The sequence below is a fragment of the Zingiber officinale genome, chromosome 1A, assembly GCF_018446385.1.
Source record: "Zingiber officinale cultivar Zhangliang chromosome 1A, Zo_v1.1, whole genome shotgun sequence".
NCBI classification, from domain to species: Eukaryota; Viridiplantae; Streptophyta; class Magnoliopsida; order Zingiberales; family Zingiberaceae; genus Zingiber; species Zingiber officinale.
Genome location: NC_055987.1, coordinates 83356963 through 83501141, shown reverse-complemented (window position 1 = coordinate 83501141; position 144179 = coordinate 83356963). Strand labels below are relative to the sequence as shown.

The following is a 144179-nucleotide window of genomic DNA, read 5'->3' as shown; positions in this document are numbered from 1 at the left end:
TTCATGGGAGCTACTCGAGGAACACCTTTGAATCCCCAACTCGAAAACTCTAAGTGGTCTCAGCTGTATCAAGATAGCTCTTCTAGCGGCTCGAAAGCCGTCTCTATCCTCTCGGATCTCGATAGCTGTGGTATCTCGCTACTAGATCTCGTCTCAAGTTCTAGTGCTTTCGCTCACCACTCATACCAGCAGATTGGAGATCTACACTCCACCCATAGAGAGCCTCGTAAGGTGCCATGCCGATGGTGGCACGATAGCTGTTGTTGTATGCAAATTGCTAAGCTCGGATATTTGCACCAACTTCCTTAAAGTCTAGGGCACACGCCGAGCATATCTTGAGTGCACCGATTTACTCGCCTCGACCATCCGCGAGGATGGAATGTTGCTTGAACTTTAACTTAGTGCCCAACGCTGACTGTATACACACTCCCTAAGTGTGATGTGAATCTATTGTCTCTGTCGAAATGATGGTTCGTGGGACTCCATGTAGTCTGACGATCTCCTGGAGGTACAACTGAGCTAGCTTCTCCATGGAGTAGGATATCTTGATAGCTAAAGTATGGGTGATTTAGTCAACTCCGACTATTACCGGATGGCGCAAAACCATTCGTGGTTACAGCCCACTATGAAATCCATAGAGATATCCTCCACTTCCATTCGGAATCAGTATAGGTTGCAGAACTCCTCCTGATGTGATGTTCCGCCTTGACCCTCGGCGGTGAGGCGGATGCTAACATATCTCGCGATGTCTCGCTCATCCTGTGCCACCAAAATGGTTCTTCGGTCTTGATACATTTGGTGGAACTGGATGCATCGTGATAGGGAGTCTTGTGAGCCTCATCTAAAATCCGCCTGTAGCTCCTCACGATCCGGAACACGTAGTGCTACCAAAATACAACACCCCGCTATCGGACACTCTGAATTCTCTACTTTCTAATTCTGCTAGCCCTTGCTTGATTTTCTGAATTTCAAGGTCCTGCTCCTGAGCTGACTGAATATCACCAAGCAAGGTAGACCCTAAGGTCATAGTAGAGAGCTGTCCAACGATGAGTTCGAGACCGAAATCTACAATCTCCTTCTGTAGGGGCGGTGACATGGCTGTAAGAGATAACAAGGTAGCACTGGATTTTCTGCTAAGTGCGTCGGCTACCTTATTGGCTTTCCCTGGGTGGTAGAGGATGTCTATATCATAATCCTTGACCAGCTCTAACCATCTGCGCTATCGCATATTCAGATCCTTCTAAGTGAAGAAATACTTCAGACTCTGATGATCTGTATACACTCTGCACTGAGCTCTATATAAGTAATGTCTCCAAATTTTGAGAGCGAACACTACTGCTGCAAGCTCAAGGTCATAAGTAGGGTAATTCTTCTCATAATCCTTGAGTTGTCTGGAGGCATAGGCGATCACCTTGCCGTTTTGCATCAATACTTCTCCCAGTCCCAACTTAGAGGCATCACTATAGATGTCAAAGCTGCTGGTGTTGTCTGGTAGAGCCAAAATGGGAGCACTGGTCAATCTCCTTTAGCTCATGATTCGTCTCCATCACCTGTCCACCGAAATTTCCTGCTCTTTACGTAAGAGCCGGCTGGGGAGGCTATCTGGAGAAGTCCTCTACAAACTTTCTGTAATATCCTCGCAATCCTGAAAGCTCTCGATGTCATTGGCGTTCTTAGGTCTCTTCCGTTACCGCTTCTATCTTGCCGGATCTACCATAATACCATCCTTGAGATGATGTGACCCAGGAAGGACACTGATCTAGCCAAAATTCACATTTCGTGAACTTGGCGTATAGCTGGTTCTCCTGAAGGGTCTGCAATACTAGTTTCTGCGTGTTCTTCCTGGTTCTGAATAGATAAGAATGTCATCGATAAACACAATAACAAACTTATCTAAATACTCCCTGAATACTGCTTCATGAGATCCATGAATGTAGCTGGAGCATTGGTTACGCCAAAGGGCATGACTACGAACTCGTAGTGTCCGTATCTGGTTCTAAATGTTGTCTTGGGTATATCCCTTCTTTAACCTTCACCGATGATAACTGATCCGAGATCTATCTTGAGAATACCGCCTTTCACCGGGTCGAACGTGTCATCGATTCGGGAAGGATACCTGTTTTGATCGTGACTTGTTGGTGATCCGTAGTTCATGCACAACAGATGCTTCCATCCTTCTTCTTCACGAACAATACAGGCGCTCCGTGACTGGGCAGATGAAACCCTTGTCAAGCAGCTCCTGTAGTTGCTCCTGAAGTTCCTTCAGTTCTGCTGGAGCCTTGCGATAAGGCGCTTTGGAGATAGGATTTGTACCGGGAATGAGCTCTATCTCAAAGTCAATCTCCCTGTCTGGTGCTAAGCCTGGTAACTCTTCAGGGAAGACTGTCGAGTAGTCACATACGACTCGAACCTCTGCTACCTGTTGGTTCTTGTCCTGGCTGGCGTTGACTACGTGTGCTAGGAATCCTGTACATCCTGTATCCAGTAGCTTCTGTGCTTTCATAACTGAGAGAAACTTCTTGGCCTTTCTCTTTGGTTCCCCGCTGTATTCAAATTGCACTGCCGCTTCAGGTTGGAAGATGACTTTCTGTTTACGGCACTCTATGGTAGCACCGTATCTGATCAGAAAATCCATTCCAAAGATCACGTCATAGTCGGTCATCTCTAGCACTATCAGATCATAAAAGAGCTCTCTGTCTGCTATACTGACCGGCACTGCTCTGAGCCAGTGCGTGGATGTCATGATCTCTCCTAAAGGTAGTTCCATCAAAAACTGGCCACTGAGTACCTCTGAGGGTCTTTCTAATTTTTCGGAAAACATCCTGGCTATATATGAATGGGTTGCCCCAGTATCAAATAGAACAGTAGCACTATACTGTAAAATGCTAATCTGACCTGTGACAACTGTCGAGGCATTGGCTACGTCCTCTCTGGTGAGTGAGTAGATCCTCGCATTCGCCATAGCTGGAGGGGCTTCTAATCTGCTCTGGCTGATAAGTGGACCTTCTAGAGCGGCCTACATCTGATATAACTGAGCTGGCTGGCCTACATACTGAATCTGCTGTGGCTGAGGAAGACCGGCCTTGTTCGGGCACTACTTGGCCACGTGCCCTTCTTATCCACATTCAAAACATCCTCGTGTGCCCTTGCGACAAATCCCTGGGTGGAATTTCCCACAAGTAGCACACTTTAGATAACTGGGTCGCTTGCTAGATGGTCCTCCTTTTGGGTCACTCCCTGATTTGCGCTTGCCGTTGGAGTTCCCTTTCCAGTTAGAGCTGTGGCCTTGCTGTTTTTGAGTGTGAGAGTTTCCTTGGCTTTTGGACTCTGAGGAGACTTGCTTCTGCTGCTTTATGCTGTTCTGGTAATGCTCTGTGGTCAAGGCATTGCTCACTAACTCCTCTGTGGTTTGTGGCCTATGTATGCCACCAGCCACGTTCACTGCTATCTCTGGCCTCAGCATCTTGAGCATCAACCGGATTCGTTCCTTCTCTGTGCTGACTAGCTCCGGGCATAGACGAGCCAACCTGTTGAATTTCTTCACGGCTTCCTCAACTGAAAGGTTGCCCTGACGAAACTCAGTGAACTCGTCATAGTGGCGGTTTGTAACCCGTATGTGAAAGAACTCCTCGAAGAATTCCTTCTCGAAGTCAGCCCATAACATCTGGTTCACTGGGCGCTTCGGATTCTTTCCCACCACATGCGTGCGCCTCCGTCGTCGGCGTAAGGAGGCACACTTCACCTTGTCATGTTCGCCACCCGTAAGCTCCATCGTGCTCTCCAAAGGTTTTGAACCGGCTTGTGCATCCCATGGTTCACTAGTGCCCCGAGAAGTTCTCCGCTTGACTCACGCCACCGGATCGATAGGCTTCCTTCTTGGCTCACCTCTGGGACCACTGGTGCCTGGTATCAGGCCGGCGTGTGGTTGAGTGGAACCTCTAAGACTTGGAGTCGTCAGTGTCGGCCCGGTGATTTGGGGGTACTCACGATTAGCCTTGAGGGTGGCTATCTCTGTTCGCTCTAACCACCGTCAGAATCGAGCCACTAATGTCAGAAGGTCCGGGAGACACTGAACTGCCTGCCTCTTGCTGGGGCTCAGTAGCTAGTGCCCTTCTAGTTGGGCGTCCTCGTGCCATTGCTAAAGACGTAGAGGATAGAACATGAATAACTATTACAATCATAATTGTATAACTATCGTTATCATGTTATATACTATCACATACTATCATGCAGCAGTTTATCTATACACATGAGCTATACAAGAAAGCAAGAAACATAAATAAAGTAGAGGTATTCTTACATGGAAGCTGTAGGTTCAATGCTGATGTGTGTGTAGGAAGTATGGAACGCTGCTCTGATACCACTCTGTAACGACCCGCCTTCTACTAACTAGGCTGTAAGGCCGATCACTACAGTTATGTTGTGCTAAACTATTCCCTGACCATCTCTAGAACTAGATGCGGAAGCTGGACTAATTAAAATTTTGCTAAGCTGTTAACATTTCTTGGTGCTACATGTACTAAGGAGTGTAATCTAAAGTATACTTAACATATACTACATCCCCTATGGTCAAGGAACTGAAATATATGTTTTCCAGCTGTTATCAGACCTCCCAATCGATCCACGGATCGATTGGAATAGTCGGATCGATCCAGTGATCGACTCAGCCGGCTACTGTATGCGAAACATAGGTTGGATCGATCCAATGATCAATCCAGCATGCTACTGTGCCCGGGACGATAATTTGGATCGATCGGCTGATCGATCCAAACTGGTCAATCGATCCATTGATCGATCCCAGAGCCTTCTGTTCGCGACAGAAATTGCTGGATCGATCGGCGGATCGATCCAGACGCCTACTGTTCGCGAGACCAGATGCCCAATCGATCCTTCGATCGATTGGAAACTCTCGAATCGATCAGCTGATCGATTCGAGTTTCTGATTTTGTGCCCAAGGGTCTGATTTCAGCACTGATGCGTGCCAAAGCCTTTACACAACATTATCAAAGCTAAAGGAAACATTCTACAAGGTAATGGCTAACATACTAAACATGATTAAGGCATAGAATACTAATTCATGGCATGTAAACACATGGAAACCAAAACTAACAAGGTTTTAAACTGTTCTCTTGCTAACTAACAGAAACATAAGATAACGTTTGCTATAAGTACTAATGCATACTGAAAATGTTCTAATGCATAATAGAATAAAACTAGATCCCTAGGATCTTTATTCCAGTTCCTTCCACACACATCTTGATCTGCATTGACCTCCAGCCTCCACTGCTAGTCCATTTTCCTTTTACCTGTATCTGCAGTATAAGGAAAATAGTATCTGTAAGCTAAAAAGCTTAGTAAGAAACCATCTATCTCACTAAAACATGCATACGATGCAAATATGATTTTAAATCATGCTGTTTGAAAGGATATGCTAAGTATACTGGATAACTAAACATGGCATGGCATATAAGCATACAATCATGGCATATCTAAAGTTGAACATGCTATCAATCACATGGTATCAATGAAGAACTAAGTTGATACTAAAACTAAGCTAAGCTAATACTGAACTACTGTTAGGACTGTACTGAATTCACGAACTAATTTGTGAGAGGTTGAAAACCATATACATATAGTAAGTAAAAATACTAAACATGCTGCTGATGGGCCCTGGCAACTGTACTTGCTGTGCGCGCATCCCTAACTAGACCCGGGATTGCAAGTTCCGAATCTAGTAGGGTTTACTAGGTTAGCTAAACCTAGGGACGACTATGGGAGCCCAACCCAATGGATATCTAATCCAGTACAGTGCCACTGAAAGTAAAATACTGTAATAGCTACTACTATTTTGCTGAATCTAGGTTATCTGAACCTAGAACTAGGTTATCTGAACCTAGAGGCGACTGTGGGAGTCTACCCATTCGGACATCTAGTCTCATAAAAACTGAAATAAAACTGATCATGCTAATTAACATGTTCTATGGCATTCAACTAAATGCCCACTGTATCATAAGACTGTGCTAGGCATTTTGTCGAGCATTTGGCGCTCTCTAACTCTCCTCTCGATCAAGGAGATCACCTCTAGGCACCCAGCAGCGTCTAAATCCCTATCTACAGAGGATACACGTGCTCGGCCCATCTAGAGATGCTCACTAATCCCTAAATCTGTGAGAAGAGTTAAAATACACACTATGTGCTGACAAAATCCAATAAAAACTAATCTAATGCATAAAAGAAAACACGCGAGAGCTACTTATACTGCAGGTGAGGGGTTTCTTACCTTGTGTTCGTAATTTCTTACGATTCTAATCGCTAGGTTTCCGGAGGAGACGATCCTTTCGACGATCTTCTCGCATCTATGCGTTCCTCTCGCGGAGGGGAGCGTCCTCGTGTAGAAGTCGTCGCCGGAAAGTCCTCCTATGGCCCTAGGGGTGAAACCCTAGGCCTTCTTGTGGTTGGCGCCGAGAGAGGGAGGAGAGGGAGAGGTGGCGTCGGTGAGGTTAGGGTGAAGGAGAAGTTGCCGAACCAACACAACAATTAACCAAACCCCACTTAAATTTTCTATTTATATTAAGTGGGTATTTCGGCCCAACTTAAACTTAAATATAAATGTTTCCCTTTCCTTTCAGCACAACCCTGCTGGGTTCAACTGGTTACTAGAATTTTTTGTAAACCATAGGTCTCGGGTTCAATTCCCGCTTAGGCCGTTTTCGTTTTCTATTTGTTTTTGCTACTTCCGCTACTCTAAAAATTCTGTAAAAATATCCTAAAATTCCAGAAAAATCATAGAATATTTCTAAAATAGTTTTGAAAATTTTCGGGCATTACAAACTATGAGACTGATCCAGATCCTTGATCCTCGCGATCAGCTTTGACCCGAAGCGGATCGGTCGACCGATCCCCGCTTTGGTCGACCGATCAGATGATCTCCACCTCATTTGATCTGCTTGCTCCGCTCCGCTCTGGTCAAATCCTATGCAAGGTTCGATCGACCGATATGCAGGTTCGGTCGACCGATCAATCTTCTCTGACCTGATCATCTCAGTCCACTCCAGTCGATGATCATCCTTGGTTCGGTCGACCAATACTAAGGTCCGGTCGACCGATCCCCTGGTCGAACCTGGTCCATCCGCTGGAGCTTTGACCTGCCGCTGCTTGGGGGTTCGATCGACCGATCCAGAGGTTCGGTCGATCGATCCTGGTCAGTTCTAACCCTGCATAAAAATGTTAGTTTCCTGCAAAACAGAGTTAGAACAAAAAAAGAATAGTAATTAGATTCCATCTCACCGAGACCGGAATCTAGTCAAGATCTCGACTTAGAGTTCCAAAATGGCTCTAAGTCGGATCGGCGCCTAAGTTCCCTTCTCGGGAACGCGTCCTCACAGTCACTCAACTCTAGTGACTTACCTACACCCACCTACCAGACGCCCGGTCAGCCCTTCGACCCGTTTAGACTTCGTGCCAACTATATGGTCAGCCCGTCGACCTAGCTGGGCTTCGTGCCAAACATATGGTCGGCCCGTTTGGACTTTGTGTCAGCTATTCGGTCGGCCCGTTGACCTAACTGGGCTTCGTACCAGACATCCGGTCAGCCCATCGACCTGTCTGGACTTCTCCTGCACACTCAATCAAAGTGTTAGACAACAACAAAACTAACTTAACCTAATTTGCCATTCATTAAAATCTGAGTTAGACCATTAGAGTTAGACCGTTAGTACTAACCGCACCAACAATCTTCCCCTTTTTGATGGAATGACAACCAGGTTAAGTTAGTGAAAAAAAAGTATACAAGTAAAAAAAACAATTATAGGGTTTTTAAGTTAGTTTGTATTTTCAATTTTGGTTTAGCTAACTTAACCACCTAACCCTCCCCCTTTGGCATTCATCAAATAGAAGCATGGATCAAGTAATTATAAATACAAAGGAAAATTAAAATATACAAGCATAAGTCAGATTCACTTGGGAGAATTTGAATGATTAAAGATTTTTGCTTAAAGAAAACTTTTTCAAAATAGCGAAGTTTGAAACAGACTTGTTAAACATAAGTAAGATTTTCGAAACCAAGTTAATAGTAATTCGAACAATCCAGATTTTCAAAACTAAGTAAAATTAAGTCAACTTTTAAGCTGAATTCAATTTGCAACATTTTAAAAAACTGATTTTAACTTTTAACTTTTGTGAAAATGACTAAGTTTTTAAAAGAAACTATGTTTTCAAAAACATAAGTTTTACACAGATAATTTATAAAAGTAATATTTTCAAAACTTAGTTAATAAAAACTCATTTTGCAAAATTCAGATTTTCAAAACTAAGTAAAGTCTCATTTTTAACATCATAAGTGAGGTCAACTTTTAAGCTAGATTAAATTTTCAAAATTAAGGACAACGACTTTGAAAAACTTAGATTGTGAACTTAAGTTCTAATTTTTGTAAAATTTAACATTCAAGTCAAACTTAAGTAAAATCAAATTTGCAGAACTAGATTTTCAAATTAGATTTTCAAAACTAAGTTAAAATTAATTTTCAAAATCATTTTTCAATAAAAAGTAAAGCCTAGTTCTTAACAAAACTTAATTTTATAAGAGTTAGTTTTCAAAAATAGGTTTAAGAAAGCATTTTTCAAATACAAAAACATTTTAAATAAAGGAAAAATAAGCATATTGATTTCTCCCCCTGAACCCGACATTAAAAATAAACAACTATCTAACCAATTAGTTACTTACCAACTATCAGAAGATAACAGCTTTCACTTGGTTAGTCAAGTTAAGTTCATTGTAATCAGTTAGTGTTTGACTAAGCTGAATAACTTAACTTAATTAATATATGTTTAGTATTTAACGCCCAAACTTATAACGATGCACTGAAATAAGCATCTTAAGTCCAGGCAATTGGCCTATGCATCTCACCCCTTTCTAAGTTTGTCAATCACAAGCAAGGTAAGCCTAGGTGTTGGTGAGATACTCAAGTACTAGTCCTATGGGTACATGCTTTCTAAGGAATTTGAACTAATCTAAGGCTAAAACTATTTTTGAAATTCTAAAAATAGGAAGGTTTTGAAAGCATTTTTATTCTAGAATTTAAAATAACCATTTTGGAAAACAATTTTAAAATTTTAAAAATCCTAGTCTATTAAGTACATCCCTAATTTTCTATGTAGATTTTGTCTGTTTACCTTGTTGACAAGCATTACATATGGTTGAGTCTAAGTTAGGTAACTTTGGTAAGCCTCTAACTAATCCATTTAATTTGCTTATATTTCTAAAATTTGTGTGTGACATTCTTCTATGTCATAACCAAGTTTCTTCTTTTTGTGTTAAATAACACTTAACTGAAGGAGTGGTTAAGTTAATTGCATAGATGTTGTCTTTTCTAAAGCCTTTTAGACTTATAGTAGGATTATCTAGATATTTGATTAAGCATTCTGTAGATAAGAATTTAACCTTATACCTAGTGTCACATAATTGACTTATACTTAGAAAATTATATTTAAAATTTTCAACAAATAAGACATTTGTAATAATAAAATCTATTTTTAATTCAATATTACCTATACCAATTACCTTGAGTTTCCAATTGTTTCCAAAGGCAACTGTTCCTAGACTCTTGTAAGTAAGTTGGGTGAACTTGATGTGATCTCCAGACATATGCGTGGAGCAACCACTATCCAAAATCCACATGATTTCCAACAATAGGTAGGAGTTAAAGTTAGTCTAATTTTATTCATTTAAGATTATTTTCAAGGTTGGTCACTTTATGTGAATATTTGAGTTAATTTTCAAATGAACAGAATTAAAGTTTAATTTTAACATAAATTTTTTAAGTAAAAAAAAAGTTTAATTTTAAACTAAATTTTTTAAGTTAAAAAAAATTAAGTTTAATTTCAAAATAAATTTTTAAGTTAAAAAATTAAGTTTAATTTTAAAATGAATTTTTAAATTGCAAAAAAATTACGTTTAATTTTAAAATGATTTTTTTAAAAAAAATTAAGTTTAATTTTAAAATAAATAAAAAAATTAAGTTTAATTTTAAAATAAATTTTTAAGTTAAAGAAATTTATGTTTAATTTTTAAATTAATTTTTTTAAAAAAATTAAGTTTAATTTTAAAATAAATATTTAAGTTAAAAAATTAAGTTTAATTTTAAAATGAATTTTTAAGTTAAAAAAAAATAAGTTTAATTTTAAAATGAATTTTAAAGTTGAAAAAAAATTAAGTTTAATTTTAAAATAAATTTAAGTTAAAAAATAAATTTTAATTTTAAAATGAATTTTTTAAATTAAAGAAATTCACGTTTAATTTTAAAATGAATTTTAAAAATAAAATAAATTTAATTTTAAAATAAATTTAATTTTAAAATAAATTTAATTTTAAAATAAATTTTTAAGTTAAAAAAATTTAAGTTTAATTTTAAAATAATTTTTTTAAAAAATTTAAGTTTAAAAATAAAATTAAGTTTACTGTAATTTAATTTTCTTTGACTCAATTTAATTTAATTTAATTAGGTTTAATTTGATTTAATTTTAATTTGATTTAATTTAATTTAATTTAATTTAATTTAATTTTATTTCGATTTAATTTAATTTGAATTTTAATTCGATTTAATTTGAATTCGATTTAATTTAATTTGAATTTTAATTTGATTTGATTTAATTTGAATTTTAATTTGATTTAATTTAATTTGAATTTTAATTTAATTTCAATTTAATTTAATTTAATTTAATTTTGATTTAATTTAATTTGAATTTTAATTCGATTTAATTTAATTTAATTTTATTGGGTCCTTAGTCATCTCACCTGATCTACGTTTTCAATCAGGGAATCCTATAATTTTGTGAAATGAATTAGGTTCAATTTTAGGGTTTTGTTTTTAACTTGTGTTAGATTCAGGTTTAGCTTTTGGTTCAACAGATAGACATTCTCTGGATAAACTTCGAGGCTATGGTGAGTCACTTGGACATTATTAGAGTAACCATGCCTTCGAGGTTTTTCAAATAGTCCTATCCACTAGACTTTGTACAAAACCTTGGTCTAACTGGTTAGGATCCATAAAGGGTAGCTTCGGTCAGTTCCACTTAGTCAAATGCACCAGGTCGAAGTCATATCTTCCTAAACATGCATAGACTAAGCTTCCCTAACGTACTATCATCCAAAACTTCACCAGTACCATTTTTCAAGTTAAACTTGAGTCCCCTTTCTAATTGGTCCTAAGTACCCTGCCGGGTAGATTAGTTTGGGTTACCCTTCCGGGTAGGTTAGTTTTGGAGGTACCAGCTATTCTGGAGCCTCCCCCTGAATTATTGGCCTTTTAAATTAATTTTTAGTTTTAGGTTTATGTCTATTTCTTTTATAGTTATACTTTACTTGATGATAGTCTAAGTTTTGGTGAGTTTTAGTATACTTGGGTTTTAAATTTTTTGGTCTAGGTTTGATTGACCTTATATAATATATTTTGTCTTTAGGTATGTAATATTGATTAAGTTCTACTTGCGTGGTTAAGCACGCTTTCGGAACCCAAGCTTTACTAGTTGGTTTGTGTTGGGTTATTAACGATTTAAATGTTTTGTTTGAACTTGACTTGCAGCCAAGTCCAGTTTTGTTGTAAGTTGCTTTTTGGTTATTTAAAATTAGATCCAAGTTTTTGGATCTACTTGTAAATTTTTCTAACATTCCTTTTAAATTGTTAATTTCTATTTTTAATGATGAATTCTCCTCCTCGAGTGTTAGATCTTGAGTTGGATTGTTATTCGTGATTTGTTCCTTGAGATTTTGATTTTCTTCAAGGAGCAATTCATTTACTTTTTCTAATTTAATTAATTTATTATTCAAACATGAAATAATTTTAAAGAATTTTTTATTTAAATTGAGATATACCTCTTCGGGACCTTCGAAAATGAGTATGGACTCGTGGCTTGATTCGGGTTCGGTCTCGTCTTCTGATTCGCCTTCCGACTCAGCTTCGTAGGCCATTAGCGCAAGATGACTCTGGTGCTTCTAATTTTCGGCCTCTGATTCGTCTGAGGAGGTTTTGTCCCACGTCGCTTTGAGGGCCTTCTTTTTGGTCGTCTTCATTTTGTCGTTCTTCAATCATGGACACTCATTCTTGTAATGACCCTTCTTGTTGCATCCGAAGCACGTCACATTCCTTGATTCTGTTGGAGAATTGATCTTCTGAAGGTCCTTCTTGCTGAAGCTCTTCTTTCTCCTGGTGAACATCTTCCTTACCAGGTTCACCAGGTGTTCTTCATCGTCAGAGTTTTGGTCAGAATCTTCTTTAGGTCCAGGCTTATTCTTCTTTTCTTTGGAGGAACCTGCAAACAAAGCTATACCTTTCTCGGATCTAGCGTTAGTTTGTTCGTGTAGTTCTAATTCACAAAAGAGTTCGTCTAATTTTAATTTTGACAGATTTTTAGAAATTTTGTAGGCATCCATGATGGATGCCCACAAACTATTACGTGGAAATACATTTAATGCGTACCTTATCAAGTCTCTATTATCCATCTGGTGGCCTATCGCGTGGAGCCCGTTGAGGATGTCCTTAATTCTCGCGTGAAACTGACTCACCGTTTCTCCTTCCTACATTTTTATATTAAATATTATATTTAATAGTAAATCTTGTTTTGTTACCTTTGCGTCACTGGTCCCTTCGTGCAGCTCGATCAACTTGTCCCATAGCTCTTTAGCGTTCTGTGCGGTCCTACCTGGTTCAGCTCTTCCCTTGTCAATCCGCATTATAACGTGTTGATATCCTTGTTCTCCGTCGACGCTTTCTTTTTTAAGTCCGAAGTCCACTGTTCCGGATCTAGCGGAATTTCGGAGTTGTCAATGGGTGTTTTGTAGGCTTTCGTGATACTGAGCTACTGGTTGAAATCCGTCTTCAAGTAAACCTCCATCCTTTTCTTTCAGTACGGAAAGTCGTCCCCGTTCAATAGGGGAGGACGCACCGTACTGAAACCTTCGATCTGAGACATGATGACTCTGCACACAATAAAGCAGCAACAAACACAATCCCAAGACTTGGTCTTGGATTAGTAGTGCGGGAAGATTTAAGAATAAAAAGAACCAAATTGGTGTTGCACCAATTTGGATTTAATTGCAACGAAAAAACTTTCCAAAACGGTAATAATACCAGTTTGGAATTATGTGAAAAGACTGAAAATCCGAAAGAGTGAAAAAAAAATTGGAAAGAAATGTCACCCCCTTATCTGACTAGTGGTTGTACCAAGTCAGAGCGGTACCCGCTCTGATACCACTTGTTAGATCGATGTGTTCGCTAGAGGGGGGGTGAATAGCGATTTACAAATTTTCGTAGAGTACGCAGCGGAAATTAAAACAACGAAACTCAAAAAGGACAAAGACACCAAGATTTTTACTTGGTTCGGAGCTTAGGTCGACTCTTACTCCAAGGCTCGTGGTCGTTGACCACTTTCGGTGGGCAATCACTATCAATCTGAAAATCTATTACAATTCTAAAGTACAAGTGCTGAATAATGAAATAAAATACTGACAATACAAAAAGGATGAAGAGAACAAGTTGTCAGTTGTCAGAGCAGCTGGGCGTAATTGATACGTTCGGAGCAGCGTACAAGGGCATAGGTGTTCTGTTCGAATTGATTGAATACGGCTGCTCCCCAAGTTCCCTTTTGTAGCAACTGTGAGACTGATCCAGATCCTCGATCCTCGCGATCAGCTTTGACCCGAAGCGGATCGATCGACCGATCCCTGGTTCGGTCGACCGATCAGATGATCTCCACCTCATCTGATCCTCTCGCTCCGCTCCGCTCTGGTCAAATCCTATCCAAGGTTCGGTCGACCGATAAGCATGTTTGGTTGACCGATCAGTCTTCTCTGACCCGATCATCTCGGTCCACTCCAGTCGATGATCATCCTTGGTTCGGTCAACCGATACCAAGGTCTGGTCGACCGATCCCCTGGTTGAACCCGGTCTATCCGCTGGAGCTTTGACCTGCCGTTGCTTGGGGGTTCGATCGACCGATCTTGGTCAGTTCTAACCCTGCATAAAAATGTTAGTTTCCTGCAAAACAAAATTAGAACAAAAAAAAAGAATAGTAATTAGATTCCATCTCACCGAGACCGGAATCTAGTCAAGATCTCGACTTAGAGTTCCAAAATGGCTCTAAGTCGAATCGGCGCCTAAGTTCCCTTCCTGAGAACGCGTCCTCACAGTCACTCAACTCTAGTGACTTACCTTCACCCACCTGCCAGACTTCTGGTTAGCCCTTCGACCCGTCTAGACTTCGTGCCAGCTATCCGGTCAGCCCGTCGACCTAGCTGGGCTTCGTGCCAAATGTTCGATCGGCCCGTCGGCCCATTTGGACTTCGTGTCAGCTATCCGGTCGGCCCGTTGACCTAGCTAGGCTTTGTACCAGACATCCGGTCAGCCCATCGACCTGTCTGGACTTCTCCTGCACACTTAATCAAAGTGTTAGACAACAACAAAACTAACTTAACCTAATTTTTCATTCATCAAAATCTGAGTTAGACCATTAGAGTTAGACTATTAGTGCTAATCGCATCAACATGACTAGTTTGGAGAGCGGGACCATAGCCAAATATACCAGGTGAGCCTAAAGATGATTTTCCACCTATTATTCTGGCCGAGAGGGAGGAGTTACCGACATTCACGGAGGAGGTACTCTTAGGACATCCTCTGACTCTGACTCAACCCTCGACTTCGACCCATTCCTCGACCTCACTATCTGTTAAGGACCGACTAGCTTGACTAGAGGAGTCCTCCACACAACTTCAGCAGTTAGTCTCGGATGGATTTAGTGCCATTCGGGGAGAGATGACTACAGGCTTCTCTGCTCTCTGGGAGGAGATTACCACTGGTTTTTAGCAAATCCTACGGATTGTGTGAGCACCTAAGCAACCTTCACCTCTAGTTGATCATCAGCTCTGACTTTATTTACTATACAGTGCATGTTTTGGATTCTATAAATATTTAAATATATACTATTTGCAACTTTTTACCTCTATTGCTTGATCAATCTAGGAATGTGTTTGATAGAATAGGACTGCTATTTTTCACTTTCTTTAAAATAGTTTAAAAATTCTAAGAAAAAATCTTTACTTTTATTTTCTTGAAATTCTCATTTTCTTAAACTGTCAAAATTAATTTTAACCTTAGTCTAGATCAGATCCATAGAAAGTATGTTCCTATCGATCTAGAACTCGAGCATCTTATAAACACACTAGAACTCCCTTAATTGTGTATTCCAAAACTTAGAATGGTGTGAGATGCGTAGGCCCTTTGCCTGGACTTAAGATACTTATATTTATGCATCAACACAAGTCTGGGTGAGAAATACTAAATTATAGTGAGGTTAAGTAATCCATCTTAGTGAAATACTAATTGGACACAGATATTTAACTTGACTAACCAAATAAATACTGCTATCTTCTGATAGTTAGTTAGTAACTACTAGTTAGACATGGAAGAATACTTTCTAAGTGTTTAGATTATTTTTAATATCAAATTCAGGGAGAGGATATTTAAAACCAATTTTTAAAATAATTTTAAAATACAAAGTGTCTTTGAAAACTACTTTAAATATACTTTGAAAAATATTTTCAAAAACACACTCACAGTTTTCTAAAATTCTTTTTGAAAAATTACGTTTCCAGATAATATTGACTACATTTTACAAGTAGATTGAGAAATATAATACAACTTATCTTAAGATATCTTGAAGAAATTATGAAAATAGTTTCAAATTCTTGTTTAAGATACTTTGAAAATCCTTATTTAAAAATTCTTCAAAACTTATTTCAAAATTATTTTTTTAATACAAAAATACTTTTCAAAACCACTATTATACTATTTTTGAAAATTACCATAAAAGTTTCTTCAAAACTATTTGAACTTTAAACTTTACAGTTAGTTTTGTAAAAGTTATCTTTAAAACCTAGTACAAAAATTCTAAACTTTCCTTGCACAAAATTCTAATATTTTTTAAAATACAAGTGTTTTGATGAAAGTTTTTAGGTCTATAAAACTCTTTTAACTCCTTTCCTCAATAATCCTGAAAGTTTTTTTGTTGAAAAATTTTATTATTCTCACTGATTCCTTATCACATATTTTTTTGTTATCTACTCATATTTTTTTGATGAATGTCAATGGGAAGGGTTAGGGGTTAAGTTAGAAAATAAACAAAAATTAGCATAACTTAACTCCAAAAACGATAAAGAGAAACGAAACTAACTATCTCATTTTTTGTGTATCACTTCTCTTAGAATAATTTTATGTGTATTTGTTATATATTTTTTTCCTAACTTAACCCAAGTTGTCATTGTTAGCTAGAGCCAATCATTTGATGATTGTATTATGGACTTGTTGTATCATATTCTATATAAATAAAGGCATTTGGTTTTTGGTTATTATACTTACTTGTATTGGTGCCAAATAAACTAAGTATAATAACGTCCTTGAGTAGAAGGTTCTTACCTATATCAATCAGTTAGCTGAACTGATAGTGAGATGATATAGGGAACACTACTCTTAATCATTCCTAGTCGAGTATTAACATTCAGGGACAATGTTAATGCAATAAGACTAGCATGTAGGTCAACTCGATGACTTGATCTCACAAGTCATGGATATAGAGATATCAAGTTGACACATGGGTATGCATTAGAGAATGTATACTGAATGACCCGCCATGAGAAAGTATCATGGATCGTTATATGAGTGTCATATACTTTCTCATGTGGCTATTAGTATGACTACTAGTCCTTGGACCTGAAGTCACCATAGATCCCTACATAAGGAGTTATGTACTTTGGTTTCGTCAAACGTCACCCGTAATTGGGTGGACTATAAAGGCGATTACTGGGTATGTAACGAATTATGCAGAGGGATGTGAGTGATGTAGATGGGATCTATCCCTCCTATATGACGGGAGAGACATCGGTATTCATGAAGTGCATGGCCATGCCCAAATGAGTCAATATGAGATATTGAGCTCATTTGTTTTAGTGAGTCTACTTGGAGTTCAAGATTTAGATTGATCAGAGGATGACACGGTCTATACCTCACATTGATCAATCTAGATGTCTAGGATAGAAGGACACTTGTCATATATTGTGAGGAGTCATAATTAGTAGTCACAAGGTGATGTTGGATCTCAACATTCTTGTAACTTGTGTAGTAATGATGTATTGCTAGATACTGCTCATTACTTATGCTTCTAAATGAGTTTAGGGGCATTGCCAACGTTACAAGAACCTATTGGGTCACACACAAAGAACAAGTGGATGGAGATTAGGTTCATATGATGAATCAAGAGGATTAGATTTATGTGATGAATCAAATTGGATTAAGAGTAATCCTAATTGGGCTAATTGAGTTGGACTCAAGTTGATTCATGTGTTCAATGAGTCTAATTTAGATTATGACTCATTGAATCAATTTAATTAAATGAATTAGATTCATTATATTAAATTGGCTTGAATTAAATGGTTGGATTAGATCAACCATGAGAGAGATTAAGTCAAGTTTGACTTGACTTGAGAGGAAGAGGAAGAGTTAAGTTTGACTTGACTTTATGACATATCATTTGTGACTTGGCATTAGGAGAACTAATGATGATGTGCCACATCATCACATGTGCCACCTCATGGAGGTTACAACTATTCTCTTTAATGGCCTTCACATTAATTGTGATTAATGTGAAGGGGGTTACACCTCTTGTAGTGGCCGACCAATTGATGAAAAAGAAGGTTTTTTTTCATCTTGGTGAATAACTCTCATTCAAGTGATCTTCCTCCTCCCAAGCTCTCTTCTTGCTCCTTTCTCTACTGTTGTCGTGGGTTTCAAGCAAGGGAGAAGAAAGGAGAGTGAGTCTAATCCAAGAAGAAAGGTTAGTGAAAGTCACATAGAGATTTTAGAGGAGTGTGTTCTCTTCTTTTCTTCTTCTTCCAATCCCATCCGAGAGCATCAATAAGTGCTAGCACACTTGTGGTGTTCTCTTCTCCATCCTTGTGTGTTAGAGAACACATCTTGTTCGTGTGGATACTACTAGAGGTGTGTACATTTGAACACACTCGAGATCCGGCGTACCTTGGACGAGCGGGATTTGCAAAGGGCACGCAACAAGGGTAACCTTCTAAACATGTAGATCTAAGTGTAGATCTAGTTAGTAAACTCGTACATGTAAATTTTGTTTTATACTCTTCGCACGGATCCATTGGCTAGGGACTTTCGGGGTTTCCGCGACGAGAAAAAAGCGGTTTTCACGGCCCGAAAAACCCAATAGTCATTGCATCAAAAAGGAGAAGATTATTAGTGCAGTTTGTACTAACGGTCTAACTTAGGTTTTGATGAATGACAAGTGAGTCAAGTTAGGTATTTTGTGATCTAATTGCGTTACCAAATGTGTAGGAATTAACAAGTCCAAAGGATTGGACACCAGATTGAAATCCAGCTAGGCCCGTAGGACCGAATAGCTATGCGAAGTCCAGATAGGTCAATGGGTCGACGAGATGTCTCGTAGAAAGTCTAATTGGGTCCGAGGGATTGGACAACCACAGAAGTCTAGTTGGGTCTGCGGACTGGACAACTGACATGAAGACCTGGTGAGTTAGAAGAATAGTCAACCAGCTACAAGATGGTAAATAAAGGTAAGTCACTCGAGGAGAGTGACTTTGTGAGAACGCGTCTTGGTTGAGGCACAGTCGGCGTCAGTCCAAGTTAGGTCCATTTTAGATCCCTAATCTGAGACCTTGACTAATTCTTGGTCCTAAGAGAATAAGAGCTAATTACTGTTTCTTATTTTTACTATGTTAACTTTGTTTTGCATGATAGATGTTTTAATTTTGGACTAACACAACTTGCCGGGTAAAAAGAGCAAAAAGCCTTCGGATGAATAGTACCCAAAGGCGCATTCAAGCATTGGAAGACGCCTTCTATGAACAATACGAAGGCGCTTTCCAAGGGATAAAATTTGGATCTCAACGTAGATAAGGCACAACAAAGTTGGGATAAAATTTCTCTCATTGGAGGCGCCTTCAACACTATAGAAGTCACCTTCCATGCCCTATTTAAGGCAGTCTTGACCAAGTTTCATTAAACAACTACTATACGAGCTATTATGCGTCAATTCGAGGTTCTAATTGCTCCGACTTCTTGCTATGACTCTGCTACGAAGCTGCTGTGCCAGATGACTACTCCGAGGACTTCCAATCATGATAAAAAAACTAACACTGACATAAGAGCGCTCTTACATCGATCCCTACGTGTTGGTAATAAAATTTTTTGTACTTAATTATTGAAAAAGGGAAGTGTAGCGTGTTACACTTCACATAAATTCTTTGTACTCGATTCCCTCTTCTGGAGGTATCTGAAGAGGTATTTTAGTGGATTACGCATTGATAGGTCCGCGGGATCTGATTCTTGGAGTAAGAGTCGCTGAAGGTTCCGAACCAAGTAAAACCGATCGTGTTTTCTAGTGTTTGTTTTACTTAATTTCCGCTGTGTACTTATCTTTTAAAATCCAAAAAGAATGGGATTTTCAAAACTACGTGATTCCCCCCTCCCCCCTCACTTGTGACTCAATCCAACATAACTAAGGTGAGCAAAAGGCACAACTTAGTGGGTCATTCGCTAAGGCGAAACTTTGTCGAATTGCAATGCTAATAAACTACAATTGTTATTTATTTGATAATGAAAAATATAGAAAGGATTTGCATAGGATTTTTATTTATCTAAAAAAATGCTTAAATTTGTAAATAACAATTATGGGGGATCTTTGAGGAGAAAAGAATTATCTTATTGTTTATTAATGCAATAAAAGTTATTGGGATATTGCCATTCCTGGTGTTGAACTAGGATAAAAGAACTACAGTTGATACATGACATGTAGTTTCAACAATAATAAAGAAGCGAGAGGATATTTAAATTGAATGAACAGAATTCTCACAAGTAAGAGATTTAATTCTGCACAACATTGTGTAACATTAAAACAACTTCCATGAAACTAGAGATTTCAGGAGAAAATAAATAGTACACAACTTTCAACCTAATGCATGATAGCAAAAGGAGAACAAACTAACAGGCATAGACTAGCTTACATATCATTGCTTAAAAATAGTTAGGGTAACAAACATCCATCTTCAATGTATTCTAAATTAGATCTTTAAACTTCATGTTCATGGTGCTTTAACAAAAGAGTACAAGAAGACAATTATTCAGTTGGCGGCAACTAAAGAGTTAATTTATAGTTTAGTAAGTTTGAAGCAAAAAGTCACAGTTGAATGCTATGCTTTCTAGGGAATCAGAAACTTGAGAAAACGCAGGAAAGCTTGAGTTAGTGATAAAATATGAGAAAATAAATTGATTACCATGGAAATGTTCAAAGGCTACTGATGAATTTTATAGTTAGACAAAGTGAAAGAGCTCGTAAGGTCTCTCTAATAGTGGGCTGAGAAGTCAGAAGGAAAGACTTTGAATAAATCTCATCCGAGCATATGACTCTCTATGCTATGGTTTGGGGAGTCAGGTAGGCAGGTTCCGTCACGTCATAAGTACAAGAAACACAATAAGAGGAGCGAAAGAAGAGTATGAGATAAGAACTCGGTGAGGCTGGGCAAAAAAGATCTTGATGAAGTTCTTCAATTCAGTGGAGGGCTTCGACGAAGAGGGCTTCGATGGAGAGGGATTCGTTGGAGAGGCCTTTAGCGGAGAGAGGATGGGAGGAGTTTGCGTGAGGAGGTTACGATTTTAGGTTTCTGCTTGATAGAGGTTCACGTGACGGCTTTCACGCGTGAGGAGTTTGGTTTTGGGGAGTGAGGAGTTTTGGCGGAAAAATAATTGAGGGAGGGTTTTCACGTGAAAAGTGTTGGCAAAAAATAATTAGGAAGGCGAGATGTTTGAGCAGAAAGCATTAGAAAAGTTTGAAGACTATTAACGGTGCATATTGCACGCTGTTAAAATTTTATAATATTTATTGACAGTGTGCATTTTTGCATGCTGCCATTTATATATGTATAATGATTATTAACAACGCGCTCTGCACTCTGTTAATATAAGTTTTAACAACTCACTTTGCACGCCATAAAAAAGTTTATTGACAGCATACTTTTTTCCATATTGTCATTTGTATAAATATTATACTATCTGCAGCGCACATAATTAGACGTGCTGTAAAAATTATTATTAATGGTGCACTTTAACTACATGTCGTTGATGATGCGTTGCGAAAAGTCACTTTTGTTGTAGTGATTGGTCTCTTGTCCTCAAGCATAACCCTTTAATCTTGTACTATACTAGTACTATTCTAATTTGTATGTACATTACACAACTAGAAGAAATCTCAAATTACATTCAAGGGGAGTTGGATGAGAAGAGAATTGTTACAACTTGAGTTGAAGGTAAAATCAATGGTACGCAGACCATATTAATGTTACAACAACTATACATGCACAATCCAATCATATTGGTTAAGAGGTCATAATTATACATCATGTCATACATCACATGCATTTTAATCTTATAATATTATTTTATTATGATTCCAATTAATGATTTATGTGGCGAAACCATACAGGGTTCTAGGGGCATTACCCTTGGCGGGGTCCAAGGGGCAGCACCCTTGGCGACCCCCGAAAGGTAACAATTTCCTTAACTCGTTAAGTGAGTTGCTGATATATTTATCTTTGATATTAACAATTAAATTTCATAAATTGTTCATCATAGATTGATCCATTATTGTAATCAAATCACAATTTTGATTACTAACAGAATGATTAGTATCTCACAATCTAGTTACAATAAATTATCACAAAGATATCAATAATCATAAAATCACTATTGTTTGATTAGTTGAATGAAACCAGATTATAATTTTCATATTATCGAATTAACATAAAGGTACAATCACTACTGTTTCATACTAGATTAATCAAGACATCTATAAAAAACGATACATAAATCATTCCTCTAATCACAATAAGCATGTTCATCTATATCACATATAAAAACGAACATAAAAAATAATTTAATTGAATTCGCAAATGATTCTGATATCACTATTGAATTTTGAAGCATAATCAAATATTAAAACGCAACGTAAAAAAGAATCTACCGGAGATCCAAACGAATTGTTATTAAACATTTGTTAGGAAAGGTTACCTTCGACACGTGAATGCTTTACGAATTTAGAGAGTCAAGCCGAACTCAGCACGATTAACACATTTACACCTCTATGGTACCCACATGAGCACATCGCCGTTGCCTGTCTCATGAGCACATACCTACACCCACGCCGTAGTGCTAGATACTATATATAAGATGAGATCGAACCCTAACTTTTAGGATTGAAATGATCTTATCCGATAAAATTATGTTTTGTGACTTTCTCAACTTTCAAATCTTATCTAATAAGATATTGTTTTATTTTGTTTTATCCATATACAAAAATAACCTTGGTATTAAAATTATGGGCTTTAATTTAGTCAATCGCATATTCACAATATTCACAAGGAAGACCAGGAGAGAAAATGATATTTAGTTAATTCAGTGAATAAAAGATAAAACAGTAATTAAAAGTAAATTGACGGCACAATAACTTTAAAATAGAAAAACGAAATCAATTATTTGAAAAAAAAACACCTATATATTATATAGGAGATGATCCGAGAAAATGTATTGAGTAGGGAACTAGTAACTTTTAGATGAAATTTGTATTACTTCGACAGTAAATACTAGACAATCGATTTAATTCTCGAGCTTCAACTCTCGATCAATTCAAAAGGGGTTTGCTTTATTTTGGATTGGGCTAAAAATCTTAAAAGACAATTTGATCAAAAATACAATATGTAGAGCTATTTTTATATATTTTTTAAAAGTAGTCTTTTAACAATAAACATAATAAGACAAACTTTTTTAATTTTTTTTCTAACAACTTGTGATAAAATAAAAAAAAAAGATTCTGGGTTGCCCTAAATGTCATCCGTCTACTTCCGGCGGTCCCGTGGTTGATATTCAATGATCGTCTGCCCGATCCGGTAATTTTCATCGAGCACAAGCATGTTTTTCAACCAATGAACCATGACAGTCAACGAACCGAGATGGCGAGACATAGACCTTTTGGCTATCGCCTATGGCACACGGATTGAAGCGCGACAGGAATCCTGCGCAGGCAAAACACATGGCGATTCCCTTTTTCTCGTAGTCGAGTACAAAACAGACACCCGTCAAAACAGCTCCTCCTTCCAGGTTGCCCTTTGTTGAAATTGCCCAATTCGTTCCTCCCGTAATCTGTCAGGATTGTTTTCCCCCATCATCCTCCTCCTCGCCAATGGAATCCGGCGATCAGGCCTTTCTCGCCGGAGCGGAGATCCATGGTTTCCTTACAGCAGCAGGTCGGTCTCCATCACTCGAATTCTTTTTAGGGTTTGCTCGTTTGAAGTTCCTGAGATGTTATGTTTCTCCCCACGAGCTTGACCAGCTCGTTGAGGTCCTTAACTGTGAAATTTTTTATGACTGTAACTTTGTAAAATGATTTTGGTGCCACTGGAATGATCGTCTGCCCGAACAGCAAAGTCCTCGAGGAGTTGAGTTAAGAGTTTTTTTTTTTTTGATAAATTATACTAAGAACCAAGTAAGAATGTACAATCTAAGAGTTTAAAGATCTAAATACATGTGTTTGGATCTTTATGAACATCCTGCTTGACAGATTCGGCACCCCTCCATCAAACATACAACGGTTCCTGGATTGCCAACTGAGATATACCATACATGACATAGCCAAAGTCCTCATCTTTGCAATATACCTCGAGCCTCTAATCTCCCTTTTGAAGACTCGTAGCATCTGTCTCGTAGTGCTCAAGGCCCAGCTAACTGAGCAACTGAAGAAGAGGTGATCTTGGGTCTCATCCTCCCCCGGCATAGGGGGCAGGCCTTGCATGACATATAAGGCTATCTTTAGTCCGTAAGCATCCATGAGGTAGTAGCCACAACACATAGCTATACTTGGGTATAATGCTGACCTCCAAACTACTATAGTCTAAGTTGGCTGTTGACCACTTGGTCAAAAGAAGTCATATGCGTCTGCGGTGCCTCATCGAAACGAGGTATACCAAGAAGCGTCCCTTGTTAGAGTGTAGGATCACCATATTTCTTGGGCTAACTCATGTTCACGATGACATTTGCATCCTATAGGGGCCTAGTTTTTTTTTTTTTTTGCAGTTATACTTATCACAAAGCCTTCAAGGGGAAGGTTGGGAAGGCTTATGCTTCCACTTGATGGTGATACACCTCCGGTGGATATTCTCTTAGTTCTTTTTTGGCAAAATGTCCAACTGGTTCATTCATTTGGTGATCATTCAACATAATTGCTTGGAGTGATGATCAACAACTTCATTTGTCGAGTAATTTACACCTTGGGTTTTCTTTCCACTTGCCAATTAGGATTGCTCAAAATTCTTTGTTGTTCCTAAAAGTGGGTGAAAGCTCATGATCCAAGTGTATAGAGCTAATAGTTGAGCCTCCCCTCCCCTTTGTGGTAGCTATAGGGAGGATTGACTAAATTGAAACAAGACTTGTAGTTTCTCTCCACCTTTGTGTTTGGAATAGAGATTATTGATGGAGACAAGGTAGTTGCAACTGAATAACAAAGATGGTTTAACTTGGTCCAACTTGTGGATTAGAGCATCACTCCTATTCTCCAAGTTCAAGTGACGAGCGAGGAATAGCCACATAGCTAGATGGAAGAATTTTAACAATAGTTTGCTGTACTCTTTTTTTAGGGGATGAGTTTGACAAATAAAATATCTCACATTTGCAACAGGGGGGATGCATCGGCTACTTTCTTTAAAACATTATGATGACATGAAGATAGGGTTTGCTTGTTCGTTTAGGCCATTTTCACATCATATTGTAGGTACCTAAGGTAGTTTTGATGTGGTCAACCGAGTTAAGTTGACTCCTGTGTATGTTTGATGCCTTATGTCTAAGTGTGTAGGAACTTAAGAGCAAATATGTCGAGCGAAAGACGCATCTAGTGAGAAAGACGACACGGGAGAGAGTCGACGGGCTCGGTGAGTCTAAGGGATGAGGTGCTGTGGAAGAGCAGACGAGAAGGAAGTGCATGACGTTTCCGAGGGATGAGAAGTCGGAGTGAAAGCTTACTCGATGAGAAGATCGGTAAATGGGTTCGGGTGAGCCCTATTCTGGATGGCTGAAGTCACCCAAGTGAACGGAGCCGGATCGGAGGAGAATCAGATAGTCAACTAGATGTTGACTCTCCAGGCGCTCGGTCCAATGGGTCAGCTCACGTGCGCCTTGATGCTGCCCCTTGATGCGAGGCAGAGCAAGGGCGTTCGGGCGCTCGAACTTGGATGAATTTATCTAGATCGAGCTGTAATGATGTGGATAAAATTTTATCCACGTCTAGGCACCGGAACCCATTCCAGGCACCAGGAGTTGCCATGTTAGCAAACAGTTAGATTTAACCAGCAGACTATAAATAAGCCCTAGCACTTATACACGAATTCATTTTCTGTTCTACTACTTTGTTTGTGAGCTGCCAACGTTGTAAGAGGCTACTCCGCCCGAAGGAGATCTTCATAATGAGCTTTTCATAGGCTTGGATTAGCAATCTTCTAATTGCAAACCAAGTAAATTTCTATGTCTCTTTCTTTTATTAATTAGTTTATCAATTGTTTTTATATAAGTGTTTTATTATTTCAAAAGATCGATAAAGGTGTGTTTTTCTTATTGGGGCAATTCACCCTCTCTTGTCGTCCAATTGAGGACCAACAATTGGTATTAGAGTCAGACTCGCTTCAGAAGGACTAACCACCATCCAAAGCAAAAGAAATTGCCGGATCTAGCATCTACTCACTGAAATTTAAGGGTGATTTTGCAACGTGGCAAAAGTGCATGGAGGTATTCTTCAAGACCGATTTTGAAATATTATTAATTATAGAATATGGTTTTGTAGCACCTACGGATCAGCACGGAGCCGAGAAAGAAGAGTACACATGGACGAAGAGGAATAAGCCGACTTCGTGGCTAATGGAAAAGCAAAGTTCTATCTGCTTAGTGTTCTTCCGCCCTAGGAGGGTAGTTGGATTGGAAGCAACATTACTCTAAAAGCCAAGAAAGACGAATTAGACGCTGACACTTTTTTTTGACGATGATGAAACATCATATATGGTAAGGAAATTTAAGAAATTTTTTAGAACTAATAAGTTTAATTAAGTGCTGGCAAACAAAAAAAGAGCAAGGAAGATAAGATACTATAACTGTAATGAAGAGGGGGATACATCAAGGAGGACTGCCCAAAGATGAAGGACAACAAGAAGGACCAAGTACAACAAAGCATAAAACTCTTAAGGCGTCTTGGCATGAGTCGTCATCAGAATTTGATTTGGAGGAGTACGCTGGACTTGCATTGATGGCAAGTCACCAGGACGATAACATAGACGAAGGGGGAGGCTCCTCAGAAGAAAGCTGCAACGAGGAGGAAGAAACAAGTTTCAGAGCAGATCCGGTAAGTGAGGTATGTTTACTATTTCCTTACCAATTATATTCAGGTATTAAATCCATGAGTAGATCCTTATATAAGTTTAAATTTTAAAATAATAATTTGAAAAAGGAAATATTAGAATTGAAAACAATTTTATCAAATACATGTTCCATAGAAATGTATGATATTAAACGATGAAAATGAAAAATTGAAGGACTAAATTGAAAAATCAAGAAACTTTGCATGTGTTAATCAAAATACCTGGAAAAATTGTAGAAGCCTAAATTAGTTTCTTAAATATCATAAGGACCAAATTAGAAAAGTATCACAAGAATGTGTACCCAGTAGTTAAAAATTTATTTTGAATCCCCAAATCTTGTTTAGTCTAAATAAATGATTATGCATATTTTATGTTTAGGAATATTAATTTCATTTGCATGCTTACTATTAATATTTATTACTAAAATTTTTTCCACTGTTGCTAGAATGAAAAATCTCTTAGTATTAAATTTTTCAAAATTTTTCTTCGATTAAAATTTTTTTTTATGAATTTTTGATTGAAAAATCATAATTTAAAATTTAAAATTTTTCAAATATGTATTTTGAAAAATCTAATTTTTTGGAGAATCATCGTTATATTTTAGATAAAGAGAGAAATTAACCTGATTTTTAGATTAATAAAATTATTTTTAAAATATTTATTTTCGAAAAGAATCATGTTTATTTCAAACATTTTTCGTACAATCTTTTTGTTTGAAATTCTTATCCAAATTGTTTATAGTGTTAGATCCCTTGAATTTCTATTAAACATATTTTTTAATAAATTTTTGATAAATAATGAATTTTTTATGGATTATTTACCGAAAATCTTATTTTTAAAACTAAAAAGCCTTGAAAACTTATTTTAAAAAATTTAATTTTTCATGAGTTGTATCAATAATTAGAAAAATTTGGGAGATTTATTTGAATAATAGTGAATTTTTAAATTTTATCTTGCAAAAATTATGTTTTTGCACAAAATTTTTTGTTTATGCTAAAATACTTAAAAAATTTTCGTGACAATTATTTCTGAATATTCATATAATACTGTTACACTTTTAGAAAAATTTCAAAATTTTTCTAAATGTTAAACTTACTTTTAAATTAAATTTATAAATGTGATTATTAAATCGTGGAAATTCACTTTGAATTTTGTTGCCTTAACCCTTAGAAATAGTTTCAAACATTTTTTTTTAATCTTTGTTTTCCCCGATTTTTTTTTGCTATTATCAAAGGAGGAGAATGAGAGATGAGAGCTTAAGTCTAGGGAGAGGCTACGCTTGTAATTTTATAGTTTACAAAATTCCAGTTTTAATTGTCATTTTATTAAAGCTATGTTTTTCTACCCTAATTCTAACTTAGGTTGATGCACATTAAAAAGGGGGAGATTGTAGGTATCCCGAAGTAGTTTTGATGTGGTCAACTGAGTGAAGTTGGATCTTGTGTATGTTTGATGCCTCGTGTCTAAGTGTGTAGGAACTTAGAAGCATAGAAAGTTGAGCGAAAGACGCAGCTAGCAAGAAGGACGACACGGGAGAGAGTTGACGGACTTGGTGTGTTGGAGGGACGAGGTGTTGCGGAAGAGTACGCTAGCGGACTAGAAGGAAGCGCGCGGTGTTTCCGAGGGACGAGAAGCCGGAGTGGAAGCTTGCTCGAAGAGAAGGCCGGAAAATGAGTTCGGGTGAGCCCTATTCCGGATGGCTGAAATCACCCAAGCGAACGGAGCCGGATCGGAGGAGAACCAGACAGTCAACAAGATATTGATGCTCCAGGCGCCTTGCTCTGGGCGCCTTAACTAAGTTCAGACGCTCGAATGCTCTGGGAGCTCGGACCCCCTAGGTCAGCCCAGGGGCACCTTGACGCCCGCCTTGACAAGGAGGTAGAGCAAGGGCGTCCGGGCGCTCGGACTAGGATGAATTTATCTAAATCGAGCTGTTGCGACGTGGATAAAATTTTATCTAAGTCCAGGCGTCCGGAGCTACCACATCAGCAAACGATCAGATTCGACCAGCATACTATAAATAGAGCTTTGGTCTTAGTAGTTACAATTACTTGTACACGAATTCATTTTCTATTTTACTACTTTGTTTGTGAGCTGTCAATATTGTAAAAGGCTATTCCGCCCGAAGGAGATCTTCATAGTGATCTTTTCATAGTCTTGGATTAGCAATCTTTTGATTGCAAATAAGCAAATTTCTGTGTCTTTTTCTTTTATTGATTAGTTTATCAATTGTTTTTATACAAGTGTTTTATTATTTCAAAGATCAAAGAAAGGTGTGTTTTTTTTATTAGGGCAATTCACCTCTTCTTACCGGCCGATCGAGGATCAACACATACCTTAATCTTTTCCTTGGTAATTGTATTTCCAATTCCATATTCTAGTGTGTTCAGTTTTGTGAGCTACAAATGTCAGGTAGTAAGCTAATTCTTTAATATCCTAATTTTTGTTCACTTATGACCTTTGAAAATAAGACTTGATTCTTCTTATGACAAAACTTGGTGTAATTTGTGAAAATGCTACTTATGTTAATTTCCAGTTTCATTTTTATTTGTATGGTGTACTAATATGCTTTATAGAGGTCAATATTTAGTACTGTACTGTTGAACATATTCTCATATTTTAGTCATATAATAAGCTTTTCCTGATTTGTTCTATCTATTCTTTTGACAGATTTAGATTTAGAGAAGTTATTTGAAGTTGCTTCTACTAGGTGGTTTCGGCCGAATGAAGTTCACGCAATATTATCCAACTACACACTCACTAAGATACAGCCCCAACCAATTGACAATCCATCAAGTATACCAGTCATTCTTAATCTTGCACCAAAAAATATTTGCTATTTAAAAAATTAATTTCATGTGTTCGTACTGATATCTGTGAAAAATATTTGGTTAGACAATTTCAGGCATCACTATGCAAAAATTTCTATTTTTCACTTTAGTCTTATCTTGTTTTGTTGATCCCAATCCATGCTGGAAAAATGTACCCGTCCCCAACCCCATATCATGAACACCTGCTGATAAGGAGTTAGATTAACAAAACCTGCCTCATTTATAGAAAAACTTTATTATCTATTTATGCCATATGCATGGTTTTCAAATTTAACTAGCTCTAAATCATTAAAGCTAATTTTAGTAAAAACAAACAACTTACATCATGTTGCTTTACAGAACTTTTATAGTGATATGAAAGGATCATATTATGATACAATAACATCGCAAAACATGAATTGCAAACTCTAAATCTAATAATTATTTTCATATTCCGAGTGTGACTACATGTAATGGATGACACTGTCGTGGTCTGAGACATTTCTATGAAAGCATTAATTTATCTTCCATTTGTCTGCACAAAAGTTTTCAAAGTACTGCTCAGATTGAATACTATGGTTTTATAGCGGCTGCAAAACTATTTTGAAGATTGAGTAAGGATAAAGTGTTAAATGGTATTAGATTAATTGGGATTATTGGATTAATGTCTTGACATTAGTAGTTCTAGTTTAGGGTTTCGTGATTAGTATATATATGCCCATGTAATGGTTACCCCATTTTGAAGTAAAATGCCCCATTTTGAAGTAAAGTAATAACATAATTTCTTACCCTAAATTTTATTGTAATGAACCTAGAGACCTAAACATAATTACCATATAGTAGGAACTAGACCAACTTGTAATGTTTTTTTTTTTTACATTAATGAATAGGAAAAATAAGTAGAGAGGCTTCCTAAGGGAATTTAATCCTAACTGATTTTTCCAGTTACATGCTATCACAATCTAGTCTCACAATTTGGCTACTCTTGATCCCTTGTATCTCTAGATCCTCTCTCTCTTCATGTGTTTGATGCTCTGTCACTCAAAATTGCATGGCCATAAGCTTGTCCTTTGGATGAAGCCCATGATAGCTTGCTATTGGGATATGACTACGAGGTGCAGATCCATACGATCATCCTCCAGTTTGGCATCAAGCAACCAGATGTTGGTTGATCTCAGTTGGAGCTTGATCTACATTTCAACTGTAGATTGGCTAGGGTCTGATCACTTGTGTGTACACCAGGAACAATAGATGCTGGAAATGTGGGTTGGATGCGCCATACTTATGTCACTCAGTTGCATACTTATGTCACTCAGTTGCATAGCGCCATGGCCATGACCTTGTCCTTGCATTGATCGAAGCCCATGCTTCTTATTGGTATATGACCACAAGCTATAGATCCACATGATCACCCTCCAATCTGCCATCAAGTGAGACATGTCGGTTCCTCTCATTTAGAGCTCGATTTATGTTTTTAGCCGTTGATCGGCTGTAGTATGATCACTTGCTTGTACATCGGTAACACCATATGCTAAAAGCAGAACTCATGAACACCTTGTGGTGCTCCTCCATCAAAGAACCTCAATTGTGCAACACTTGATGATATCCTTTAACATGACAACGAACTATTTGGAATCTGATTTTGTCCATTGTGATTGTAGACTTATCCATGGTTTAAACTCTCGTGCACCACGGGTGAAACATCTTGTTTCACTAATCAATTGACATGCCAATGACATCGACACACTTTGCGCCTTCACAGGCCTCCGCAAGGCCGTGCGAGTCCTCGCGGGAGGCGTCCGTGAGTCCATGTGAGTCCTCGCGGCCATGCGAGTCCTTGCGGCGGTGCAAGCCCATGCGGCGGTGCGAGTCTTCGCATGATCCCCACGCCCGCCGCAGACGCGTCGCGTGATTGCTGCAATGGCCTTACATGAGGTTTTTTTAATTTATTTATTTTTCTTTACGGTTAATATTTTTTAGGCAACTTTTTTTAACTATTTTTTAAAATTTTTTAATGATTAATTTTTTCTGCTTTCTCATATTCTATTTTTTGTTATTTATATGATTTTTAAAATTTTTTCTAGAAAAATTTCCCTCTAATTAAAATAAAATAAATATGAATTTAATTTAAAATTATTTGATCCTAATCATTATGTTTAGACTTAATTAATTCTAGATGAATTTTTACTTAATTTTTAAAATATTAGTTTAATCTAATAGTAAGTATTTATAGTCAACAAATATTATAATAATATTTTAAATTAATATATTTTATATTTAAAAAAAATATAAAATTGTATATGCACGACATGATACCAAAACCGTTAAATGAGAAAAAAATGGAAAAACTATTAGACCAAATGATATTTTAATAGAGGTATGAAAGTGTTAAGGGGAGCAATGTCTTGAGTGACTTGTGAAATTATCGAATCTTATATTGAAAATGAAGAAAATATCTAATCAGAGGGTGACTATTTTAGTTCCCTTGTATAAAAACAAAGGGGACATACAAATTTGTGCGAATTGCAAGGACATTAAACTAATGAGCTATATCATGCAATATTGAAAAAGAGGGATAGAAAAAATTGAAGAGCCCACGGTGATTGAAAGTCAATCCGGCTTCATGCTTGAAAGGTCGATGTTAGAAAGTTCTCATTTTCTCAGCTAATTGAAAAATGAGAAAAGCAATAAGATTTACACGGTACTTATTGACTTGGAAAAAATAGTCCCAAGAGAAATTGTGGAGAATAAAAGAAAGGTGTTCATGTAGGTATATTAAAAAAGTTAAGGATATGTTTAAGAATGTAATAATAAGAGTGAAGACTCTAGACAAATTAGACATTTTCTATAAAAATAGGATTACATTAATGATCAACTCTAAATCCATATTCTTTTATACTAGTTATGGATGAACTTATTGGACACATCGAATACCAAGTCATGCTAGTTGGCAAGGACGGAACTTACCATTCTGCTTGTCGATCGGTATCAACACCGCGAGGTCGCGAAGGCTGCTGTGACCTCATGGTTGCCTCCACGAGGATACGGATGTAGCCATGACCTCATATTTTTTTCTCGTTTTACCTAACCGAGAGGGTAATTTCTCTAATCATATGTATAAAATAAAAGAAAAGTATAAAATTGTGCGAATTATAGGGACATTAAGCTAAAGAGGCATACTATAAAATTTTAGGAATTAGTAATAGAAAAAACAATAAGGAAGAAGACTATGGTGATCTAAAATTAATTTAGATCCATGCTTGAAAGGTCGACAATGAAAGTTATATATATCGGGAAAAGAAGTGAACTCACACATGATATTTGTCAATTTAGAAACAACTTATAATAGAGCTATGATAAAAATTATGTCGAGAATTCTATAAAAGAAAGGAATTAGTGCGGTGTATATTAAAATAATTAAGGATATGTATGAGAATGTAATGACAAAAGTGAACATTCGAACGAACTAATTGAAGCGTTTCCTATAAAATATGGTTACATCAAGGATCAATTCAAAGTCCTAATCTTCTTACCGTAATCATGGATGAACTCACTAGACATATCCAATACACATTACCATAGTGCATGTTGTTTGCAGATGATATTGTTTTAGTGGAGGAGACATGTGAAAGAGTGTATGCTAAATTTGAATTTTGATAGAAAATTCTAGAAGTGAAATGTTTTAGGTTTAGTAAAATAAAATAAAATATATAAAATTTAACTTTAACAATATTAGATGTAGTAAGCCAATTGTTAAGATAGAAGATGATAATTATATATAATTGTGAGCTTTAAGAATTTAAAATCTTTTTGCAAAAGGATGGAGGCGTTGAGAGATGTGTTACATAAAATATAAGTAGAATGATTGAAATGGAGGAGAACATTAGATCTTCTTTGTAATTAAAAATACATTTAAAATTTAAAGGCAAGCTCTATAAAATGACGGTTAAACATGCTATATTATATGTAGCTGATTATTGGGCTATGACTCAAGCACACAAGCACAAGATGAGAGTGGCATAGATGAGGATGTTAATATAGATGTACGGACATATGAGGATGGAAATGATAAGAAATGAAAATATTAGAGAGAGTTGGGTTGCATCTATTGAGGGAAAATTATAGGAGACACGTCTAAAATGTTACACATATACTTGAATACTAATGAATACTCCATTTAGGTGATATGAAACTATAATAAATACACATATTAAAGGAGGACGACTAAAGAAGACTTGGTTAGAAATGATAAAACAAAGTAAATTTTATTTAAATATAAATTATAATATAGTAGTTGATAAAGTCCAATGGTGTAAGTAGGGGTGTAAATGAGCCAAACTGCTTGTGAGCTATTCGAAGCTCGATTCGATAAAAACTCGTTTGAGCTCGTTTAATTAGGCTCGTTAAGATAAACAAATCAAGCTCAAGTTTCATAATATTCGACTCGTTAGCTTGTGAACATGTTCGTTAAGCTCATGAATCAATTTTTAAACAAAAAAAAAATAATAGTTTTGATATTAAATTTATAGATTTTATACTCTACTTATGAAAAACATAGACAAATATATTAAATTTATTTATTAGAATAAAATTATAAATTTTAACAAGAATATTATAATTTTTTAAAAATATATAATTTATTTTTTAATGAATATTTAAATTTATAATTTATATTTATTAAGCTCGTTTAGGCTCGATAAAAGCTCGAATAAGCTCGTGAGGCATGAATATATTCGTTAAATAAAGCTCGAGCTCGGTTCGATTATAAACGAGCCAAACTCAAACATCCAAGAGTTCGGCTCGATTACACCCCTAGGTGTAAGAGGATCCATTTAGCTGATCCCATCTAGTGACATAAAAATTGTTTTTTTTCCTTATATTTTTTAATTTTTAATTTTATATATATATATTTTTAAAATTGGTAATTCCTTTCATGTTAGTTTTTTCCTTCGTAATTTTTTTCTTCTTTCATCTATTAATTTTTTTCCAATTTCATTCATCCATTTTTTCCCCTTCCATCCACGAAGGTAAACAAAGAGAAAAAAAGACCCCACTTTAACTTTGTTAAGGCTGGTTAATTTTTTCTCCATCTCTTCACAAGGTAAATAGAATACAAAAACTTTTAACCTCAAGAATGATTATTGAGAAAGATAATTTTTTTAAAATATAATATAATTTTTAACTTTATAAAAATACTATTATTAATGAATTAAATTATTCTATATATAAATTTGATTTAATTTTAAATTGATTAAAATAAATCCAAATTAAATCTAGTTTGAACATATTTGATTTTGCTATTTCTACTAGGTGGATTTTAGTTAATCCTAAATCGTCTTTTACTCAATATGCATCAAACATTTTATAAGATAATATCAAAATTTAAACTTAACATTCAACTTCTCAAATATAGCTCAATAGTAAGTATCTATAATAATTAAATATTAGTAAAATTAGTTTTTAATTAATATGATTTATATTTAAAAAAGTATCGAAATTGTATTGGCATGACACGATATAATACTAAAATTGTATTGTTCAGTCATAAATTGAAACTCAAATATGATTTAATTTTAAACTTTGTCCAAGACACGTTACCATGGTGCATGTTATTTGCAGATGACATTGTTTTGGTCAATGAAACATGTGACTTAAATTCTAAGATCCAAAGATAGTAAGAGACATTAGAATTTAAAGATTGCAGGTTTAATAGAGCAAAAATAGAAATATATAGAATTTTAAGTTTAGTTATAGGTGGAGTAAGACAATTATTAAAATAAGAAATGAAGAGTTACTTGTAACTGAAAGTTTTAAGTATAGAAGATGGTTTTTATAAAAGGATAGAAGTGTTGATAGAGATATTTTATATAGGATACATGTAGGATGACTGAAATAGAAGAGAGCATTAAGTATTCTTATGATTGTAAGGTACCTTTAAAATTAAAAAAAATATTATATAAAATAATGTTTAGACCTTGTATGCTATATGTAGTTGAATGTTAAGCTATAAAGTTAGTACAAGAGCAGAAGATGAGAGTAGAGATTAGAATTTTAAAGTGGATCTCCGAACATCTGAGAATTTTATATAGGATACAAGTGGGATGATTAAAATAGAAGAGAGAGTTAGATATTCTTGTGATTGTAAGCTACCTTTAAAATTTTTGGTTAGACGTGTTACAAAATAGTGGTTAGACCTCTTATATTATATGCAGTTGAATGTTAGTTAATACACGAGTAGAAGATGAGAGTTGCAGAAATGAGAATTTTAAGATGAATGTATGAACATATGAGTATGTACAAGATAAGAAATGGAAATATTAGAGAGAAAGATGAGATTGCTCCTATTGAGGAAAAACTCAGAACTCTAAGAGATACTTTTAAAATGGTATGAATATTTACTTAGGTAATTAATAAATGCCTAGTTAGGTGATGTGGGATCATGACAAGTGTGTACATCAATTAAGGGGAAGACAAGACTTAATTAACAATGTTAAAATAAGATAAAATTTATTTTAATATAAATGAGGATATAATAGGAGATTAAGTTCATTGGCGTAAGAGGATTCATATAGCGATACCTCTTGGTGGGATAAATAATTAGTTGTTGTTGTTATTATATAATGTGCATCGCTTTGGTCAACATACAGGTTAGATAACATAATTTTTGTGTTGTTAGTTTGTGTTCTAGGTATTACTTAATTCATATACAAAATTTTATATGGAATTATATATTACTTTGAGTGCTTTATTTAATTACAAAGTGATAAATGAAACTTGTGTTTATATTGGTTACTTCAGTTGTATAGTTGGATCAATTTTATCAAATATTAGCTTCTAAAAAAAATAAAATATAAACCACATATATAATTGCTTATTTATCTTCCATGTGCATTTGTTATGTAGTGATCGATCTTATGCTGTCTACATATGCTTTTCAAATCCTCCACTTCAAGATTGTTAAATATTAATCTGTATGGTTAGGTATTTATTTTTTGTGTTATGTTTTATATTCAATGTCAATTGCACATCTCTTGTTGATTTAAGTTCTTATTTGTAGCTATTTAACATTTATTCTTTTTTAGGACACTATGATATGAGCTACAAAAGTCATAATTCATCATCAGATTACCTACTATTTTAACACAATGTTTGACAACATATAAACAATATAAAACTTTTATGCTGTCACTCATTTTGTTCATATTCTAATTGTATTCTATTATCCGTCTAGATGGCAGGGTACTGCTATTTGACAGGAAAATGTTGCGAAACTTTCGGAAAGATGGTCACAATTGGAAGAAGAAAAAAGATGGAAAGACAGTACAAGAAGCTCATGAAAAATTGAAAGTTAGATTTCATATCTAACGTGAATTTCTGATTCATCAATTTCATTTATAGTGCTTGAGCATGCAACCCATTTAATGTTCTTTGAATAATTCAATTATTTCCATGATGTTTGCTATGACTTTTTTTAGAGTATCATTGTGTGCTTGGGTTTGGTTGCCGATCAGAACAATCTGTTTTTTGTATTGTACCTTGTCACACTCAATTTAACATGCCTTAAAGCATGCTAAATTTAGATGGATATTGCATCTTCCATTTAATTTACTTATTTCTAGAAAGGGGAACTAGAGTAATTAGAGAGGCAATTGAATTATTTATATCATGCAAACACTACTCAAATTGTTTTGACATGTTGTACACACCGAGATAAACTTAAAGCTTCTTCTAAAACTAAGAATATATAAATTAACAATTGAATTAAAATTTTACTATATTACATAGATGAGTTTTATTCTATAAATCTCCTTCCACTTGTTTACTTCCAAAAGTGTATGGCAATTATGTATAATTTCAATACTATGTCATGCTAACATGCAACACTCTTCAAAGCGTGGTGAAATCAACTCAAATGATCCAGCATAACAATTAGAATGCTAATTGATTTAAAATTTTAAGTAACAAGCTACCAAAAGTATAACAAACATTTTAATCAATGATGGTATCTTACTAATATCAATTTTTTTTTTTTACATTAGATGGAAGCATTGATTCCTTTTGCTTTGGGAGCTTCAAGTTTGATCCGTGATTTTCAGTGTCAAGCCATGCTAGTTGACAACCATAAAAGACACATATAAACCCTTTTTACATGGTTGGAAATACTCGGTTTCTACTCTACAACCTATTATCCGTAGGTGGATAAACTCTGACAACACCTAAATCTTTCTCCTCTTGCAAACAATGAACTTTGAGCAAATACAACAACAACCAAGCCTTATCCCATTAGGTGGGGTCAGTTTTATGGATTTTTTTATGCCATTGAGCTCTATCTCCTACTATATCATCATCTATACTTAAATAAATTTTATCTTGTTTAATTGTTGCTAACCAAGTCTTTTTTGATTTTCCTCATTTGATATGCGTGTTTGTCATAGTTTTACATTGCCTAATTAGAATATTTATTGGTCATCTAAGTATATACTCGTACCATCTTAAACGTGTTGAGTTTTCCCACAATAGATGTAATTCGACTTTCTCTATAATGTTCTTATTTCTTATTCTGCCCATCCTCGTATGTCTACACATTCACCTTAACATCCTCATCTTGCAACTCTCATCTTGTGCTCATGTTTTTGAGTCATAGCTCAATATTCAGCTCCATATAATATATCAGGTCTAATTGCGATTTTATAGAACTTTCTTTTAAATTTTAGAGGTACTTTACAATCACATAAAACACCTGACGCTTTCCTCCATTTCAACAATTCTGTTTGTATTATATGTAAGACATCTCTCTTGATTTCTCCATTATTTACAAAAATAATCATAAATATTTAAAACTCTCAGTTCGGCAACTCGTCATTTTCTATCTTAATAATTGTCCCATTACGTCTAATATGACTAAACTAAAGTTCCATATATTCTATTTTTATTCTACTAAGTCTAAAACTTTTCCCTTATAGTGTTTTCCGCCTAGATTCTAGCTTAGCATTTTACTCCTTCACATGTTTCATCTACAAACAACATGCACCACGATACTGTGTCTTGAATGCGTGTAGTGAGGCCCTCAGCGCGTAGCGCAGACGGTGGGCGTATGACATCTCTGGCGTAATGGCCAAGGGTCGATTCTCAAGAACTGACGACTTGGGTTTATCCCACCATGCTCCTATGATATGTGTATCTGCATGTACCTCCCTCCATATCCGTGGGGCTGACACTAAGGGGGGCCGCTAAGGTAGCGAATCTACTTTGAATACGTGCAGTGAGTTCGTCCATAATTAGCATAAAAAGATAGCGACTTAGAGTTGATCCTTGATGTAATCATATCTTTATTAGAAATGCTTCAGTTACTCTACGTGAAGTTTTTACTCTGTACATATCCTTAATTAGTTCAATATATGTTACGTTAACATCTCTCTTTTCTAGAATTCTGCATAGATCTTGTTTTTGCTCCCGATATTTTTTAATTAGTTGTCTAAGAAGATATATAGATTCTATTGTCGACCTTCCATGCATGAATCCAAATTGATTTTCGGTCACCGTGGTCTCCTTAATCTTTTTCCTATTACTCTTTCCCAAAGTTTCATGATATCACTCATTAGTTTAATACCCCTATAGTTTGTACAATTTTCTATGTCTCTCTTGTTCTTATATACAGGAACTAGAGTACTTACTCTCCATTGATTAGATATGTTTTTTTTTTGCTTTCAATATCATATTAAATAATTTGTAAGCCATTCAATACCTTGTTTCCTGAGACACTTCCATATTTCTATCGGAATATCATCTGGTCTAACGACTTTTTCATTGTGCATCCGATTTAAAACTTGTTCTACTTCTGAAGTTTGAATTCTACGATAAAAATTTAAATTTCTATACTCATTTAACCCACTTAAATTATCTAAGTTAAGTTGGTTACCTAAAACTTTATTAAAAAGTTGATGAAAATACTTCTATGCTCTTTTATTTTTTCCTCGTTTACTAGTACCCTATTACATTCATCTTTAATACATTTTATTTAGATAAGATCTCTTATCTTCTTTTCTCTTACTTTAGCTATTTTATATATATCTCTTTCCCTTTTTCTTATCTATTTTTTGATATAATCGTTCAAAAGTTTCATTCTTTGCTTCATTCATTACTTTCTTAGCCTCTTTCTTGGCTATTATATATTTTCTTAAGTTTTCATCATTCTTTCAAATATATAATTCCTTGTAAGCTTTTCGTTTTTTCTTCACTTTCTCTTGTACTTTCTCATTCCACCACCAAGATTCTTCACTTAGTTGTGCATGTCCCTTTGACTCACCGATTACACTCTTAGCTACTATTTTTAATTTTGATATCATCTTATTCCATGTCATATTAGAGTCACTGTATATTTCACCTAATACTTATACTTTTACCTTTTTTTTTAAATATATTTTACTTTCCATCGTTTAACTTCAACTATCTAATTTTAGGAGTTGTATGTATTTTCTTTTTATTGATACTATACTAGGCATATATCCAACATTACTAACCTATGTTGAGTAGTTAAGCTTTCTCCAGGAATAACTTTGCAATCTTTACAAATCTTTCTATCCCTCTTCCTAACGAAACTCAATTTGCGATTTATTATTCTCACTTTTGAACGTGACTAAGTATTCTTCTTTCTTAAATAACATATTAGTTAATATAAGATCATATGCTACGCAAAATCCAATATAGTTTTCCCTTCATTTCTAGTTCCAAACCCATAACCTATATACCCTCTTGTATTCCTCATTTTTTTCACTCCGACATGCCCATTTAGATCACTCCTATTAAAATTATTTCAATTGATAGAATGTTTTGTAATATTTCATCTAGGTCGTTCTAAAACCTTGATTTAATAGATTTATCTAATCCTATTTGCAGTGTATATATGCTAATTACGTTCATAGTTTCTTTTACCATTATTATCGTAAGAGTTATAATTCTATTCCCTTTTTTAATTACTTCTACAATTTCATCCTTCAATGAACTATATACAACAATACCTACTCCATTTCTTGTTTTACTTTCTGTACCATAACTTAAAACTCGAGTTTTCTATCATCTTTACCTTTTCACCTATCCATTTTGTTTCTTATAACACATAAAATACTAATTTTCTCCTAATCATCACATCTACTACTTCCATTGATTTACCAGTAAGAGTTTATATGTTCCATGTTCTAAATCTTAGACTATTAGTTTCCTTGTAATATTTGTTCTTATCTAACCTATGGTGTGAAGGGGAGCCTTGGCGCAATGGTAAAGTTGTTGCCATGTGACCAAAAGGTCACAGATTTGAATCCTGGAAACAACCTCTTGCAAAAAGAAAGGTAAGACTGCGTACAATGGATCATTCCTCGGGACCCCGTATGATGGAAGCTTCATGCATCGGGTTGTCCTTTATCTAACCTATGATGTTATAACTCTTACCTATTTAGCATTACATCTAAGTTTTCATGGAGATGTAGCGGTCCTTACTGATATATTATAGTCGGACCTTACAAAGTGAACTTTTACATATTTAGCATTACACCTGAGTTCTGAAGATGTAGCGATCTTTGTCGAAACATTACAGTCGAACTCTGCAATGCGTTCCTTTCGGGGAACAACCTATCATTAGCATAATAGTTTAATAGATCTATTCATTGAACATTTGCCATAGTTTAATGTTGGATAACAACCTCACGCAATCCTCTTCCTTTATCTGGGCTTGAGACCAACTATGATGGGTTCGTCATGGGCGGAGTTACAAAGAAGGAACTTGATTGTTTGATCGTGTTTGTTGGCTTTGGTTTGCTCTCCAAAGGCCCTCAAACACAACCACACTATCCTAGGAACCTCCACGAATACATCTCCAAAATTTTCCCATAAAGCTTCCATGAAACCCTTTCTGACTTAATTCTGCCAATACGTCTTCTACTTGCTTATGAGTCTAATTAGTCAATTGATATCTTCCTTATAGTCCAGTACTTCATTGTAGATGACAAGAATTTGACTGCGGTCACAGCTTTATACGGATCCCATTTTCTTAGTAGATTCCTATTTTAACATTAGTTGACTGCATTGCTGGACTGCCTATGCATTAGTCTACTGTCACAATTCATCACAAAACTTTTTATACGATATCATTTTGGGTTGAGTTGATTACACAATCAACTCAACCATCAGTCAGACTGCCCAAACTACAAAACTCTCCAAACCACAACTTTGTGGTATTGGATTTGTTTAGTCAACTGCTCCATTAGTCGACTTCATCAGTTGATAGGTATCTCTATCAATCAATTGAATACCCCAAACATGACTAAATTACATTTTGCTAATTTTGAGTTCATTAATTGATTATTGTTCTCTCCATAATGGACAAATATTCTGGTTCTAGCTACACCAAGGCTGGAACTATTTCTTGCCAAGAGACTCCTTGTCTTCATGATTACCTAGTCTGCCTAGAAGAAGTCAACTCCGACTTAAGTATGCCTAACATATTAGGACCTCCTTTGTCTACAAACTCTTTGCCTATTATTCAATCCTTTTTTGCCTACCAAGACTTCCCTTTGCCCAACCTTAGGTTACCCTTGAGTTATTAACTCTCTCAGCCATCAGTTGATTGATGCGCAACTAGTCAAACTACAAAACTTTGATTGCACTTGGGGTGTGGTTTTCTTAGCCATCAGTGGATTGCATCTCAACATTAGTTGATTATTCGCTTGATTTTGATCATATCTAAGGTTGGGTTCACCTAAGAAGCCATCTAATATTTTCCCTTATATACAAGTCATTCCACTTATATCCATCATGGACTTTTCTCCAAGCCTTGAGGTCTTCTATCATCAAGCTGCATCCCTCGGATGTTCCAAATACTCGGCTTCTTATATCATCCTTCGTGTCTTTGCATACGTAGTTCACCTCCTCGACTTGCCATGCTCTAATGCTCCTCGTCTCGTGGTCCCTCGTATGTGCCATCCTTCTCTACTCATCAAAACCCTTAGCTATCTAAATGCAGAGGGGGACAAAAGTCCCAACAGACATGAGTGTGATAGGAGGGATTGCCATTGCCACCTAGTATGGGTTTCAATAGTTTTTTGGAAAGGTAAATTTCAATTGTTTGGAGCCAGTTTCATAATACTTTCTCTTTGAGAGTAGATTTGAAAATGGATGAATAAGGAGCTTATTTAATCTTCAATATGAGTCTTTTTGTGGTAACAAGGTTACTTCAGTTTCCTATATTTGCTATCAAGATGCTGATATTAATTGGGACCTCTGGAGTTCATGCTTTATTCAGATAAGATATGGTTACCTTCAAAAAAAAAGATAGGCTTCTGGATGGTTAATCACGCATCAACTAGATACTCTCTTGTTTGATGATGATATACTTTTCCTCTCTCCTATCTCCATTATCAAGACGCTGATCCTAAGTTGCCTTTAGAATGCTTTTTTAGATAGGTGGATGACCATTGTTTAACTGCATAAACATCTACCAATGAGTCTAAATTATGTTTTTGTATCTCTACAATTCAAGTTGTTCCAGGGCAACCGATTCATGTTTATCTAAGGATGTCAAATCAAGAATTTTTGCTGGGAATCATATTAGTACATTTTCTAACCATGAATCATATCAAACTATGAATTTTAAGGTTTAGATAAAAAATTCTAAAATATGACGGGAAAGAAAATTCTACTTGAAAATAGTTTTGATATGCAAAAATATATAAAATAATATAATTCCATTTAATAACATAATATAATAGATAAAAGTTGATAATAATTCTAACCAAGGTTTAAAATGTTAAGCCATGAAATTGGAGGTTAGGTTTTTGGCCATAATAATGCACCTTCGGTATTATATTATGTTGCATCAGTGTGACTTTGGTACTATATTATATTGTGCCGGTGTGAATTCGAGATTTATATGTTATACTTGTAATATGGATGAATTATATAATATATTTTTAGTATAATATTAATTAAAGGCAAAGTTGCACTCACGATTATGTGATTTGGCACTTGAGACTTTCCCTCCCTCAATTTGCACTACTTGTCCTCGGATTGTGATATTGGTGATGCTGAGACCTGTAGAAGTCACCTTAAGCACTTTTGCCTCCCTGAATTTACACAAAATCTCTACCTGACTTTTAGGGCACTTTCCTCCATCGTTCCACCTCCCTCGATTCGTTGTTAATTCTAGATTTGCCTTCTCAAAATCTTGTTTCCATTTAAGATGTCTTTCTTGTCTCTGCTTTCCCTTCCTAACTCCTTTGTCCATGCCGGTACCAATATTATTCCGCTTTTGGTGCGGGAGTGAAATGATAAGTATTGACCATTCTGAGCAACACAACTGGATGCTTTAAATTCTGATTCCACTTGAATATATAGCAGCACATCATATGTTAATGACAATATACATATTATTGTTTATTTCCTTTCATTAAGATTGCAATGAAATGAGACATAGAAACTTCAAAAAATTCTCAATCTACTTATTGTTGGTGCAGCAAGGCCGGCAAAAGGGGGGTGACTTGCATGAAAAATAAAACTATACCCTCCTCGTGCTTTCAACTCAAAAATGCAATAGTAATAATAAAGTAACTGAAATAAAGAAACAGAAATAAAATAGAGACTCAACAGTTAACCTGGTTACAACCAAGAGGGTTGTTAATCCAGGATGAAGAAAAGCGCACTAGAAAAAGTCTCCTTTACTGAAGGCAGAGAAACCTTTTACACTCTAACAGCTCAGAACTATTGCTAGAAATGAATACAGAGTTGATTGAACAATTGATTTCTAATTCCTAGGTCCAGGGGCCCTTTTATAGACCCTGTAAACTCTATCTCGTAGGTCTAAGGCGCCTCCAACAGAGGTCCAAGGCGCCTCCAATGAGTTGTTAGGATAGAACTCTATCCGAACCTCAACGGTCATTGAAGGCGCCTTCATTGCATGTTTAAGGCGCCTTCAAGGTTCCTGCTATAAATACCTTCCTGCTTGCATGGTATAAATAGTTTCCAGCCTCTTTTGACTCCTTTTCTTCTTCGCTTTGACTTCCGAAGCTTCGTTTACTTGGGTGATTTCGGCCAACCGAAATAGGGCTCACCCGAACCCAATTTCCGACCTTCTCCTCGAGCAGCCTTCCTCCCAGACTTAACGTCCCTCGACGCCGCGCTAGTTCTTCTCCCCCATCGGTGTACTCTTCTGCAGCTCTCTCGTCCTTCGGACTCACCGAGCCCGTCGGCTCTCTTCCCATGCCGACTTTCTCGCAAGCTGCGTCTTCCGCTCGACTTCCTGTGCTCCTAAGCTCCTGCATACTTAGACACAGAGCTAAAAAACAAACAGGACCTAACTAATTTGGTTGATCACATCAAAACAACCACGGGGTCCAACAATCTCTCCCTTTTTGATGTGCATCAACCCAAGTTCAAGTTAGGGTAAAAACAAACAAATAGTAATTTTAAGAAATTACAAAACTAACATTTAAAGTCTAAGTTTGCAATTAAACTAAATTGCAACAAGCATAAAAATTTAGTTCTAATACTAAAATGCAAAAAAAAAAAAAATTTAACCAAAGTTAGATTTAATTTTCCCCTAAACTTAACTTGTACCCATTTCTCCCCCTTTGATCACAGCAAAATCGGGGTACCAAATGTAAAAAAAATCTAAGTCAATTAAGAATATTTTCCAAAATGGTCAATTAAGTTAACTTTAGAAGACTTTTTAACTTAGGCAAAAATAGTTCTAAAGATTTTCCAAAAAATTCTAAGCAAGAATATATTCCTAAGTATGGAAAAAGAAAGAAAAAAAATCTTAAAGCATTATTTAATTTAAATTTTAATGCTTTAATAAGAAGTTAATTAAACATTTCATTTCAATATTTTGGCTTCCAGGTCGTGGCGATGCACTAGGTCTTCTTGATTATTGGAGCAACAACCGCTTCCTTAGACAAAACCTCAAAAGAAATTATCTGTTTAATTTTTCTTTTGAAAGCCTTAATTTAAAAAAAAATCAGTCTAAAACAGATTTTGGAACCCAATAAAGGTTCCTTCCATAGTTGTCAAAAGCGCTCGCTTCGCTCGCTTAAGCGCAAAGCGAAGCGAGGCGCAGCCCTTGCGCTTCCGAGAACGTGGAAGCGCAGCAGGTTTAAGAAGCGCGCGCGTCGTTGCGCTTCGCGCAGAAGCGAGCGAAGCGCAGCTCTTCTGCGTGACCCTAAAAGTTTCCTTTTTTGTTTTACATTTTATTTAAAGCCCTAATTAATCTCTTTAAACCTGTCTCTTCGTCTCCCGCGGCTGTTCGTTGCGTCCGCCGCTGCTGCAACTAGACAGATTTGCCGTGGCTGCTTCTTCACGTGTGCTGCTGCTTCTTCACGCGTCGCCTGCAGGTAAGTTTTCAATTTCTGTACTTAAATTCAGTTTGAAGCATCCTGGCCATTCTGCGATCGCCTCCGGCGGCGTCGCGGGATGCCTTCGGCGGCGTCGGAGGCGTCGCGGGAGGCCTCCGACGCCTCCAGCTGCGTCGCGGGAGGTCCCCGACGCCTCCAGCGGCGTCGCGAGAGGGACCCGACGCCTCCAGCGGCGTCGCGGGAGTTCTCCGACGCCGGAGGCTTCCCGCGACGCCTCCGGAGGCTTCCCGCGACGCCTCCGGCGACGTCGGTGGCCTCCGGCGACGGCTCTGGCGACGTCGCGGGCATCGCGATGGCATCGCCGTGGTCGAACTCGCGTGAAACAGTGGAGGAGAAAAAGTTTGATTTTATTAAATCAAATTTAAATATATAAACGAAATTAAAAATATAAAAAAATTGATAAAGTTTATTAATTCATATAAATTTAATTTAAAGATATAAAAAATAAATTAAAATTTTAAAAAATTTAATAAATTGCATTAATTTATATAAATCAGATTTAAATATATAAAAATTATTTAAAATAAACAAAAATCTAATAAATATTATTAATTCTAATTTCTAAATCAGATTTAATTATTTAAATTTTAATTAAATGTATCAAAAATATTTTAAAAATCTAATAATCTTATTAATTTTAAACTAGATTTAATTATTTAAAATTTAACCTTAATACTTTTAAAAAAAATCTAATAAACTTTATTAATTATAAATCAGATTTAATTATTTAAACATATAAAAAATATATTTAAAATAAAAAATCTAATAAATTCAATTAATACATATAAATCAGATTTAAATATATAAAATATATATAAAAAATAAAAATCTAATAAATATTATTAGCACATATACATCAGATTTAATCATTTAAATATATAAAAAATATATGTAAAATAAAAAATCTAATAAATTTTATTAAGACATATAAATCAGATTTAAATATATAAAAATATATATATTTAAAATTAAAAATTGTAATTAATTCGTATAAATCATATTTATATTTTGATATTTTTTTTACTGTTTTATATTGTTTTACTTATTGATTGTTTATTACTAATTGCAGCGCTTGGCTCTTGATTCTTGAGTTAACCATGTCAAATATAACAATTTCATCCACTCGAAAAGATATTGCTTGGAATTATGCAACATGTTCAGATCCTAAAAATCCAAATGTTGTCAGTTGTATTTTTTGTGGTAAAATAACAAACGGTGGAATTTATCGACACAAGTTACATTTAGTCGGGGGCAATAGAAATGTGAAAGCTTGCCCGAAATGTCCTGAGCATGTTAAAGAAGAAATTAGAGAGTTTATGCAAAAAAAGAATAATTTGAAGAATCAAATGGATGAAATTCCTCATTCTGATGATGTTGATAATTTGGAAGATTTGGAAGAAGATGAAGAAGTTGATCATCAAACTAAAGTGAAAGGGAAACGACCAATATTAGATTCAAGCAACCATCCTACGACCCAAGGTAAAAAGTGTAAACAAACCGGGCCTATTAATCTTTATTTTATGAAAGATGTCGATGAAATTGTCAAACAAAGACGTGCAAAAAGCAAAGGACAATTTGATGAAAATAAAAAGAAGTTAAGAGATATTGCAGTTGAGAAATTTGCAAGATGGATGTATGATGCTGGGATTCCTTTCAATGTTGTTAAATATGATTCTTTTGAGTCTTGTATTGAAGTTATTGGACAATTTGGATCGGGGATGAAACCTCCATCATATCATGAAGTGAGGGTTAAGTATTTGAAGGAGTTGGCAAATACGAACTCACTTTTCAAATCCCATGAAGAAGATCATGCTAAGTTTGGGTGCACAATCATGGCAGATGGATGGACAGATAAAAAGGGTAGGACTCTTATAAATTTTTTGGTGAATGGTCCTAAAGGAAGTGTATTTGTCCAATCAGTTGATGCTTCAGGCTATTCTCACACAACGGACAAAATATTTGAGTTGCTTTTTAAATTTGTGTATCGTATTGGAGAAAAAAATGTGATTCAGATTGTAACAGATAATGCAAGCTGCAATGTCACTGCAGGTAATATTTTAAATTTTTGTTAGTTGTTAGCCTATTACTTCCAATTAATAATTGAATTATATTTTTAAGTTTTTTGATTAAATTTTTTTGTTTTTTTAGGTCATCTTTTGGAAAATCGATTTCCACACTTGTACTGGACTCCCTGTGCAGCTCATTGTTTAGATTTGTTTCTTGAGGATATATTCAAAATTCCTCATCTCAGAAAATTACATGAACGGGCGTTGATGGTGAATGGTTATATTTACAACAGACCACAAGTATTGAGCATGATGAGAGAGTTTATTGGACAGAGAGACATGGTAAGAACCGCAAAGACACGTTTTGCAACTGCTTTTTTAACTTTAAAGCGGTTTCATGTACAACAAGCAAATCTGAGAAAAATGTTTACATCTGAAAAGTGGGCAAATAGTCGATTTTCCAAAGAGGTCGCAGGAAAACGTGTAGCAGAAGTAATATTGATGCCTTCTTTTTGGAAAAATATGGTTTTTGCATTAAAAGTTGGTGGTCCATTGGTAAAAGTATTACGGCTGGTAGACGGTGAAAAACGATCTCCTATGGGCTATATTTATGAGGCAATGGACAGGGCCAAAGAAGCTATTGCTGCATCATTTAACAATAATGAAGAGAAATATCGTAGCATATTTGAATTCATTGACAAAAGATGGAACATTCAACTGCATCGACCTTTGCATGCAGCCGGATATTTCTTGAATCCAGAGTGTTTTTACTCTAACCCTGATATAGAAAATGATACAGAAGTGATGGAGGGTTTGTACAAGTGCATATCTAGATTGGTGAGAGGTGAGGATTTACAAGATAAGATCACAAATCAATTGGAAAAATACAAGAAAGCAGAAGGACTTTTTGGTTTGCCAATGGCTATCCGACAAAGGACTTTAAAATCGCCAGGTAAATTTATAAATAATATATCGTGCAATAATCAATATCAATATTGGATGGTAATAAAATTAATCTTATAATTTATATGTTTTTGTTTTTCAAGCTGATTGGTGGTCTTCTTATGGTGCATCAACGCCCGAATTAAAAACATTTGCAATGAAGATTTTAAACCTCACGTGCTCTTCTTCAGGCTGTGAACGTAATTGGAGTGTTTTTGAACATGTAAGTTGAATTTTTTTTAATACATATTAAAATTTATATTATGAACTTAACCTTTTACTTTTTAATTTTTTTGTAGATACATTCTAAGAAAAGAAATAGGTTGTCTCAACAACGGTTGAATGATTTGGTATATATCAAGTACAATAGAGCTTTGAGGAGAAGATATGACATGCGAGATAAGATTGATCCTATTACTTTGTCAGAGATAGATGATAGTAATGAATGGTTGTTGGGAAAATTGGATGACAGTGATAAAGACGATGATAATGATTTTGTCTTTGAAGGTGAAGATTTGCGTTGGAGTGATGTAGCACAAGCATCTGGGGTTGGTGAAAGTGCATATGACTTTCGATCTCGAAATGCGTCTTCTTCAAAAGGGACATCATCATCTGCATTAGCAAAAAGAAAGCAGTCTTCAGCTCAAACTAGTCTTGTAAATGAAGAAGAAATTAATCTTGATAATGAAACTGAAGAAGAAGATACTGATGGATACAAATCAAGCGATGGAGCTGATGACATAGATTTGGACAATGAAGATGAAGAAGATGATTATTTTGATATTTGATATTTCATGTATCATATTTTCAAAGACTTTTAATTTTCAGTAATCTGCAACTTCATCAAAGAATATTTTGTTTATGGTTATTTGGATTTTCAAAGACATTTTGAAAGTTTTTTTAATAGATATAATAGCCCTTTTGTTTATTATGTTCTTTTCCGTAAAGCCCGCGCTTCGCCTTGCGCTTTGCGCTTTAAGCCCCAAGACCCTTGAGCGCTTTTTTGCGCTTCGCGCTTTTGACAACTATGGTTCATTCCTACTGGGTTATTTAAAAACTTAGGGGGTATATAGTTTCTAGGAATTTTCCTAAGTTGCCCCTGATGTTTTCTAATGTACCAGTTTAATTTTTCATAAATCCTTAGTTTCGATTTTGGAAATTTATTTAAGCATGCATTATTTTTCAAATTTTCAACTTCAATTTTTAATTCTTCATTTTCTGATTTTAGATTGTCGTACATATAAAGTGGACATGCTTTTGCTAATTTAATTTTTAATTCAGTATTTTCTTTTTCTAATTTAAGTAAGTCTTTAGAAAGAGATTTAATAAACTGAAAGAACTGCTTGGGAGTTAGATTACGTACCTCACTTACCTGTATATCTGTAGCTCCCCCTTTATTGCAGCTTTCTTCTTCTGATGTTCCTCCCCCTTCATCAATGCTCATTTCTGAGCTTGACTCTTCTTCCAGCTGATGGTTAGCCATGAGCGCTAACCCCGAGAATTCTTCGACGTCTGATTCGGAGGATGAGTCTGACCATGTGGCCTTTAGGTTCTTCTGTTTTGAGGAAGATGGTCGCTTTTCCTTTACCTTTTCCTTTTTCTTCAATTTTGGGCAGTCATCTTTAATGTGCCCTTCTTCGTTGCAGTTGTAGCAACGAATCGTCCTTTTATTTCGCTGAAGCCTCTTTGTCTGTGATCTAAATTTATTAGTATTAAAAAATTTATTGAAACGTCTTACCAATAGAGCCGCTTCGGATTCGTCGATCGAGACTTCGGAGTCGGAACCATTTATTCTTGCCTTTAAGGCAATGTTCTGACTAGTCTTCTCTACTCCATTTGGCTCTACAACTCGAGATTCGTGAAGTTCAAAAATCGAAAACAAATTTTCTAAAGTACTTACCTCGAAGTCCTTAGAGATGTAGTATGCATCTACTAAGGACACTCATTTTGGAGTTCTGGGGAAGGCGTTGAGCGCGTACCGGATCGAGTCCCGGTTTGTTACTTCTTCTCTAAGGTTGCTTAGTTGAGTTATTAGCTCCTTAATCCTTGCTTGGAGTTGCGCTACCTTCTCGCCATTGTTCATCCGGAGGTTGGTAAGCTGGGTCCGGAGGATGTCGCGCCTTGCTAGCTTCGCTTCGGAGGTACCTTCGTGAAGCTCCAGGAATTTTTCCCAGAGGTTTTTCGCGGAGTCGTAGCTTCCTATCCGACTTACCTCCTAAGGCGGCAGAACGCTGAGCAGGTGGAACTCAGCCTTTCCGTTGGCGACGAAGTCTGCTTGTTCCTTCTTCATCTAGTTGTACTCTTCTTTGTCTTTTGGCGCTTCATATCCATATTTCATTATTAAGAGTATATCAAATTCAGTTTTAAAAAATACTTCCATTTTTCGCTTCCAAGTAGCGAAGTCTCCATCGAACTTTGGGGGATGGATGTTCGCGCCGGCCATCGTCTTGATCTTTGTGCTTCAGTCGACGGTTAGTCCTTCTGAGGCTGTCGGGCTCTGATACCACTTATTGGTGTAGCGGGGCCGGCAAGAGGGGGGTGAATTGCTTGAAAAATAAAACTATACCCTCCTCGTGCTTTCAACTCAAAAATGCAATAGTAATAATAAAGTAACTGAAATAAAGAAACAGAAATGAAACAGAGACTCAACAGTTAACCTGGTTACAACCAAAAGGGATTGTTAATCCAGGGCGAAGAAAAGCGCACTAGAAAAAGTCTCCTTTACTGAAGGCGGAAAAGCCTTTTGGACTCTAACAGCTCAGAACTATTGCTAGGAATGAATACAAAGTTGATTGAACAATTGATTTCTAATTCCTAGGTCCAGGGGTCCTTTTATAGGTCCTGTAAACTCTATCTCGTAGGTCTAAGGCGCCTCCAACAAAGGTCCAAGACGCCTCCAATGAGTTGTTCGGATATAACTCTATCCGAACCTCAACGGTCATTTTGACCTGGCTCAAGGCGCCTTCAACAAGCAATGAAGGCGCCTTCAATGTTGAAGGCGCCTTCAATGCATGTTTAAGGCGCTTTCAAGGTTCCTGCTATAAATACCTTCCTGCTTGCATGGTATAAATAGTTTCCAGCCTCTTTTGACTCCTTTTCTTCTTCGCTTTGACTTCCGAAGCTCCGTTTGCTTGGGTGATTTCGGCCAACCGAAATAGGGCTCACCCGAACCCAATTTCCGACCTTCTCCTCGAGCAGCCTTCCTCCCCGGCTTAACGTCCCTCAAACGCCGCGCACGTTCTTCTCGCCCATCGGTGTACTCTTCTGCAGCTCTCTCGTCCTTCGGACGCATCGAGCCCGTCGGCTTCCTTCCCGTGCCGTCCTTCTCGCTAGCTGCGTCTTTCGCTCGACTTCCTGTGCTCCTAAGCTCCTGCACACTTAGACACAGGGATAAAAAGCAAACAGGACCTAACTAACTTGGTTGATCACATCAAAACAACCACGGGGTCCAACACTTATAAATTGTTTGTGAGAGTTTAAGGTTCTAGTTGTCTATTTTTTGCCTTGCCTATGCGAGAATATTGTTTCTGAAGCTTTAACAATTAATCACATCATACCTACTTAAGAAATTACTGACATAGAACTTAGGCGTCTTAGTCAAAGGTTTAGCACCCATAGAATGTGTTGATATGGGTGCCTATCTGTACCAATTGGGAAGTAAAATGAATTGAGAAGAAGCTGCAGCTGCAGTTCTGGAGCTGGATCTGATAATTTGAATGGAATCTAAAACCTTCATCGTAGTTGCTAATTTATGATGACCTTTTTGTGTTCCGTATCTCATAGGAAGGCAGGGTCAGTAGGTTCTGCATGAAATCATTATCTTAAGCCGTTATTGTGCTGTTTCATCTTGTAATTTAATTTGATTGATCTTCGTGTAATGTTATTTGGAATTCATTGTTTAGTATTTTTCTTAAGCAGTGACTACTCATCAAATTGAAGATCCCACTTTAAGATGCTCTTTGTTTGTTCCTTTATTTTACCCTCATGCTTGTTATAATGCATGTTATAATTGACAATTGTACATGTCTTTATCGCTTATATCTGATATCTATTTTGTCTTTGCCATTTCCCTAATCCTGGTAAGATGAACATTAAGTAGTTGGTCTATGTCACAGATAGGAAATGAAGATAGGATTCATGTTTACTATGCACGCAGTGAAGATGACCCTAATTTTTACAGGAGATGCTACTGGCTATTAGATAAGTATGTTCTCTATATATAGCTAATTTTATTTCTACTGCAAGTACTAAAGCTTGATTCTGCATCATATATTTGCTCTAGCTATATTTTTGGTGGTAGCTACACTAATGAGGTGTATGTATGTATGTATGTATGTATGTATGTATTGCTTAACTATGGGTATGGACATGCCAAATGAAACCCTTCAGTTTTATCCTGAGATGAGTTTAATAATTGGTATGAAAATTAATGGGAGACCAAACTACTTAGTGCAATTAAGGTACATCTAATGACATTTTTTCAAAAGATATAATACTGTACAATGATGGAGAAAAGAAGTGATAAATCCTGATTACTTGAGATTTATGACTTGGTGGTATTGTTTGTTAGGTTTTTTAATGCTGTCACCAGGTGCCCTGATGGAGGGGAGGGTTGAGCAATCTAATAATTCTAACAAACAAATCCTACCTATCAAGATCCTAAAGTCATACAATAATATAACTAGATAGTAAATAACAATAATCCACATAACGGATCCTCCAGAGATTTATTTTAAGAATATACAATCCCATAAATAGAGAGCATAACCACTAAAAAGACAGCATCAAATAGTTAGCAAAATAACATAATGAAAATCATTGTGAAACACCCTAACGATACCAACTCCTGTAACTATGATTGTTGGAGCACAATCACCAATTTGGCTATCATGGAAGGTCATCTGCAGCTAGCTAGAAAAACTATTGCATCTGTATAATTGAAGGAAACAGAAAGGGTGCCAACATGATGAATACAACAGAAGTCAACATGTTAATAAAACATTAGTATGGTAGCAAAGAAGTCATAAGCTATATGCATCTTATAAATGCATAATGCACCTGGAATAATAAACTGACATCTGATCCATGTTTGGAACTCTCCTAACATACATTATGCATTCTAACTAATTAAATTGAATCAAATCCATGCATATAATGCTTCTAACAGGTACAATATTAATGCGGCCTTAGTAGCAATTAGTCGTGCTCATTAAAATCCGAGTATTTGTTGAGATAGCTTGCAAACAGATAACCATGCATAGTTGGCATACTCTGCCAATCATATCAACTAGAATTTGACTGAATTAGATAAAATCAAATTAGAATGAGGAATGATGATTTTTTAAAATCAGTGGCAGTATCTTGGTGGTTTCCAAATTCCATTGAGTAGACCTAGGTGGGGGGAATAATGGTGTTTGTCACTGTGAAGAGAAAGAGTTGTTATGTGGGCGATGGAGAAGAATGAAAATGCATGGGTCACAAAGAGTAGGTGATGGAAAGCCTATATCTTGTCAGCCTTGTTTGGAGTAAAAGATGAAGGGTCAGGACTTGGGAGGAGAAAGGTCACGAGGGTTTTAAATAATTTCCTATATTAGGCTCATTAGTTATTGGAACCACACACTATTATAGGGAACCATTAGTTAGTGGAACTTTTAATAATTGATTCATTGTTTCAATTCTAAAGGTGATCGCCGAGGCAGCCTTGGTAAGGGACAATTTGGCCTAGTTGCTAAGCAGTGCTTTTAGGCAACCCTGTTAAAAAGTAACCATTGTATAGCTGACGGCCAGATTCGCTATGCAGTTCAAGCATGCCAAAGAAAAACTACTAGCTTTTTATTAATTGTATTTAATAATATGATATTAGAAAGTAACCATTATTCTCCCTACACCCCTTGTTCATCAGAGCCTCCCACCCTATGTGACTTTTGCCGCCCTTTTTCATCTAATGTAGATGGCTTGCATCAACGTCCAATCATTTTCCGACCATCTTGTCTCTCTCTTCCTTATGTGCATGCCCCCTCTTTTTTTTGTATGTTTTTTGTATTTTTAAATTTCATTCAATCTGAGCACATTTAAAATGTTTTTTTAAGAATTTGTTTCAGTTTTTCTTAGCTGTAATGTAAAATATGAAATGATTTATTATTGCAGGTGATGCTTGCTTATCAATTATGATTGGTTTATTTGTAAATTTAGTTTGATTGATCATGAATATATTTTAGTGTAGTCGGTTGGCTATCTATCGCTTCAGAATCGTCTTTTGATAGTTGAATTTGTGTAACATATTATTTAACCAATTATTGAAGTGTCGAGTTGTGACAATTGACATGTGTGAAATTATTCATTTTGCTTGGTCGACGCACAAGATTTTGATAATAGAGTTGGGATGTACATCAGAAACTACTTTAGTATAAGAGTGGCAACGCACAGTGGAAACAGAGAGGTAGAGAGACTAAGGGAGAGAAGGGAGGTGAAGGTACAGAAAGAAGAATTTTGAAGAGAAGGACCATGGTGGGAGAGAGGGATGGGTAATATGGAGGAATAGGAGGAGAGGGAGAGGAGTATATGAAGAAAGAGGGAAAATAAAACTCTTTTAAAAATACTATTGACCATAAATTGATATACAATATATATAGAACTTCTAAATTAGTTAAATAAATTCAAATGACGCGCAGCTAGATTGAACCCGCTTGATTCAAATCACCATGTCTATTTGACGGACTCTACCTAATCCTAAACCAATTTTCATTTGACTCTCAAAACTTAAAATATCAGTTTGATTTAGCTTAAATGTAAAAAAAAATAATTTCAAATGCAAACATTTTAAATAGGATAAAAAATAGATATCTAAGACCATTAAAGATTTTTTAATGTTTAGAGAGACGGAGAGATTACACGAGAAAGTGACGAGAGAACTAACATTCGCTGAGATCATGTCGAGCTTCGTCTCCTTGCCCTTTGACTCTCAATTTTGTCTTGAGTATCAAGAAAAAATCAACTTTGATTCGAACGTTAAGAAAAAAAAGTGTTCAACACGACATTTAGATTATGTTAAGAAAATAAGTTGTTTATTTTTATTTCACTATTATAATTTATTTTATTTAAATCATTGAAGATTTTACTGTTTATGGCCCGACCAAGGTTGTTAATTGCCGTCTAGAAAATTTATTAAGGTGTTTAGTGGGTGAAAAATGGATATTTAGGACTCAATTTTGCCACTTGTTGATATTTTTTAACAACAATTGAGTAAACTAATCTACTGGTCATTGGTTGTAGTTTATTCAAAAATCAAAATCGTGTATGGGTCGAACGCTCGTCAACCAATTGACTTGATTCTCTTACCTACCACTTCTCATTCTTTAAAGTTAGCTGAGAGTTTTACTTAGGGATGTAAATGAACCAAGCGTTCATGAATAAGCTTGGTGTTCGGCTTGGTAAGAGCTTGTTTATGTTCGTTTAATATATACAAGATTAATTAAACAAATAAGTTTGAACAGCTCGTTAAGCTAAACAAATAAGCTTGAAATACATATATGTTCAACTCGTTAACGTTCGTAAATAATGTTCGTGAACAATGTTTGTGAACAATGTTCACGAACTATATTCATTAATAAAATTCTTTTCAATATACTAAATAAACAATAGAATAAAATAAATAAATAAATAAATAAATAAATAAATTTAAATTATCAAACTCAATAACTAATCAAACAACTAAAGTTTCAACAATTAAACAAGCTTGAATTGAGAGTCCGATAACATCTAAACGAGCCAAGCTCGAACTAAGCTCAAGCCAAGCTCGAACTAAGCTCAAGCCAAGCTCGAACTAAGCTCAAGCCAAGCTCGAACTAAGCTTAAGCCAAGCTCGAACCAAGTTTAAGCTAAGCTTGAATTGCGAGCTCAATAATATCTAAACGAACCAAACTCAAGCCAAATTTCAAACAAGTTTAAGCTCACAAAAAATAAGCCAAACGAAGCTTGAACAATCATTTCAAAAACTTAGTTTATTTTAAGCTCGGATCGGCTCGGTTACCTTATCAAACAAGCTTGAACATCCTAAAGCTCGGCTCGGCTTGTTTATAACCCTAGTTTTACTAAGCGCATTAGAGAGATTTATATCGATGTAGGAGAAAAATCGCATTGAGTAATGAGATTTATAAAATACAAGCTAATGCACATCGTAAGTTTAAGGAGTACAATGTAGGGGACTATGTAATTGCCCCCATTCACATAAAATGTTCTTCTAAAAACTCTTTAAAAAACTTCATGCTCGCTTTTGTGGTCCATTTCAAATTGTGAGAAAAATTGAAATGAATGCATCTGTTGTTGACTTGCTTGTTAATTTTAGCATCAATGAAGGTTTAAAATTTTGACCCGTGCTGAAATTTCAATCTCAAACTGGAATGATACGGTTTTGGTATCGTGCCGTGTCGATACAATTTTAATATTTTTATTTATTTATATATAGTAATTATAAGATAAATATGCTTATGGTGTATATAAAAATAAATTGTATATTGAATTTCTATAATTTCTCAATTATTGAATAATTTAATATTATTAGAAAAAATAATTAAATATTTTTTAAATAAAATTGATTTATCAATAACTCAAATTAAAATTGATCTATCTATAATAATAAATATATAAATTAATAGAAAGATATATAATAATTATATAAATTAATTATTTATTCATTTAATTAATTATTAATTAAATAATATATATTTTAAATAATAAAAAATATAAAATAATAAAAAATTATCAGAAAATAAATCTAATTCATTAGAATTTTTAATATATTTTTAAAAAATTTTAAATAAAATTTAAAATAATATAAAATAATAAAAAAATTAGAATATAAATAAGAATTATTAAAATTTCAAAATAGTAATTAATAAAATTTCTTAAATTTATTTTAATATTAAATATATTTTTAATATATTTTATTAGGATAATTTAATTAGGATTTATAAAAGCCTATTCGAAATATCACGCGTACCTTAGGAATTGTTTAAATTAATTAAATAGAAAATTTAATTTTGGAAAAAAAAACGTTGCTGCCTTCCCTAAATTCACCGTTGCCCGCTCGCGGTGGATCAGGGGACACGCTCGGCGGCGTCGGAAGCGTCGCTGGAGGCATCCCGCGATGCCTTCGACGCTACTGGGGGCGCTCCGCGACGCCTCGACGCCGCTGGAGGCATTCCAATGCTTCCAGCGCTCCCGGAGGCGTCCCGTGACTTCTCCGACGCCATCTGCAACGTGTCGAGACAGGGATGCCTTCGATGCAGGTTTCACCTGCTCGGCGGGACTATAAAAACTATCCGTGCCGGGCGGCACGGAACGGTATTTCATTCCATGGCATCAATTCCAATTTTCAATATTGAGGACTTATTGCAATATAGAGGGGCATTAGAACATTCGTGTTTGCCTATTGATTTGCAAGTCGCGTACCTATGGTGTCGGTTCCCACGCTTCCATTTATGACATAACCGTCTTATCAAATTGACTTAGATCATCAAACAATGATATCTCTTTACCGAAGTACACATAGATATCTAGTTTGTAGGAAAGGACTGTGTCACACTTGGATAACTGAAGATGAGCTTAGAGAGCTATCTCTTGAACTTCTAAAAAAATTAGAGTTGCAATCACCTGGCTTAGCTAGAGAGATGCCACCACCTCGTGCCAATGTGTGACGCTGATTGACTTGATTTCTGAGCTCTATCTCTCTACTCAATGGAGTTGAGTTCTATTTTGGTCGAGGAGAATAATGCAGAGAAGGAAATAAATCATCATTAGTAGACAACATTTGAAGAAATGAAAAAAAGGATCGCCCGGTGCACGAAGCTCCCGCTATGCGGGGTCCCGGGGAAGGATCCATTGTACGCAGTTTTACCCTGCTTTTTGCAAGAGTCTGTTTTCAGGATTCGAACTCGTGATCTTTTTGGTCACAAAGCAACAACATTTGAAGAAATGAATTAAAGAAATTTCAAATTAACACTTCACCGATAAAACAAAATAAATTGAAGAATATTAAAGTATAAAGTGGCTGCAATAATTACATATTTGATTTGTTTGTTATAATTAGTATTTTCGATTTAGACAATAAATAGGGAATTAATTCTGATTTTTACTAAATTATAATATTTTTCTTATTTAACATATTTATTTCTATATTTGTTATTGAGTCAAGTTATAAATGGAGTCTAAAGTTCTATATTTTAACATCTTGAATTAATTGATTTTTCACTTTTTTTTTGTTAGAGTTTATTCCTTTTGGTGAGGATCTTGTTTTGCTCATCCATTGTGCTACATTAGATGCCCTTTTGATGATAGATCAACAAATGGGTGTCATCTTGATGATTGAGGAAAAAAGGGGTGCCCATTTGATTTTTGCCTAATAATTCTTTGCTAATGAGATTTCTTCTCAGTTTTTACTATTATGGTAAAAATTACCACTTATTTTTGTTTAAAATTCTTAAACATATTATTTGATAGTTATTTTTATTTAGTTTTTTTGAACATACTAGTTAAAATTTGATATGATATGATATGATATTGCATATATAATTAAATAGGTTGATTTTAGTGGGATTAGTGTAGTTTTATTTCAGATATTTGTTTGTTAGAATTTGATAATGCAAGATCTGACTTTTTTTTTTTAATTTCTTGAATGAATATTAGTTTCTTTGCCCTTAACAGAGTTTAATATTTATCATTCATAAGGTTCTTGATTTTCTTTTGTTCTCCCATATACTATTTGTTGATTTTGATCCAATCCATTTTATCGATTCTATAAGATTGAGGCTTATATTTTTCAATTGAGTGATACATGATTGATACAGATATGGAAACTGATATCGTCATTTCTTCACAATTGAAGGATGATGCATCATTGTAGACAATTGGTTGTCGTACAAAAGTAATAATTACATCTGAGTTTGAGGTTGGATTCTTGTTGCATAGGTTGGATTCTTCCTCTTTGCTTATGCAACCACACTTTCTCTAATGCTTATATGCTTACAGCCAACATTTAAAATCTCGTTCCGTGCCACTTGGCACAGACAGATTTTATCGTTCCATCACGAGAGCAAAATCGGCACAGGTGCCGCGATAATTTTGCCGCATCATCGCTTGCGCCACGCATGACAGACGGAATCCAACACGCGCCCCTTCTTTGCAAACGGTTGGAGGCGTCCTGGATGCACCGCGTCGCGTCGCGAGACACCCGTGCGATGCACTACTACTAGTACCAAAATTAAAATTTTTGATTTAATCAATTTAAATAATTTCCAATTTATGGGTGATATTTCGAAAAGACTTTTATGAACTCTAATTAAATTTTCCTAATAAAATATATCTTTAAAATAAAAAAAATATAATTTTTTTATTAATTAATATGCTGAAATTTTATTTTTTACTGTTCTAAATTTTATTTAAAAATTCTATTTTTTAATAAATTAGATTTATATTCTAATATTTTTTTATTATTTTGTATTGTTTTAAATTTCATTTAAAAATTCTAAAAATTTATAAAAAAGTTCTAAAAATTTATAAAAAAAAAATTCTAAAAACAATTATAATAATCAGATTTATATTCTAATAAATATTTTTGATTTTTTAAAACATTATAATAATCAGATTTATATTCTGATAAATTTTTTAAAATCAATATGTAACTTATTTTAAATTATGCACAATAATTATATTTATCTAATAATTACCATATATAAATAAAAAATTTTGAAACAGTATCGACACGACATGATATTGAAACCGTATCGTTCCAATCTGGTATTGAAATCTCAGCACGGGTCGAGATTTTAAACCTTGCGTACAAGATTCATCCCACTAAGATTTTGTAATAGGATGTCTACAAAAGAAAATTTGACTTAAATTTCATAATATCAAATTCACTCCTGTCATCTACATGCAAACCTTACCTCGCAGTATGCATTTGCGTGATACGATGCATTTTAATGGAATTGATAACAAGAGAACATGATTGTGGAGGCAAGAGAATTCTGAATTATTCATAACCATTTAATACTCTCCTCACATTCACATTTCATCCTTATGATAATTGCCTTCATCCAATAACCCTTGTAGGTTTTGATCCATAGCATTGTTTAGCATTAATTGACACTTATTTCCCTATTTGACCAATAATCTCAGTCAACAAAATCATATAATTGTTAACTTTACCAATTCTCGATCTTATCTAATCCTTGGTTTATCCTAGCAATGGTTTTTAACTATATGCCATTGCTCAGGTATTTGTGGTAGGGGTAGCACCTATGATCTTCTATATGCAATTGGCTTTGCTATGTGACCATATATGCGTTCTATATGGCCACATATGTGTGCGTACATCCAACAACAACTAAATTTTATCCCACTAGGTGGGATTTGACTATATGGATCCTTTTACTCCATTGGGCTTTATCCCTACTATATCATCATTTATATTTAAATAAATTTTATCTAATTTTATTTGTCATAGTTTTACATCGCCTAACTGGAGCATTTTCTCAGTTGTCTAAGTCCATGTCCGTACTATCTTAAAGGTGTCTCCTAGAGCTTTCCTTTGCAACCTTGACTTTCTCTCTAATACTTTTTATTATCTTGCCTCTCCTTGTATGTCCGCACATCTAATTTAATATCCTCTATCTCTGCAACTCTCATCTTATGCTCATGTACTTAAGTTATAGCTTCCATATAACATAGCAGATTTAACCGTTGTTTTGTAAAACCTTTTTTTAAGTCTTAGAGGTACTTTAAGATTACAAAGAACAGTGCTCTCCTCTATTTCAACTATTCCACTTGTATTTTATATAAGACATCTTTCTCAATCTCTCTATCCCTTATAAAAATGATCCTAAATACTTTAAACTTTCCATTATAGACTTGCCATCTCCTATCTTAACAATTTTCTCATTGTGTCTAATATTGTTAAACCTAAATTTAATATATTCCGTCTTTACAATACCAAGCCTAAAACTTTTCACTTCTAGCATTTCTCGCCAAGATTCTAGTTTAGTATTTACTTTTTCACGTATCTCATTTACCAAAACAATATCATTTGTAAATAATATGTATCACGGTACCTTGATGTGTCGTTCGTCCATGATTAATATAAAATGATAAAGACTTAAAGCTGATTCTTGATGTAACTCTATCCTTATGGGAAACACGTTGGTTAATCCGTTTAAAGTTATATCTTTAATTAGTTCAATTTACGCTATGCTAACACTTTTCTTTTTTTTAGAATTTTTTATATAATTTCCCTTGGGACTCTATCATAAGTTTTTCTAGGTTGACGAATACCATGTGTAAGTCTTGCTTCTGTTCTAATAATTTTCAATTAGTTGCACGAGAAGATGTATAGTTTCTATCAAGGTTTAAAATTTTGACCCATGCCGAGGTTTCAATCTTGGACTATAACGATACGGTTTCGGTATCGTATTGTACCGTGCCGGTATAATTTCAGTATTTTTTAAATATAAAATATATTAATTTAAAAAGTAAAATATTTAACATAAATATTTAAAAAATAAACAAAATAAACAATATAAAAAATAATCTATAAAAAAAGGAAAAGATATGAAAATAGATAAATAAATAACAAAAAATTTTATTATAATCTTTAAATTAAAATAATTGAAACATAAAATTAATTAGATAATTTTATTAGGGTAATAGGGTTTAATAAAGCCTCTTTAGATTATCTCCATCACAGTTAGCAGTTGATTAAAATAATTAATCTAAGTTTAATTTAAAAAATTCGAAATCCGACACCACTGACGAGCTCGTGTGACTTCGGTGCTGCCACGGGTTCGCGACCCCTCAGCCATGGTCGCGGGGATAATGTGACTCCTCCGGCACAACCGAGTGGTCGTGCAATCCCTCTGCAGTGGTCGCACGATGCCTCCGCAACGACAGCGGAAGGGTTATGCAACCTCTCCGCTGCTGTTGCGGGGTTGAGCGACCCCTCCGCTGTGGCCGCAGGGTTGCGTAATACATCGCAGTTGTTGTGGGTTTGGTGCCGAGGTCGTGCCGATGCCGGTCGCCGGGTGGAACGAGATGTTTTATCTGTTTCGACTGTCTCGGCACGAAACTTTAAACCATGGTTTCTATTATTGGCCTTCCAACATAAACCCAAATTTATTTTCGATCACCATCATCTCCTTCCTTAGTCTTTTTTCTATTACTTTTTAAAAAAGTTTCATAGTATGGTTCATTAATTTAATACTTCTATAGCTTCCACAATTTTATACATTTTATTTATTCTTATATAAGGGAATTAAAGTACTTACCTCCACTAATCAGATGCTTTTTTTCATTTTTAATATCGAATTGAATAAAATTTAATACTTTGTTTCCTTAGGCACTTTCAAACCTTTATGTCCAACTACTTTGCTATTGTGCATCCCATTTAAATTATTTCACTTCTTAAATTTGAATTTTATGATAAAAATTTAAATTTTTATATTCATTTGACCTATTTAAATTACTTTAATTAATTACTTAAACTTTTATTAAAAAGTTAGATGAAAATATCTCTTCCATCGCTCTTTTATTTCCTCATTATTTAATAAAATCCTATTATATTTATCTTTAATATATTTTATTTAGATAAGATCTCTGGTATTTCTCTCTCTTATTTTATCTATTCTATAAATATCACTTTCTTCTTTTGTATCCAATTTCGATATAAGCATTCAAAAATTTCATTCTTGTCTTCATTTACTGCTTTCTTGGCTATTGTATACTTTTTAAGTTTTTGTCGTTCATATAAGTGTATAATAACTTATAGGCCGTTTTTTTTTTTTTTTTTCACTTTCTCATTTCATTACCAAGATTCTTTAGTTGGTGGTGCATGTCCTTTGACTCACCGAGTACACTCTTGGTTACTATTTTCAACTTTGTTTCCATTTTATCCCACGTCATATAATACTTGTACTCCTCTTTTTAAATTTATTTTGTTTCTCATCCTTTAACTTTCACCACTTAATTTTAGGAGTTGTGTATATTTTTTTTCTATTGATACTATGCTTGAGCCGTATATCCAACACGACTAACCTATGTTGGGTTGTTAAGTTTTCTATAGGGACCTTGAAATCTTTACAAATTTTTCTATCCTTCTTTCGAACTATAAGAAAGTCAATTTACTTTTGAATGTGACCGAGTGCTATTCTTTTTTCTTAAAAAACGAATTAACTAGTATAAGGTTATATGTTATCGCAAAATCTAATATAATTTTTTTTTTTTTTTTGTTCCAAATTCATAACCCCCATGCACCCTATTGCATTCCTCATTTTTCATTCCTATATGCCCATTTAGGTCTTCTTTTATTAAAATCATTTTGGTTGGCTATATGTTTTGTAATACATCATTTAGGTCTTCATCTGATCCCTACTTAGGTGCATATATGCTAATTACATTAATAATTTTTTTTACCACCTTTTTAATTATTCCTACTACTTTATTCTGTAGTGAACTATCGACAACAATACCTACTCCATTCAAATCGATTAGAGTCGAAGCAAATCAAATAAAAATCCTAATTCGTCCTAGTCCACAAATAAGCTTCTTATAGGCAAATATTTGTTTTTGGTAACCCAAGTATTCACTTATACACTTTTTTATGTATTCAATTATATGCATTCTGCCTATATCTGACATGTTCATTGTTATATATGTGTTTTTTGTAGGATGGTTGTAGATATTTTTATGGAAAGTTATTAATTCAACAAGTTGAGCAATATACTTTATTATATATAAAGCATTATTATCAATATAACTTTTTGAATATATTTTAGCATATGCTCTCACATCTGTCTTAGTGTGTTGCATATATGTTCTGCCTATTTGATTCTTGTTCTACTTGATTGATAATCCTTGCCTGTTAGATTGATCAACCCTTGTGCATTGGCCTAACTTACGTGAATAATATATCTTCGCCCCTAGTTTTCAATGAAACTAGTTTTCTGTCGTCACTCAGCTTATCCTTGATTCCTGAATCTTCCAACAATTATATAGTATTATCTATTCAATATTCCCACCTTAACCGTATAGCCATTCGGGCCATTACAACCATAATCATATGTGACCAACCAGCACCCTTAGTCTTCGACACCAATCTCAACCTCTCCAAGCAGTTACCTAACCTAGTACCTCTTTACCATGCTATCATGGCCACCCTTTCAACCTCAAACAACCTTATTGTCTGCATACAACTAAATTCATCCTTACAAGAAAAGGACCACTTTTATTTGAACAGAGAAGTCCTATACAATTAGAATAATTTTCTACTTAATCAACAAATTACATGAATGAGTTGTACCTTACAACTCAATATACACTTGAGATCATAGTTTCAAAAACAGTTTTATGTTTGTTGACATGATTGCGACAATGGTGATGAAGCTTGAGTGAGATATTACAAGGGCCAACCTTCTGTAAGCTCGAGGGCTAGGGTTTTGTTCCTGTGATGAAGCAAGGAGGGATCTTCTGTAGGATTGACTTGGTGCCGTTCTCCTGTTTTCATCATCTGAATCTTCTTCCTATTCTTCTTTTTCTCACAGTGCATTTCATTATTTGAGTCATCTTTACCGTTCGTCATTTTCTATAATATTGATATCCATGCCTTATTTATAATCTCCATTATTTTCTTTGATTATGTGCTAAGCTGCATAAAATCAATACTGATATAAATTCATTCTTATTCAGGAGCTTGGAGCGCATAGTTCTCGTGCACTACCGTCAAACATCAGAGGTCTTTCAACCCTTTCGAAGTCTTATGCAAAGTTCTATAGTAATGATTTTAATGCATTCAAAAAAAATGTAAATCTGATTTCTTGTAGCGATGGGGAAGGAGTATAAATCTCGTGTAGCTCAATGCTATGCCACATGGTTTTAATGAATCAACATGACATCTCAGTTTAGTCTCTTGTGAAATGCTATAAGCTATTGTTATGGTATATAAAACTTAGATGAGTGAAATATCATTGATTTAAGCTTAATCATTTTGGTGCATTGTGACGCCATGTCATAAGAAGCAACCTAGTGCTATGCACGATGATTTCCAACTTAAGAAAGTTGTTTCACTGTTATTTGAGCTTCACATATTGATAACTAGTTCTTGGGGCTTTTATTGTGCTACAAGTTTATGTGGGGTGAAATTGAACACCGAGGAGTGCGTTTAACAGAGATCGACAAGGTTTAGACAGATGGGATCCTCTGGTCCGCAATTTTGCGGACCAGAGGATGATCCACTGATTGTGATTGGTGGATCATGATGGACCCCATTTGTTTAAGTGATGGGGTCCATCAAAATAAACCAATCCACAAAGTGGACCATCCTCTAGTCCGTAAATTGTGGACCAGAGGATCCGTGCTCAGGTTTAGATGAGTGTGTCATTATCTTGAACTTAGGACATTGATTAAGGCCTACCTACTAATGGATTTGTTATACCATTATGATGATTGTGACGAATTTCATGGGTTATAGTGCCTCCCTTGGCTTGTGGTTTCTTTTGAGAGGATCCGTGCTCAGGTTTAGATGAGTGTGTCATTATCTTGAACTTAGGACAGTGATTAAGGCCTATCTACTAATGGATTTGTTATACCATTATGATGATTGTGACGAATTTCATGGGTTATAGTGCCTCCCTTGGCTTGTGGTTTCTTTTGAGAGGCATTGTTTGCTTCCAATCCCCTCCCTACCTACGCTTTTTTGGTAAATGAATGTTTCTGGTGTTGGTGCATCACAAGTGGAGCCATTAGTAGATGTGTATCTCAATTAGTAATCTCACTGTTATATGTCTCAGTCAGTCAGTCTCACATAGAAGAAAGAGGAACTCGACAATATAACTTGTATTATCACTGGTTGATGAATGAAGGTAGGGTTCTCTTTATAGACCCTACCCAAACCTAGTCTCCTAAGACATGGTGTGTCTTTTACTAGGTCTGCTAGCTTTGGAAAATAAGAAAAAAAAATAAGAATTTTACAGCCTTTTTCTAAAATACTACAACTTTTTAATTTTAATCAGTTTAGTTATTGCCAGTTCATATGGTCTTTGAGTCGACAGTGGCTGTGTTTTTTACAAATTTATTTTTTTATTTTAGATTTGATGTTCTTGAGAACCTCTTTCAGAATGCGAATGTCATTAAATAAATAGTAATGTATTTCAAAACTGTTTGGTTTTTCTTTATATAGAATGAACTCCAGAAATGCTGGCATGGTTCATGCAGAATTGAATATGCTGAGGTTGCCTTGGTCTGTGTTTACAATCAACACAAACTTGCTAGTCACTTACAACTAGGCATGGCATCAAGAGATTAATTATTCCATAGAAGTATAGTTTTCCTTGTTCTTAGTATGTCTCCATGGTATCAGGACAATGCAGTTCAAGGAATTCCTGCATCATTAGAATGCACTGAGGTTTTATCATCAAAAAACAGGATGCATAGTGGTTCTCCATCAACGCCAGTGCATTCGGCTACTGATTCTGCCCATTCAGAGGAGTTGGGATCTGCAGTTGTATCGGAAGAAACTTTGGGAGAATATCATGTCAGCTGCACTGGTGAGACAGCTGTTCAAATTCTCTTCTGCCGGTTAAGATTGACATGCGAAACTTCCCCAACAAACGAATTACTATATACATACACATATGTATGTGTGTATGGATGTATATATATATATATATGTATATTGGGCCCTAACAAATTTTTTTAGAGTCTTGTGTATAATCATTTTCTCAAATAATTCTTCCCAATATGACATATTTTCCTTCATTTTCATCTTTAATAATTTGTTGATAGTGCCTGATTATGTTATACCTTCAGACTGATATGAATGACACTCATAGAATTTGACCTCCATGATTTATATTTCGAATACTTTCTTGTGTGGTGGTTCTACAGTGAAGCTTCATCAACCTTTGAGTTTATACATTCTCTCATCTTTCAGGTTCTACTAGTACGCCATTGATGGATAACTGCAATGATCTTCAAAATCATGAGTTCAGTCTCCATGATATTAACACACTTGAATGGGATGAACTTGTTGTGTCTACTGTTGACGATGATTCACCTGTTACGAGAGATGGTAATGACATTATGCCAATAAGAAAGTGGATCATCCTTTCATCCTTATCTAAGAATCTTACAATGGTTTCTTTCACAGGTGATGGTTTATCCAGTTACCAGCAAAGTAATGATATTAGAAATTCCATTAACGCTGTAAGTGAATTGGTAAATGCTCTATTGATTGAAACCTGGAATTAAGAAATAGATTTTTATGGCCTTTAAAGGATGAAAGTTATTGCTAAAAGTTTTCAACTTAGGTCAGAAAATTAGTGGTCTACTTAACACTTAGCAATTTATCCTAGAATTTATTTTGTGTAAAGTCTAAATTTCCTTTGAGGTCTCTCATTAAGTCTTTTAGGCGATAGAAAGTTCTAGTGGATGGACATTTCACAGTGAATACAAATTTGTAGCCCACAATAGATTACCTTGAGGGAGATGAACTTACTCCTATGTTCTGTTGGAGAATGCAGTAGAGTTATGTGTAAATATGTAATTAGGGGCTATAATATATAAAGGCGAAAAGGGCTACCTAGGGATCCAATAAAAAATAATTTCCCCTTAATCTTAACATGGTATCAAAGCTATTTGAGAGGGAATTCATTTATGTTTAATCTGTTCCAATCTTGGATCCTATGTCTGTGCGTAGTAGCTTAAGGATTTTATATTTACCTAAAGAGTGCTCCAACAAAATGAATCTTTTGTGATGAAGGTTATGATTAGAAGTTCGACAAGTAAAGAATCTAAATTTGGTTTTGTATTCTGTTAGAAGGGAACTTTATTTCCTGAATGAGCAAGAAGCATATAGTGGTGGCAAAGTCAAGTACAAAGTAAGAATATATAGTATGGCCTAACAATGTACAAGCTCATTCAGGCTCAGCATTTAATGATGTGACAAAAGGCGAAATCGCTCGCCCTAGCGCCCCCGCCGCACCCGACCCCAGTGTTGGTTGGTTCTAGGAAGATCGTACCGGTTCCACTGTACAAAAATTTTGTACAAGTGTCGAATCTTTCCTAAACAACCTATTGTGTTCTTTAGAAATTAAATTAGGAATCACAAACGGAACTTAACGTTATTGATTTTAAATTTAACTTATCTGTTCTTAATGATTTAGATTTGGATCGCAAGGAGAACTTAACACTATTGATCCAAATCAACCTATGTTACAAATTCTATTAAATATCTATTTCGAAAATCGGTTCTTAGGACAAACATGGCGAGGCACATGACCTTCTTGGGTATGGGAGCATCCACCACTGCCTCGACATAACCTCTTAACGAAATTAAATATTTAATTTCCTAAAATAACATTAGGTTTAACCAAAAGGAACAATCGAATCACAAATTCGAAAAACAAACAAAAAAACACAACTTCGAAATAAATCCAAAACTCTAGAATCATATGCCTCTTGTGTTTGGAATTCGTACAAAGAAGAACTAGCATGATGCGGAAAATAATTACTAGTTATACCTCTTCTTTGTATGCTAATAACCTCGAGATCTTCTGCCGTATTCCTCGCCTCCTTTTGGACGTCGTGTGAGCGACGATCCTCCAAGATGAACACCACCCAAAGTCTTCTTCCTCCTCCTCTAAACTCCGGCCACCACCACCACAAAGAAATAAGAGAGCAAGGGGAAAGGAGAGGGAGAGAGGACCGACCACAAGAGGGAGCACAAGCAAAAGAATAAGAATTGATTTCTCATGAGCCCCCCATCTCCTTCTTTTATATTACTTGCCCAAGGCAAATAAGGAAAAGATTTTTACAAAAATTAAAATTTTCCTCTTGTTTTTCCTTTTCCCCTTTTATTTTTCCGTTTGTTTCCCTTGATTGATTCAATCATTGATTGGATGATTGGCCGACCCTTTAAAGGAAGGAAATAATCTTGTAAAAAATTTTATAAGCAAAGAAGGAAAACTCTTATAAAATTTTACAAGCTTTTTTTTAATTTCCTAATGTGGATGTTAAAAAACGAAAGTTTTAAAAATTAAAACAAAGTTTTAAATTTTAAAACTTCTCTTCTAAAATTTCTTTTTTAACATGGTTACAAAAATAGAAAGTTTCAAATTTAAAACTTCTCTTCCTTTTTTCTAAAAATCATGAGGATGGTTAAAAAAGGAAAGTTTTTTTTTAAAACTTTTAAACTTTCTTTTAAACCATGTGACCTAATTCAAATAAGGAAAGTTTTATATTTTAAAATCTCTCTTTTAAAACTTGTAGATATCTATAAAGAGAAGATTTTAGAAATTCAAAACACCCCTCCTAGTTTGAATTATATTGGCCGACCCCTTCTTGCTTGGGCACCAAGCAAAGGGCCGACCCCTTTGAGAAGTAAGCGGCCGACCCCTATGACTTGGTCACCAAACCATGGGCCGACCCCCTCTTGGACACCAAGATGGGCTTTTCATGAGTGGATTTAAGGCTTCATTGAGACTACGACAGGGACCTAGAGGAGAAATTGATTTTGACTTCCCGATGAGCTCAAGTATCCCGTGTTCTCCCCGAACACACAAATCAAGTTCATCAACTATAACTCATTCCACTAGAGATTTATTATTGCACTACTGCACCAATCCCAAATTACATTATGGACTCCTTATCATGAAAGTGTTAATCTCCCCGTGTTTAAGATATCGAATGTCGATTAATTTAATTGAGTTACTGACAACTCACTATAATTAATGTCTTAGTCCAAGAGTAGTACCACTCAACCTCATTGTCATGTCGGACTATGTCCACCTGCAGGGTTTAACATGACAATCCTTATGAGCTCCTCTTGGGGACATTCTCAACCTAGATTATTAGGACACAGTTTCCTTCTATAATCAACAACACACACTATAAGTAATATCATTTCCTAACTTATCGAGTCTATTGATTTATCGAGCTAAATCTCACCCTTTGATAAGTTAAAGAAATAAATACTAAATATATGTTTTTGTTATTATATTAGGATTAAAAGCACACACTTCCATAATAACTAAGGTCTTGTTCTTTTATTAAGTCAGTATAAAAAAAACTTACCTTAAATAGTCTTTCTCAATACACTCAGAGTGTACTAGTATAATTTATTAGTCAAGATAAACTAATACTTAATTACACTACGACTATTCCAACGGTTTGTTCCTTCCCATCTTAATCGTGAGCAACTGTTTATAATTTATAAAGGACTGATAACATGATCTTCTGTGTATGACACCACACATCATGTTATCTACAATATAAATTAATTGAACAACTACACTTAATAAATAAATGTAGTCATTTGACAATGTGATTCTTTTATTTCAAAAATAAATGTTTACAAAAGTTAGGTTTTTAGTATACACTCTAACACCCAGGCCATCACGAGGGAGGTAAATCACGGTAGCCGAGAGGGCAAGTGATGGTGGGGTGAGTTGCACAAGGTCCGGGGATTTATGCCTCGACAATCCTGAGATTCGACCCTGCGACCTCATGTGGCAATGCTCAGCATTTAATGATGGAGCTAGTCAATGATGCTTTACTGTGACCATCAAATTGCAATGCATATAACTTTGAATCATGTGTTTCATGAAAGGAAAAGCATATAAAGGTTTACTGTCACTTTATCAAATAGAAAACATAATAAAATGAATTCATCACTTCTTTTATTAGATTTGATGATCAGTTAGTAGATTTGCAGTTCAAATTATTAAGACGACATATAGTTGAATATATCTATAACAAGCTAGATTTATACAATCTATTATTGCTACAGAGGTGTTTAAATATGTAATGAGTGAGGGTGTTATTTGTAATATTCCCTATTGATTAATGAGAAATAATTAATAAAATATAGAGCGTATATTTTATCCATTATAATTTGCCAACAACAGGGATTCAATAAAGCCTATGAGATATTCTTACAAATGGTTTATGGTGATGAGGACAAAAAACCGGAGTAGTATTACAGTGTAACGATGCATAAGATAACAAATTAAAAAATGTGGATGCAAGGTATCACACTTGCAATTGTCATTGCGAAAAGCAATTCAAATTTCTAAATTGCACATGGGGTTCTCCAACGACATCAGGCTACTCAAGGATATACAAGGATAGAAGAGTTTCTAAAACTTCCTATGCATGTTCACATCACCCTAGAGCAATGAATCCGTAGTGATAGGAGGTATGTGAAATTCAACAGGAGTTAGAAAATAAGTGTTAAACCCTTGATACATTCTATCCCATGGTCAAGATGACCAGAATCTCTCTATTGTTCTCCCTCTATTCGTCGCCCTCGCAATTATCTTTCACTAAAGCTTTATCAACGTGGCATCAAGAATGCTATCCTTTACGGTTATTTCTCTTGTCTATGGAGCAGCCTCTTGAGTTTGTTACTTAAGGGAGGTTGCCTCTCATTTATAAGTTGAAGAAATAATTGTGTGAGCTGAAACAATCTTTGAGGATTGTATAAGCGGAAACAATCTTTGCAGTTGATTTGGCAAATTTAGCTATGCTATTCTTCAGTATGATATGCTTAGGAGTGTTGCTAGCCATTCAGTATTCTATCTCAGTTCTTCATTAGGGAAAGGTAGCTTGCATATTTTCTACGTGGATGAAATTATGATAACTAGCAATGACTCCATTGAGATCCTGATTGAAAAATTATCGACATCAATACTTAAACGATGCAAGTATTTCATTGGTATAGAGGATGCTCGCTCGAAGGGAGATATTTATATTTCACAATGGAAGTATCTACTTGGCATGCTCAAAGAATTTGTATGTTAGAGACTAAACCAATTGACACACCCATGGATCCTAATGTCAAAATAGTAGTGGAACTAGAGGAGCTACCAAATGATCAAGTGAAATGTAAGAAACTGCTAGGATAAATGAAGTATCTTACAGTTACTGGATGTGACATATCCTTTGTCGTTTATGTCATGACTACTGGGTAGTAACCTTGAGTATCCTACAATAGCTTAAAAGTGCTCCTGATAAGTGCTCCATAATCAGGGGCATTAATGCTGGGTAGTTCTCCCAAACACAAGTGCTCTATGCTTGACTATCATGTTTTGTTAGGAAGGAATTTGATTTTGTAGAAAAGTATACGTTGTAGCTAGAGTTAGTGCAGAGACAAATTATAGGGTCATCACTCTCACAATATGAGTTTAGTTGGGGGTAAATAGTTGATGACAAAGCTGTACTCCACTACAAAGCCAATGAAGCTTCAATACAATAATCAAGTTGTCATGCACGTAACATTGACTATGTATTTAATAAAAGAACAAAACACATTGTAATGATTAGGGAGAAAGTCTAATTAAATGAGATCATTATTTTATTTGATAGTTCCAACGATCAAGTAGCTCATCTGTTGACCAAATGGAAGTTTTCCTAGAGATGGATGGTCTATATAGCCTTATTTTCCCTTTTTGGTGGAGGAAACTTGATATCTTGGATGAGCAAGAGGCCAGTGTAGTTGCCAAGTCAAATGTAGCAGTAAGATACGAGACCATGATTCTTACCTTGTGAGCTTAATTAGCTCAAACAAAACAATTGATGATTTAGTTGGTGGTGCCCCTCCTGAGCCCATGCCATTGTATCAAGATAATTAGATACTCATGCGCGTTGCTTGACTTGTCTTTCACAAGAGATCGGTGGAGAGGAAAAACTTTATCTTTTATATATTTCAAGGCTGCGTACAATGGATCGGACCTACATGGCGGGAGCTTCGTGCACCTGGCTATCATTTTTTTTTATATTTCAAGGATTTTTTTTATTATTTTGTTTATAAATTAAAATTTATTATTTCTAACAAGAGCAAAACATAAAAAAGATCAAATGACACATAAAGATCAATTAGCATTTTTTAGGGAAAAATTACAATACAAGTGAACAATTAACATATTTTCTGAGTGTCTTTGAGGCTACCTATGTTTTTGTGTGTTAAGCTATGGTTTTATATTAATTTTGAACCAATTTGAGGGGGACCATGTTCAGGGAATAACAACATTGTTTGAAAGCAATTTTGCGCAAGGATGGTGCAAATAGTTCTTAGAAATGATTTCGAAGGAATATTTTGCATTTCTGTATCTTGGGCAAAACAAGTGATAGAGTTGTCTGTCTTTCTAGAAATTTTGGCTCTCTTTTTTTTTTCCTGCATGTTTGTTAAAAATAGGTTACTAATTTTAGTTCCTTACAGTGCTTTATTCCATCTAATGGTGTGCCTGGAAGATTATCTTCCACATTACCATTGAATGCTACATCTGGTGGTGATGATTATTCTGTTGAACAATCAATTAGCGACTTCCTTCATCTGGGAAATGGCCAAGATATCACTGCAGCGTCTTTAGGGGCAGAGAAACTGAATTATGATGCAGAAGTATACGATTGGGATGCTTTGGCTTGCAGTAGAAAAACACCTACTTTTAGTGACACTGGTCTCGTTAGTCAGAACAATTTTGGATGCTGGAATGTAAATAGTGATTCTCTTGTCTTGCTAGAAGATTTTCAGATTCAGGTTCCATGTACGGTGGACGGTGAAGCTAATTCAGTGACCACAATGACGGGGGATCCTATTTTCAATATAACTGAAATCTCACCTGGTTGGTCTTATTCTACAGAGGAAACAAAGGTATTATTATTATTTGTCCAGACACTTTCTTTCTGAGTAAACTATTATCTGCATGCGCATCATTTGCCTTTGATTATTAGCACATGACACAGGCTTTTTTTCCTGAAAGGTTCCACCGTTGGTATATTAATTATGGATTAAGTTAATAATGCTTACAGGTTCATGCAATGACTCTAAGCGTAACCATAGAGCCAGATCCAAGTCAAAAACAGAGGTTGAAAAAGGAAAGCAAAATAGTTATAAAATAGAAAGAACCTTACTGCACTCTATGGATTGAGTGTAGCTTAGTATTTCAAGATACACTTGCATTAGCTTCCTGAAATCACTTATGCACACTTGTCATCCATTCAAAGACTGGATGTCTATAGCAAAACATTTTGTATTAGCCTAAGCTTAAGCAATCTTCTTTCTTTATGGGGAGCCCTTGGGATCCCCATAAAGACCTTCATGGGGCCAGAAGATGATCATGTTAGAGTAAGTAAAGCTGCCTTTAAAAATTTGATGATTTTTTTTTTCATCCAAACTATCCGTAACCAAGCCTGACAGAGTGATGAAGAACAATTTATTGTGGCAGTAACCCTTTGAGGAAGTAATTCAAACTCTCTGCAAGAGATTTCTCCTGAAAAACCCAAGGAATAACCAGCCTTCAGAACTAACGTGCCAGAATTTCACTAAGCAGAGTTAGTTTTGATCTCTAGATTGCTGAAACTGCAGAAGCGGTTATCCACTTGAATTCCTTTCCTGAACAAAACCTCTTTTTATGTCAACTCATACTGAGTAAGCCAAATAATAGTTTTAATCTTATTGGTTTGGAAAGCTTGCTAAATGGAGTCAATGATTGGATTATTGACACCATTGAACTTCAGTATTTTGTAGGCACCTCCTCTGGTAATTGTCTTCCTTGTCAGTTATCAGACCAACCTTCAAGACCACAAATAGTTCACAGAGCTCCTTGTAATGTCCCCATGAAATAGTATATTAAAGTGGAGGATGCTTGAGGGTGCAATGCATCCCTATCGTGCATACAAGAAGGTGATTCGTGTGGAGACTTCAAACAATGTGGCTAGTGAGATTATTTGAAACTCCTTATTGCGATCCAATAATTGCATGTGAAAGCGTGTCATGGTAGCCAGTCATGTGGCAATGATCACGCACAAGGTGATAACTTTAAAGCAAGCAACACATAATGGGGGAGAGGGGATAACATTGTAGAGGAAAAGGATCAAATGGCTCTTAAATAACCCTAACAAACCTTGACCTTGATACCTAATCCCACTCAATTGGTTTAGTTTGGTTTAATATGGATCAACATTCAAAGTCTCAAGCAATGTCGGAGATTTGGTCTTTGATGGGAATGATATTGTTTAAATATCATGTCAATGTTTCGATGTAGTGCCGATAATGAATTTGAGGCAATAGGAGGAAGGAGAGGAGGAAGGAGATGTAGAAAAAAAACGAAGATAAACAACTATACAATTAAATTTAGACTTGAGAAAATCATGTGCATATTCTATTATTTGCAAGTTCTAGATCCTTATTCCTTCCGAGTTGCAACTTCAAAATGAGAAAGAAATTTAATAATTTTCTGGACCAACATTCAAGGAAAATGTAAATGTTGCATATTATTAGTTGTGTATATCTGTATATATTAGCTTAATTACAGTTTTCTAAGATAGATTACTAGTTTTGTATATAAATATATCTCACTCTTCACTAAACCCAGATAACATGGTGATATGGGTTATGATAAGCCGACCTGTCGGATGACGTGGGAGTTAGGGTCGAGAGAGAAAGGAGAGGCTTATAGTTGGGTGAATATATGATTTAGGGGAAAGACCGACCAAATAAAAAGTTTTTGTAGGCGCTTGGCCGGGCAAAGTTCGACTGAGCTTAAGGGCACTTAGTCTTATAAAGCCTTTAGTATATTATCGGCCGAGCGAATGCCAAGTGAGCAACAATGTGCTTATATGCGCTCGACCAGACAAAGCCCGACTAAGCTTAAGGGAACTTAGTCTTATAAAACCTTTAGTATATTACCAGCCGAGCGAAGGCCGAGCGAGCACCAATGTACTTATATGCGCTCAGCCGGACAAAGTCTGACTGAGCTTAAAGTCACTTAGCCTTACATAACTTTTACTATATCACCGGACGAGTGAAGGACGAGCGATCACTAATGTGCTTATATACGCTCGACCGGACAAAGCCCGACTGAGCTTAAGGGCACTTAGTCTTATACAGTCTTTAGTATATTATCGACCGAGTGGAGTTCGAGCGAGCACCAATGTTCTTATATGCGCTCAACCCGACTGAGCTTAAATGCACTTAGCTTTATGCAACCTTTAGTATATTACCGGCTGCCCCTAGGGCGTAGCGCAGACGGTGGGCGCATGATATCTCTGACGTAATGGTTAGGGGTCAATTCTCAAGAACTGACAACCTGGGGTTTACCCCGCCATGCGCCTATGGCCTCTATACCTGCATGAATCTCCCTTCATATTCGTGGGGCCGACACTAGGGGGGCCGCTAAGGTAGCGGATTTACCTTTTTTTAGTATATCACTGGTCAAGTGAAGGCTGAGCGAGCACCAATGTGCTTATATGTGCTCGACCGGACAAAGCCCGATTGAGCTTAAAGACACTTAGCTTTATACAGCCTTTAGTATATTATCGGCCGAGCGAAGGCCGAGCGAGTACCAATGTGCTTATATGCACCTGACTGGACAGAGCCCGATTGAGTTTTAGGGCAGTTGGCCTTATAAAGCATATAGTACATTCTGGACGGAAACATGCTTAATAGAAGGTATTCTTAATATATATACGATCGGCTTGAATAACCGATCAAGAGATGCTTAACAGAAGATATTTTCAATATATATACGAACGGCTTGAACGATTGGTCAAGATATGCTTAACTGAAGGTATTCTCAATATATATACGGTCGACTTGATTGACCGACCGAAACATGCTTAACAGAAGATATTCTCAATATATATACGACCGGCTTGAATAATCGACCGAGATATGCTTAATAGAAGGTACTCTTAATATATACACGACTGGTTTGAATGACCGACCAGGACATGTTTAACAGAAGATGACATACAAGTAGGAGACAACTTTATGATAGCTTAGTGAATTTGGCGGGAAATATTCTCCAGAAGCTTCTTTAGTTATGGGAATATATTCCTATTTACACATCATTAGGAATATGAGTCATAAACGACAAAAGAGGTACATTTGGGTAAAAAAGATTCATTAAACGATTATTGCACGAAACCTAAAAGGTGATTTCATCTTCTAACAAACTCTAATAAACCGGGAACTACCTCATGACTACGGAGGTTATATGAGATAGTATAAAAAGGGGGATCCTCTCCATTGGTAAGGTATGCAAACTAACTCTGTTTCTAAGTACTTTCATTACTATACTTCTTCTTCTTCTTCTTCCACCTTCGAGAGAGGAACCGACTTGAGCGTCGGATGGCCTAGCCAAGGATCCCCATCCCGGTCTTAGGTCACTAACGCTTTATTGGATCGTCTTGATCATTGAGAAGTTCTTTCGGATCTTCAGGAGTTCATCATCTTTGAGACCCCCGTTCATCGGAGCCAGCGCACCAGCTCATAGATTTCAGACAGGATCAAATTTGGCGCTGTCTGTGTGAAACTTCACCTGGATCTGAAGCTACAAGATGGGAGAAGATGGAAAACCCAATACCGTTACTCTGACACAGGAAGATATGGAGTTACTCATCAATGCGAGGGTACAGAAGCTGTTACAACAACAATAACAGGCTAAAACTGGTGGTACGTTGTCTGTAGCATCACATCCGGTAATATCAACAACTGTTCACCAGAGGGAAAGAGCGATCGAGGGGGATTATCCTGCTTGCTTACTCCCTATCCCTCTCTCTCCAACTCGATACCCTCGAGCATTTTTCCATACACCTTTTGAACATGGGGGACGAAAGACAGTTCTTCAGAAATTTTATGGAGAGACACCTGTAAGGGATAAACAAAAAGGGAGATCGTAGCCAGCGATAGTTCTTCTGAGAGGATCGTTCCATTCTCTCAATGAGTGCTAGATGATCCTTTGCCGAAGCATTATCAAAACTTAAATATCGGAGAATATTTTGGAACAACCGATCCAGAAGATCGTCTTCTTAAATTCGAAAATACGGTTCTCCTTCAACAATTCACTGATGGTGTCAAATGCCGGATGTTTCTCACTACCTTTGGAGGGGCAGCTCAAAGGTAGTTCAAGTGATTACCGGATAACTCTATACATCGCTTCAAGGATTTTCGCAAGATATTTCTCTATCATTTTTCTAGTAACAGGCGATATCACAAAATCCCATGGAGTCTTTTTTTCAATCAAGCAAGGGCCTAAAGAAAGCATCAGAGCCTATATTAAGAGATTTAATCAAGTAGACATAGATGTTCCCACGACTATTACGGAGATATTGGTAAGTGTTTTCTCTCAGGAGCTCAATGATAATGACTTCTTTAAAGATCTGGTAAAAAATCCTCTCCAACTATGCAACGTCCCATAGTACCTGCTTAGCCATCCAGAGGGCCTCGTGCATGCCCTCCACATCGTCATCTTGAACTACAACCGTAAGTTGTACAACATATGGAAATGCCATAGGAGGTTCCACGGAGGTGGTGCACGTATCATCAATCAGGTACCTATAACAGAGAAAATTGTTTTGCTCTAAAGAATTAATGAACGAGTAATGCTTGATATTGCCGGCGTTCTCTAGTTCCAAATCGCCAACAGTACCTGAGGCAAAATAGTCCGCTCAAGCTGGAGTATCGGACGGCTGAGTTGCATATAGGAGTTCTACCACTCCTGGCCAAGCAAGCTCAAGCACCTGGTTTGGTGCAATAAGAAACAACATCAGTCAGACAAGAAGAAAATCGTAGTAATGCTCCCCGGGGTAATATCAACATGATAGCTGGAGGATCGACAGATGTTGATTCTAACCGAGCGAGGAAATTACATGCTCACCGATTGGAAATTTATACTGTGGGGTGTAGCAATTATAACATTTCTCGTACCTTTATTGATACTGATAGCTCAGTTAATATTATTTTCAAACAAGCTTTTGATCAGTTGCAGATAGATCCGAGTGAGCTGCAGCTCATGGTAACTCCTCTATATGGGTTCATTGGAAATGAAGTTCAACCATTGAGTCAGATAATATTGGCTATATCTTTGGGAGAAGATCCCTTAATGAGGACGCGCCAGTCGTATTTTATGGTGGTGGACGCCCCTCTGCATATAATGTTATCCTGGGTTGACCGACCCTAAATGAATTCCGGGCGGTCGTTTCTACTTTTTGCCAGAAGATAAAATTTCCAGTGGATGATCAAGTAGGGGAAGTAAAAGGAGATCAATTGGTAGTGCGCAAATGCTACGTGGAGATAGTTAGGGTGGAGGCCAATGCCGCACGGAAGATACAAATAACGGAGGTCAATGCTATTCAGGAAAGGTCGCCCATCCTGGTGTATGAAGAAAAGGAGGAGGTACAGATCCAAGTTGGCCGACCGGAAGTTGTTACTCATGTGGCATCAGATCTAGAACCAGTATTGAAAGTCGAGCTGATACAATGTTTAATACGCAATAGTGATGTATTTGCCTGGACGCCAAGGAAGTGACGGGAGTATCCCCTATGGTCATGGAGCATACGCTTCATGTATATCCTAATGCCCGACCAGTTAAACATAGGAAGCAGGATTTTGGAGTTGATCAGAATAAAATCATTAAGGAAGAGGATAAATTACTAGAAGCTGGTTATATCCGGGAAGTGCAATTCCCCACTGGTTAGTTAATGTGGTTCTGGTTTCCAAATCTGGAAACAAATGGCAAGTATGCATAGATTTTTGGGATCTTAATAAAGCTTGTTCAAAGGATTATTATCCCCTACATCGCATCGATCAAGTGGTGGATTCTACTTCTGAATGTGAGCTTATATGCATATTAGATGCCTATCAGGATATCATCAGGTCCTGCTTCCTAAGGAAGACCAAGAAAAGATTAGTTTTATAACTGCCGAAGGTATGCCTTTCAGATTAAATAATGTTGGGGCTACTTATTAAGGACTCATGAATAAAGTCTTTCAAAAGTAGATCGGAAGAAACATAGAAGTTTATGTGGATGATATACTTATCAAATCTTTGCGAGTTGCAGATTTATGTGCGGATATAGAAGAAACTTGCGGGATTCTGAGACGGTATGGACTTAAGCTCAACCCCTGTAAGTATTTATTCAGAGCCAAAAGTGGAAAATTCTTAGGATACATTGTAACTGAACAAGGGATAGAAGTCAATCCCAGCAAAGTACGAGCGCTTCAAGATATGGTTCCACCGCGCAACATGGAGGCACAGAGGTTGACCGATCGGATCACTGCTCTATCACGCTTTATCTATCGATTGATCGATAGAAGCCTTCCTTTCTTCAAGATACTCTGCCAGACTACTAAGTCCTGGGATGAGGATTGTGATAAGGCGTTTGAAGAATTAAAAAATTATTTATCTACTTTGTCTGTATTAGCTAAACCAATAATGGGGGAGACTTTGTGGGTTTATTTATCCGCCAATGAGCATGCTGTTGGCTCAGTTTTGGTAAGGCAAGACGGAAAAGAATAGCAACCTGTGTATTTCTTAAGTCATTTATTAAAGGGAGTCGAGTACCGTTACACTGCACTGGAGAAATTAACTTACGGATTGATTCTGGCCGCTCGGAGATTATGTCCTTACTTCTTATCACATCCAATCATAGTATTAACTAATAGTACTTTGGGTCGAGTGCTCATTAACTCGAAGGCGTCTGGGCGACTGATTAAATGGACAACTGAACTTAGTGAATATGATATACTGTATCAACCCCTAGCAGCAATCAAAGTTCAAGCATTAGCCGATTTTATAACAGAAATACAAGGTCCAGAAGAAGAGGAGACTTGAAAATATATGTTGATGAGTCTTCTACTCGGCAAGGCAGTGGAATAGGAATTCTTCTTATATTACCAAGGGAGGATCGATTGCAACTATCCGTTTGACTAAATTACAGAGCTACTAATAATGAAGCAGAATATGAGACGTTAATAGTAGGGCTACAAGCTACCAGGCATGTAGGAGCTACTCGGATTCTGATTCTCAGTTGGCAGTACAACAACTAATAATAATTTTGAAATCAGTAATGAGCGACTCAAATTATATGCAGAAGCCTTTGATAAGTTGAAGGCTGGATTCCAAGAAGTAAGTATACAGAAAATCGTCCGATCTGATAATCAAGTAGCAGATGCATTAGTTAAATTGGCTTCCTCTATAATACCCTGGAGCTTAGACAGACCTATGGAACAAACAGTGTTAGTGTCTTGTATTGAACGACAAGCTAATGTGGAGATACAAGATGATTGGAGGGCATCAATCATCATGTTCTTACAACAAGGTATCTTGTCAGATGACGGAGAACATGCACGTGTATTTAAGAAGAGAGCTAGTCGATATATCATGGCGAGGGATCAATTATATAAAAGGGTTTTTTCTAGTCCACTACTTAAATGTGTCAGACCAGATGATATGCAGTATATTCTACATGAAGTGCATTAGAGTTCTTGTGGTAGTCATGTGAGGGGACGATCTCTTGCCAGGAAAATATTATTAGCTGGATATTGTTGGCCTATTTTGTAAGCGGATGTTGCTCAGCTTATAAGAACATGCTTATCCTATTAGAAGCATCAGAATATCCCTCATCACCCCACTGAATTATTGAAGGCTTCCATTATATCTTGTCCCTTTGATCAATGGGGGATGGATATAGTGGGACCATTTCCTATTGCACTTGCTTAGAGAAGGTTGTTATTGGTGGCCGTGGATTATTTTTCAAAATGGGTAGAGGCTGAACCGCTAGCTAAAATTACTGAACAAGCAGTCATTAAGTTCTTATGGTAGCATATTATTTGTAGATTTGATATTCCACACAAATTAGTTTTTGATAATGGGAGACAATTTCAAGGCAGGAAAATTAGTGAGGTGCTCGGAGTATGGCATTACACAGGCTTTCACCTCTGTGGCATATCCGTCAAGCTAAAGTAACTAATAGATGTTAGGGTCGATTGATGCTAGGGAGTGAATAGATCATCGCGCTTAAGTTGCTTGCTTTGATGATGTTGTTGCAGGGAAAACACTCAAGCAACTCTCACAACACTAACACAAGGAATTTACTTGGTATCCACCTCAAGAAGAGGTGACTAATCCAAGGATCCGACCCTTATTCACTCATCCACTATGAAATAACTCATTCTCGGTAACTATCGAAGGCGGAGAAACCTGGTACAAACTCTCATACAACAAGAAGAAACGAAGAAGCAAATACAAAGAAAATCTTACAAAATTTTACACAAATGAAACCCTAGCTATCTTCTTCTTCTTGTGTGGAACATCTCTTACTTGGAAGTGCAGCAACACTTTGCTTCAAGAAGCTTCAAGAACTGGCGAGAACTTGTGAGAAAAGATCGCAAGAAGTGGAGAGTCGAACTCGGAGTCGCTGCGAGGAAGACGACTTTAAACTCAACGCTTCCTTCGCAACGGTCACATCCCAATCGATTGACCAATCGATTGGGGAGACTTGAATCGATCGGTTGATTGATTCATAGTGCCTCTGTGCTCTACTGGAGAAGGCCTGTATCGATCGCTCGATCGATTCAGCCTTCATCGCGTTGCGCGCGATTTCCAGCTGCTAATCGATCGGCCGATCGATTGGCGGTGCCCAATCGATCTGATCGATTGGGAAGGCTTATATGCGCGCGATATAAACTCCCAATCGATCGGCCGATCGATTGAGCTTGGTTCAATTTGATCACTTGATCAAATTGACCAAACCTAGTTTGCTCGAGTCAAGTCTAGGGCTCTCAAACCCAACATCCGGTCAACCGTGATCTGTTGGGTCTCCTCGTGCTTAGCATCCTGTCAACCTTGCCCTGCTGGGAGTTCTTCACCAAGTGTCCGGTCAATCCTTGACTCACTTGGACTTTTCTTCTCGTGCCAAGTGTCCGGTCAACCTTGACCCATTTGGACTTATCGTCTCGTGCCAAGTGTTCGGTCAATCCTTTAACCCACTTGGACTTTTCTCCTCGTGCCAAATGTCCGGTCAACCTTGACCCACTTGAACTTACCGTCTCGTGTCAAGTGTCCGATCCACCATAACCCACTTGGACTTCCTTCCACCAGATGTCCGGTCAACCTTAACCTACCTGGATTTCCACGTGCCTAGCTTCACTCTACAGGTCTTTGCATCTGCCTAGCTTCACTCACTAGGACCATCTGTCTGTCTTCCCTCATCAGGATTTTCCTATTGCCTGACTTCACTCACTAGGACTTTCACCTAGCTTCATTCACTAGGATTTTCCCACTACCCGGCTTCTCTCACCAGGGCTTTCACTTGCCTAGCTTCACTCACTAGGTCTTTCACATGGTTTCACGGATTTCCCAACTGCTTAGCTTCACTCACTAGATCTTTCAGCTGCCTAACCTCCAGTTAGGACTTTCCCAGTTAAGTATTCGGTCAAACCTTTGACCTACTTGACTTTTCTTCTCATCTAACCGGTTAAACCTTGACCAGAGGGGAATTGCACCAACAATCTCCCTAAACAGATGATTGCTCCTGCAATCTCCATATATTGTCAAACATCGAAATCGAAATATCGAGACTCAAAGTTAAGCCAACTCAAGCTTAATCAAACCTGGTCACCCAGGGGATATTGCACTAACAATCTTTTTCTTTTTGATGTTTGACAATACCTTTAAATTAGGATAATCCCATAGTCTCAACTTCTTCTTAATGCTAAAGCATGAATGAGGGTTTCTTTCATTCTTTCCCTTCCTAGAGAGCAAACTCCCCCTTTTGATAATGAAGATAACCCTACATTCTCTCTCAAACTTTCCTAGAGGGCAATGAAGGCCTAACTTAAATCCTACATTCTCCCCTATTGGCACACATCAAAAACTCTCCGTCTGAAAAGTTGCTCAATATTATTCACAACTTCACATGTTGTTCACAACACTACAATGAAGGTCCCATACCTTTCACTGTTTCCAATGCTCACCCTTGAGCATTAAACCACTTTATAATGCTCATCCTAGAGCATTCATAACTCAACAATGAAGATATCCACTCTCCATTATTTTTCAATGCTCAACCTTGAGTATTTACTCTAACGAAGGTTAACCACCTTCTATGGTGTTTGAAAAATTAACTTTCATGTCCTTAAAGAGTAACTTCCCCTAAAGATATGCTCCAGATTTCTGTCAATGCACCAACAATGACTTGGAGTCCCTAAACCTTTAGGAAGTCCAAAAATTGAAGTTTTTAGGTTTAAAAAATTTAATATTGAAACCAACCTCATTCTAAACATCAATCTAGTGGTCCTTAACCATTTCTCCTTATTTTCATCATGAAAACTACTTTTAAATGTATATAAATATATTCAAAGGGTTTAAGAGTGGTTAATGAGATAAAATATGACTTAAAGTGTTGAAATCAGGCTTTCCCAGCTAAAATTAACCTTCCCAATCGATTGGGGTTGGGGCTCAATCGATTGACATTATTTCAATCGATCGCCTGATCGATTCCGCGAGTTTCTGTTCGCGGAGAAAGTGCTTGAATCAATCCATTGATCGATCCAGGCTTGAGTGAATCGATCGATTGATCGATTCATTGAGCTTCTGCTCATGGGAAACCCCTCTCAATCGATCGCCCGATCGATTGAGACACTCCAATCGATCGGGTGATCGATTGAAAGTCTGATTCCTTGAAAATGAATTTCAGTTGAAATTCAGAAATACCCTAAAAATACTACAAAATTTTAAAAATCATGAAACTTCTTTTAGACATTATTTATGGTATATACTATTATGGAAAAATAATTTATAAGAAAATATATCTTATTTTCAAAAATTGACACAAATTTGAAAATTTTTGAAAACTTCAATATTTTCTTCTAGTTTGCGTCTAACTTTTCAATGATGATTGCTACCAAAAGATAACCTTCACCAAGGTTTTCAAAGTATATTTACAATGATTTTCAAAATCAATTTCTAACCATGGTCTTTGGGCTTTCCCATTGGAGTACGCATAACTATGCGTTTTGATGAACTCAAAACTCAAATAGATGCACTAAATCAACATTTTGAGTCTTGTTCATCATCTAACATCTTACTTGTATCTAATGTGCACTAAAACACATACAAGTCGTCTTATAGTCTTTGTGAGATGTAGATTTTGGTTTTGCCTAAACTCGGGATCATGCATATCTATCTAGACATTTTAGGAGTTATGAACATCCATCTAGGATGTCACTTGTTAGTAAATGTCATTATCCTTAAATACAAGGAAATTAAAATGATGCATGATGAGTTATGACATATATCAAGAAAATAATTTTCAAAAGAAAATATACTATTATTACATAATGTATGTATGACATGACATGCTATTTTTATTTATTTTTCATAATAAAAATGAATGTAAAATATGATATCATGACATATGATAAACAAACAAAACATGACAATTTTGCATAAACAAAATATATCTAGATATTCTATCTAAGTATCTTTAATCCTTAGCTAAACCTAAAATTGATCCTAGATTTGCTCTCATTTTATGAAGAAAATGCTAAAATCCAACTTGACATCTCTTCTACTCTTGATTTGTTGTGTTAATTAAAATTAAGTCCAATTCCTTAAATTTTGGCATGTTTCACTTTTCCAAAGAGTAATCAATTAATCCTTTTAATTTTCAAATGTTAATAAAAATTTTGAAATACCTTCAAGTGCTAACTTTATCAAGGTTAGGTTAACCACCCTTCCTATTTAGAGTTAACACTCTCTAAACCCATCTAGGGTGTAGAGAATATGCTTCTCGGAACCCAAAATCTATTGGTGCTCCTTGGATGTTATAGGTACTCGTTAGGGATAACTTTCGTAGATACTTTCCTAATGACCTTTCTAGGTTTCTTAGAAGCCTTAGTCACTTCCTTTAGGTCAACTCTAGGAAAAGTTTTCCTTGTGACCTTCTTAGTAACATTGTTAGACTTCTTAGAAGTCTTAGTCACATTGGTCTTGGCAAAAATACTTCTAATGATAACTTCCCTTATATCTTTGACTTGACCCCTAGACCTAGGGTTGATTCCATAACTATATGGAACCCAATGATAAGAGAGAACATTCTTCTTGACTTTGTATTTGTATCCCAAACCTGTATGACTATTGAATGGTTCTTGTCTAACTCTCCCTAGATTATGCTCATTTTGATCCTTAATAATATTTTCCAATTTCTTTAGTGTCTTTTCTAACTTATCAAGCCTTGACCTCAAGGTTTGATTTTCCAACTTTAAATCCTTAGATTTTGATTTTTCTTGATTTCTGTGAGCATTTCTATTTTTAGGCCTATAACTAAAATCCTTAGACTTATTGCCTTATTTGTCTACCTTCCTAGCCTTAGGTGTGGTAGTCTTAGCATGATAGGCCACATGATTTTCCTTAATTTTATCATGCTTCCTATTTTCATGATAAATAGCATTAAAATGATATAAATTATTTCTAGCATGCTTTTTATCATGGGTCAAAGGAATATGTTCAATGAATGATACCTTAGATTTACCTTGGAAGCTCCCCTTTGACTTGTGCTTACTCCTTTGACTTTGGTCGACTTCTTCTCTTTAGGACATTGACTCCTATAATGTCCTCTTTGATTGCAAGAGAAACATACAATGTGCTCCTTGCCTTTGGGTTCTACGGGACCGATATCCTTTTTCTTGGCCAATTTTGGACACTTGCTCTTATACCGTCCTCTTTCCCTACACTCAAAGAAAATAATGTGATTTTTATTATTTAAACTTGAAATTGTTATACCTTTTCTTGTAGGGGTGACACATGATCCTCCATTTGATTTTTCTTAATTTGTGGAGGTGACACCATCTTCTTTTTCTTCATTTAACCCGGAAGTGGAAGCCTCTTCTTGCTCCGATGTCAATACATGACACTCCCCCTCAATCCCAGAGGTGGAGGCTTCTTCATCTTCATCCTCTTGCTCATTGAACAAAGTGTATGCTCTCTCTTTGCTCCTTTTGAAGCTTCTTGTTTTTCTCCTTCGGAAGTCGAGCATCTCAAAATTTCGGAGTCCTCTTCCTCTTGATCTTGATCTAATAAGTCGCTCTCTTTGGATTCTTCTTGGTTTGGTACAGTGGAGGGGACCTCATGGAGTTTAGCTAATTTGTTCCATAACTCCTTGACATCTTCAAATTCTCTTATTTGCTTCAAAATATTGCTCGACAATATGTTGATCAATACTTTGGTCACTTTGTCATTGGCCTCGCTTCTTTAAATTTTCTCTTGGCTCCACTTGCTCTTCTTGAGAGCTTTTTCTTTTGAATTTGTTGGAGCTTGGAAACATTCCATTAGAGCAAACCAATGCTCTATGTCCACTATGAAGAAATTTTCGATCCTTGATTTCCAAATATCGAAATTTGTTGATGTGTACGATGGAGGCACCTTTGTGTTGAATCCGAATCCATCTCGGAATTCCATTTGAAGTTGAGCTCTCTTGATGAAGTTTTTGAATTTGTTGAACTTTGCTTCAACTTCTTCTCCCTCTAGCTTGTTGCCCTTTCCAGAGATGATTCCGGTGAAGAGCGCTCTCGCTTTGATACCACTTGTTAGGGTCGATTGATGCTAGAGGGGGGGGGTTTGAATAGCTTGTCGCGCTTAAGTTGCTTGCTTTGATGATGTTGTTACAGCGGAAAAGACTTAAACAACTCTCACAATGCTAACACAAGGGATTCACTTGGTATCCACCTCAAGAAGAGGTGACTAATCCAAGGATCCGACCCTCACTCATTCATCCACTATGAAATAATCCATTCTCGATAACTACCGAAGGCGGAGAAACCTTGTACAAACTCTCAATACAACATGAAGAAACGACGAAGCCAATACAAAGACAATCTTACAAGATTTTACACAAATGAAACCCTAGCTAGCTTCTTCATCTTGTGTGGAACGCCTCTTGACCTTGAAAGTGCAGTAACACTTTGCTCCAAGAAGCTTCAAGAATTAGCGAGAACTTGTAAGAAAAGATCCAAGAAGTGGAGGGTCGAACTCGGAGTAGATGTAAGGAAAATGACTTTAAACTCGACGCTTCCTTCGCAACGGTCACATCCCAATCGATTGACCAATCGATTGGGGAGACTTGAATCGATCGGTCGATTGATTCAGGGTGCTTTTGTGCTCTGCTGGAGAAGGCCTGTATCGATCGCTTGATCGATTCAGCCTTCATCGCGTCGCGCGCGATTTCCCGCTGCTAATCGATCGGATCGATTGGGAAGGCTTATATGCGCGCGATATAAACTCCCAATCGATCGACCGATCGATTGGGGTTGGTCCAATTTGATCACTTGATTAAATTGACCAAACCTAGCTTGCTCGAGTCAAGTCTAGGGCTCCCAAACCCAACATCCTATCAATCGTGACCTGTTGGGACTCCTCGTGCCTAGTATCCTGTCAACCTTGACCTGCTGGGAGTTCTTCACCAAGTGTCCGGTCAATCCTTTGACTCACTTGGACTTTATTCTCGTGCCAAGTGTCCGGTCAACCTTGACCCATTTGGACTTATCGTCTCGTGCCAAGTGTTTAGTCAATCCTTTAACCCACTTGGACTTTTCTCCTCGTGCTAAATGTCCGGTCAACCTTGACCCACTTGAACTTACCGTCTCGTGTCAAGTGCCCGATCCTCCATGATCCACTTGGGCTTCCTTCCACCAGATGTCCGGTCAACCTTGACCTACCTGGATTCCATGTGCCTAGCTTCACTCACCAGGTCTTTGCATTTGTCTAGTTTCACTCACCATCTGTCTGTCTTCCCTCATCAGGATTTTCCTATTGCCTGGCTTCACTCACCAAGAAAAAAAAAAAATGTGGAACCGCCACATCAGCGGCCCCCCTAGAGCCGGTCGACCCCTGGACCTTTCAGCCACGGAACCATGCACTCCCCATCTGTGCTACGCCCTGGGGACTTCACTCATCAAGACTTTCACCTAGCTTCACTCATTAGGATTTTCCCACTATCCGGCTTCTTTCACCAGGACTTTCACCTACCTAGCTTCACTCACTAGGTCTTTCATCTGACTTCAATCACTAGAATTTCCCAATTGCCTAGCTTCACTCACTAGGTCTTTCACTTGCCTAACCTCCAGTTAGGACTTTTCCAGTTAAGTATCCGGTCAAATTTTTGACCTATTGACTCTTCTTCTCGTCTAACTAGTTCAAACTTGATCAGAGGGGAATTGCACCTACAATCTCCTTAAACGGACGATTGCTCCTGCAATCTCCATATATTGTCAAATATCGAAACCCAAACATCTAGACTCAAACTTGAGCCAATTCAACCTTAGTCAACCTGGTCAACCTTCATTCAGTCGATTAGGGACTTTAAGGAGTGATCAGACGGACTTTCTTAAGAGGAACCGGAGACTTTAAACCTTCATTCAGTCGATTGAGGATCTTAAGGGGTGATCAGGTGATCCTCTTAAGGGGAACAGAGACTTTAAACCTTCACTTAGTCGATCGGGGATCTTAATGGGTGATCGGGCGGGCTCCCCTAAGAGGAACCGGAGATTTTAAACCTCCATTTAGTCGATTGGGGATCTTAAGGGGTGACCGGGTGAGCTCCTTTAAGGGGAACATGAGACTTTAAATTTTCATTCAGTCGATCGGTGATCTTAAGGGGTGACCGGACGGGTTCCCTTAAGAGGATCCGGAGACTTTAAATCTTCACTCAGTCGATCGGGGATTTAAGGGGTGACCGGGCGGGCTCTCCTAAGAGGAATCAGAGACTTTAAACCTTCACTCAGTCGATCGGGGATCTTAAGGGGTGACCAGACGAGTTCTCTTAAGAGGAACCAGAGACTTTAAAAACTTTCATTCAGTCGATCAAGGACCTTAAGGGGCGACTGGACAGACTCCCTTAAGGGGAACCAAAGACTTTAAACCTTCTTTCAGTCGATCGGGGACCTTAAGGGGTGACCAGGCGGGCTCCCTTAAGGGGAACCGGAGACTTTAAACGTTTAACAAGTTGATCAAAGCATATGGATTGTGAATATTATATTTATCTCATATCGGTTGGTAGTATATGGCCGATCGATTCATCATGTAACCTGGAAATTCATTGGGGAAGGTTTTTATTTCATATTCAGTCTCTTTACTTTGCTCGGAAGTATATGGTTACATAATCTATCATATAAACTGAAGATCTTTTATAAAACGATTATATTGCATCCGGTTTACCTATTTCGTCCGGGAGTATATGCTCAACCTATTTATTAGATAGGTCGAGAGTCCTTTATACAATCAAGGCATTCAACCTATCATAGAAGTCTGGAGATCATCAGGAAGAATTCATTCAGCATTATATATCACTCAGAAGATAACTATGAGGTCTACTTACTTTGATTATAATTTCTCTATGGGATTTCTCTGCATGATATATGTGGTAGATGTATTGAAAAATCTAAGCCATATGGATATTGGGGTGGTTTCGAAGACATGGGAAGTTACGAAAGGAAAAACAGATAATTGTAAATTTTCATATGTATTTGATAGCACAGTAATGACGAAATAATAGGAAGATGTAAATACAAGATTCCAAGTTTATTTAAATCTACTTAAAAAGTCTTTTGGGAGCTCCTTGTTAAGTCGGCGACGGTTTACAAATAGAGGAGGAGGTTCTCCCGATAAGTAATCCCCTTCCCTTAACAGTTGGATAACTCCTTCAACAGAATGGGTGAGGGAACTTAGGGGAGTCTAAATAGGATCTGCGTCTACTTTGCTAGGGCTCCTCCTCACCTGTCTTATATGCCTGAAGTTCAGATTGTAGGATCTCCTTCTCTCCCTTCAGGGTAGCATTCTGTCTTAGAGCTTTTTAGCTCTTTCAAAAGTAAGCTCATCTGCAAATCTTGGGCTCGTAGTCTTTCTTGTTGTTGAAATAATATAAAATCTTTAGAGGTTAATTCTTGAGCTAGCTCAGGAGATCTAGAGCCATGAGATAATTGTAATTGTTCCAAAATAGTAGTTTTGTGGGATAAATCTGAGAGAGCTTTGTCTTGATTTCTGGGAGTTGAGATGTACTTCGCTGCAATTGAAGTTCCAAGTCTTTATTTTCTTCTTCTCGAGATTATAGTAATTGACGACAATTTTGTAGGACTTTTTCTAGGCCAGCGTTGAGTTCAGCTTGTGAATTTACTTTGTCTCATAGCTGAGTAAGTTCATCATTAGGGAGGTTGGAAGCAACCTGTAATTCCTCCACTTTATCTTTCAAAATTCGATTAGTTCATTCTAGATCCGCAGCTAGCTGACCCAACTGTAAGCTTGAGACGTAGAACTAAAATAAGATAACAACATAGTTACACTTTATAACCATACACTAAGGAAATTTAATCACTAACTTATTGCAGTAGCTTGGCGGTTGTGGTCATCAACACGTTCAGAGATGGTGCACCCTCTCATATGTGCTTGTGAATGCATCCATCACTCAGCTAGTGCACCTTTCAGTTGAAGTATCCTACATGAGGGAGGAATAGGTGTCTGGCCAAGCTGGGATGATAATCTATGAGATTGTTTAAAAAGGATGGAGGAGTTGGTGAAAGTTGTGGGTTGTGAAGAAGCAGAAGGAAGTTCAGGAGTTGCCAAGGAAACCTGTGAAGATGGATCAGGAGGTGTAGGGCTGATCGATGAAGGATCTTGTTCAATAGGCGTTTTGATGGGCCCAGGAATAACGGATCTCCTGCAAGGGGTTCTTTTGGCATCGGGCCTGGTGGGAGAAGAAGTTAAAGCCTGAAGAAGGGGCGATGAAGTTATAGGGACAGTTGGTGCCATCTCGAGTGAAAGAACAACTGGAGGAATAACACGAGACATAGGGATGAGAAGCCCCGATCTCATCATATTGAGTGTAGAACAGGAATGAGCATGTGTAGGAGGAGCAGGTTCCTTACCTCTGGTATAAGAGATTTCGGAGGGAGTAATAGGAATCTACTCAAAAGTAGCTATGGTGGAGATAAGTGGACATGGGATTGAGGCACGAGGTCTCTTATGCTTTACAATGAAGGGATCTTCCTGTTCCGGTAAGCTGGAGGATTCCCTGGGTCGTGCAACTGGAGGTAGTAAATCAAGAGAAGAGGAAGGATGATTAAGACGGTGATCTCTTAATAAATCTTCCCCCGTTCTAGTCAAGACTACTCTTGTTAAGCGAGTATTTCTGTACATGAAAACGGGAAGGATAGCATCAACTAGAGAAAAGAGAAACTCATGTTAGGAATAATATAAAAATGATAAAAAATATATATAAGGAGAATAAATTTATTGAAGGAGACGTATAATTCTGTGTTGGCTGGGTTGAGACCAAAAGCAAACAATAAACCTTCTGCGATTAATATAGGCAGGTTAAATTTTGCGCATGTCAATTTTCCCATGGAAGAGCGAAAAACAAGATCTTTAAAAATATCGCCTAAGTGGGGAATAGGAGGAATGTTTCGTTGCCAGGTTATCGGATACGGCGAAGGAGAAGGAAGGTGTATGAAAAAAAAACTGTCCCTTCATTCTCCTTGGGATGGAATTCTATTGAATAGAGTGACTTTAGGGCGTGACTGAAATTTAAATAAGCTATCTTCCACTTGACGGGGAATGAAGAAATGATGGAATAAGCGAGGAGATAAAGGAAAATCAAGTAAGCGAGAAACAACAACAAAACCAACCATAATAGAGAATGATTGAGGAATGAGTTGATGTAGGGGAAGGTCAAAATATCTACTAATATCAACAAAAAAAAAAGGGTGAATGGGAAATCTAAAACCCGATAAGACCTGTTCCTAGAAGATTGCCATGCTCTCTGAAGGAGGGAGGTGAGGACGATCCTTTGAATTAGGGACGGCTAGGTATGGGGGAAAATCATAGTTCCATTAGAGCTTATAGGCCTTTTGTATAGTAAATCTGGAAGAACATTGAGTGTACCACTCGTCGGATGTTGACATTGTTAGAAGAAGAGATTAGTAAGGACGAGAAGAAAAGCTAGTAAGAGGCGAAGAATAAGAAATAGGTAAACTGGAGGAAGAAGATGAGGTGTTAGGGATTTTTCTCTTTAAAAGCCTTAGCAAAGTATCGAAAAAGGTGTTTTAAGTAGGAGCGTTAGATTGAGATGATAAAAAAAGCGGGGTCGAGGGGGAACCGTTGGATGGATTGATAAGGCGACGGATATAATGAGATGGATACACTTAGGACGTCAGAGACATATGTGTCGCCAATAGGAAAACGGTATCGACAATCGACATAAAAGGTTATGTTTCCAAGATATTAGAGTCATTACTAAGATTAGACTTAAAAGTTCCAAGATCCCAAGGAAGGCTAAGTATTTATAATATAGAACATGAGTTATATGTTTTTCATATTGTAAACTCGGTCAGCTATAATAAACAGATCGGGTCTTAAGGCTAGTTCAAAATATATATGTATGTATAAACTCGGTTAGTTATTATAAGCCGATTGAGTCTTAAGGCTATATATATATATATATATATACTTGGTTGGTCACTAAAGGCCGGTCGAGTATTAAATCTGAGCGAAAATGAATGTAGAAGTAAGCGAACTCGATCGGCTGATAGAAGTCGGGCGAAGGTTACAATCGGGAAATAATAGGTATGGATTAAAATAAGAGTGATCCTCCTGTAGAAGACTAATGAATAATAAATCTAAAGAAAGTGGAACAAATCCGAGTTAATGTTAAAAGCTTAAGGAACACCAATTCTGGTTAAAACAAGTATTAACTTAATGTATCAATAATAGAATCAAATCAATTGCAGAAAAAATCAACATAACCTCATCTAAGTATACAAATTTCCATATACTTAATAAATAAAGTTAAAGACAAATTGTGCGAATATTTGAAACATCATAGGAAAAGGTTAACACTTAAAGCTGTTAAGAAAGATTCTTCGTTACAAAGATACGTTGATGATTATATTAGTTTAGGAAATAAATTAGGACGCTGGGTCTTGAGTAATCTCCTATGGTCAAGGAAGTTGACCGGAGGGTCGGAAGCTAGATATCCCTTTTCTTTTAGTTGCTCTATGGCCCCATCAACCCCATGATTGAAAGCTTTGACAATAGATGCGACGATAGGAGCATTGAAGTCGGGCGATTCAAGAAGTATTCTTTTCCTCTTTTCGAATCGGTCGTCTTCACCCGCCTGATAGTTGGCTAGAGTATCTTGAGAAGTTTTCAGTTCAGTCTCCTTAGAGGAAATGTCTACTTGAGCTTTAGTCAAAGATGAACGCAGAGAGGCTATCTCGGTGCCCTTAGAGTGTAAATCGGAGATTTTAGTAGCCAATTCTAAAGCATGAGCATCCTTCAGTTTGCAACAGAGATAATAGCTGAGTATTCTCTGCGGTGAGCTTATCTAGTTTTGAGGTTAGTTCAGCGCGAAGATTGATATCTGATTGAACTTGAGATTCAAAGTTTTCTGAAGTTTTCTATTGACTTAGGTTTTTAGATTCAACCTCAAATAGTCTGCGGGTCTCTTGTAACTGTGCAGACAACTCAGATATCTCTTTAGAAGCTTGAAAAGAAGATGCTTCAAGGGCTTGTTGCCTCAACGTATCATTCTCTGAAGCCGAGTCATATAGTTGACGGACCACACTCATATTAGTGACCTAGCGCTATAGAGTGGAAAGTTAATAATAAAGTGCATTAATGAGAAAATAACTGAACGAAGAACATCTTACCTTAGTTTTCTCGAAAGAAAATTTATCTGTCAACTCGGCGGAAGTGAGCTTCTCAAGCTGACGACGAGTGTCTGCCCAAACTATTGTTAAAGAACTTCCCAATAGTATTGGAAGGGTAGAAGAAGGTGTGGATGAGGATGATAAGGAAGTGTGCAGTGAGGGTGGAGAGAAGAGAAGAAAAGGAGGATTATGAGTTTATTGGAAAGGTAACGGGATTTGTTCCACAAAGGTCTCAGGATCCGGACTAGTACCCTGAGTCGGGAGGTCCCCTTGAGGCGGGATAGATGGTGAGGCAAGAATAGGATATAAGAATGTTAAGGTGGGTTCAGGAGTAGTTTGAACATCTCCTTGGGCCATATCTTCTGGAACATAAATTATACGTCTCTTGGGGAAGGGTGTTAGGGGCAGTCTACGCCCTAGACGTTTTCCTGTAGGAGTAGCTTCTTGCACTTGTTCTTGTATTTCCATAGGAGTAGTTTCCGGCAATATGGGGGAATTTGGAGATGTTTCCCCAGAATAGTTTGTGAGCTAGAGGCAGCCGCTCGTTGGATGGAGGGTTCAGGCAAAGGAGCAGTAGAAGGTTGATGTCGCTTGTCATTAAGCTCGACATTAAGTTCTTGTTCTTTGGCCAAGAACGCCTCCTCTTCTAGAGTAATTTCCTTGTCAACCAAGGTTTCAAACACAACATCCACTACAACAAATAAAGAGTATTTTAGTTGGTAAAAAAGTAATGGTGAAGATATTGTAATTTCTTTTGAACAGGGCTTAGGCCAAAAAGGTATAAAAGGTCGCTACGTATTCATTTGTGAATGTAAAAACGATGACCAAGTATTCTAGTAGAGTAATCGGTCAAGGTTGACGGTTGATGAAGTTCTTTTATATCAAGAAGAGGGGGGAAAGAAGATCGCCATGCAGTAGACCATGTGGCGGGTTTAGGAAATCTTATGAAGAAAAATCGTGACTTCCAACCCTTATTGGATGAAAACATTTTTTCAAAGAAAACCATCTTCGGACGAGATTGGAAAAAAAATACTCCTAGCTTCGATTTTTTGGGATAGGAGAACATGAAGAAATTTTAGGGAGTAGGAGGAATACTGAAGAGGCGAAACAACATGTACAACCCACATAGATATCGAAAAGCATTTGAGGCGAATTGTTGCAAAGGAATACCAAAATACTGACTTATCTCCGCTAAGAATGGAGGAATAGGAAACATAAACCCGTTACTAGTTGATCCTTAAAGAAAGTAATATAGTTATCAGGGGGAGATGACGATAAGCATCAGGTTGCAGAACCTTAATACGATACTCCTAGGGATCTCATACTGGAAACGAATGGAAGTTCTATCGGTAGTACTAAAGGATAAATGAGTTTGAGCGTACCAAGGAACTAGTGATTCCTCAGTTATGGCAAAAAATAGAAGTACTGTAGGGATAAGCGACTTACTAGGTCCTTAAGGAAGGGAGGTAGCAAAAGGTCAAGGAAAACGAAGGAGCGCCGAGTGTTGGAGAGAGTCGAGAGAAAGAATCGCCAGGAAGTGAGTCGAGGAAGACGAAGAGTAAAGAAATAAAGACTTAGGGTTTTGGAGTAGTATAACTAATAAGGATCGTCGTTGAATTAAAATGGCTCGTGATAGGAGAGTCGTTGATCTGCTAGGGAAATATGTGATAGGACGCTGATAAAAAAGCATGTTAATGGTTGTTTCAAGAAATAGAAGAAAATGCTACATGGCCCTCACCCATAAAGAAACATTTATGATGAACAGGACAGACCAAATCATAGGCTGAGGCGTCATATCTTCGAGCGCCCCAACATTCTTTTTCCGTTGAAGGACCAATTACTGACAGGACAATTTTGAAAAGTCGCTCGACTATCAAGGCATAATTAAGAGAAAAAAGAAAAGAGAGTATAAAATAATGAGTTAGACGAGTAAAGCAAATAAACTAAATCAAAACGCATGTCTAGTTAGTCGGCTACACCTCCTTCGACTAGATTTGAAGGGAAGGTTAGTGATATGGGTTATGATAAGTCGGCCTATCGGATGATGTGGGGGTTAGGGTCGAGAGAGAAAGGAGAGACCCATAGTTGGATGAATATATGATTAATAGGGTAATGACCGACCAAATAAAAGGGTTTTGTAGGCGCTCAGTCGGGCAAAGTCCGACTGAGCTTAAGGACACTTAGTCTTATAAAGCTTTTAGTATATTACCGATCGAGCGAAGGTCGAGCGAGCACCAATGTGTTTATATGTGCTCGACCGGAAAAGCCCGATTGAGCTTAAGAGCAGTTAGTCTTATAAACCCTTTAGTATATTACTGGTCGAGTGAAGGCCGAGTGAGCACCAATGTACTTATATGCGCTTGACAAAGCCCGATCGAGCTTAAAAGCACTTAGCCTTACACAACTTTTACTATATCACCAGACGAGTGAAGGTCGAGCGAGCACCAATGTGCTTATATACGCTTGACCGGACAAAGCTCGACTGAGCTTAAGGGCACTTAGTCTTATAAGACCTTTAGTATATTACCGGCTGAGCGCTCGATCGGACAAAGCTCGACTGAGCTTAAAGACACTTAGCTTTATACAACTTTTAGTATATTACTAGCCAAACAAAGGACGAGCGAGTACCATGTGCTAACCGACTGGACAGAGCCCGATTGAGTTTTAGGGCACTTAGCTTTATAAAGAATATAGTACATTTTGGACGGAAACATGCTTAACAGAAGATATTTTCAATATATATACGACCGGCTTGAATAACCGACCAAGATATGCTTAACAGAAGGTATTCTCAATATATATACGAACGGCTTGAACGATTGGTCGAGATATGCTTAACAGAAGGTATTCTTAATATATACACGATCGACTTGATTGACCGGCCGAAGCATGTTTAACAGAAGGTATTCTTAATATATATACGACTGACTTGAGTGACCGACCGATATATGCTTAACAGAAGGTACTCTTAAATATACACGATCAACTTGAATGACCGACTAGGACATGTTTAATAGAAAATGACATACAAGTAGCAGACAACTTTATGACAGCTTAGTGAATTTGGCGGGAAATATTCTCCAGAAGTTTCTTCAGTTATGGGAACATATTCTTGTTTACACTTCATCAGGAATATGAGTCATAAACGACAAAAGAGGTACATCTGGGGTATAAAAAAGATTCCTTAAAGAATTATTGCACGAAGCCTAAAAGGTGACTTCATTTTCTAACAAACTCTAAGAAATCGGGGATTACCTCATGACTACGGAGGTTATATGAGGTAGTATAAAAAGAGGATCCTCTCCGTTGGTAAGGTATGCAAACTCTAGCATCTAAAACTCTGTTTCTACATACTTTCATTACTGTACTTCTTTTTTTTCTTCTTTCACCTTCAAGAGAGGAACTGACTTGAGTGTCGGAGTGCTTAGTCAGATATCTCCACCCAGGTCCTAGGTCACTAACGTTTTGTTGGATCATCTCACTGTGCGCAGGATCGTTGAGAAGCTCTTCCGGATCTTCAAGAGTTCATCGTCTCTGAGACCCCCGTTCCCCGGAGCTAGCATACCACCTCGCAGATTTCAGATAGTATCAAATGGTATCAGAGTCGACTCGAAATTAGGATTCCAACTTCGCTCTTATGCCCTTCACACCTTTCTCCTCAAATTGCAGAACTACAATCCTCCACCCTGTAACTCTCTCGTGCCCTCCTCAACACCCTAGTTCTTTAGTCTCGATCTGATTCCAAACGACGGACTTGCGCACCACCTTCAATTCATCCTTGGATTTGCCTCTTGAAGGGATCAATCTAGGGTTTTGTCTTCGATCGATTTGAGGGAACTTAGACCTCGAAGATCCCCCTCGTACGTTGCAATCTGCTTCCAATTCATAGGGATTTTTTTCTCTTCCGCGTCAAGTGGAGATTGCGTATTCCAAGCGGTGATCTAGGGCTCTTTGTCATCTTCTACGGATAACTGATTTTACTGTGTTCATTGTCATGCCCTGCTTTCCTAACCCGAACAACACCTACGCGTGATTGTAAGTCGCATCGTCGCATGCACCGAACAACTGTCGCTATCCTCCTTGGATGCGGTTTCCTTATTGTCCTGCTCCACTCACGACGATTTTCTTGTTATCGGAGCTTCCGTGTGCAGCTGACATCGATATTGGTTTAGCCTTCTTGTGCACGTGGGTTTGTCTGCCTTGTTATGGGATAAATTTTTATGGTTGAAAATAAGTGTTCTATTATGACGTATATGGTGCATGTCTAAAATCATAGACTTTAAGTTGTTTGTCTTTATAAGTATAGATAAAGGTGGTCATTTGACTGATGATCCTCCTAAATATGATTCGAAGCATACATAGCTTAAAGAGGATACTCGCTTGTTTCTTCATATTCAGAATTGTATTGATAGTGAGGTAATTTGTTTGATCAATTACTGTAAATTTGTTAAAGAACTGATGGATTACTTGAAATTTCCGTACTTGGAAAAGGGAGTCATTTTCGCATGTATGAAGTTTGCAAAGCCTTTTACCATGTGGAAAAACAAAATCAATCATTTTATGACGTTCAAGAAGACGTGTGAGGAGCTTAACATGCTGCTGTCCTTTAGCCCTGATGTGAAGGTTCAACAATGCCAACGAGAGTGAGTTTCCTCGTTGGCCTCTCTCTTGACTCTGAGTGTGCTAAGTCACAATCTCTCTCTAGTTCTGAGGTCTCCCCTTTACTAGATGTATTTAGTCGTATTCTACGTACAAGAAGTACTGCATCTGTTCTGCTTAATAATGCTTTGGTTAGTCACAATACTAATTATATGTTTGGGAGATCAACTAGTTATAGTGGCAAAAGGCGAAACCCTCGCCCTCAGGGCCCCCGCCGCACCCTGCCCAGGGTCATCACGAGGGAGGTAAATCACGGTAGCTCGGTGGCAAGTACGCAGTGGGCCGAGACTTTTTGCACAGGGATAGGGAATAAATCCCCGTTGCCCTGCGGACTCGAACCCATGTTCTCAGTGGCAAACTTCCACGCCTTTACCAGCCGAGATAACCCCGTGGGGCAAGATCAACTAGTTATAGTGAAAATAAAGAAGGTGGCTATTAGAACTTTGAAACTCGAATTCCAAATTCTAGTGGTATTATATGCAACTACTTTCGTAAGCCAGGCCAAACAAAGTTTGAGTGTAGAAAGCTTAGTGCAAAAATCAACACAAACACTTACCATATTATGCCCACTAATGATACCTCGAATAAATGTCCTTATCTCTACAGGTGAATTTGTCAAGTTCTCACAATATCAGGAATCACTGAAATCTTCATCTCCCTCTGTCACTACTATTGCTTATTCAAATAAACACAACGCATGCCTACTTTCCTTATCTTCTAAATGGGTAATTAATTCTGGTGTCACGGATCATATGATATGTAATTCTAGTCTATTTTCTACTTTTTAGCCCAAAGCTAACACTTCTACCGTTACTTTAGCTGACGAGTCTCCATCTTATGTTCATGGGTTTGACACTATCAATCCTATTCCTTTGCTTCCTCTGTCCTCTATCTTACATTTATTTAATTTATCCTTTAAGTTGCTCTCTGTTAGTCAACTAACTTGTAATCTTAACTGTTGCATCTTATTTTTTCGAAATCATTGTTTATTTTAGGATCTTTTAATGAAGAAGATATAGGACATGAGTATGGAGGCCTCAATATTCTTGACACACCGTTCTCAAATTCTTTTGTTTGCTCGAGTGCCACTTCTCCTTTCGTGGCTATAGGTTAGGTCATCCATCTCTCTCTTTTCGCAAAAAGTTTTTTCTACAATATAGTAAGGCGTCTTCATTAGATTGTGAGTTGTGTTAGTTTGCAAAACATTACTGTCTTAATTCGAGTCCTAGAGTAAATAAACGTGCTACTATTCCTTTTAAATTAGTTCATTCCGATATTTGGGGTCCTTGTTTTATTTTGTCTAAACCTTATTTAGGTATTTTGTTACTTTTGTGGATGATTATTTTCATGTAAGTTGATTATATTTAATGAAAAGTCGTTTTGAGTTATTTTCTCCATTTTGTGCATGTTGTGCTAAAATTAAAATCGAGTTCAACGTATCCATCCATACTTTGCGAAGTGATAATGCTAAAGAATATATGTCCAATTTCTTCTAATCTTATATGGATCAGAATGACATGCTTCATGAAACCTCTTGTGTTGATACTCCATTCCAAAATGGTGTGGCTAAACGTAAAAACAGACATCTTGAAACTGCACGGACTCTTATTTTAAATGAATGTTTTCAAACCTTTTTGGGTTAATTCAGTTTCTACAACATGCTTTTTCATTAATCACATGTCATCCTATGTTCTTCATGGTGAGATCCCTTTCGAATTCTTTTTTGCCAATAAGTCATATCCTGTTAATCCTAGGATATTTGGTAGCACTGGTTTTATTCTAGATGTTCATCTTCATGTCACTAAATTAGATCTCAAAAGGTTATATTTGTTATTCTCGTCTTTAGAAAGATTATTAGTGTTATTGTTCCATTATTAACAAATATCTTATCTCAATTGATATTACCTTCATCGAAGACACCTTATTTTCCTTCCTCACCTACTCCGACTCATCAAAGGGAGGATGATGTGTTCTATCACATCCTCCGCACCAGTCTTGGAACCAGCTCCTGTCAAGCCTCCTATTATTCAAGTTTATTCCAGGCATCAACCTCTTGATTCATGTCCTGCACCTTCTCCTTCGTCATCAGATCCTGTCTTGAGCGATGATTTTCCTATTGCATTACGCAAAGGTAAATGCTAGTGTACTTATCCTTATTTTGTTTCTTATAACGGTTTGTCATCTTTCTCTTGTTCTTTTATTACTTCACTTGATTCTATCTCTATTTATTACTTCACTTGATTCTATCTCTATTCCTAAAACTGCCCGTAAGACCATCCTGGTTGGAAAGATGCAATGATAGAGGAGATAAATGCATTAGATGACAATGACGCTTGAGACTTGGTCGATCAGGGAAATGAGCTATAAGATATAAATGGGTATTCACAGATAAAGTCAATCCAGATGGGTCAGTTGCTCGATTGAAAGCTCGTCTTGTCGTTAAGGGCTATGCTTAGACCTATGATGTGGACTATTTTGACACTTTTTCTCCTGTTGCAAAATTGACATCTGTTCAATTATTTATTTCAATAGCTGCTACTCATCATTGACCTTTACATCAACTTGATATTAAAAATGTTTTTCTTCATGGTGATCTTCAGAGGAGGTGTATATAGAGTAGTCTCTTAGTTTTGTTGCTAAGGGGGAGTCAGGGCAGGTTTGTTGGCTTCGAAAATCTTTGTATAGTTTGAAATAGAGTTCTCGTGCTTGGTTTGAAAAATTTAGTCATGTTGTTAGAAAATTTGGTATGATGAAAAGCAAGTCTGACCATTCTATGTTCTACAAGTAGTTAGGAACTATCATTTTGTTAGTTGTGTATGTGGATGATATCGTTATTACTGGAAGTAATAATATGAGGATCACATCTTTTAAATCTTTTATTCATACTCAGTTTCACACAAAGGGCTTGGGGGTGCTAAAGTATTTCTTGAGTGTTAAAGTTACAATGAGTAAAAAAAATATATTTCCATCTCAAAGAAAATATGTCCTTGACTTATTAACTGAGACAGGAAAATTGAGGCAAAGTCTTGTAGTGCACAAATGACTTAGAACATGCACAAGAAATGTGGAACTATTAGAACCTCCTGAGAGATATTGAAGGTTGGTTGGAAAGTTGAATTACCTTACCGTAACTCGTCCAAATATTACATATTTAGTTAGTGTTGTCAGTCAGTTTATGTTATCGCAGCGTTAGAACAAATTTTGTGTTACTTGAAAGGAGCATCCGGATGGGTATCGTTTATGCAAATCATGAGAATGGATAAAAGATCTATTTCATGTTATTGTATCTTTATTGTAGGAAATTTATTCTCATGGAAAAGTAAGAAGCTAAATGTTGTGTCACGATCTAGTGCAGAGTTAGAATGTAGGACTATGACAGAGTTTGTGTGTAAGATAATGTGGATATATCAACTCTTGACTAGAGTAGGACGTAAAATTTTAGTACCAGCAAAATTGTGGTGTGATAACGAAACTTCTTTTCATATTTTATCAAATCCTGTGTTTCATGAGTGAATTAAGCACATTGAAATTGATTGTCATTTTGTTCGTGAGAAAATTTAACAAACCTTGATTTCTATAGGACTGGAGAATAACTAGGGGCATCTTCACAAAAGCTTTAAATAAGATTCGGATTGATTATCTTTGTAACAAGTTGGACATGATTAATATATATGCTTCAACTTGAGGGGAGAGTATTAGCCGTATATATCTGTATATATTAACTTAATTATAGTTTCGTAAGATAGATTCTTTCCTAAGATAGATTATTAGTTTTGTATATAAATATGTCTTACTTTCAATAAAGTGAAGGGGAGTCTTGATGTAATGATAAAGTTGTTGCTTTGTGATCAAAAGGTCACGGGTTCGAATCCTGGAAACAGTCTTTTGCAAAAAGTAAGGTAAGACTGCGTATAATGGATCCTTCCCCAGGATCCCGTATAGCGGGAGCTTTGTGCATCGGGTTATTATTTTTTTTTTTAACTCTTCAATAAAGTGATAATATTCCTTTTTATCCCATATAACACATATTAAGCTACAAAGTAAACCTAAATATTGAATTATTAACTAATACTACTTTTTATTTATAATTAATATGCAGTTTCAATTTTGAAAATTTTGGCATTTGAGACATTTTATAGAAAGTTAAGGTAGGTAGACATTATAAGTTACTGAAAAAATTTGGTAAATTTATAGGGTAAGAATATGAAATAATGAATGATTTGGGCTATAACCTCTCACTTAAGTAAATAATTGGAAGATGAGTAATTTTTTCAATGAAATTTAAATGGTGATTGGTGGGAGAATTAAGAGATTTTTTGTAAGAATGTTTTGTTAAAACATTGTGGCAAAAGGCGAATACGCTCGCCTCCAGCCCCCCGTCAACCCGTCCCAGGGCCAATACGGAGGAGATAATCACGGACGGCTACTAGTCTTTGGAATAGTGACTAGCACATAAGGGAGGTATTTACCTCGGTTTTACCGAGATTTGAACCCCATACCTCATTGTTAAAACATGCAATTTAGTCAGAGCGTTGTAATGAGTGTTTATTTATATCATCTGTTGCTACAAGGTGGCACCCGTTCACAACTGTTCCAGGTTCAGATTGCGACTTGTACCTGAAATCTATCTTCAAAATCTTTTCATGTATTATAGTTTAATAAACAGCTGCAACTTTCCATAGAAAGATAAAGTGAATGATCCGCCCTAGAGGGGCCACCAAGTTGATGATTTCACATTTTCCACCAATAAAGTGAATGATAGATGAGTTTTTCTCTTATTGTTTGCGAAAGTGTTAAAAGATAAATATGATAAATTTATGTCTTAATCAGGTTAATAATTTAGTGGTCAATAAATTGGGACAGTAATCGAGTTCAAATGTGAAAATTTATTACCTGCTTTATTCTTGTTTTGGTAGACTCTTTGAATGAAAATAAAAAGGGGAAATTTTCTGATCATAGTGGTTGGTTATTTTGTGTGCCATTATACACTTCAATCAACATCTTCATCAATCAGTTCTCATTATTTGGGATCCACCACATGAATCTTATTCCTCTATTTAAACCAATTAATTTATTTCTATTTCATTAATTAATTATTTTTTTTGGTCTCCCTCTAAGCCTTACATCTACTCTAATAGAACTGTTCTAATTATAGAATTGATATAGAAATTTAAATGTGAAAATTGATTTCCTGCTGTATTCTTGTTTTTGTTTTGGTGGTTTATTTGACTAAAAAAAATTCAGGTCATAGTGGTTGGTAACTTTTGTGAATCAATGAAGCACTTGATGTCATCCAACATCTATTGTGCCTTTGGCGATAAATGTGTTGCCGCTGAAGTAGTCCAACCAGGTGTCTACCGGTGCAAGGCACCTCCACAGCCACCTAGTCCAGTTAATCTTTTTCTAACAATGGATGGTTGTACGCCAATTAGCCAGGTTTTGAACTTTGACTACCGCTCTTTACCAGATGTTTCTTCGGATTGTCCAGCAATTTCGTCAGAAGATGATTCTAATAATATAAAGTTGGACCAAGTGCAGAAGAGACTTGCTTATCTTCTGTTTTCTACATCCATCAAACCTACAATTTTATCAGGTCGTATACATCAGAAATTCTTCAATGGTGCCAACAAATTTGCATTACTCACTTCTCCTTCAGTTGAAAAAGACTGGATGAAGTTTTTAGAACTGGGTGACACTGATACGAGCTCCTCTGCACCAACTAAAGATGATTTCATTCACCTGTTGTTAAAGAACAAACTACAGGAGTGGCTTTTGCTAAAGGTGGCTCAAGGTTGTAAAACAACTGAGCATGATAGTCAAGGTCAAGGAGTCATTCATTTATGTGCTATCCTAAACTATACATGGACAGTTCGTTTATTTTCCTTGTCAGGGTTGTCCTTAGATTTTCGAGACATTCATGGATGGACGGCCTTACATTGGGCTGCATATTATGGGAGGTACATTTGCACCAATTTTTTTTTTGGTAAACCAGTATCCATCTCTTGTGATCCGACTAATATGTTGATGGCGTCACCATATAGTGTTATTAATTTCACTTTCTAAATGGTTTACTTGATAGTATGACTTCAACTGTCCTAATGTATTTTCATAAAATATTCTGATTCTAGTGGTTGTTTTTTAGATGTATCAGTTTAAAATGTAGCTTGAAGATTGAAGGTTAAAAAGCTGTTATATTGTTTTATCATTGTTGGAGAGCTGCCTTCTCCATTTTTGGCTTCCACACCAACATAATTTGTTAAATTTGAGTTTTGACCTTAAGAAGATAAAAACTTTTTTTTTTTTTTTTTACTTCAGTCAAATTCTACTCAATTCAATGCCTTGGTAATAATTTGGAATGCATTCTATCTCCCTCTTGTTAGCCATCATTGTGTTGAATTTACATTTTTAATGATGGTGCGGAACTCATTCTTTGTCATTTAGCCCTAACTTTGACTACATATAAAAGGTTAGTTAACTCATGATTCAGGTTGCCTCAATTGAAAGCTACATTTCTATGAGAAACAAATCACATTGTAGTATATGACACAACACTCAGATATAATACTTAAAGATGACACTCGACACTCTTGTTAATCATGTTCCAGTGTGTCTAGAATTAATCATTTTGGACATTTAGACCCCACACCTGTCTTAAATGCTCAAATATAAGTCTAGATTACTATAGTTTTTGATATCTAACTCTTGTTTGGTATTATGAAAGACTAGTATGTGTTTGACTAACATTGATATAAAACTTGATTAAATCCAAACACAAGACTATAACTTAATACTAGTTTTAACTTTATAATAGAGCTTTTGCATAAAACATTTGGAGTTTCCCCCCCTAAAGTTATGTGATTAACAAGTTGTCAAGATCGCTACATCGCCATGAGAATTTGGGTGTATTGTTAAATATGCAAGAGTTCTTACACCATAGGTTGGATAAGAACAAATATTATAGAAAAATTAATGATCTAAGATTTAAATCAATGGAGGTAGTAGATAATTAAAAGAAAAATTAATATTTTGTATGCACAAGAGACAAAATGGGTAGGAGAGAAGGCAAAAATGATACAAAACTCGAGTTTTAAGTTATAGTCCACACAAAGGAGTAAAACAAGAAATGAAGCAAGTATTGTTGCAGATAGTTTGTTAAAGATGAAGTTGTAAGAGTAGTTAGAAAGGGGATAGGATTATAACTCTCAAAATAGTAGTGGCGAAAGAAACTATTAATCTAATAGCATATATGCATCTTAAGTAGGATTAAATGAAGACATCAAATCTAAGTTTTGGGACGACCTAGATAAGGCATTACATAACATTATGCCAAATAAAATGATTTTAATAGATCTAATTGGGCATGTCGGAGTGAAAAATGAGGATTATGATAGGGTGCACGAGGTTATGAGCTTGGAACAAGAAATAAAGAAAGAAAAATTATATTAGATTTTACAATAGCATATGACTTTATATTAGCTAATATGTTTTTTAAGAAAAGAGAAGAACAACTTTTTTATAAATTTTTTAAATGAAAGTTTAGGTTAATAATCTAATAGAGGTATGAAAGTGTCTAGGGAAACAAAGTATTCAATAGTTTACAAAGTTATTTAACTTGATATTGAAAATAAAAAAAATGCTTAATCAATGAAGGCTAAGTACTCTAGTTTCCTTATATAAGGATAAAGGAGACGTACAAAATTATGCAAATTATAGGGGTATTAAACTAATGAGTCAAATCATAAAACTTTGAGAAAGAATAATAGAAAAAAGATTAAGGAAGGAGACCACAATGACAAAAATTTAATTTGGATTCATGTCTGGAAGGTTGATAATAGAAGTTATACATATTCTCAGTTAACTAATTGAAAAGTATCATGACAAAAGAAAGATCTACACATGGTATTCGTTAACCTAGAATACGTCTATCTAATTGAAAAGTATTGGGACAAAAGAAATATCTACACATGGTATTCGTTAACCTAAAAACGTTTATGATAGTCCTAAGAGAAATTATATAAATAATTCTAGAAAAGAGAGGTGTTAGTGTAGTATATATTGAACTAATAAGGATATGCATGAGGATATAATGACAAGAGTGAAGACTTCAGGTCGATTAATTAAAACGTTTTCCAAAAAGATAGTGTTACATCAAGGATTAGTTCTAAGTTCTTATCTTTTTACATTAATCATGTACAAACTCACCGGACACATCCAAGACATGGTGCCATGGTGCATATTGTTTACAGTTGACATTGTTTTATTAGATGAGACACGTGAAGGAGTAAATGATAAACTCGAATATTGACAGAAACACTGGAAGTGAAAGATTTTAGCCTTAGTAGAGTAAAGACAGAATATATAAAATTTAAGTTTAGCAATATTATACATAATGAGACAATAATTTAGATAGGGGATTACGAGTTATCTAGAACTGAGAGCTTTAAGTATTTAGGATTTTTTTACAAAAGGATGGAGGGATTAAGAGAGATGTCTTATATAGTATATGTAAATAGGATGATTGAAATGGAGGAGACTGTTGAGTGTTCTATGTGATTGTAAAATATTCTTAAAATTTAAAGGGAAGTTCTACAAAATGACGGTTAGACTTGTTATGCTATATAGAGTTGAATGTTGGGCTATGACTCGATCTTGTGGAGATGAGGATGTTAAGGTAGATGTGTGGATACACGAGGATGAACATAATTAGAGAGAAAGTCGGAGTTGTATGTATTGAAGAAAAATTCTAGGAGACAGTTTAAGATGGTACACATATGTAATTAGACGACCAATAACTGCTCTAGTTAGGCGATATGAAACTATGACAAATATGAACATCAAACGAGGAAGATCAAAAAAGACATAGTTAGCAATAATAAAACAAGATAAAATTTATTTAATAATGATATAGTAGGAGATTGAGCCCAATGGCGTAGAAGGATCCATTTAACCGACCCCATCTAGTGGGATAAGGTTTGGTTGTTGTTGTTGTTGATTAGCAAGTTGTCAAGAATTTAGCACTTTAAGAAAATGGATAATGGAAATTTATGAAGATTTTAGTATATATAGGAGAAGAAACATTGTTACTGAGATGTTCATTAGAATCCTTTCTATATATTTCAACACATTATTTACAAACATATGGAAGAACTTTTGTTAGTCATGACAGTAATTTTACAATCTGTTGTGAATCTAGGTGCTTATAAATGCTTAATAGGTGTTTTGGGTATGCATTACATGTGACGTACTCTGACATCGTCTTTCCTCCATGTTTAATTTTCTTTTCCATGATATATGTATATGAACATCTTTTGTAATTATTCATTCAGGGAGCAGATGATTGCTGCTCTTTTGTCTGCTGGAGCAAATCCTAGCTTAGTCACTGACCCTACCTCCCATAGTCCTGGAGGCAGCATGGCTTCTGACCTGGCATCAAAACAAGGCTTTAACGGCTTGGCGGCATATCTTGCTGAGAAGGCACTTGCTGCACATTTTGAGGCTATGTCATTGTCAGGGAACATGAATACAGAGGGCGTACCTGCTAAAACTAGCATAGCTAACTTTGAAAATGCTTATTCTCAAAACCTCAGTGAGCAAGAACTTTGTCTGAAAGAATCATTAGATGCATACAGGAATGCTGCTGATGCAGCTGATCGTATACAATCTGCAATGAGGGAGCGTGCTCTAAAGCTGCAAACTAAAGCAGTTCGGCTGCACAAACCTGAAATGGAAGCTTCCCATATAGTGGCTGCTATGAAAATTCAGCATGCATATCGTAATTATAACAGACGAAAGATGATGAAGGCTGCTACAAGAATACAAAGCTATTTCCACACCTGGAAAATGAGGAGGGATTTTGTAAACAAGCGCAAAAAAGCTATTAAAATACAAGTAAGACTTTAAAAATCATTTTGTCTTTATATTGACTTATGTCAACCATCTCAGCAAAATAAAAGAATTAATGCTTCTGCACTAGGAAAAATTGTATACATCTCTCCCTAGGTTTTCTTTATTATTCAATGCTTTTCTTTAGCTGGTATGGCTATATTCCTATTCACTTAACTTTTAGATAAGAAAATCATATTAATTTTATGTTATTTTCCATAGTTGTCTCTGTTTTGCTGGTGTATGCAAACCCTCGACAGATGTAGAGACTATTGTGATTTTTATTTTAATATTATTTTTTATTTTTGAGCAGTCTATATTTCGCGGGCACCAAGTGAGGAAGCAATACCGGAAAATCTGTTGGTCAGTTGGAGTGCTTGAGAAAGCAATTCTTCGTTGGCGATTGAAGCGAAGAGGCCTGCGTGGCATTCAAGTTGAAAATGCAGAAGCAATGAGTTTCGATACAACACCAGAAAGTACTGGAGAGGAGGGATTTTTTCTTCTTAGCAGGAAGCAAGCTGAAGAGCGGGTCAGTAGGTCGGTTGTACGAGTTCAAGCCATGTTTCGGTCATATAGAGCCCAGCAAGAGTATCGAAGAATGAAGATGGCATATGAACAGGCAAAGGTAGCTTTGCTGTGGCACATACCTAATTTCCCTCCAATACATGTGATCTGTCTAGCTTTCTGTCGATAATTACCATGCCAAAGAGTTTAATGATAATCAGGCAGCCCAACTACTGACTCCCTTTTAAGACAGTGTTACCTGTCACGTAACATATTATCCAACAATATTTTACCTGTCGGTTGTGTTGGCTTACATGCAGCAAATAAAATTTTGATAAAATACTTGAAACTTCATTATCCTTTTTTTTTTTGACAAAACCCACTTCAAAATAAATTTGATTTCAGGTCCAATGGAAAGATGCATGCTATTTCCTATGATTGATTTAATATTGACTTTATGAAGCAGAAATTTGTTTAGTCAACTACATTCATTGTATTGCTGATACTATTTTTTTTGCTTTCAAATTATATGGTGCAGCTTGAGTTTTCTGAGCTCCAATGAATTGAAGTAGGCTACTCCACAGTTTCTAGTAGCAGGAATGTTCTACAAGTTTGTCTTCACTCTGAAGGAGTAAATAGGCGTACCTACAAGTTTGGCCTCCAACAAGTAAATAGGTGTAATTAAGTCCCCGCGTGTAAAAGTCTACCTACAAGATTGTCTTAACTCTGAACGAGTAAATGGTGTAATTAAGGCCACGTGTTTAACAGTCTGATAATTGTAATTTGTTTCTCCTGTTTAAACCAATATGGGGTAGGAAAAATTGGAGGAATTTGTAATGCTAATCTTGGTAGTTGTGGAAGTAGAAAGGATGGGATTCATAACAAAAAGAAGTCTACTGCAGGAGGCTGAATGATGCTATGGGTTAAATTTCACTTGCTGTATCCAAGTCATGATCCATGTAATGATTTGTTGCAAAAAGCATGTCTTCAGATAAAGAGATGGATTGTATTGTATGTTAAAGTATGTATATAATATGCAACTTTGTTTTGGTGTTAGTGACTGTCGGTCTTGTTGTAAGGAATACAATACGCAATTTCTCTTTCACGACAGCAGAAGTTGGAACAGGTTTCAGCATATTTGATTGACAAAATGTGCCAATTTTCAGTTCATGCGTCTCTTTTTACCTATTTTCTAAATCACATTGTAGGTTTTGAAATCATGCCTAGAATTGTGATACATCAATAATAAATTAAATGATGCATCTATGACAGAATCTAGTTATCATCAAGTCTTTAAAGTAATATTATAAATTGAAACAAAAGTTAACGAAAAGCTGGTCTGAATTTATCATAAAGGTTTGTTTTTTATTTGTTGTCGAAGATCGTGCAAACTTAGTAGAAATTTTTCATAGGACTAAATCGGCAACCCTAGACCTTTCTCAATGAAGGAGAAGAATCAAGAGGAAGACCATGATTCTATAGGATCGAGATGCGCTAGGGGGGAGGGGTGAATAGTATGCGTGATTTTTTCATGCTTTTCGAAAAACACAGAGTATCGTAGCGGAAGATAGAAATAGAGCGGAAGTAAAATAATTGCTAATATTTTTGTTTTACTTAGTTCGGAGTCTGTGATAACTCCTACTCCAAGGCTCGCGATCGTCGATCGCTTTTGTTGGACAATTACTATAGATTTGGAGAATTACAACTTAAAAGTACAATTAAGTGCAATAATTAAACATAAACCGACAACTTTTGAGGATCTTAGAAGGTCGTGCTTTCGATCGTCGGAGTTGCGTCGCTCGATCGCCGAAGTTACGTCACGGAGTCGCAGGATCATCTTTTAGAGTAGTGCGTCGTAGAATGTTCGCAAAAGTCAGTGTATCTAAGGCTCGGCTCGAGACTACCTTATATAGGCTGTTGAAGACGCTTTCAAACTCCATTGAAGGCACCTCCAGCTTGAATTCTATCCCTAGTTCTGCGGTGTTGATAAGCTCCGCTTTCTACGAACTTCCTCTGTTTGAAGGAGCCTTCAACCTCCATGGAAGGCGCCTTCCATCCAGCATCCAAGGTGCCTTCAAGCTTCATTGAAGGCGCCTTTGCGCCTTGCTGCGTGAGGCCTTCTACTAAGGCACCCGAGGCATCTCCAACAGCCCCGGAGAGGCGCCTTGCTGCGTGAGGCCTTCTACTAAGGCACCCGAGGCATCTCCAACAGCCCCGGAGGCGCCTTGGACACTGTTCATTCAAGATTTTCTATGTGCAATTCCCTTCTTGCAAGGCATATTAGTCTACAAATAAAGTATACCCTGTAAAACAAAGTTAGCACAATAAATATGAATAATAAATTATTTTGACAGTGTCCGGATTGTCTGATTCTGACTTTTGGATTTCACGAAAATCCTAGGTTGAACTGATGCCTACTGCTCCCTCTTCTGGGAACACACCCTCACCTTCTCCTCTTAGGAGAGTTTACCTTTTGCCAGACCGGTCCTCCAGACCAACTGAACTTTTGCTCAGAGCTCGAGACTTCAGGACTTTCCCGCTGGACGTCCGATCTTTGACCCATCTAGTCTTTTACCTTGTCCGCGACTACACGAATTTTCACCAAGAGTCCTTGACTCTAGGATTTCGCCCAAAGTGCTCGACCCGCCAAGACTTTCCACCTAGGGTTACCACCCTCTAGGACCTAGGGTTACCTCCCCCTAGGGGGTTTCCACTTGCCTAGAATCCACTAAAACTTTTGCCTAAGAACACTTAGGACTTTCCTGCAAGCTTATTCACACTTGTTAGATAACAAGACATCTTAACTTTGGACTTTTTGCCATAATCAAAATTTAGGTTCGATCGTCTGGTGCTTCCTGCACCAACAATCTCTCCCTTTTTGATTATGACAACCTGGTTCAAAGTTAAATAAAACATAACAATTAAGTAAAGAACTTAAGCATGAGCATAAGTGAAACAATTAAAAGAACTTAAAAATTTTTTTGCCTTATGCTCCCCCTCAATCAATAATCTTAACTTTAAGCTTTCTTTCTTCCTTTAATATATATCAAAAAGCGTTCTACGTTAAGAGAAAATTTTTTTTTAATTAAGAAATAGGAAAAACTTAGCCAATTTTTAAGACTTAGCTAATCTTAATCTTTCAAAAAAATATGTTAAACTTAGTTAACTTTAAGCTTTGCAAATGACTTAGTTTTTTACCAAAAAAAAAACTTAGTTAAACTTAAGTGTTGAAAAAGTCCTAGTTTTTTTTTACAATAATGCATAAAACTTAGCTTTTTAAAGAGATTTTCATAAAAACTTAGTTTTTTTTAATTATTAAAAAAATTCATAAAAACTTAGCTTTTAAAAATATTTTCATAAAAAATTTAACTTTTAAAAATATTTTTATAAAAAAAATTTCTTAAAAACTTAGATTTAAAAAGATTTTAGATAAAAAAACATCGTTAAATACTTTAAAAATAATTTCATAAAAAATGCTTTAGTTTCTTTTCACTCCTCCTAAATTAATGTAAAAAATATGTTAAGTTTTAGAGTGCTAGAGTCCAAGCATGAGAGGGTAAAGTAAAAGCAAAAGAAATCTTCAAAACAAATATCTAGGGCGCTGGTAAACCTAAATTACAATACTAAGGACTCATAATGCCTGTACAATAGGCACAATCAACCGTAAGATCATTGGCAACGAATCTGTAATATGATCACTAACTACAAATCACCAAATCCATAAATATCATAGACATGTTACTCCTCACATCACTATCAACAACAAATACCAAATAATAGATCATCAAGTCAAATATTCATTAATAGATCATCAGAAAATAACATATCACTACATCTGATCTCATAATATCCACCAATCTCAAATCATCCTCAACATCAATCAAACCTGAAAACTTCCCTGCACGATGATAGAGAAAATGGAAGGCGTCCAACCTTCAATAACCATTGCTAACAAACTTAAATATATTCAGCATGGTTCAACATTTCATGTTTATGTTGTACCAATTAAAGGGATTATACCCTATGGGTAGGTTTGTTGCAGCATAAATTTTTAGTGAGACAAACATGTCATATGCTCACAAATCTAACTTCCCAATGACCTGCTCTTATCATGGGGTACTATCAAAATGTAGAAATATATCACTATCCTACCAAAGGTGTATGACTACTGAAGTCCAAGGGACATCCCTTGACTTCTTGATCGATGATCAACAATTCTCTAAATGGTAGAGATATGACCAATCCAAGGTCCATAGAGTCATTTGACTTCTTGACTGAGAGCCTTCCCATTAAGAGGGTATCACCACAGCTCTCATAATCGTAATCATAAATGTCCCCCGACAAATATCAATAAAGGTCGAACCCTCTATTATGAACTATAGGTTTCAAGACCTTGGATAAATGGTCATGTGGTCAATGTTTTGAGCTACTTGATGAAGACAATGTTAGTTGAGTGCACTAACCATTGTCTGGTAACCCATCACACTACAATTGCTCCACCTGAGTTTCAAGAACCTCTAGTGACGAGTCATGCACACAAGGGTAGAGGAGCACTATCACTAATAACTGGTCAAAACAATTGTCAATCGATGCTCTGATCCTCGAAGATCATCATATGATATTTCACTCAGTAGTAGTTGGATTTCATAAGTGTAAAGCATCTAACATCACCTTCTCCACATCATTGCGGGTCATATATCTTTAGATACCTTCAAGGACATCTAATCATATCCGATCGGTCCAGTCAGGATCTCCCAAAGAATAACATAAGATGAGTTGGCTAACCATCACCTTGTTAACCATTATGCCCTGATTCTTCCTTTTTAGGTTCAAGAACTCCTGATAATACGCTATACCAAAGGAGGTAGAGGAACATTATCTCTCTAGAGCATCTCAAAATCATCAACAAGAGATGCTTTACCCCTGAAAGTCATCTTCTGTATTTTCCTTCACTTGGTGCCTACTCATGTAAAGGGTATGCAACTAACTTCATCTATCTCGCATCAGTACAAGTCATATATCTGAATGTATGCTCCAAGTTATAACCCAAGTAATGATGGTATCTTGTAAGTGTTAAGAAGCTAGCTCTACACTTTTCTACATCAGTGAGGATGTCTACCCAAATGTACCTTCTAAGTTATCTAATCAGGTATATAAAATCCATGGTTAAAGTCCCCATGGAATATGTTATATCGATCCTCTAAAACTGGTCAAGCCGATAATGGTATATAGTTAATTCAGTCCTTTCTACATCTATCACGCCCCAGAAGAGTCCTTGCCAGAAGAAATTTCGGCAGCATCTCCCCTGTACAGGTGACAATTTGAGACATATCTACAATGCCCTCAGGGCCACATATACCTCGGCCAACACAGCCAGAATAATAACAATAAAATAACTAAACAACCACTCAATTATATATGTAGCATCCCACTCGGCTGTACTAAAACCAAAACACAGCGAAAATGATAGAAAACCAAATACAAACCAAAATACAAGATTGCTAGCCGACTAGACTTACACAACCATCAAACAACACAAAACACTCCATAACAACACTCCAACGGCAAAACCAGAATATACAATGCTAAGTACTCTTAATACACAAAACAAATAAAAACATAAATGAAACCGGTAAGTCTTCAGATGTGACGTGGGAACCGGCAGACAGGATGCTCCTGGTACCTGAAAAAATAGTGTCCACGGGGGTGAGTTCAACAACTCAGCAGATACCTAGTTGACATGTATAGTAAACTATAACAAATAGTAATAACTATGGAGTACAATCGCCTGGACAAAAGCTGGAAATTCCCAATAGAAAAGGCTGAAGAGAACTGTACTCACCAGGGCCTCCTATTAGAATAATCAGGTCGTCAGACCGAGAGTATCATAAATCCTGTTTGCATGTCAAACATATGCATCCATCCAAATGCAGCATATAAGTGAAACAAACACAATAAGTAAATGCATAAATGCGTATGATGCCAATGATGGGTTCTGGTCACCCCTGACGCCAGTCAACCATCTCACACACGATGGTGACACCGAGTGGGTAGGGTTGTGACAACCGTGCACTCTGCCATCACTACTCCTGATGAGTGACCGAGTGGACGGGATGATGTCAGAGTACACCTATCCTCCTACCCTAAATCATAAGTGGGGGAGCGCAATGCTCTCATCTCCCGGTGCACAATGACGGGGAGGGATCCCGGCGTGCTACCACGCTGCAATCACACTACCCATCAGCGTCCCAACGGAGCACCACCGAGCAAATCTGACATGCTACCACGCTGCGTCCCGCTACCCATGAGCTTCCAGCGGAACACCGACAGAGATGAAACTGGCGATGTGCTCAACAATAATGGAGGAGACTATCGCGCAGCATGCAATCATGCGAATGATGCATGACACTAAGCATGACAGAATCCTGAACAACATAGCAATATCCATATATATATAAAATGTGTACCATATGACAATGAACCAAATCAAAGGTACACAGATCAGATAAGGTATAAAAACCTAGATCTTGAACATAATAAACACATGGTTGTGTCACTACCCCTATAAACATGTATAATCAGGTAGGTACTAACATGAAGTGCATAATAGGTAAACAAAACAAGCATGTAACAGGTATTGGGTAGTGACCAACCAAAGAAAAGATGAACATAATCATTACTAAAGGTTATAACTTACTAAACATATCAACATGACATTATCAAAAATAAGTCAAGGTGCCTCCAATGTAGATCGAACTAATCAACCTCTATGTCGATGTGCTCATCCCGAATCCGAATCCTGTAATAAACCGTACGGTTTAGCTAAGTTTTATTATAAATAAAATAGCTAAACCAAAAATCCTAATCCAAATAAAAACTATGTTTTTATTTCCATTGGATTGTCCATATTTTCCTGCATAGCTAATCTCAGTATGAGTAAATCTAACTCGATTAGCTAATCCTATTAAACCAGGAAACCTTAATCCATCGATCAATTAACCAATAACCAATCCATCCCTAAATTATCAATCTATTGCATAATGAATCAAACTAAACCAAACAACTCACCCAAATTTAAATGTTCTGCTGTAGGACTCGCAACCAAAGAACCCTACTGCTGGCCTGAGCTAGGTGGATCCACTGATTTCCCCAATCAAGTACCCTACATTACAATCATCACAATTAGGCAATATCACATAACAAGCTCGAACCCTAACCAACATTTACCTAAATCCAAATATCCTTCTGTTAACTCACGATCGAAGGGTTCTCTGCCAGAACAGGGTGATCAGAGTCGTGGCTCGCCTGTGAACGATGCTGGCCTCACGAAAACGACAGTGGCACCAACCGATTAGAACCGTGGCACCTTCCTAATGAAATCACTGATGCTTGCTCAGATTCGGCAGCAAGAGGAAAATATAGGGAACGAGAACAAAACCTAAAAAATCTACCGACGATGACTCCTTGGGTGGTATCAATTGTTACTTTGCTCGGATCCACCAACTAGGGAGTCATCACGAGAGATCCAAAGATAGGCAGAGGATTGTCGGCTTGTACCTATTGCGAGGTGCGGCTTGATGCATGATGAAAAGGAATCGGGATGAAGGCTAGCCTCATCCTCTGTCACGACCACACCTGATGCTGGTAGCCGTGAAGATCGATGCCATCGCGACCTAGCTTCAGCTTGATTGGCGTTGGCGACCGGTGTGGCGCAGCGAGACCACACTGCTAGGGCACAAGTGAGGAAGGGCAGTGACACTTCCGTGCAGCAGCGGTGCTGTGCAAAGGTGCGGCAGCAGGTCCTGATCCCAACAGCGGAGACAGGGAAGAAGGGGGCAGGCTCGGGGGAGGAAGAAGGAGAAGAGAAATGTCGGCTTCTCTTGGTCTCGACTTTATGCACGCGGGAGGAGAAGGAACCGTCGCATGCGGTGGTTAGGGCACGGGAGGAGAAGGCGCGGGCGTGTGGGTTCGGCGGGGGAGAAAAGAAATAAGAATAAAAGAAAAAAGAGAATAAAAAGGAAAAGAAAAATAACTTTTCCTCGCTTAAATGGGGTAGCCTAAACAGGCTTTCCCGAAGCCCAATTTTATCCCCGTGAACTCGTTCATACGAGCTCCAAAAAATTCAAAAAAATTCCCAAATATTTTGAAAAATTCTCTTAAGGTATTACGCCCATTTTTGGTATTTTACAACATTAGTACAAGTCATGTACTCAAATGTACCTTCCAAGTTATCTAATCAAGCATAAGTAACCCAAGGGTCGGATCTCCATGAAATAGAGTAAGTCGATCCTCTACTCACCGAACTAACAAGAGTAAATCAATCCTCTATTGACCAAGTCAACATGGGTAAATCAGTCCTCTACTGACTGAACCAACAAGAGTAAATGAATCTTTTATTAATCAAGTTAATAAGGATAAATCAGTCCTCTACTGAACGAACCAACAAGAGTAAATCAATTCTCTATTGACCAAGTCAACAAGGGTAAATCAGTCCTCTACCGACCGAACCAACAAGAGTAAATCAATCTTTTACCGACCAAGTAAACAAGGGTAAATTGGTCTTATACTGACCCAGCCAACAAGGGTATGTGACTCTAACTCTCGCCCAACTGGTAGTAACAAATGCTAGTAATAATAATAGTATGATGGGAGGAATCCCCTAAGACAATAATCCCTGATCTCGAATAGGGTTTGATAGACCTAAATAGTGGCTGACCCAACACATTTCATATATGCTACAAATAACTGGACAAGTACCAACAGAAGTGTATGATAACAGTATATAAACATACCTACTATAACTTGGAGATGTCTTGTCATTGCCTGAACACAAAACTCAAAAAGTCACATCGAGAAAACAAAATATGAAATACAAAATATAGGAAATAAGTCTCGTAAATCTATGGCTTTGATACTAATAAATTGTCATGCCCTAGAGGAGTCCCTGACTGAAAAATGGATAGAATCTCCCTTATATCTATGACAATGAAACCTGGATACAAGGCTATAAGGTCGCACAAGTAATAATCAATAGCCCACATGGGTGGAACATACACAACCACATAGTTATATACACAACCCATATGGCTAGAACAAAAAGAATATAACCACACAGTTGTATAATAAACAACCCATACGGTTGTACTAAAAATATAGTGGAAGATAAAAGAAAAACCCATAACAAAAAATGATAGACTGCTAGCCGGCTAGGCTTTCCACAACCATAACAAAACAAATACAAGACACCACATAACAAAACTCCAAAATAAAGTCGAGATATACAATGCCAAGTCCATAAATTTGTAATGCAAGTAAAATAGGAAATAAAATCAGAAACCATCCTAGGATGTGATGTAGGATTGGCATACAAGATACTCTAAGAAACTCTACAATCATCTAACTGCTACATGAAAAAAAGACAATACACAAATTGGGTGGTGAGTGCGTACCACTTAGTGGATAATAGACAAGATAGTACATGATCTATATAAAATATGGAGATCCAAGCATACAGTCTCAGTAGAGAAATAAGAACATGATCATATATGACGTAATGAATGAACATAACTATACCTGACATAATCAATGAACATAACCATAACTGACAAAATGAATACTCATACCCAATCTAGAATTGACACATACAATATAATGATTAGTAAACTCACCAGGGATCAACAATAGATCTGCTCGTAATACTTGAGCAATATAATTGATGGCATATACATGTATGATAAATGGCATGTATGAAGCATGACAATTGTTGGGTTATCGGGCCACGAAAACCACATTTTCGTGTCGCGGAAACCCCGAATCACCCATGCCACTGGATCTCGTGCGAAGAAAAATTTCTAAAACAACGAATACGAGTTTCACACTCTAGATCTACAATAGATAAGAGTTATACCTTGAAGCGTGCCCTCGCAAATCCCGCTCGTCCAACGGTACGCCGGATCTTGAAGTTGTCAACATAGACAACTCTCTAGTGATATCCACACGAACAAGATGTGTTCTTTAACACTCAAGGATGGAGAAGAGAGCACCCCAAGTGTGCTAGCACTTTCTAGGGCTCTCGGGTAGAATTTAAAAAGGGAGAAAGGAGAGAAAATAAAAGGAATCTCACATACTCCTCTAGGTACCCTCCTTTGTGACCTTCACTTCACCCTATTCTCTTGGAACTCAACTCACACACCTTCTCCTTTTCTTGAAAGCTCTCGGCAACATCATCAAGGAGGAGGAAGAACCAAGGAATAAGAAGCATTCAACACCAAAAATTCAATGCCACAAAAATGAAAACTCCCTTTTCTTTATGTGGCCGGCCACACATGAGTAACTCCTCATTTAATGTGGCCGGCCACATTAAATGGAGGAGTGTAACCTCTTGATCTCCCTTGATGATGTGGAGATGATGTGGCAAGGTTAGTCATGCCATGTAGGATGAGTCAACCGTCATGATGTGGCAATACATCAAGTCAAACTTGATGTTTCAACTTCCATTTGGTCAAGTCAAAATTGACCAATTCTCTTCCTTTGTGAGTTAAATCCAACCTTTGATTCAAGTCAACTTTAATTTAATGAATCTCAATTCATTAATATAAATTGACTCAATGAATCAAATTTAAATTAGATTCATTCAACAATTGAATCTAATTGAGTCTAACTCAATAAGTCTAATTTGAATTAATCCAAATCCAATCTTTGGTGCATCATATGAACCTAATGTTGGGGATCGGTCGACCGGCTTGAAGGGGGGGTTAGATAGACGGCACCCCCAAATCTTTGCTTCCTACACTTGTTAGCTTGCGCAGCGGAAATACAAAACAAACAAGCTAAACTAAAGACAAGAATAAGAAAGGATGCAAACCGCTAACAAGCACGTTTACGTGGTTCGGAGATAACTTGCTCCTACTCCACGGCTGTCCGTAAGGTGGACGATCCCTCAATCCGTCGGTGGATTAATCCCCGGAAACTCCGGCCAGCACAATCCTCCTTGTCGGTGGAGAAACCTCGCCACAACTCGATCAAGAGCACTTGGATTGCTAGGGCACTAGTTGACTACTAATTAGAGGTTACCCACCACTAATTTCGTCAACCTCAACCAAGCTCCCAAGGCTTGGTTATATAGGCCACGGGTTGGAAAACCCCGCCTACCAGTCGACTGCTAAAACATGCAGTTGACTGTCCTCTGTGAAAATTCGACCGTTACATCCCAACGGCTCGATTCCACACATTCTGTTCGCTGCCAGTCGACTGCCCCAGTCGACTGCACCAGTCGACTGCTAAAACATGCAGTCGACTGCTACAGTACTGCTACAGTAGCGCTACAGTACTGCTACAGTAAAACCCTAAAACTAGGATTTTACTCCGAGTACAATCTCTCATGCACTCGTACCCTCACCCTTATGACTCATTTGACGCTTCATTTGCAGCTTTGACCTCTTGCCTTCAAGCCTACTTCCTTTGGCTCTCGTCCCTCGGATGCATTCAAGCCCGCGGCTCGTCCCCAATGCCATCCTTCGCGTCTGCCTCGAAGTCGCTTCCCTCGGCCCTTGTCCTCGCTGCCTTGTCCACGGTCCCTCAGATGCTCCATCCTTCACCGGACCCGAAGCCATAAACCTGAGTCACATGTGTATCCTGCAAACCTGCACAACTCAAATACACATATCAAATACAAGGGTGAACCTAACTTAAACCCTTTGCCTAAACACCAAAACACATGGTCCCGCAGACCATTGGGATTGCTCCAACACCTAATCCAATTGGTTCATCCTATGAATCTAATCTCCATCCACTTGTTCTTTGTGTGTGACCCAATAGGTTCTTGTAACATTGGCAATGTTTCTAAACTCCTTTAAAAACATAAGCAAAGAGCGGCATCTAGCAATACATCATTGCTACCCAAGTTACAAGAATGTTGAGATCCAACATCACCTTGTGACTACTAATTGTGACTCTCACAATATGTGACATTGTCCTTCTATCCTAGACATCTAGATTGATCAATGTGAGGCATAGACCATGTCATCCTCTAATCAATCTAAATCTTGAACTCCAAGTAGACTCACTCGATCAAATGAGCTCAACATCTCATGTTGACTCATTTGGGCATGGCCATGCACTTCGTGGTCTAACTCTATCAAGAATACCGATGTCGCTCCCGTCATATGGGAGGGATAAATCCCATCTACATAACTCACATCCCTCTGCATAATTCATTATATACCCAGTAATCGCCTTTATAGTCCACCCAGTTACGGGTGACGTTTGACGAAACCAAAGTACATAACTCCTTATGTAGGGAACCATGGTGACTTCAGGTCTAAGGACCAATAGTCATACTAATAGTCATATGAGAAAGTATATGACACTCATATAACGATCCATGATACTTTCTCATGGCGGGTCATTCAGTATACATTCTCCAATGCATACCCATGTGTCAACTTGATATCTCCATATCCATGACTTGTGAGATCAAGTCATCGAGTTGACCTACATGCTAGTCTTATTGCATTAACATTGTCCCTGAATATTAATACTCGACTAGGAATGATTTAGAGTAGTGTTCCCTATATCATCTCACTATCGATTCAACCAATCGATTGATATAGGTAAGAACCTTCTACTCAAGGACGTTATTACACTTAATTTATTTGGCACCAATACAAGTAAGTATAATAACCAAAAATCAAATGCCTTTATTTATATAGAATATGATACAACAAGTCCAAAATACAATCATTAAATGATTGGCTCTAGGGCTCTAGCTAACAACAATCATGTGCAATAATCATATCTCAAGAAAATGCAACAATCATAAGCAAATGTAGATATATCTAAAAAAAGCCGCACCACGCATCATATGCATATCCATGCATGCATCTTTGTCACTCCTAACCACCTCTCGTAAAACCATGACCCTTGTATGGCAGAGAGGTCGGATTCGTGATAACTGTACTACCCTCCCATTACCACTATATAATGGGCAAGGCTGATAGTTTATTAAGTAGTTATCTAACTACATAGCATCAGGGTCCCTGATCACTCACATCTCTAGTCCCTAACTACTGTACCCTCCAGACCCACTACACTCAAGTGGCAGAGGTAGACAGAGTATAACACTGAGCGACCAAGTGAGCATGATAGGACTAGCTCCACTCCAAGCTACCACTCTCCCACAGTGGCTGAATGGACAACTAACATATTTGATGACTTATACCATAAGGGAGCAAGTGGTCATCAACATGCATATATATGATTGACAACTAGCTCATACCACAAGGGAGTAAATGTTCGTCAGCACGCAGTGTAATGATGAACATGATGTAAATATTCATGATACTGACATGATTATCATCAATGCAACATCCAATCATCATAAAATACCTCCAATACCATGATCCATCTAACACATAAAAATAAAGGTATGTATAGATGCAAAAGGTGTATATAAATTAACACATAAGGTATAAAGTAACACCTATCAAACACCCCATACAAGTGGTTACGCGACAACATAAGATCAATCAACCTGATACCTCCAACAGTACACACCAAACCTATGTACTCACCTAAAATAGGTTTAATTGACTTGATACCTCCAAAAGCCACATCAAACTCACGTGCACACACAACATGGATATAATCAACATAATTCCTCCAATAGTAAACCCCAGACACATGTGAACACACAATATGCAAATGGACAGTCAACATAGTGACTCCTATAATACATACCAAACATGTATATACTCAACAACATATGCATAATCAGCATGTCAACACAATCAACTAGAAACCCCCTACAGTGCATACTTTACATGTGCACACACAATACAATATAGATATCTAAAACCAAGACTGTATATGAAATAACTAGATTATCTCTAAGGTTAAGCAGATAAGTATCAAATAGGATAATAAGTGAATATATTTAAGGTACAACCTAATCCATCAATTAAAAGTAACCATGCACTAAGTTTAATGAACTAAAGAGGACAAGGAAGAAATACCTGCCTTTATCTGTCGATCATGCTAAATAATCCCACGTTAAGATACTCATCTCGAATCAATGTCCTACATCAACATATTTTATTTAGCTAATTTTATCTAAATTAAATAGCCAAACAAAATCTTCAATCTAATAAGGGTAACTCTAATTGTACATGATCTTTGATTAATCCCCCAATTAACCTTAATCATTCTACAACTAAAATCAAATGTGCTTAATGCATGAATTACCTCTAAATCTCCACTCACTACCAGAAATATGGATGGTCAGAGTTAGGGTTATTATCATCCAAACCAAGTACCCCCACACCAACCGATTTGACCAGGAGTAAGGTCTAGCCCTAAATCCAAAGGTAGGAGGATGGTCGAAGCTATAGTAGATGACAAAAAACCTAAATCAGAAACCTCCCAATGCAACATTAGAATTCAGATTATTTCAAATATGATATTAACTTGTCTTACCTTTAATCCATAGCATACGATGAAGAGAACTCCTTAATCTGATGAAGAGGCAAGATAGAAATATGATGTGGAATTTGGATCCCTCTCTCAGTAGGTAGTGTCTATTCTCGGTGATCAGATGACTCCAAGCAAGTGGCCATCCTCACCTTGAAGGCGAGAAGAGAAGCAAAGGGTGGCTGGACCCCTAGAGATAGCACCCCTTTTTTTCTTTGGGCAATGGCTCTTGTGTAGGGGAAGAAGGAGCAGCTGTTGATTACGGCGATCGACAACACATCAGGACAAGGGCGTTGGGTTGGTCGCTGTGTCAAGGTTATACCTTGGCTTGGATAGGTGACTGACGATGGGTGTCGATTGGCAGCGTTTGGTGTCTACGATTGGGGCTCGCAAGAGTGAGCGGTTGTGGCTAGGGCATGCGGCGGATGTGGCTAGGGCACAGGCACAAAATGAGGGCTTCTAATGAGTGCCTAGTGTTTGTTGCTAGAAGAGGGATGATGGCGGCCAGCGATCGACAGATCAAAGCAGCGCTGGTCGGCAGTTGCTCGATGGGGGAGAAATCGTGAGGGAGAGGGGCTTGGGGAAATGAGATCGGTAAGGAAATAACCTACGTTTCTAATTATTTATACTTAGGATTATTTAATTAAACCTTATCTTAATTCCTCAATCAACTCCTATTTAAGGGATATTTTAAACAGACTTTCTCTTACCGCAATCGACCCATCTCCTTAAAATGTGTCATAGAGACTCCATTTAATTTTGTATTTTGCTATTGAGGTTACTGAATTAATATCATTTGCTTTGTTGCCAACGCAATTTTGTTCATCACTTCTTCCAATTTGTTCTCAATTCTGCTTTGGTCAGAATATGTAACCTGAGCTTCATGAACACCCTTTTCCACCATAGGTCTTGTGCCAAATTGTTGGTAGTTATCTACCATAGTCTCTATCAAATATTTGGCATCATTAGGTGTTTATTAACCAAAGCTCCTCCACTAGTAGCATCTATCATGCTCCATCCATAAGTAGCAACCCTTCATAAAAATACTAAATTAACAGTTGGTCACTTATTTGATGTTGCTGGCAACTTGTACACAACCTTTTAAACCTCTCACAATACTTATTAAGTGTCTCAAATGTAACTTGTTGAACCCCATAAATACTCTTCCTAATTAAAGTTGTTCTGAAAGTAGGAAAGAATTTACCTAAGAACACTCTCCTCATATCAATCCAGCAAGTAATGGTTCCTGAAGGTAAGTAGAAAAGCCAATCTTTTGTTGCATCAACCAAAGAAAATGGGAATGCTCTTAATATCCTCCTCTGGAATCCCATGAGGTTTCATTATAGAACACACAACATAAAACTCTTGCAGGTGTCTATTCAGATCCTCACCAAATTGCCCATGAAACTTAGGTGGTAAATGTATAATCCCTGATCTAAGCTTAAAATCAACTTCCAATTCAGGATACTTGATGCAAAGGGGCTAATGTGAGCCATCAGGAGCTGCCAACTCTCTTAGCGTATTGCCCTGGCCAAATGTCATCCTCCATGAAGAATCTAAAGACATGGAAGTAGAGGTAGAAGGTTGTTCTTCTTGAGCCCTATGTAACGTGTGAAAAGTCCTCTCAATCTCTAGATCAAACTGAACCAATTCCCCCTGCTTTTCTTGGTCATAGACTGCACACTACAAAACCCAATTAAAAAACACAACACAGTGAAGTACCAAAGAGCATATGTCAATCTAAGAATTAACAATTACCATTAGGTCCCCGACAACAATGCTAAATTTGATAAACAAAGGTTTTAGTTGTATTAATCTCAGTTTCAAATACTCTCTAAAATATCCCTCATACTAATTTGGTAGAGTAGAGCCTAGGATTGAATCATGAAGACTTCATGGTATTATCAGCATCATTAGATTGATTCATTGCTCAGATTTTACTAGGGATTTCCTTGGAGTTCAGATTCTAACTAAACAAGGCAAACTAACTAACACTTGAGGATTAGATCATCCAATGCTCTCTTCTATGAATGTGAACTAGCTAAAGTGAATCCCAAAAACTCCTCAACTAAACTAATTAATATCTATTGAACTATGGACTTAGCTTAATGAATCCAGCCTAGGAACAGAAATGAATCTAATAGATTCTGTGAAAAAGAATTAAAATCATAACTAGACAATAATAGAAGGAAACTCCATTCAAAACAAAACCAGTTCAAGAAAGAGATTGGTCCTAGTGTTCACACATAATCAGAATCAAGAATGGAGTGACTCATGCTGATCCACATTTGGTCCATAAGTACTCTTGATAGAAAAACTCAACCAAGAGAAAATACCAAATTTGGTCCCAAACACTTGGTTCTCTTCTAGGCACCTCGATTTTAGCACCTAGATCCCTTCCAGGCACCTAGACCACCTTGGTCTAGAAATCTAATACCTGGATCATAAAGTCTACACAACAAATATATGGAAAGCAATAAGGTCAGCCCAATTTGGATTGTCTGGTCCTAACTTTTAGATTTCTTATGAAACTCTAGGTCGGATCAACACTACTGTTCCCTCAATGGGGAACGGGTCCTCACCTACTCCACTCAAGAGAGTTTACCTTTTACTAAATAGCTGTTTGGACTTTTGCTCAGCATCTAATTTTGACTTTTGATACTTCCGCTAGACGTCCGATCCTCGACCCTCTAGACTTTCGCTTGGAGTCCATGACCGTAGGACTTTCGTCTGATGTCCTCGATCTGCCAAGTCTTCTGCCTAGTCCACTCGACTAGGATTTTGTGCCCAATTCTTTGACTAGGACTTCATGTCTAATCTCTTGACTAGGACTTCTTTACCTAGTCTCAACTAGGACTTGCCTACACACTCAGGTAAGCTAATTTGAAAACAGCATAACTTAACTTTGAACAATTTATCATTATCAAAACTAGGTTCGAGTAAAGCATAGTAAAAAAAAATTCAACACATAAAGAAAACTCTTGAAAAAAAGAAGTTTGAGTTTTTCAAGTGTTAAAAACTTTTAAAGTTTCAAAGTAAGGATTTTTCAATGTAGCCCCCCATCCCCCTTAATTTAACATTCTCCCCTGGAGATTTTGAAAGCTTGCATATTTTAAAAATATATTCATTTGAAAATTTACCTAATTTGAAAAAAAATATTAACTTTTAACCTTTCTGTAATGATTCGCCTTCTACTAACTGAGCTGTAAGGCTGGGGGTTACATTGTCTAACTATTGTGTGCAGAAAACTGAACTAATTAAAATCTCACTCTGCTAATGACTATTAAAATCTGTAACTTATGTTCAAAATACCTTTTCATTGTTGTACATATACTAAAGAATGGAATCTAAACTCTCCATATGGTCAAGGAACTGAAATAAGAGATTTCCAGCCGAAATCAGGCTTTCCCAATTGATTGAGGTTGAGACTCAATCGATTGGAACATATCAATCGATCCACTGATCGACTCAATGTGCTTCTGTGCACGGAAATCCCGTCTGGATCGATCGGCTGATCGATCCAGTCTGGCCAATCGATCAGTTGATCGATCCAGCAGCTCTCTGTTCGCAGGAATGAGCTCCCCAATCGATCGACTGATCGATCTATGACCAATCGATAAGCTGATCGATTCAACAGCTCTTTGTACGTGGAAGTCGCATCTCAATCGATCGGCTGATCGATCGAGGACTCCTCGATCGATCATCTGATCGATTCAGCAACTCTCTGTACGCGGGAAATTTCTTCCCAATCGTTCGGTTGATCGATTGAGGACTCCTCAATCGATCGGCTGATCGATTGGGTTTCTGATTTCACAGAAACTCCACATGATTTCGTACAGAACTCACATAAATCAACTCAAAGCATGAAACAACACTACTAGTCATGTCATTACTCATAGTTTGCTATCTAATATCAAGACAACTAGTAATCTAAGCATAACATAGTGCATACTTTCACAATTCATGACACTTAAACATCCTAAAAGTACAGAGTAGTAACAAAATCAGAAATACTAAGTTTTTAGATTGGCTAGTCCCTAAGAGTCTTTATTCCAAGTTCCTTCTCACACACATTGTGACACATTGACCTCCAGCCTCCGCTAATCCATCTTCCCTTTACCTCTATCTGCAGTATAAGGAAAAAGGAAAACTATAAGCTTGGGAGTTTAGTAAGAACCATCTACCTCACAAAAACATGCATTCAATGAAATCATGCTTTCAAAAGATGCTAGTTAGAATGCATGCTGATAATCGTGCTGAAAATACTAAAATATGGCATACAGATATGTAAGTCATGGCAATTAAATACGGTTCATAGAACTAACTTGTTTTGTCAAAGAGAAAAGCTAAACTGATACATAAGCTAGGCTAAACTGATGTTAGACTAAGGTTAAATCTGAACTGCATTCACATAACTGAATTGTAAAGTTTTGAAAACTATTTTTTTCATAATAGATAAAAATAATAATCATGCTGCTGATGGGCCCGATAACTATACTTGCTATGAGCGCATCCCTAACTAGACCCGAGGTAGCTAGTCCCGAATCTAATAGGGTTTACTACGTTATCTAAACCTAGGGACGACTATGGGAGCCCAACCCAAGGACAACTAAGAGTCCAGCACAGTGCCACTGATAAAGTAAAATACTGATTCATAAGCTAATTTATCTTATCTTGCTCTTACTAGGTTATCTGAATCTAGAGCTAGGTTATCTGAACCTAGAGGCGACTATGGGAGCCCACCCATTGGACCGTAGTCCCATATAAACAGAAGCAAGACTAATTAAGTATGCTATTTAAAATGCTTATATGGCATTTAACTGAGCTATTAAAATGCCCACTGTCGCATATAACTGTACTAGTCATTTTATCGAGCACTTGGTGTGCTCTAACTCTGCATATGGCTGAACTAAGAATATAGAAGCATACGATTAGCTACTTATACTGCAGGTGAGGGGTTACTTACTTCCTGCACTAGGTTTCTTACAATTCTGATCGCTAGATTTCCAGAGAAGAAGATCTCTTCGGTGTTCTTCTTGCGTCTACACGTTCTTCTCGCGGAGAGGAGCATCCTCGTATCGGAGACGTCGCCAGAAGGTGCTCCTATGACCCTAGGGATGGAACCCTAGATCTCTTGGGCTTGGTGTGCTGAGAGGGTGAGGAAGAGGGAGGGGCAGTGGGTGAGGGTGAGGGATAAGAGAAGTTGTCGATCAAAATAATAAATCCCCACTTAAATTTCCTATTTATATTAAGTGATTAATACGACCCAACTAAATCATAAATATAATTTCTCTCATCTTCTTTCAGCACACCCCTGCTGGGGCCCCCTGGTTACTAAGGTCATCTATGTAACAACCACCCTTCTTACTACTACTACTACTACCTAAGAGTGACCGTTACTTAACTACTAACTCTACTTAACCGGTGTGATTAAAAACCACATGGAAACCCTACCGAAAAATTTCGGCACAGTCCCCCCTGTACCGGTGACCTTAAACTGACATACATAATATACACAGCCACAGGCGGCTGGAACACATATCAAACACACAAAAGGAATAACATCACCACGCAGTTTAATGAAATCAAATCGTGCAAGTACTGAATAGCGAAAACAAAAATAAAAACATACAATTAACTAACAGCGGAAGACTAAATGACTCATCTAATACATTCTTAATAAATGGAAATCTTAATAAATTCTTAAACTAAGTCCCAAGGCTTCCATAGTCCTGGCATCACACACCATCCGCGCCACCTTGTCGCCTTCCTTGCTAAATCTTTTCTTTTCCTTCATCTGCAGTAAGAGGAAGTGTAGTCTATAAGCAAAATTTGCTTAGTAAGCGCTATCTAACTCACAAAATCTCGATATGCATGAGGATATACTGAAATCTAAAACTGAATGCTCAAAAGGAAATCTACTCATGCTCATCTACTAGTGGAAGAAACATACTGAAGGGCTAAACATGTAAAGTAAATCTATACAATCATGCTAGCATAAAGAACTAAACTTGTTGATTTTAGAACTATCTGAAACTTATTTCATTTGTTCTAAACTTAATCTTTAATACTTTATGTTTATGTAAAACTCGTTTTACTTGTTCAAAAACTTATACTTATAATACTTCAAAATAATAATCAACTTCTTCTTGGGCCCGACAACTGTACTTGCTATGCGCGCATCCCTAACTAGACCCGAGATAGCTGATCCCGAATCTAGTAGGATTTGCTAGGTTATCTAAACCTAGGGACCGACTATGGGAGCCCAGCCCAAGGACTACTGAGAGTCCTGCATACTAGGTTATCTAAACCTAGGGACCGACTATGGGAGCCCAGCCCAAGGACTACTGAGAGTCCTGCATACTAGGTTATCTAAACCTAGGGACCGACTATGGGAGCCCAGCCCAAGGAGTACAGTGCCACTGATAAAAGTAAAATACTTGTTATCTTTTAATACTTCTAATATATAATGCCTCGGCATTTTCTTTAGCACCTTGTGTGCCAAAATCCCTAAAGTCTTGACTTCGGGATCTACTTAAGGCCTTGGCCTTTTTCTTTCTTTTCTTTATCTTTCTTATCCTTTTTTTAAACTCAAAATACTATAAAACCTAACAAAATCTGCATATTTCACTTAACAAAAATCTGCACTGAAATGCTTAATAAAACTGCGCTGAGATGTTAAATAAAACTGTATGCTTATAAATAAAACCGTTCGTGCATATTGAGGTGGCAAGAAAACTTAAATCTGAATACTTGAAATAAATAACATGTATAGCTGCTCATGCTTGTTAAAATAACAAATAAGGACTAAAGATAAATCTAAATTCTGCATACATAGCCAATACAAAAGAAACCAGAAACTGATTGCTTTAAAGGAATGCCACTCATGCACATTTAATTACATAAGGAACTAGAACTCTAAATCTACTCATGTTCAACTAATAACATAAGGAACTAAAAATCTAAATCTGCAAGCAATGCTTATAAAAATCTGTGTACAATATTTATAAAAATCTGCATTTTATGAAGAACTGCACTTAATGGAAGAACTCTGCACTTAATGAAAATTGCACTTAATGGACCTACACATGCTGAATTGTTTCCAACCGAACAAAGCATAAGAACATGTTACTGCTACTATCACAAATTGAAACATGATACACTAGAATAAAAACTACGTAGACAGGAATCTACACATTCTAAAACATTTCCAGCAAAACAAGCATAAGGAAAGGATGCTTCTATTGAACTAGAACTCGCTAAACTTGCTAAAGGTTTAAACAAGACCCATATGAAACTTATTTTCATTTCTAGATCTGGCAAATTCTGATTAGAAACTCTATGGCAGCGACTTCAAAACTAACTGAATGCCTAGCAACCAAAATTCTTGTACAGCATGAACCGAAAACAAAGAAGGAATGTACAGCTTAATCCGAATCAAAGAAGGAGAACTATAGCATGTTCCGAAATCAAAGAAGTCTAATAACCATCCTGCTAAAAGGCTACTGCATACAAAGGAACTCCAATCTGAATCTTATGAAGGCAAATTCAGGTTCATTACAGCAGCAAACAAAAGAACACAAACCCAAATTCTACATGTTCCGAAAGCATGAAAGGGAGGCTAAATCCCAAACCATAATTTCTGTGCAACACAATCCGAAACAAAGATGGAAACTAAAACTCGAAACTAATTCTCCTGTTCTTCATGCTTAAACTAAATCAATCCTTCTCTTCTTTCTTTAAGGTTCACGGCAGCAAACAAAAGGGAATTACTACCGGAAACCCAAAATCTGAATTGTTTCTCATGCTCATTGCCTAGAACAGAAAAATCCGAAGCAAGCAACCACAAGCTAAACAAACAAACAAGCAAACCATCGAATTCAAGAGAACAAGATCCGAAAATAGAGGAAGCAAGGAAACTCATGCAAAGCTTCGGGAACAAGGAGAAAATCAAGAATTAAACCTCGGAGCTATCCTACTGCAGGTGAGTAGCAACTTACCCCTTGTTTGCTTGGACTTACAACCGAGAGGAGGAAGGAGGTCTAGGGTTCGGGTGAAGCTTCAAATCTCGAGATTTCAACCCTTCCTCGTGCCCACGAGCTCTCTTCGACTAGGGAACCTCGAATCTGTAAAGACCGGCCGGAAAAAGGCCTTCGCCGGCGCCGGAGAACAAAGACCTAGCTTTTCTGCGGTTCCGCCGATCACCGTCGCGCGCGTGAGGGAGGAGGAGAAATTTGGTTTCGGCTAAAACCTAAGTTCTCCTTTTAATACTCTCATATTTCTATTAACTAGTACTACTTAAATATATTTCAATATAGATTTAGTTAAGAAAAGTTCGGCTGGTCTGTTGGTGGGCTGCGTTCTGCTTAAGGCCCGGCGCATTGGTTCGAATCCCGGCTGCAATCTATTTTCTTCCTATTATTTCTTGCTATTAACTTCTATTACTTAAATAAAATTCTTCCTTTACTTAATCAAATAACAATTGCTAGCCCAGTTGGTTAGCCGACTTTTAACCGAATCAAAGGTTTAGGCTTCGATTCCTCCACCGCGCACTTTTTATTCCAATTTATTTTAAACGTTCTAACTATAGCTTAAATATATTTCACTTCCTAATGTAATAGTAATGACCGCCATCACAGTTGGTTAGGATGGTTTTGACCGAGTCAAAGGTCGCTGGTTCAAATCTCGGCTTGGACATTTTTTGTCAAAACTTCTTTCGTTTAGTAAAAATACCAAACGACCTCCAAAAATTGCATAAAAATACTCTAAAAATTTCTAAAAATCTCTAGAATTTTTCTATAGCATTTCTAAATATTTTTAAGAACTTTTAGAACTCCTAATGAGGAAAATTGGGTCATTACAATCTATAAATCGTAGGGTCTAATAGGCCTCGGGTTCAATTCCCGCTTAGGCTATTTTATGTTTTTATTTAATTTTGCTACTTCTGCTACTCCAAAAATTCCATAAAAATATTCTAAAATTCCAGAAAAATAATAGAATATTCCTAAAATTTATTTTGAGAATTTTTGGGCGTTACACTTTCTCTTTCCCTTTGACAAATATCAAAAAGTTTTTATGAGGAAAGAATATGTTTGTAAAAGAAATTTTGAATGCTGAACATAGTGTAATGTGATAAGTTTTCAAAACATCTAATATATGAAAAATTTAAAATACTTAGTTTTGAAAAGCTAGAAAATTTTTCTTAGGTTTTTGAAGAATGTTTTAAAAGTTATTCACTTTTTCTAAAATGTTTTAGAATAAATACTGTTACAAAATTTCAATGAAGTGAAAAAAATGCTTTGAAAAAATTTCTTAAGGAAGTTTTGCAATTTTCTAAGACAATGTGTGAAATAAAGAAATTGGGTTTGCTAGATATTGAGTGTGTGATTTACTTAATAGATAAGAAAAAATAATTCCCTTATAGTCCAAGCATGCAAAATGAAAGTAATTTTTTTTTATATGCATATTTACATTATTCCTTCTTTTCATAATTTGTTCAAGTCTAAATTAGTCATTTCTCTTTTTTCCTTAGTTATAATTGGGCATTATTAGATCTACTTAGTTTTAACTTCTTTTTGTGAGCCACCTATATCTAAGTGTAATGTTTAAGTATAGAGTTGGCTTGATTATTAATTAATTTTGAGTTAATTAAATTTGAGTTATTTGATTTCAGTTTATCTTGATTAATTAATTTTTAGATTAATTAAATTAATCGAGCTTGAGTTTGATTAAGGGGGTTTAATTCAATTTATTAATTAAGTTAAATTAATTTATTCATTGAGTTTGATTAATTAGTGTCAATTAGATTAATTGATTACTTATTAGGTTATTATGTATTTAAGTTGGGTTTGATTTTAATTTTTTAAAGTTTGATTTCATTTAGGTTAAAGTGTGAGTTAATTTGGGTTAAATTTGATTAAAGTTTGAGTTTGATTTGGTTTAAATTTGATTAAAGTTTTATTTAATTTAGATTGAATTTGACTAACTCTCAATTTAACTTAAATCTATCTCACCCTTTTTTAGATTTTCAAACAAGAAATTTTATAGATTTTTTGAGATGATTATTTTATGTTTGCTAATTTAATTTGGAATCTAAGGATTGATTGATATTTGAGTTTGATTCAGGTTTAATCGTCAGTCAGTTAAATACATATTTCAAAAAATGGCTTCTAGGCTGTAGTGAGACATAGGGGCCTTCTAGGGTATCAGACAAAGCCTCTTTAAGAAATTGTATACTTAACTTTCCTATTGAAAAAAGTTAGTCTATCTAGTCTAGGATGTGGTGAGGTAGCTTTGGTTAGTTCTACTTAACTAAGTAGACAAAATAGGGTACGCATTACCCTACTTGACTCTTAGACCAAGCTTTCCTAATGTACTATCATCTTGCCCCACCCTGGTACTAGGTTAGCCATGTTTCAATCAAGTCTAAGTCCTTATCTAACCATTCTAAATTAAGAAGATAATAAACTATGCATGTATATAAAATATTAAATTAATCAATCATACAAATCAAGAAAATACGATCTTTCTTTTAGCTTTCCTTGGATTATAACCTCGATAAGGTCTATCTAGGTAGTGAATTTGACCCTTGAGGATTCAGTATTAGTTTGGTTCAACTTAATTAATCAAGCTTATTTTAGGGACCCATTCGTGTACTTGGTTTCTATTTATATTACAATTGACAAATATGATTTGAAGCAAGAATTAGCTTTGTATCCTAGTCTGGATCCATTGTATATGACCCTTTGTTTTTCCCATAATCATGTCTAGATTTTTGGAATCCACAGTGAACCATTCCAATGTATCCTTAAGTTCTTTAACTTGATTTTTCAGAGTAAAATTTTCTTTTTCAAGTTGTTGGACTTGCGTTGAAGTTCAACTTTGAACTTGGTCAGTCAAAGAACTTAGGTTGGTCACTTCCTTAAGGGTTGTTACCTCCTTTTGGAGTGACTTGACTTGAACATTAGACTTAGCTAATTTATGCATCAAACAATTTATTAAATTATACAAGCATTCTACTTTAATAGAGTACCTCACTATTTGGATCATCTAAAATGAATATGGATCCATGGATTCTCTCAGACTCGACTTCGGATTCAGTCTTAGACTTAACTTCAGATTCGCTCAGACTCAGCTTTAGATTCAGTCTCAGTAATGTGAGCTTGTACTGGTAGTACCAATAAGCTTAGTTGAGTTTATTCTTCTTCGTCCAACTCTTTTGATGATTCAGACCACATTGCTTTCAGGACCTTTGTTTGGATCATTCTCTTTTTTCTTTAGGATTTCCAAACTAGGTTGACTAGTTTGGAGATGGTATCTTTGTCATCATCTAAATTCGATTCATCTTTGGATATAGGTTCAATTCTAGGCTTGGGCTTTGATTCCTTAATCTTGAATTTTCCTACAGGAACGACACAATCTTTCTCGGCCAGACATTCATTAGAATGTTTGTCTAACTCAAATTTAGAAAATAATTTATCTAATCTAATAATTAAAAAATCTTTGGAAATCTTGTATACATCTATCTTAGATGCCCATAAGGTATTATTAGTATTAGCCCTAGTACCAATTATGAGATGATTGTAAAGGGCTCATTTTGTATCATATATCATTATTAATAAAAGGTAAAGTTGGTTATTATATTTATTGTAGTTCAGTGCCGATTGAATAAATATAATAATGTCCTTGGGTGGTAGCTTCTTATCTATAGTATATCAATTGGTTGAATTGATAGTGAGATATTGTAGAGAACACTACTATTAATTATTCCTAGTTGAGCATTAATATACAAGGACAATATTAATATATTGAGACTAGCATGTAGGTCAACGGATAACTTGATCTCACAAGTCATGGATATGAGATATCAGGTTGACACATGGGTATATATTAGAGAATATATACTGAATGACCCACCATGAGAACGTTTCAGATGGGATCTATCCCTTCCATATGATGGAAGCGATATCTGTGGGCCCCTTGATTAGTAGGACACAAGAAAGCATGACCATGCGTAAATGAGTCAATATGAGATATTGAGCTCATTTGTTTGAGTGTGTATACTTGGAGATCAAAAAACACAAAGATTGATAAGAGGATGACATGGTCTATGCCTCATTGATCAATCTAGATATCAAGGATAGAGGGACCAAGTCATACATGATAATAGCCACGTACAGGTTAGGTCGGATCTCGACTTTCTCGTCACTTGGGTGGCAATGATGCCTTGCTAGATGCCACTCATTGTTTATGTATCGCAAATGGTGATTTGGGTACATTGCCAATGTTATGAGAACCTATAGGGTCACACACAAAGAACAAGTTGATATGGAGATGGGTTCATGCGATGAATCAATGGATTAGGTGTAATCCGAATTTGACTCATTGAGTTAGACTCAAAGGGATCCAATTTTTGGGTTGAGTCGAGTTGTTTGAGAATCAATGGGTTGGACTCATTGGGTGAACTTGAGTTCACAAAGGAAGTTGAATGGTTGATTTTGAGCCATTAGATTAGAAGATGAAAGGGTGATTAGAAGATGAAAGGGTGGAGACTCTTGGTATACCATGAGATGGTTAAAAATATCATTTGGATGATATTTTTCATAAGTTTTTCAAATATTGAGAAGATGAAAAGTCCCCTTGATCTTCTTCTTCCTCCTTTCCTTTTCTTGGCAGAGACACACATATAGGTTGCTAGCACAACCTTGTGTGTGTTTCCCTCTCCATCTTGCTTTGTTTGTGAGACAATTAAAGACAAGGCTTGTTTGTGTGGATACCGTAGAGGCGCGGATGCTTGAACGTGTTGAGATCTGCATCTAAACAAGAAGAGGTTGCTGTCTGGATTGCGAAGGGCACGCATCAAAGGTATAATCCTACCATGTAGCTTAGTATAGATTATGAATAGAAAATGTTTCTTCCCTTCCTATGGATCTGCTGGATAAGAGGATCTAGTAATTTTTCCACTGCATTTCCGTGTCTTTGGCGTGCTAGATCCCAACAGGTATTCCTAGGAAAGGCTTTGTAGTGTATACCTTATAATATTATGGTTCTACACTTTCTATCCAATCGAGTCAAGTCTGTTGAGAAGATCTTGGATCCGACCATGTAGTTAACTTGTTGATTCTCTATTCTTCATTTTGATATTATATAATTTATTTCAAAACAAATCTTTCTTACTTACCTTAGTGTTGGAGGTTCTTTCATGAAATTTAATCAACTTTTTCCAGAGATCCTTTGCGCTGCTAAACGGTCCAACTCGGTTCAGCTCCTCTTTGGTCAAGACACACTGTAAGGTATGAGTGGCCTTTATGTTTGTCTTGATTTTCCTTTTTGTTGGTTCATTCCATTTGTCATAGGTAAGAGGTAGTTTATCCTTGGTGAGGAGTGTGAATCCTATTTGGATCACAATCTACATCTCCACATGGGTCTTGAGATGGTACTTCATTTGGCCCTTCCAGTACCAAAGTCCTCTCTGAAGAAAAGAAATAGGCGTGCGGTACTGTAGCCTTCTTGATGGATCATTTTTAATAAATCTCATTAAAGAAAAACAAAAAGTAGAATGTACCAAGACTTGGTCTTGGATTAGTAGTCCGTAAGAAAGAGAGAAAGAAATATTGCTGAAGTGGTGCAAAAAATTTTGAAAAAAATGATAAATTTGTTAGAAGAGGTGATTCCACCAATTTTTACTAAAGGGAAAAAATTGAAAATGAAAATTCAGAAAAAGGGGTAAATACTCTTATGGTGGTTGCACCAATTCAGAGTGCCCCCACTTTGACACCAATTGAAGGATTGAAAAGCATGCTAGAGGGGGAGGGGGGGGGGGGGTTGGTGACTAGAGCTCATGACTTTTCATGTTTTACGTAAAACTCGAGAGTACATAGTGGAAAGTAATGAAACTAAAACAATATTAACACGGTTTAATTTTACTTGGTTCGAAGCCTGTGACGACTCATACTCAGAGTGCTTTCTATGAGCAATCCACTAATAGCTTGAATATTATAAGAAAATACATAATTTAAAGTGCAAGTAATACAAACAAGTATACTGATGACTTTAGAGTAGAAGATTGAAAGTCATCATTGAAGCAATGTTTATGCGTCATGAAGAGCTTTTCAGAGGAGCACGCAAGCACGAAAGTTGTAGAGAATTTATGTATGAAATGTTGTGTTGAATCTACTGCTCAAGACCTTATTTTATAGCTTCATCCAAGCACCTCTATTCTCATTGAGGCACCTTTATTCAGAGCAATTTAATCTTGATCCGTCCTCTTCGTAGCTTATCCTAATCTAGGCACCTCTATTCTTCTAGGCACCTCAATCCTAGGCGCCTCTATTCTTCTAGGCACCTCAACAGTTGACATGGCATTGATCAACTTTGATCGTCGAGGCATCCAGGCACCTCAGTTCCAGGCGCCTAGATCCCTTCTAGGACCTTAGTCCAGAAATCTAATACCTGCATCACAAAGTTAGCATAAAAAATATATGGAATGCAATAAGGTCAGTACTATTTGGGCTGTCTAGTCCTGACTTTTAGGTTTTCCATGAAATCCTAGGTTAGACTAACACCTACTGTTCCCTCAACGGGGAATGTGTCCTTACCTATTATTCTCAGGAGAGTTTATCTTTTGTCCAACACCTGTTTGGACTTTTACTCAACATCCAATCTTGACCTTCAGAAATTTTTCTAGACATCCAATCTTCGACCCACTTAGACTTCTGCCTGGTATCCATGACCCCAGGACTTTCGCCCGATGTCCTCGATCTACCAAGTCTTCGGTCAGTCCACTCGACCAGGACTTTATGCCCAATCCCTTGACCAAGACTTCATGCCCAATTTCTTAACCAGGACTTCTTTGCCCAACCTCAACTAAGACTTGGCTACACACTCAAGTAATCTCATTACAAAATAATATAGCTTAACATTAAATCGTTTGTCATTATCAAAACTAGGTTCAAATAGCTAGTACTTCCAGTACCAACACAACAACCTAAGCTTAAAAATGAAACTATGATTCTAGACCTTATTATTGGAAGGTGTAAACTTTAAAATTAAATAAGAGATTTTTGTTATTTATTTGGTCTTATCAATTACATGCAAGATAGGTAAACTATCCACATGCATACATGACATAAATTATGACATAAATATCATGACATAAATCATGGCATTAATCATGACATAATCTGTTGGATCGAGTTGCACGTGAGAGGGGGAGGGAGTGAATCACATGATTTTTGAAAAACTAGCCTTTTTCATTTTTAAGAACTCAGTACACAGCAGAAAACTATGAGAAAAGATGAAAATAGAAAAGCAAGTAAAATAACATGCGTTCAACTCTACTTGGTTCAGATCCTTTGGCGACTCTTACTCTAAGACTCAGGTCCCATGGACCTATCAATGAGTAATCCACTAAAATACCTTTTTTATACCTCTAGAAAAGGGAATCGAGTATAAAAAGATGGAACAAGTGCAACACCCTACACTTGTCCTATTGCAAATACTTAAACACACAAATTACAGCTCGTTACCCAACACCTTTGAAGATTGTCAGCTTAGGTTCAGTGTCGGTCAGTTCCTCGATAGTAGTTGGGTATAACAATGTCATAGCAGACTCATAGTAGTAGGCTGGAGCAGTCAGAACCTCAATCTGATGCATAGAAGCTTGTATGTGAGTTGTATGTTGAATCATGCACAAACAGGGCTTATATAGGCTGTGGAAGGCGCCTTCAACCTCCTCCAAGGCGCCTCCACAAGAAAATATTATCCCCTTATCTTTGATGATGATAAAATCAACAAACTGTAAGTTTTATCCATTGTAAGTCACCTTCAAAGCACTTCAAGGTGCCTTCAAAGCAAGCTCAAGGCGTCTTCCATTGCTTGAAGGTGCCTCTAACTGCTGGTCTGACACAACAATTTTCCAAAGGCCATAACTTTTGACTCCTAACTCAGAATCAAGCTCTGTTAGTTTCTACGCTTGCAGAATTTGAAGGCTAGATTTTTCTCTACAACATAGAGTTAGAAAAATATATTCATGAATATTTTATAAATATTTATAAGTTAGATCTTGTCTTCTCGAGACTAGAATCTAGTCAGTGTCTCAATTTAGGTTTCTGAAATAGACCTAAATTGGATTGACACCTATTGTCCCCTCAAAAGGGATGCGTCCTCACCGAGTCACTCTTCTCCAGTGACATACCTTTACTTACCAATTTTCCAGTTGTCCGGTCTGCAGACACAACTAAACTTCCTGTCAGATATCCGGTCGACCTGTCGACCTATCTGGACTTCACACCAGCTATCCGGTCGACCTGTTGACCTAGTTAGACTTCACATCAGCTATTTGGTCGGCCTATTGACCTAGCTAGACTTCACACCAGCTATCCGGTCGGATCGTTGACCTAGTTGAACTTCTCGCTAGATATCCGATCGATCAGTCGACCTATCTGGACTTCTTGCTAGATATCCAGTCGGCCCGTTAGCCTATCTGGACTTCTTGCCAGATATCTGATTAGCCCGTTGCCCTATCTAGACTTCTTGCCAGATATCTGATTCTTTGGATCCATCAATTCCTGCACACTTGGTAAAGACATTAGACAAGCATTACATCTAACTTTAACCTATTTGCCATATATCAAAACTAGATTATTAGTGCAACTTGTGAAAAATACTGAAAAATAGTGAATAATGATAAGGAAATTTTCCAAAATTTTTAGAAATTTTTTAGAAATTTTTCGGAGCTCGTATGCACGAGTTTACAGGGATAAAACGTAGCCCTGAGAAAGTCTGTTTAGGCTACCCCGTTTTAACGAGGAAAATATTTATTTCTTTTTATTTTATTTTTTATTTTTCATTCGTTTTTCCCTCACCAGCGTGGCTTCCTCCCGAGCCCTGAGACGTCGATCCTTGCCCTAACCGACGTCGCACGTGGCGGTTTTTCTTCTCCCCGAGCGATAAAAACCCAAGCTGATCCCCTCCTCTCCTCTTTCCCCTTCTTCCTTACTCCTCTGCCGGTCGCCCTCGCTGTGGAGACTGCCACAACCAACGCTGCTCTCTCCCCTCTTGCGTCGAGTGGCCAGCATTGACCAACGCCGACGGCGAGCCCTAGTTCTTCCTACGCGTGCCACTGCAGAGTGTGAGTTTTCTTCTCCCTTCTGTTCTCAGCGTTTCACCGCCAGCCCTAGCTTTCCTGCTCGCTGTGATCCCGCCGGCCGAACCTTTCTTCCCTTCTATTTTTCTTCCTCCGCTCGGCCGAGCAGTTCCTTACATAGGGTCTCCTTGCTGCCACATTTGAGAGAGAGATCAACGACACTACTGTGGATCCAAGCATCACTGGTTAAGGATGACCCATAGCTTCGGCCACAAGTTCCAGTAACAAGATCTGTGGTTGTGAGTTGGCAGGAAGATACTTAGTTTTAGGTAAGTTGTGGTTTGGTTCATATATCAATTTAATTCAGATTGGTGGGTGACATGTTTGGTTCGGATACTTAGGTTATAAGGGGAATTACTGATTGGGGTACTCGTGTGGAGATTAGCAGCTCCATCTAGCTCCGACCAGCATTTCCGGCAGCAACTTCTTAGCTGAAAATCAACAAAGCAGAGCTAAATTGGGTAAGTTGTGCTTGGATTTGTTTGTTTAGGTTTATGTGTAAATGGATTAGGTTTGGAATTGATTTAATGGTATGATTAGGCTTAAGGTAAATTAACCCTAGTTAATCGTTGGATTTATGTTAGCTTCTCGAGGATTTGATTTAGCTAATTTATTTATATGTAATTAGCTAAATCTGAATATCATGTACTACAGGACTTTGACGCGAGATGAGTATCTCGACGTCGTATTCAGACTAGATTGGACTTTTCGATTGGAGGCGGGTACTTTGACTTTTTGTCATTTGATATGCATAGTAATGTTTTTAACAAATAGCAATGATTGTGTTTCTTATCTGCTTCAGTTGGTCACTATCTGATCTGTTACATGCTTGTTTGTTTACTTGTTATGCACTTCATGTTAGTACCTACCTGATTATACATGCTTATAGGGATAGTGACACGACCATGTGTTTATTGTGTTCAGGACCTAGGGTTTTTGATACCTTATCTGATCTATGTACCTTAGATCTTCAGATTGATCCATTGATGCTAGGGTATACATTTTATATCTGTGGATAGGTTCAGGATTTTTGCCATGCTTAGTGTCATGCATCATCTCGCATGATTGCATGCTGTGCGATAGTCTACTCCGTTATTGTCGAGCACATCGCTAGTTACATGGATCTGCACACACCACCACTCATGGGTTAGTGGTATATCACACAGGTGTGAGACAATTCTGATGTTTGGCTCCGTTGGTCCGGTGACTCAGTGTGGTAGCCGGCAGGCGGTTGGACTCTGTTTGGTTCCGTTGGTCCGCTCATGGGTAGTGTGACGCAGCGTGGTAGCCAGTAGAGATTTCTCCCCGTCATTATGTACTGGGAGATGAGAGCATTGAGCTCCCCCATTTATGATTTGGGGTAGGAGGATATGTGTACTCCGACAGTATCCCGCCCACTTGGTCACTCATCAGGAACAGTGATGGCAGAGTGCACAGTTGTCACAACCCTACCCACTCGGTCTCACCATTGTGTGTGAGATGGCTGACTGACGTCAGGGGTGATCGTGTCATTGGCATCATATGCATTTATACATTTTTTGATTGTGTTTGCTGCACTTATATGTTGCATTTGGATGGATGCATATGTTTGACATGTATACAGGATTTTGATACCTCTCGGTCTGACGACCCTGTTATACTTATACCTTGGTCCTGGTTAGTACAGTTTTCTTCTGCTTATTTCAATTGCATTTATCCTTCTTATATCAGGAGACTGTACGCATGGTTAGTGTTGGTTGTTATTTTCTTTATTATGCATATCAGTTGTTACCCGTTGAGTGTTGGACTCACACCCTCCTCCGTTGCTATTTTCAGGTTGATACTTTCTGGAGTGTTCCAGTCGCTAGTCCCCTGCAGTCCACGAGGACGTTTGTGTTGGTGCGGTTAGCACTAACGATTTAACCCAGGTTTTGATGAATGACAAATCAGGTTAAGTTAGTTTGTTATTGTCTGACACTTTGATCAAGTGTGCAGGAGAAGCCCAGACAGATCGACGGGTTGACCGGATGTCTGGCACGAAGTCCAGCTAGGTCGACGGGCTGACCGGATAGCTGGCGAGAAGTCTAAGCGGGTCGACGGGCTGACCGGACGCTTGGCGAGAAGTCCAGCTAGGTCGACGGGCTGACCGGATAGCTGGCGAGAAGTCCAGACGGGTCGACGGGCTGACCGGACGTCTGGCAGGTAAGTGAGGTAAGTCACTGGAGGGGAGTGACTGCGAGGACGCGTTCCCGGGAAGGGAACATTAGGCGTCGATCCGGCTTAGATCCATTTCGGATATCTAAGTCGAGATCGTGACTAGATTCCGGTCTCGGAAAGACGGAA

The 144179-nt window shown here is 36.9% G+C and overlaps 2 protein-coding genes across 3 annotated transcripts; both read left to right on the top strand.

Moving 5' to 3' along the window:
• Positions 1 to 23067: 23067 nt before the first annotated feature.
• On the top strand, positions 23068 to 111301 carry LOC122026453 (calmodulin-binding transcription activator CBT-like). Of its 2 annotated transcripts, XM_042585199.1 has the most exons (14): positions 23068 to 23377; positions 28819 to 28879; positions 29198 to 29323; positions 36569 to 36684; positions 52798 to 52886; positions 65414 to 65459; positions 67083 to 67269; positions 67656 to 67793; positions 67872 to 67927; positions 73941 to 74372; positions 105104 to 105816; positions 109186 to 109747; positions 110055 to 110366; positions 110784 to 111301. In XM_042585199.1, exons 1-14 carry the CDS (start codon positions 23357 to 23359, stop codon positions 110805 to 110807), a joined length of 2883 nt encoding a protein of 960 aa, XP_042441133.1. In that variant the 5' UTR covers positions 23068 to 23356; the 3' UTR covers positions 110808 to 111301. The 2 variants fall into 2 exon arrangements, with proteins under 2 accessions (XP_042441133.1, XP_042441140.1); XM_042585206.1 differs by lacking the exon at positions 28819 to 28879 and having other exon boundaries at positions 23070 to 23377.
• LOC122026469 lies at positions 48134 to 49707 on the top strand. The gene is made up of 2 exons (XM_042585215.1): positions 48134 to 48905; positions 48982 to 49707. The coding sequence occupies exons 1-2, from the start codon at positions 48840 to 48842 to the stop codon at positions 49468 to 49470; spliced, it is 555 nt and encodes a 184-aa protein (XP_042441149.1). The 5' UTR covers positions 48134 to 48839; the 3' UTR covers positions 49471 to 49707.
• Positions 111302 to 144179: the final 32878 nt, after the last annotated feature.

What these genes read in the sequence shown, in the direction of transcription:
- LOC122026453 (XM_042585199.1), top strand. Translation starts at nt 23,357, where the DNA reads ATGGTTTCCTTACAGCAGCAG. An exon ending in TTCACCTGTTACGAGAGATG is followed by an intron (nt 67,794 to 67,871) that starts GTAATGACATTA and finishes TTTCTTTCACAG; the next exon opens with GTGATGGTTTATCCAGTTAC. An exon ending in TTAGAAATTCCATTAACGCT is followed by an intron (nt 67,928 to 73,940) that starts GTAAGTGAATTG and finishes AGTTCCTTACAG; the next exon opens with TGCTTTATTCCATCTAATGG.
- LOC122026469 (XM_042585215.1), top strand. Translation starts at nt 48,840, where the DNA reads ATGAAGATTTTAAACCTCACGTGCTCTTCTTCAGGCTGTGAACGTAAT. An exon ending in ATTGGAGTGTTTTTGAACAT is followed by an intron (nt 48,906 to 48,981) that starts GTAAGTTGAATT and finishes ATTTTTTTGTAG; the next exon opens with ATACATTCTAAGAAAAGAAA.